Below are 138019 nucleotides of genomic sequence, written 5' to 3' on the forward strand. Positions count from 1 at the left end.
TCATACCACTCCAGTCTGACCTGTATTCTTAGCCTTTCCATTACTATAATTGTCTACTACTAGTCTCTAATTGGTGTTCAATCCATTGTTTTCTTATAGCCATCTGGATGCTTATTTAATAATTCGGTTAGTTTATCCATGTTCATTACATCAATTATTTTTGACATCCATTCTTCTTTTGTGGGTATTTATTTTTTCGCCAATGTCAAGTGTATGTTATTCTAGCAGCTGTTACTAAGTAATTGAATAGTCTGTCTTTATTTTTGTCCATTTCTATGTCTAAAATTCTCTGTAGGGAGCATTTTGATTTTAGCTGTATCTTTATGTCTAACATCTTCTGAATTTTTTCTTGAATTTCTTTCCAAAAGTTTATTACTATTTTACAAGTCCACCACATGTGGAAAAAGATACGTACCTGATCTTCACATTTCCAACATTTGTCTTGTATATTAGGGTAACATTTTGTCAATTTCTGTGGAGATATATATCATTGATACACCATTTTGTACCAATTTTCTTTCAAATCATAGGAATAAGTAAATTTTAATGTTTGGTTCCATATTTTTTCCCACTCTTCCAATTTGATTGTGTGTCCAATATTAGCAGCCCATTTGATCATGCATTCCTTTACTTGTTCTGTTTCTGTCGACCATTCTAATAATTTCTTATATAATTTTGTTATTAGATTTTTTTTCCATCTTCATTATTCGATTTTTTTTCCATCTTCATTCTTCGGTCCCAAAAGTTTTCCTTCTCCAAGAGGCCTAGTAACTTATCTTTGTTGTAATATTCCCTTATTTGTCGTTATTGGAACCATGAAATATTCTTGTCCATTTGATTAATTTCTTCTTAAGTTTTTAAAATAAAATTTCTACCCTGTTTTTTCAGTATATCATTTTATATAAGCCATTTTTCTTGGTCCCAATTCCCTTCTGTATCCTGCTTCTAGGGGGGAGATCCACAATGCAGTCTTTGTATATGATCTACTTTTGTATTTTCCCCAGATTTTTATTAGAGCCAATCTAATAAAATGATTACCAAAATTCTTTTCTATGAGTGCCATCCCGTTCTTAGGTCAAACCCTGCCAATGTTCGAATTTTTTTATTTTTAAAGGTTGACCAATCTTTGATCCAGCTCAATGTGCTTCATACGATAGTATAATTTGAGGTCTGGCAGGCTGAATCCACCTCTTTTTTCTCATATGTTAAATTGATAAACTGAATTCTCGTTTTTTTTTTCCCCTTGCCAGATGAAGTTAGTTAAGTCTTTGTTCCATGTTTTAAAAATCTGCATGTTCCTGAGTATTGGTATTATATGGAATAGATATAGCATCATAGTATCAAATTTTTATTTCCCAATTTCTGTGCTCTTTCTGCCCTCAGACAATCATTGCTTGTGCAGTTTCTATCATATATTTTGTAATTTCAGCCCATTCTTTCTTCACATTTTTCCTTCTATTTTCTGAGTAAATTTGATTTATTTATTTATCTCTGTTATCCCTAATATTTCCTCCATCTCACCTTTTATTTTTATCACAGTTCCACTATATATGTATATAGGTTTCTATTTCCCCACATTTATGCCAACATAGTTTTAATGTACTTTTTGTAATATGTGCTAGTTGATGTGGGGTTCAATATCATTTTATCAAAAATTTCCCTTGTGTTTCCTTAATCCTTAAGTGTTTCATTTTTAAAATTCTGTTTATCCAATTTTCAATGTCCTTCTCATTACTATTTAATTCCTCTTTCCATTCCTCGATCAGTATATGTTTCAAATTATATTGTTTTTCTATTATTTAGCTATATATATATATATATATATATATATATATATATATATATATATATCCCACAATACCTTTCTCCTTCTATATTTTCCATTTTAAATTTTGATCTAGATCTGCTTCTGGGCTTTCCTTTCTTTCCTAGTATGCTGAATTGAAAACTCTACTTTTATTAGCCCCTACTACGCAAGTTTTAATTGAGTTATCCCATTTCTAAATTATTTTGCTTGGAATACTGTATGGTAAAGCTTGGAAAAGGAATAGAAACTTTGGCAAAATCATGATCTTTACTATTTTAATTCTGTTATATCCCAGTTCCATTTTTTCCAAATTTGCATTTGCTTGTTGACTCTTTTCCATAATTGGTTATAGTTTATTTGTGTTATATTTTTTAGGTTCTTAGCAATATAGACTCCCAAATATTTTAGCTTCTTTTTGCCCAGTTTTGTGCCCATGATAGTTTGCACTTCTTTTAACTCTTTCCAAGAGAGGTAAGAAAGGGCACCCTTGTTTTGTGCCCCTTCTAATTTTGATGGTTCTTGATTTGAAGCCATTGCTTAATATTTCTGCCTCATTGTTTTTATATAGTTTCTTAATAATTCACAAATCTTTTTCCACAGTTTAAAGCCCTCTCATACCTGGGACAAATATTGATGACTTACTTAATCAAAAGGTTTATATACGTCCAATTTTATTATCAATCATTTCTCTTTTTCTCTTGTTGCGTGATTGATTGCCTTTAACATTCTGCTAAATTCCTTTTTTCAAAGAATCCACATTGGTCCTGCTCTATTAAATTTGGCATAATTTCTTTCAGTCTATTTGCTAAGATTTTGTAAAAGTCCAGAAAAGGAAAAAGGAAAAAAATATTTCTGAGTCCTTGGTGAACTATAAATCATTTTGGGGGGGGGGGGGGGGTAACCGTGGCTCGATAATAACTGTTTCACTTACATTTGTGAAATGGAAAAATAAAGATTGCCTTTAAAACTGTTACTCTAATGGGTGCAGTCTTCCTATGTCAGTCTGTCACATTTTCATAATGTACATTTTCCAGGGTTGTGTGAGACGTGCAATTTTGCAAGGCAGCCTTCCCAGAACACCTTTAGTGTGAAGGACCCACTTAAAAACCAGGCCCTGTTTGCACAAGACCTGGCAGGTTGCTCTCCAGAAATAGCATTTTATGCCTGGCCACTGCCACTTCATAGCCACTTATCACAGAATCATAGAATAATAGAGTTGGAAGAGACAACTTCTAGTCCAACCATGCAGGAAAAGTATCCCTGACAGATAGCCATCTAGCCTCTGTTTTAAAGTTTCCAAGGAAGGAGTTTCCACCACACTCCAAGGCAAAGAGTTCCACTGTTGAACAGCTCGTATGGCCAGGAATTTCTTCCTAATGCCCTTTTCTGTAATTTTAACCCATTGCTCTTAATCCTAGTTTCAAAGGCAGCAGATAACAAGCCTGCTCCCTCTTCCTTACAACACCCTTTCCCATATTTATACATGGCAATCATGTATCCTCTCAACTTCTCTTCTGCTGGCTAAACATACCTAGTTTTTTAAGCCGCACCTCATAAGACATGGTCTCCAAACCTTTGATCATTTTAGTCGCCCTCCTCTGGACATCATCCAGCTTGCCAATATCTCTCTTAAATTGTGGTGCCCAGAATTCCAGGTGAAGTCTAACCAATGCAGAATACAAAGGCACAATGACTTCCCTCGATCTAGAAACTATACTCATTTTGATGAAGCCCAAAATCCCATTGGCTTTTTCAGGTGCTGCATCACACTGTTGGCTCGTGTTCAACTTGCTGTCCACAAAGACTCCAAGACCTTTCTCACATGGACTGTTGTCAAGTCAGGCATCACCCATCCAATTGTGATAACATAATTTCATAGCCAAATAAAGCTTAGCTACTGAAGTTACTCTGGAGGAAATTTCAAAGTTAACCAACTGTGGCTGAATCCCAGAAATAAAGAGGCTCTTTAGGTAAGTGATTTCCAGCTAAGGAAACTGAGCAATCTAGATGTAGGATTGGATTGTACCTGTAAGGAATAATTCAAGGTGCAAACCCTTGAGTTCCTTGTGGATTCACCTCTGCCCCTGGACACAAGTGAGAAAAAAGCTCTTACTGCCACTTTTGGCTGGAAAGGCCATAACCATTCCAGGCAGGTGTAGCTTAGCCGTGACAATCCACACAATTGTAGCCTCAAGTTTGCCCCTAAGAAGTATTTTACTAGGGCCTGCCTTGGGTTTAGTTCAGGAATTGTACACAGTATGGAATACAGCCCCTGGTGGCACTGTGTGTTAAAGCACTGAGCTGTTGAACTTGTGGACCAAAAGGTCCCAGGTTCAAATCCCGGGAGCGGAATGAGCGCCCGCTGTTAGCACCAGTTCCTGCCAACCTAGCAGTTTGAAAACATGCAAATGTGAGTAGATCAATAGGTAGCGCTCCAGTGGGAAGGTGATGGCACTCCATGCAGTCATGCTGGCCACATGTCCTTGCAGTGTCTATGGACAATGCCGGCTCTTCGTCTTAGCAATGGAGATGAGCTCCAACTCCCAGAGTCGGTCACGACTGGACTTAACGTCAGGGGAAAACTTTACCTTTACCTATAGAATACAGAACCTTGTCCTCTAAGCAGAACCTCCTGTCACATCTATATAACTGAAATAACTGCCCGGTTTACCAGATAGTTAGCAAGCCAGGCTCAAGGTGTTACCTTTGACTGATAATTTTCTTGGGGAGGGTGGGGGGAATCCACTCCATGGTGGTTGCATGTCTCACAGACTCATAAGGGTTAATACATCTTAAGGTATGAACAGACATTCATGGCATATTCTGAAGCTTCCCTGAAAATAAAGAATGAACTGGGACTTTGGATATGTATAAGCAGCTATGCTGGTTCCTATTCAGAAAAATAGCTGTAGCTGTTTACACAGGCATCTTGCTTTACCCAAGCTCAAGCAGTCTGGGAACCGGGGATGGCACCTACTCTGCCCATTAATCTGCTTGAAATTGGCACTGGACAGCACTCAATGCTTGAAATATCAATATCCAGAGCAACAAAGCAATCTGAGAAGGGAGGGGCAAAATAAGGGAGCAATTCCTCCTTCCTCACCTTCTTTCATATCAATGGGGGAAGTTAAGGGTCACAGTCAAGCAGTACTGAAGTAGTTCCAGAGCTGCTCGGCCATATGGGCACTATCCAGCCACTTGGATAGTTCAGGACATGCCAGTGTAGCCTGCAGTGATGCTGATCAGGAGTTCTGTCCTAATCGTGGAAACAATTCAAGTGGCTTGTCCAAACAAATAGCAAACAGGAGATACATTAGCAGTGCTGATGTCTACACAGTTCAGGTTTAAATCCACAAATCCATCTGACATTGAGACAGAAACATAACAGGTCCAGGGTCAAATCCACAAAGATACGAGTAGGTGTTGGAAGTCAGATTAAAGTAGGTACGTTGTCTGCAGCAGAGAAGCTTCATTCCACTGCTTGATTTAAAGCTCCTGATTCAACTTCTCAGCTGTTCCTTAATAAAGCATCGATTTTCAAAAAGACAATGCGATCGGTGAGCCCCTCCCTTTGCAGTTACTAATGCAATGTTGTGGGAATGTCTAAACTAGGAGGTGCTAGCATCAGTTTCAGTCACTGGAATTTACAAAGGCTGTAAGGCAAGTGGTTGTTGGCCATTATTTGTTTCAAATTTAGTCGCTAACAACTCCACCTGCTCTTCCACTTCACTGTCTGAGCTGGGCTAAACACATACCCAACTCTGGTTTTGCAATGCCATTTCTGGCCAGTGAAAATGGCTCTGGGGACAGATTATTTGAGAGACTTCTTCCACATAAGCCTGTTTTCACAACAATGCCTACACTCCTGCGATGTCTAGCATACTGAATTATCTCTCCATCAAAAATCAGGTGGACTCTCAGTACTTCTTCGATTTACCAAAGATTAATTTGCATACTCAGATATTTTCCTGGACTATTTCTTGATAATCGATGATGTTGATTATGCTTGTTTTTAAAATAAATCGTTCCAATCATTTTTATTCTTATTTTATCATTGTTTTGTTAGTTTTTCAATTCATTTTGCTGTATATTTTGTTTTTATTATAACTGACTTTAATGTTTTTTAATGAAAAGCATTTTGTTTGTCTCACCAATATGTGTGATTTGTAGTCTAAAAACTTCTGTATCAGCTAGGAGATGAAAGAATGAAACAATTTAGTTGCCCCAATAAGATATTTTACAAAGATGGGAGAAGAGGTTAACCCTGTTCTACCATTTGTGAATTATGTAAGGTGTTGTTTGACAGCCTAAGAATGCATGACACACAATCAAATGTAATGTCATCCCAATGAACAAAAAGCAGTAAATGGAAAGTGAAATATTGAGTGGGAGTCAAGTAAGCAGAGTTGAGTTGCTTAGCTCTTCCTCCTCAGGCTGATGCTTCTATTTGAAACCTTCCCCGTATTTCCATCTCCCACTTGGTGACTCCTCACTTATGATCCATTCACTTAAGTGTTTTATGAGCCACTGTTATTTCTCATGAAACTGGGGGTGGGGGAGGGGGGAATAGGCGTTAACCACGATTAAAGTCTTGGCTGGAGAGTGAAAAGGTGACAACATTAAAGATCAGATAGTTTTTTAAAAATTGAGAGCATGTCTTCTTGGAGTCTTGCTTAATTGACAACATGACATCAGTTTCATGTTTTCACTTGTACATCTTCCCTTCTGTGTGATAACTCATTCATCCAAGTATCATCACCCAAAGTTTCTTCATGTACATCCTACTTACTTGAAGAGCATTGTGTAGATACTTTGTATGTCTATTTGTGGCCTTATGAAACCAGGACTTTTCTCCCACCTTCTTCCTGGATGTTTCCACCCTCCATTGACATACATTCTTTGTGATAGTAATTACACTTACAGTAGCCAGAGGCAAAGCATCATTCCTTTCTTGGATTATGAACCATGTCTGCATCTTTTCCTCACCTGTGCATGGTACTCTGCCAGTAATTTCTAAAATTATACCTACATACCTGATTGCTGAGAGCTACAATCTTCTCCTTGTACCTGTCTGAAAAGCCATATCTTCAGTTTTAAAACATATGGTGGCTCTCCTTCCTCACATATGCCTGTTGTGTTCATATCTTAGGTTGCATCTACTCATTAGAATTAATTTAGTTTGACACCACTTTAACTGACATGGCTCAATAGTAGGGAATCCTGTGAATTTTAGCTTGGCAAGGCACCAGCACTCCTTGGCAGAGAAGTCTAAAGATTTTATAAAACTACAGCTGCTGTGATTCCATAGCATTGAAACATAGCAATTAACATCAAATTGCATTAATTCTATAGTGTAGATGCACCCTTACATTACCACTGTTTTAAAGTCTTAAATTTCACTGCTTCATCTATCTATACTATAGTCGATCCCTTGTGACCAAGCATGATTATCTTCCAAGGGTAGAGTCTTGGCGGTGGGTCTGTAAGTGATTATAGAGACCTATTCTGGATCTGCATGGTCTTTCACAGTGAGATCATAGGTTTCCAGACAGTCCCAACCAAGGTTTGCTTGATGCTCCTTCCTCCCAGTTTGTTTCTCCCTTCCGCCGTCTATTCGCACCTCTTCAAAATCCTCAGCACTGTTGGCAATAGCTGGCCTCCAGTTAGACCAGTTGTTCTCAACTCCCAAAAATCCTAACATCTGGTAAACTGGCTGGGATTTCTGGGAGTTGTAGGACAAAACACTTGGGGACTCACAGGTTGAGAACCACTGAGTTAGACACTCGAGGGCCAGGGCTTCCCGGTTCTCGGTGTTTATGCCACATTTTTTTAAGGGTAGCTTTAAGCCCATCTTTAAAACTCTTTTGCTGTACACCAACATTCCTTTTTCCATTCTTGAGCTGTGAGTAAAGTAACTGTTTTGGAAGATGATGATCAGGCACACTGGCATTACTTTTTCCATGTAGATGCTTCTTCCACAATCACAGAAGTAACATGGAAAAATTAAATATAATATGGTTCACATAGGTACTTTCTAAGCCACTATTCATTTTCCCTATAGGCATTACTGCTGAGAAGAAAGCTAAGAATAGAGTGGACTCTTGGGTATGCTAATGGCCATGCATTAATGTTAACGGTTGATTAAAATGCTGAGTACCTTTAATAAAATTAGTTTGCTGATTAATTATTAAATGGTTGCCATATATACTCGAGTAGAAGCCAAGTTTATATTAAGGTCGGCTTATGCTCCTGTATATAGGTAATCAGAGTAGGACAGGCTTATCTTATTAAAGTCTTATTATTATCTTTAATTACAGTTTTATGTAAATATTCAAAAACATTTAACTTACTGATAATTGTTTATTGCTTTGTTATTGTTATTTGTTTGTTTTATCGGGCCAGGCCCCATGTAAGCCGCCCCGAGTCCCTTCGGGGAGATGGGGCGGGGTATAAAAATAAAGTTATTATTATTATTATTTTATTATGACACAACAAACAAGATAGATATGCTGGATTTCATATCACAAAATCACAAGTCGAACACTTCCCAAGTGTCTAGGACAGTGTGATGTATTTTCTGATGATGCGTGCAGATCCCAGCAGGGTGGCCTTTTGCAGCTGGCAGATCGTAATTTTGTCAATGTCTATTGTTTCCAAATGCCAGCTGAGATCTTTTGGCACGGCACCCAATGTGCCCATCACCACTGGGACCACCTGCACTGGTTTCTGCCAGAGTCTTTGAAGTTCAATCTTGAGGTCCTGATAGCGGCTGAGTTTTTCCTGTTGTTTTTCGTCAATGCGACTGTCACCTGGGATGGCGACATCAATGATCCAAACCTTTTTCTTTTCCACAACTGTGATGTCTGGTGTGTTGTGTTCCAGAACTTTGTCAGTCTGGATTCGGAAGTCCCACAGTATCTTTGCATGCTCATTTTCCAATACTTTTGCAGGTTTGTGATCCCACCAGTTCTTTGCTGCTGGCAGGTGGTACTTGAGGCATAAGTTCCAATGAATCATTTGGGCCACATAGTTGTGCCTCTGTTTGTAGTCTGTCTGTGCAATTTTCTTACAGCAGCTGAGGATATGATCAATGGTTTCGTCAGCTTCCTTGCACAGTCTGCATTTTGGGTCATCAGCTGATTTTTCGATCTGGCCTTGATTGCATTTGTTCTGATGGCTTGCTCCTGGGCTGCAAGGATCAGGCCTTCTGTCTCCTTCTTCAGGGTCCCATTCGTGAGCCAGAGCCAGGTCTTCTCCTTATCAGCTTTTCCTTCAATTTTGTCAAGGAACTTTCCATGCAATGTTCTGTTGTGCCTGCTGTCAGGTCTGGTTTGTAGTGCAGTTTTCTTGTACTGGTTTTTTGTCTGCTGTGCTTTGAGGAGTTTCTGATTTTTGACTTCAATCAAAGCAGGTTCTTCACTTTGCTTTACATATTCTGCCAGGGCATGTTCTTCTTCTTTGACTGCTTGTTTTACTTGCAAGAGTCCTCTGCTCCCTGATCTTCTAGGCAGATACAGCCGGTCAACATCACTGCGAGGGTGCAGTGAATGATGAATGGTCATGAGTTTTCTTGTTTTTCTGTCCAAATTGTCCAGTTCCATCTGTGTCCAGTTTGTGATGCCAGCAGTATATCTTATGACAGGTATGGCCCAGGTGTTTATGGCCTTGATGGTGTTGCCTCCATTGAGCTTGCTTTTGAGAATTTTTCTGACCCTTTGTGTGTATTCTTTGCTGACCAGAGTGAGTCAAAGGCCTTTTTGTAGTCAATCCACGTCATGTGAAGATTAGCTTTTCGGCTTTTACAGTTCTCCAGAATCATTTTGTCAATCAATAACTGGTCTTTTGTGCCCCTGCTTTTCCATTTGTTGCCTTTCTGTTCATCTGGCAAGATGTTTTTTTCTTCAAGATAGTCTTGAATTCTGTCAGCTATGATGCCAGTCAGTAGTTTAAACATAGTGGGCAGACACGTTATTGGCCTGTAGTTTCCTGGTGCTGCTCCTTTTGCTGGATCCTTTTGTATCAGGTATGTTCTTCCAGTTGTTAGCCATTCACTGATACTTCCTTTCTGCAGCATCTCATTGAATTGTTGGGCCATTTTTCCATGTAAACTAATCAGATGTTTGAGCCAAAATCCATGAAGTTGATCACTACCAGGCGATGTCCAGTTCTTGACTTTTTGCACTCGTTTGCTGATCAGTTCAGTTGTTATTTCCATCTGTTCCATTTTGTTCTGTGAGAATTTTCCTTCAAACTCCTTTATCCACCCAGCGTTTTTGTTGTAGTTCTTATTATTTTCCCAAAGCTCTTTCCAGAACTTCGTTGTTGCAGTTTTCTCTGGCTTTATGGTTACTGTGTCTGTTGTTTGGTTCAGGCTCTGGTAGAACCGTCTTTGGTCTGATTGAAACAGTTGATTTTGTCTGTACTGGATGATTCTGGCTTCATATCTTTTCTGGCTGTTGCTGTAATTTGTTCTTTCACAATTTCCAAAGCTTCTTCAATTTTTCTGGTGTTCAGCCAGTACTTTCTAATCAGGTATTGCTTGATTTTGTCATTCTTCAATTTCTTCTCTTTCATATTTTTCAGGTTACTTGCATCTGATCTAAGTTTCTTGATTTTCAACTATAGCCTGACCTTCCACTTTGGTTTTCCAGTCGATTTTCTTTGGGGCTGCCTTGGTTGTAGGAGCCCAAGCTCTTCTGTTACTATCACTGCTGCACTGTAGGCATACTGGTTTGTTTGTTCAATTGATGTTATCTGGACAGTGGAGAGTACTGCATTCACATCTTTCATGAGAGGTGCCAGGTGTCTCTTGGGCACTGTTTTTAGAGTTGGGAGCCGCTGTCTTATTGCATTTGCTGCAGCATGAGCCATGATCTTATCCTTGAGCTCTTGTTGTCTTGCTGTCAAGGTTCCTGGTGGTTCAACAGGTGTTTCAAGTGCTGGTTCATGAAATTCTTGCAAAAGCTCCACACTTTCTTCTGGTTCAATCTGTTCCACCATTCCAAGTGTTGCTGGAGTCTCTGCTGCTGTCTGTGCTGTGGTCTGATGGTAATTTGCTTTGCAGATTTTCTGGATTTCTTCGAGTTCAACTTCACTGAACACTTTGTTTCTGATTATGAATCTTCGTTGGTCAGCCAGTTGGGGTTCTGTTATCTGTGAGTCAGGGTACTCTTGTTTCCATAGCTGATGCATCCTTTTTTGGTAGCCGCGCTTTTCAGGTTCAGAGTTGTAATAGCATTTCATGACTGTGCGGTTTTCTGGCATTGTATATTTCTGCCGCTTCTGTGACTGTTCATTTGGGTTTTGATGATTCCGTAGCCCACTTGTCGATGGATGTCCAGAATCAGCAACATCCACCGCGGTCCTTTTTATCCTGGGCGACGACCGAGCCAGTATAGACTTTGTTTTGGTTTGATTCTCCATAATGCTAATGGGTTAGGTGCACTTGGTTGCATTCCTCCGCTGAGGCCTCTCTGGCTTGGTTGGACCTGCCGGTAGTTACGCTACCGCCAGCACAGCCCTCAGCATCCTCGGAATGGTTAAGCCCCCACCACCACGTCAAGGTGGCACCTGCGGGGGGGTGTGTGTGTATTATTATTATTATTATTATTATTATTATTATTATTATTATTACTGATGCCTCAATCAATGTGATTTTATTGGTGTCTATTTTTATTTTTGAAATTTGCCAGTAGCTGCTGCATTTCCCACCCTCCGCTTATACTCAAGTCTATAGGTTTTCCCAGGTTTTTTTGTGGTAAAATTAGGTGCCTCAGCTTACATTCAGGTTGGCTTATACTTGAGTATATTTGGTAACTGGAAAAAAAACACTTAAAATGACCATCAATTAATTAAAGTGATGCAAGAAATTTATCCCTGCTCACAAATAACACCACTGGTAATTCACAAATAAAATAATTTTTTGGCTGTGACTGAAACCTTTAACAAATTAGGGACAACAAATTATTTAGGGATGAATTATTTACAAACTGTGCCCGTTGTTATTCCAAAACAAGGTGCCCCACTCCCCATTGAAAGGCAGAATAGTCTTATGGAAGAAGAATCAAGATTCTGATCATAGAATGGGGAGAGAGTGAAATCTTTTCCTTTTGTCTTAGGTAGCAAAATATCTTAATCCACTCATGATCCCTGTGATCCTTGATTCCAATATCATCTCATCTGTGGAAGCAACAAGAGGATTTAGGTAAGACTTGCAGTCTGTCTGACATGCTAGTTTTTCAGCATGCAAACAATATTCTTCTCCCATAAAAAAAACTTTATATCCATCGTCCTGGACCTCAAGTGCCACACTCAGAAGAATGTTTTATCATTAATTATGTCAATGGATAATATTAAAATTTAGTGAATAGCTAGGGGTTTCTTTTTAATTGTGTCATCACTGTTACAGGCTCAAAGCATTCCTGTCTGCTCCATCATTTCCATACCCATCAATTGTCTCAGTTTGACTGGGATGGTTCTAATTTATTCTGTTGTCCATTTTTAAAGGCTTCTAAAGTGGCCCAGCTTGTCTCTCATTTTACTCACCCCCCCTTTTCCCCCTTCAGATTACTTAAATTGCTCCATACTGTTTTCAAAAAGTAATAATAGTACTGAATTAACTGAGCTAGGGGAGGGAAGAGGAAGGCACAAAATAAATATATCAGGTTCTGGCAAAAGTAAACAGCTACAGCCTATTCCAGTTTATATGTTCTTTCAAATGTGTCCTGGTTTTCATTCCTGAAATGTTGGAGAATACCCATCTCTTTTCTTCATAGGTCAATAGATAATATCTTCTATTACACTCTATGGTATTTTGTTCCTATTTGCATCTTTTAGAGTGAACTTGTTTGTTTTAAATTCAGAGACTTTATAGTTGCAACTACCCAGCATGTAATGTTAGCTGCCCACTCAACATTGCAGAATTTGGCCTTTTGTTTTTATGTTAGAGCTAGTTTATTCCCTTGTTATATTGTGAATTGCTGTAATAAATCCCATTTGAACAGCTTTCAGTAAGGACAACCATCTGCATGATTTGTTTGCCAACCAAATGGGCCTTTCAAGCAATCCAAGAAGTTTATTAGGAGATGAAGTGCTTGGACAAAGCTTGTGTTTCGACTCAGTTTAAGTCACAAATGCATATGAGTCTATACTGATCATATAATGCACTTTCAAACTGCATTTTATGGCAGTATAGATGGGGCCCCAGACAAAAATGTTGTGAGGTGTTATATAATCCAACTTTGTCACAGTCTCTTTGTGTGGCCTAATATTGACCTAATCATGCATACCATTGTACATCTCTTCACAGAGATAGTTAAATTGCTTACATCCTCATACTTTAGCACCAGTTAATAATACAAGACTAATAATATAAGAGTAATCCGTAGGTTGCACCTAAACTCTATCATGACTTGGTATGATAAAAGAAATGCTCAGGCACAACCCACATAATGCTGATTTCTCAAACTTCCCAGAAGAAGTTCCCAGAATGCAGATGGCAATATTCTTCCAGGAACTTTAGAAAATTTGACATTATAACCTATATAAGCTAGAGGGCTTACCTGGAACCTTTTGATTAGAATCACAGCATTGTTTATACCAGTTTTTTTGAAGGTTTAGAATTCCTTTCTCCATCATGAAAAAACAGTGTTTCTGTTTCCTCAACCTACTAATTTATTTTCTTCTTTTAAAATCCCATCAAATCCTTACTTTCCAATTACCACCAATTCAATTAAAAACATCTATATCTTTAGGGTTATATTTCCCACTTACAGTTGACCCTGATTCCAAGGCAGCCAGGATTTTAGCCCTACTAGTAAAAATCCTTTTTGTTGAGATAGAGCTACACTTGTTTCAATTTTTATATTTAGCAATCTATCTAGCTACACCGAGACACATTATTTCACTCAGTAATCCTTGCAATAAAGAAAGAAATCTTGTAAAAGAGGAATTATGGCCGAGAAGTAATTATTTGCCTTGGGTTGTCAGGTGATGTTTATACATGAGGTGGCATTTGAATTGAAGGCATCAAGGCTCACAATTTTTACCAGCTCTTGAGGTTTGTCCTTAAACTAAACTGTCATCTAGGGTCCCTTCTAAACTTTCATATCAAATCCAGATAAGTGTGTATAAATGTGTGTGTGTGTGTCTGTTGGGAGTATTAAAAGGTGTTCCTATCATGTTTGTAATAAAAACTTACCAGTCATTATTTGCAAATGATGGGGGAGAAGGACCACTTTATAACAACTTAAAATGAAAAACATTTAAACTGTGTTTGTGTGTATATTGTAAACAATACAATGCTAGAAAAATACTTTTTAAAACAGTACCTTCCAGGATCTCACAGTTATTATAGCAATTGGCTGTCCTGGAGGTGTCATCCAAAATGATACCTTTTCCTCTCTCTGAGAAAACATCATAAGGCTGAGCATCTCAACAGCTGTGAAAGTGATCTTGATGGATCTTGTGGAAGATAGTGTTTTATATTGCAGTACCAAAGTGTCTTTCAACTGACTTACAACAGCAGGAAATGGATGCTAGCACAGTTTCAGGACTTTGGAGCTTTTCTGCATATCCTAAAATGTTGTTTATAAGAAACTACTCTGGAGAGAAAGATATACCTTTCTTACTATCAAGTGGAAACCCATTTGCTACGTAATAAAACCAGTTTCACAGACAGCAGTCAAGCCTGCCAACTCCCATAGCAGTTCAAGTGATGTTAAACTGCATTAATTCTACAGTGTAGGTGCATCCTTAGTCTCTCACTCACAGGCTCACAGAGGTGCACAAGGAGGTTACCTTTGCACCATCAACTCTTTCAGCACCTTCCCTTCTCTAAAGACTCCTCCAGTGAAATTTGAAAATTATGCCTACAAATGAGTAGGTGGTGTTGTATGCCACTTCCCTGCTCTGGTATTCTGTTTCTTATTAATGATTTTCATTCCATAGAGTGAAACCAAATGCCAGAAGGAATATACAATGGACTCTCCCATTTCCTTTACCTGTTACATAAGCACATTGCATAAAATGGCTTAGTCAATGCCCACTTTAATTCACAACAGTAATTATGAATACTTCTGTCTTACTGATAGAAAACCCTGCAAGAGCTCTAAATGTTTAAGTGACGATTGAATATCTTTGGGGCTAGCCATTGTGGAGTCATGCTAAACCCCAAGGAAGGGTGTGTGCGTTCCCTACTCCAATGCGCTGGGAGCCATGGAGAAACGTGTCCTCAGATACCCTGAGCTACAGTGGTAACACTGTGGCATGTCATCCAACGGGATCAAATCCTGTTAGGTGACCTTAACTGTACACAAGAGTCAAGAAAATGTACCAGCATAAGCAAAAATTCATTAACCTGCCTATAAGTCAGGTGAGGCAAAGGGCAAAAATGGGTGCTAATTTAATTAGAATTGGCAAGCAGTTGTTTTGCTAAATACTTGGCAAAGCCAATAGATCATTTCCAGAAATCCAGATTTCTTTCTGCCAGACTTGAGACCATTTCAAAGTGAAAGGGGATGAGATTGGTTATGGTACAAGAGTGTAGGAGCCGTGAACTATGCAGTAGGTTGGCTTTGGGGTAACTCATTTTTTAACCTTCTGGGCATCAAAATCCAGAGCTGGGGAAGAAATAGTTTTGAAGCACATTTTCAGAAATCCCAGAACACTCCCAGTATAAATGAGACCTCTAAAACTACATAATTCAAAACTCTGCTTAGAACATTGCCCAGATTGTTGCTAATGGGAACAATAGCATCCTCCACCCATATAAATTGTTCCACAACAACTACCAAACGAAATAGACCAAAATCATTCATTTTGCTTCACATACTACAATGCCCAGGATCCCATTGCATTGAGCCATGACAAGTGGTGTCAAAGTACATATTAATTTTATAGTGTAGATGCACCCAAGAGATGGCTTTCAGAATTCCTGGCCAGAGAGCAACTTTGATGATTCTGATTGAACTACAAATCATAGAATTCCATAGGATTCAGCCATGGTAGCTAAAGCAACATCATAGCTCTTTCACTTAGTAGCATGAATGGCTTCCTGAAGCCAGAGGATGATCAGTCCCAAATGAATGGAAATGTCCAAGATGTCAGTGTGATGTTCATTTTAAGGATTAAGTGCTTCAAGTTGGGTCAAAATTTGTTAATAAATGCTTGTTTTACGTCCATTCTATAACACAAAATGTACAGAATTCACATGTGAGCACAAATAATTGTGGCAGGTTTTCTGATGTTTTCCCTCTGCATTTGAAAATACTAAGATGTTGTAGAAGCATTGTTATGCCAAGGAAACATATGTGTTTTAGTTTTGGTGGTTGCCCCCTAAAGCCCTGTTTTCTGTACAGAAAACAGGTTTCTGGTATAGGAAATAGTATTTTCTGTGGGTGAAATAGTGGTTTCATGCAGGAAATAGTGTTTTCTGTGCAGAAAATGCATTTTTGCACAGTAAAGTGGGTTTTCTGCAAAAAAGTATTTTCTCCATAAAATAATTCCTCAGCAATACTTTGTGATATTCACATTATAGGAAATAAATTAAGCAACATTTCCATGGGTCTATTTTTTCCTGATGGTTTCCAACCTGGGAGTGAATAATTATGAACCTTTGTTTAATCCCTACTAACAATAAAATGGAATAAGCTATCTTTTTGAAAGAAAATCCTAACATTTTGCCATTGGTTCTTCCCAACATTGGAATGCATTTCTTTCAAAAACTGTTTTTAAAATCAACTTCTTGAGCTGGAGAAAGTTTTCTACCCTTGATTTAGGTCCTGTGTAAAGTGTCTTCTGTGAACAACTTGCCCAGCACCTTGGAGATTAAATTGCTCTGATTTCCTCTGATTCAGATGCTATAATTGATACATCCAGTGGATTATAACTTTGGCTCCTACTCGTCCTGTGACAATGGATACTTTTCAATTTGTGCACAGGATGATGACAGGATTCTTAGACTGCTGAAGGTTACCAGACATAGGTTAGATCCTGGGTTATTTTAAAAAGCTAGAGGTGATGGGCTGATTGGAAAAAAGGAGTGCCTCACAAATACAAGGCAGAGTTAAAGCTTGCCTATAGAAGGGTATTATAAAACAATTATCTCAAAATACTGGATAATTATTGCCCAGTCCCTAATATTCCACTTTTGAGCAAGTTTCTAGAGCATGTGATAGCCCCCTAGCTCCAGGGATTTCTGGGTTAGATCTATTATCTAGATCCTTTTAAATCTGGTTTCAGGTCTGGTTATAGATGGAGATGGCTTAGGTTGTCTTGGTGGATGAGCTATACTGGGAGCTGAATGGAGGAGTGTGTCCCTGTTGGTTATGATGGATAATTCAGCATTTTAGATACCATTAATCATGGTATGCTTCTGAGCCATTTTTCTGGGATGGAACTTGGAAGCACTGTTTGACAGTGGCTCCATTCCTCTCTTGAGGAGCGATGCTGGAGAATCCTACGCAACCCCTTGGCCATTGGTCTACCGGGTCCCTTGGGGATTGGTTTGGGACCCCATGCTATTTAACATCTATATGAAACCACTGGGTTAATGTTGTCCAGAGTTTCCGACTTTGGTACCATCAGTATTCAGATGCCATCCAACTCTATTACTCATTTCCACCACAACACCAGGAATCTGTTTTGGTTCTAAACTTATGTCTGCTATCAGTAATGGACTGTATAAGGACAAACAAACTGAACTTAATCCAGACAAGATGGAAAGCTCATGGTAAGATGAGCAAAAGGTGGATCAGGGAATAGGGAGTCAGCCTGTGCTGGACTGGATTACACACCCCCTGAAGATGCATGTTTGTGCTTCTGTGTGCTCCTGGATTCAGCTCTGAGTCTAGAAACCCAGGTTTCATTAGTGTTTAGGAGTGCATTTGCACAACTGAAGTCATTTCCTTCCCATAACATGTACCTCTTCTTTGAGACGTCTGATTTGGCCACAGTGATGCATGCCTTAGATACATCCTGGTTGGATTACTGTAATGCATCCTATGTGAGACTGCCTTTGATGAGTGGCTGGAAATTTCAATGGGTCCAAAGAGATGCAGCCAGATGGGGATGGCTATAGTGAACACATGATTATCTATATATGGCCCATGCCATTAAAATAATGCACTGGATTGTGTTAATTGTTGTGCTGGTTTGTGTGTACATGTTTAAGGACATCTGCTTTTTTAACATGGTTTTAAAAAATTGTATATATATAAAATATTTTATTAAAGTTTCAGATAATGTATACAACGAAAGTGTGAGAACAATTTTTATATAAAGGATAAGAAAGCGAAGAGGAGAAAAGAGAGAGGAGAGAGAGGGAAAAAAGCAAAAAAGCACAAAAAAGACAACAAAGCAATAATAATTTTAAAAAAGATAAAAAATACAAATAAAAAAGATTTTAAAAATTGGGTTGATTTCCATTCTTCCTTCTGTTCAGTTTTCTTAAATTTTTTTTGGATTGTGTAAGCTTTCTTTTCCTTTTGTTTGTCTTCTTTAAATATCCTCTTTTCTTCTTATATTTGATAATTCAACTTAATATAGTCTTCAAATATTGACAAATCGGTCATTTTTTACTCCTCTTCCCTGTGTTCTTTTATAGTAAGTATGTTAGTCAGTCCATATCCTTTACTTTATTTAACCAAAGTTCTTTATCTGGTACCTTTTGTAATTTCCATATTTTAGTGAAGACCAAAGGATCCTGTCTCAAACATTCCCAATAGATAAATTTCTGGTCTCATTATATAGTCCACTTGTAGTATTTTCTGACGTTCCTTATGGATCATTTTCCAAAAGGTCATTGTCTTTTCACAAGTCCACCAGCAATGGTAATGTGTTCCTTCTTTTATCTTACATTTCCAACATTTATCACCAACCTGACTATACATCAAACTAAATTTCTTAGGGGTTTTAAATTTTTGATTATTTTATCTTGTTTTAATTATTGTATGTTTTTAAAAGATTTTTTAAAAAAATTATAAACCACTCTGATTCCCGAACTAGGAAAAGATGGGATAGAAATAAATATAAATAGGAAAAGTAGGAGAAAGTTGCTTTCTTGTCATTTAAATGACTTGGGGCACATCTACATGTATTCTTAAATCTAAGACAATACTCCAGACTGGCCCCAGGGTGGCTACACTGTCTGTCTCCATCCCAAAGTGACAGAGGGTGGAGTCCATACTGCCCAATGGGGCCAAAACCGATATGGCCTTTACTCTGGTTGTTCCTATCGTTCCTGCTAGAAAGACATAGATCTCCAGGAGAGTTCCAGGTGGCTTTGCTCACATCAGCAAAGGTACCCAAATGATCCGAGAGTGAGATTTTGTTGGAAGAATTGATACAGATAAAGTATGGGCTAAGACAGGAATTCCACCATTTAAAACGAGCCAAAGAAGGATTTGAAAATTCGGTTTGAGGAAATTAAACAAGTATGGAAAGAATGGAGTAAGGATGCATTAACAGATGTCAAAATGGAAAATTGGGGTCCAAATAAAGAGAAGGAAAAGAAGGATCTGGCCAATTCAACAGTGGAAGACAAAATAATGAAAACAGAAATGGAAGATCCATTTAAGAAAAATCTCGAATTATGAGACCATGTTGGAGGCAGTTGGGATGTATCAAAAAGATTGTTTTGAGATGGGAAATTGAATGGAAAAGGAATCAGTAGTGGGCAGATGGGATTTGATAGGAAGAAGATAAGGTTAGTATTGAGATCTGATGTATAATGTAAACAAAAGGGGAGAGATGTTCTCTAGTTTGTTAAATTGGGGACAGGCAAATGAAATATAAGAGGAAGTATACATTTAGGAACAAGGATTAAATTGAATGAAAAATTATAGCAAAAATATTGCTGGATTAAGGAATACTATGTGCTGAGCTTTGTTTGGATTATAAGTATCCTAGATGTGATTTGGGTTTTATTAGGTTCGCAAAGACAATGTCTATGAAAAACATCTCGTGAAAAGATGTAGAACTGCTGTAGAATTAATGAATAAGGGTATAACCGGATGTATAATTGCTATAAAATAATTTAATCATAATACAAATATGGGTATTGATAATATAATATATATGGAGAGATAACATAAAATCAATATACAATATATTGATAATGTTATTAAATGAAGTTTTGGTTTGGCTTATGATTAATAGAAAATATGCTTTAAAAGCATTTAGAGAATTACTGGAATAAATAAAGAGACTGTAGACATTTGGAGGAAATAGAAGTAAGGATGTTTTATGGTTTTTGCATATAGATGTGTTAGGAATCTTAGGAGTATCAGATATATTGGATACTGTTGCATATATTAAATGCAGACATTATTTTAAAGCCAATTAAGATAATAGAAATAGCAGCTGTTGAACATTTAAAAATGGATAAAACATGTAATTTGATGCCCTGATTATAGAGAAGGAAAGAAAAATGTATTGGTAATTTGTAATATTGTTAATTAACTAAAATAGATTTGTGGAAGAAGTGAATTGTAATAGATATGGTTGGAGAAGCAAAGAATAATCATTTGCATGATAACCACCAGAGGGAAGACTGGAAATCATCTTATGGTTTCCCCCTTTTCTGTTATTCTCTTTCCTTCTTTGCTCTTAAACAGTGAATTTTAAATTCACATTCTATTTGTGTTTTAATATATGTAATTTATTTTATTTTAACCTTTGAATTGTGTATTTTAATATATGTATTTTGTGGTGGTGTATTTTAATGTATGTATTTTATGGTACATATTTTATGGTGATGTGTTTTAATTGAATTATACCCTACCTCAAGAAGTGAGGAGAGCCATGATCATCATCATCATCATCATCATCATCATCATCATCATCATCATCACAACAACTTAAAACATCAAGAAAAGGGAATGCAAAGAATAGAAAGATATGATGATGATCATCTTTCTATTTATTTGTATTTCTTTTTCTATGAAATTTTATTATATATTTTAAAACTTTGAATAAATATTTTACAAAATCCCTACTTGGCTATGGAAACCTCCTGACTGTCCTTAGGCAAGTCATACTCTTTCAGTCTCAGAGGAAGGTGAACCTCAAATGAACAAATCTTGCCATGAAACTCTGTGATGGTAGATCAATGTAAATAGAGTCAACAAATTTGGTGTTATTTAATGGACTCAAAATGTAAGTAAGGCTTTAGAACTGAGCCATCAGCTAATTCAGGCAACTTCCAAACATACACAAATAGTCAAGGAATTACATACCAAATTGTCAGAAACTGACAGGCATGTCAACATTTTAAACTAAGGTGTGTATATATACACTGTATTATACCTGAAAAACCATCAAATGATGGCATCTTCAGGAAGAGACACAATCATTGGGAAGTCTGTATTTGGGTCAGAGCTTGAGTCTTCCACCGTATCAAATTTAATGTATGAACAAAGTCAATGTTATTTTTCTTCCCATGATGGTCCTGTTTCATGTCAGTGTGCCTGGAGAAATCACTCTTATCACATTCTGCTAACATAAAGCAAACTCTTTACCTTTCCTTCTAGTTATGTCATGCAAGAGTGGAAAGCACAGTTACTTGCAACGCAGTGGAAGACATTTCTTCCAGGTAATACTAGTCAAAACAGGTCCAACAAGCCCTGAAGGCTGGGGAGAGGGGAAAGCAGAGGGAGCCCAGCCCATATGTCATCACATAATAATGGAACAGGGATGCAATCAGAATAGGGGTATCTCAGCTAAAGTACAATCTAAAACGGAGAGCAAAATGACATCAAAGGACATACCAACATTGTTCATCTTGTATTTCCTTTGTAATAACTAGGCACGTTTCCAAGATAACAGGTGAAACCCTGGAAAGCATTGCATTGCTTATTTGAATTACTTATTCACTAAATGATGCATGTCTTCAAAGTGTGTCACCAATATGAAATGTTCGGAAAGCTCTAGAACAGGCCTGCAAAACATGCAGCCCGGGGGCCGGATGCGGCTCTCACAAGGATTTGGTGTGGCCCACATAGGCTCTGAGCCCAAGCTTTAGAGAGAGAAGTCACATGCAGCACTACAGCAGAATAATAATCAAAGCCCACCATTCCCCTCCTCAAAGTGTTTTTACCTATACACGTTTCCTGTCAGTATGCACCAAAGTTACCAAACTAACCTGTGACATGATGGGGGCACCACCAATAGTTCCAGTCAGGATGCTGGAAGTGCTAACTTCAGTTGAAAACTGGGGAGGTTGTTGGACTCAGGTTGGAGTAGTGAGGAATGGGGATGAAATTTGAAGCAGTATCAGACCTTTATTCAGGTAGGTTGGAATCTTGGGCTCCAAGGTATGTTAAAATTTAACATTAAAATGGCCATTTCGGAGGGAGAAAGGCATAAAGAAGAAAGGCCTCACTTCTTGCCTCTGCTACTCTTCCTTTCTCTTCCCCTCTGGCAGAGACAACTCAGGGTGCTTCCAGGCAGCACCAAATCACGGCTTTTCAATGAGGGGCAAAAAAAACCCCCAGGACCTGAGAGCAGGTCCGCACACAGACCTGTTGGTCCCAGGATTTCTGCCTGTGACATCCAGACTTGTTGCTTTGTTACAGGATTTCGAAGCCCACAAGATGGCTGCCATCGGACATCCACCGGAAATTTTTATATTAAAAAAAATTGAATAAGCAGATGTGATTATGCACATCGTTCATACGAGTTTTGTTCCTGGGTCATACATATCTGTTCCTCATTGTCAAGACTATACTATTAAACAGGAACTGATACTTTCAAGCCAGGAACAGAACTTCATCGTGATTATTGTCATTCAGAGGCATCATGGACATCTGTCCAGACAGGCTTGCTTGTGTACTTGTGCCTGGGAAGAGCAGGGTGTCAATAGCCTCATTTTGGTCTCCTCCTGTAGCTACACCACTGCAATGACAGATAACTGAAGTGATTTCCAGGACTGTTTTGGAACTATAAAAGATGCTTGGGTACTGTTCCATTATCTGGGCTGACTCCAAAAGGGGGTCTAAACAGAGAAGGATAGTCCATTTTAAGGAGGAAAACTATTTCCCCTGTTTTCGCTAGATATTCGGGCTCCCCCTTTCAGCTCTAGATTATTAAATATGGTTTTCTTTGGGCGAACAGATTGTGACTACTGGATGAAGAACAACTTAAAGAGCTGGGTATGTTTAGCCTGCAGAAGAAAAGGCTGAGAGGAGACATGATAGCCATGTACAAATATGTGAAGGGAAGTCATAGGGAGGAGGGAGCAAGCTTGTTTTCTGCTGCCCTGCAGACTAGGACGCGAAACATTGGTTTCAAACTTCAGGAAAGTAGATTCCACCTAAACATTAGGAAGAACTTCCTCACTGTGAGAGCTGTTCGGCAGTGGAACTCTGGTTGAGGCTGCTTCTTTGGAGACCTTTAAGCAGAGGCTGGATGGCCATCTGTCAGGGGTGCTTTGAATGCGATTTTCCAGCTTCTTGGCAGGGGGTTGGATTGGATGGCTTGTGAAGTCTATTCCAACTCTATGATTCTATGATTCTATATATCAGAAACTAGAGTTGATGTGGTCTATCCAATGCTATTTTCTGAATCAGCACCCCACATAACTAAACCAAATCTAAAGTTGACCAAAAACAGATTCGTAACCCTACTAATGTTGGAGACTAGTCTCTGGTCAAATAGGCCCTGGTTAAAAAAAAGGTTGGGAACCACTGAGATAATGGAACAGTACAGATACTTCTGTTTTGACAAACATCAAACATAAAAAGGCATTTCATGAAGCAGAGTAAATCTTACAAGAATATAAGTAATGTATATACTCGAGTATAAGCCTAGTTTTTCCGCCCTTTTTTTAAGACTGAAAAAGCCCCCCTCGGCTTATACTCGGGTGAGGGTCCTGGTTGGCTTATATTTGGGTCAGCTTATACTCGATAATATATGGTACATTTATTATTTTTCTCTATTATTATTGGTACTATTACATTTATTATTTTTCTCTATTATTGTTGCTACTATTCAATTTATTTTACTCTAGTTTTATTTTTATTATTAATATATTTATTATTTCACTCTGATCTTATTATTATTATTATTATTATTGCATTTATTATTTTTTCTCTATTTATTATTACATGTATTATTTTCCTGTATTTATCATTATTATTATTACATGTATTATTTTACTCTATTATTATTAAAAGGATACAAAAGCACATTTACATTGAAGATGAGAATAATGATTTGATCAGAGTTGGACAGTCATATCTTAAATTTGAGCTTTATGTAAATATTCAAAAACATTTAACCTACCGATGCCTCAATTAATGTAATTTTATTGTTATCTATTTTTATTTCTGAAATTTGCCACCCTCGGCTTCTACTGGAGTCAATATTTTCCCAGTTCTTTGTGGTAAAATTAGGTGACTCGGCTTATATTCAGGTCGGCTTATACTCGAGTATATACAGTATGTGGAGAAAACAGATTACAGTATATGAAGCAAAATGGATTGTAATCTGTCCTGGAAAAAATATTACAATTTTAAATCCATTCATGAGAAATTAATTTCTTTTCTTTCTTTTTAAAAAAAAAGAGAAATTAATTTCTGAGTGGCTCCATTGTGGTGAGGAGGAAGGGTAAAATGAGGGTATTACATCTCCCCCTTCCCCCCCAAAAAAAAAAATAATGTCCCTCAATGAAACTTCAGTCCTTAAACCTGTTGCACTGCTCAGAGAAAAACCTTGAAAATTATTCTGGCAGAATTCTTAGGTAACTGTCCCTTTAAGGGAGAGAATCGCTCCCTTAGGAGTTCTGCCTCCCAATCAGACGCACACTGGAAACTTAAGATCTAGCAATATATTCATCTTACATTAATCACACAGCCCATATTACTTTTTTAAAATCAGAAGAAACGACATTAAAAACCCAAGAGATCCCTTGCCTTGCCCAAAGCCCCTTACATTAAAGGAGACTGACACCAGTTTTAAACATGACACCAGTTGAAAACCAGTTTTTCCATGGGATCCTATGGTTCTGCCCCCAACCACAAAAGATACAAGAAACAGTAATCCAGATTAAAACCATTTATTTGCATGGGATCCTATGGTTCTACATCAAAGCCCATAGGATACAACAGACAGCTGACGGTTGGGCAATGAAACAAGACGGGAAACTTTTAATGGTTCCCATCCCACCTGTTTTTCAGTTGTAAAGATGAGAGTAAAGTGCAATAGGAGGTAGGAGCTCTGAAGATGATTGCCCGTGTTCAGAGTTCCCTCCTTTCAGGACATTTCTGCCTCTTTTCAACCAAAGAGAGCTATGCATGACAGAAGGAAGTAATTTAAGTCATGTGATGAGCTCAGTGCCACTTCATGCTTGAAAAGAGGTTGAAGAGTCCTACAACTGGGAAATTTCTCAATACGATAAGGTTAGATTTGCTGTGTTTGTATTCCCTTGCCTGCAGGGCCATAGCCAGAAAAAAATGGGGGGGGGGGGTTTGAAACATTTCTTAGCAAATCATAAAGAGAAGTTCCATAACGGAAAATAACTTAGAAATCAGGCTCCATCGATAAACTTCAGCAGACACTCAAGACAGATAAACTTCAATGGACATTCGTGGGGGTTTGGTTAATCAGTTAAAATTCATAAGTAAACCAGGTTTTTTAAAAACCTGAAAAATGTCGGGGGGGGGGGTGAACCCCTAACCCCTCCCCTCCTTGGCTACAGCCCTGCTTGCCTGCCCTTTTCTTTGAGATGCTTATAGTGTGTTTCTCAATTAAATGTTAAGTTACTGCAATGCTAAATATGTAGGGTCTGAAAAAGGAATTTATTTCACCCCTGGACTCTTCCAAGAAGATTCCAAGGCCCGTCCTGAGCAGTCAGCATGAACGGAACCACTCAGACATACACCAATCTGAGGGCAAGTAGAGTTTGTTTCCAAAAGGTACCAAAGCTCCCAAAATGAAAAAAAAGAATGAGTTAGAGATGGCAGCACATTGTTGGCTAGGAGGAGAAAACACAACAAACGGCTTGGAAAATTGCATTTTATTGCAAAAGTTTACATATCCCCAGCATGTTCAATTCCTGTAAAATTTATTCGGATATATTTGATGCCTTTTGGAAACATCATCAACTCAGGAGAAGAAACCACCGCCCATTCTACTCTGCACCAACACAACCGAGCAGTATCCACTAAAATGAAGATTAAAACAGCCATGCTGGTGGATGCTTCCTGGTCCTCAGCGTTGGCCCTACCAAAGGGCCAAACTGAAAGCCAGGGAGTATCCTGGAAGTCCCACTAAAGTTTTTGGGACATGATTTTGAATGAGTTGCACATTATAATGCCACATAAATGTCTTTGTTTCATTTTTATTAGGACATTTGGAATTGGAAAGGGTGTATCTAAAAGCGAAGACACAGGTGAATTAAATCTTTAGAGATTGCTGCTGAGGTTAGGAGGAACAGGGTGGAATAGTTTCTCTGTGTCTATAAAGTTTACATGGATGAATGCTTATTGTTCAGGAAAGCAAGGTGTGCTTACACAAGATGACTATAAATAAATATAGTTGGCATGGCCGACCCTGGCTGGTATCTCTCTTGCACATCTGCAGAGGAGACAAGAAGCCAGCTGTGTGTTTTATAGTCCCACGTAATTATCCATCTCAAAGGAATACCCACAGTGCTCTCTCTCAAAAGACTAGGTAAGCATTTATTGATGCTCCTCAAGCAAGAAGATTATCATGTGTTCCACTGGTGGAGAAACTAAAGGTCAGAGAGTTTAAAAGGGATTTCTCTAAAGTCGGATATCTCACATTTCACAGATACTTTGACATGAAGATTGCCTGCTATGACCAAATGCTAGACAGGATTTCCACAGACGTTGCCAGCCTTTGTATCAGGAGATGCCAGCCATTGTGTTAAAAGGTGTTAACCACTGTTCCACACCCAGTGTGACCTCTGAGGCCAGGAGTCAGAGTGACGAAAGATGTTTCTCCATTCCTCCTATACATAAAATGAGAGGGAAAATGACTGTGCTTTCTCATAACTCCATTCTGTAGTGATGAATACTGTGTTTTCCTTGTGAATCTAAACAACATTGGAGGTGTAGTTCTCAAAACACCTTCTAGAAACTGTCCTGTTTGAGCTTGGATTTCATTTGGAATAAACTTTTAAGCTTGTCTGTAAAACAAGTTCCAAAGCAAAGCCAGCCAGAAACAGCATGATAATAAAAACTAACCAGAAATCCCAACTCAATCCAAACAATTTGCTGCATCCCTCCTGTGTATAAACAAGGCATGAGAAGGATCTGAATATTAGAAAATATGATCATAACCAATATGGTTAGATATTGGTGCAGAGTAGCAAAAAACACAGAAGACTAGGGGTTTATGTGAGCAGATGTAAGGAAAACAAAACAGCCAGCCTCCCTTTCCCTTTAAAGAGTCATGTGCATAAAAATAAACATCAGAGACACCAAAAGTAAAATAGTAAAAGTATGTTTACTCACAATTTTGTATGATGATAGCCATACAGGTAAAACATCTTAGTTCCAAATAATATAGTTAAGAGTACAAAATATAGTAGGCCAGGATCATGCAGGGCCAACTCCATCAGGATGCTACATATCTCTTAGCATCATGGAAGTTAGAAGTTCCACGCATGTGAGAGAGCAACAGCAAGCAGCATGGCAGGATCAAGAGAGAGAGAACAAAAGGAAGTCTCCCCTTATATACCCCAAATTCTAAAGGTGTATGTGTCTTCCTGTATGTCCCCAGAAAGGATACTCCCCTTCACATGCAAAACCCCTAAATTGGTGCCATCAACTCTGGAATGCAGCTTTGGCTCAAGTTAACTACATAAACCATCCCACATTGAAAATGCATGCATGATTGCTAGATAACCCAACACTGAATGCCATATATGAAGGGCAAATGTAAACAGGGCTAAAGATTGAGCAGTTGGACTAAAAAAGCAGCTGCACAGATGCATAGCCCAGCTTTAAGGTGAATGAATGTATTCCACTGCAAGGAAAGCACAATGTTCCTATGGGAACACAAGATTTCATAGCCTTGACTGTGAAGCAAATACTAGGGAAACTATTTGTCTCTGTCAGGAGGTAAGAAAAAAAGAAATCTTGCATTTTGATTGAGGCTGTTTCCACACAGGCAATCACTCTGAATCAAAATGTGGATTATAGAGAACTGGTGGAACTGTGTGGATTCCTTTGCAGCTTGCAACCAGTTCACATGGTGCCTATGCAGGCACTCCAGAGAAAACTAGATCTTTCTAATCCACATTCTGATCCTTAGTACTTGCCTGTGTGAAAAAAGCCTCAATGATCTTGAGCAAGCCTCTCAGTCTAAAAGGAAAACCATGGCAAATTCTCTTTGAAGAAATATTGTCAAAGAAAGCCTAGGACATTGTTGCCATAAATTGGAGTTGACCTTGAGGCACAGAACAACCATAAACTTTCATAACGTGTTTTCTCTTTTTCCCTTTCCCCTTTTTAATTTTGGAATTACTAAGTGCTCACTCATGATCTGGTTCTGCATGCACAACCTGTGGGAAAATAATAAAGGCTGTACAGTAAATAATCTGCTTTCATTATGGCTTTGTTTGTGCTTGACTGATTTTCAGCAGGGGCTTGCTAGAGACAGTGCAGACAGAATTCTTTTTCTAGGCAGAAGTGTCTGTGGGTTTGCACTGGGTCATAAGAGCCAAGCCTCTGCTCCTGTCTACCTTTTGCACATTTCTCTCATGCTTCCTTCCAATGCTGAAGAAGCAATGATATAACCAAGGCTAAAAGTGGTACTGCCTCTCACCACTGCATTCCCTTCAGTCTTCATATGCAAAAGAGAAAAGTAGTAACAAGCAAACAACTTTTGGTTCAATTCAAAACTGGCTTGCTGTTCTTTTAATGAGCTCCCTTGGTGAGTCTTTGCTTTTTCCAAGGGTTTTCTCCCCTCGTGTAAAAATTAGTGCTGATATTGTTGCAACCACCATATAACATCCCTAGGAGGGCACTTGCCCTGAAGCTCCTGTACAATACCAGCTAACATTAAAAACCTGCATGAAAAATCATCTGCATTTGTCCACAACCATCCTCCAAAGTTTCTGAAGGAAAGCAGTGAAGATGTACCTCTGAGCAGGACACCTATCAATTCTGTGTCCTGGAGAAACCAGCTTCCTCAATATTGCTAGGCCCATGCAGACCTAATTCCTGTTATAAGTCCCAGTTAGCACAGGCCCACTGAATCAGTAGGATTTTCCTTTATATTGGTGCATTATTCAACAGTTGATTTCAACAGTTCTATGGTTCCAAGACAATCAAAAACATTCAGGTAACAGATGTTCCAGGCCACAAAATTTCCAGGCCACTAGAAAAAAGATGAGACAAATAATGTTTGACTGAAGAACCAACCAGACATTATGTACAAGAGAAACTCATGTGCTAAACCAAAGCATTACAAAAATGTGGGGTTCTATCAAAATGTCATTATTCTCTCCCATTCCTTTCACAGCCTCCCCATCTCCCTCATCCTTTGCAATAAGCAGCTGTGCCATGGAGGAACACAGATGAGAAGACCACATTCAACTCATGCGGCACATTTAAGGGAATAGAGCAGTGGAGCTCCCGAAGAACTGGGGTTGCCCCCTCTTCTTTGACAGCTGGAGATTTAAAGGCATTTTTATTTCTACCTTTTATTCAAGCATGCTTATTTCTGAACATCTAAGATCTGATCTGTGGTAAAAGGAGACATCTTTTCCAACTGAGGTCAAAAAGGGATAGGAGCTGCTGCATAACGGACAGCATGACACAAGAGTGCTAGTAGTATGATGAGTTTCTGCATTACTTGAGATACTCAGATTGGCAATCTGTTGTGGACATATTCAGTTGTGTTATGCATATGGAGTGACATTGTTTGGACATTCACAATGGACATATCCAGCTGATCCAGCTGCATTTGGGATAGTCACGCATGGGGTAGTGCATTACCTCTATGCTGGCCTTTGCACACTGTGCACTCCAGTTTTATCATAGATGGTCAGCCATGCACATTGACTATTGATCCATATCTTACACTGTGTTGGTATTCATGACAGGGCTTTTTACAGGCAATAGAGTGGAGGAGACAAAATGCAGCCTGCAGCCCACAGGCAGCTTCTCAGGGCAATTCTGGGGCCTCTACAGCCCCTGAGGTCAAATATGCTTTCACACAATCCTTGTCTTGCTCCAAAATACCCCCAGACATCCTCCATAGGATGCGAAGGACATTTCCCCATTGTTTGGAGCCCTCCTGGACCCAACCCACTCCCACAATTTTTGCTAACTTTTTCTATCTTTTCTTTCTTTTCAGTTCTAGATCAAGACATGACTTTTTAATTAAAGTCTTTGGAAGCCTTACTTACATTTAAGAATGAACCTTTCAAATATCCCCTTTAGCCTTATTAACCTGCTGTAAGTTCTTTCGAATTATTTGTGTGTTTTTCTCTTGTTGAAATTATTCCATTTTTTATTTATTTTCATTGTTTACATTTATTTACATTGTTTATATTGTTTTGCTTGTTTGCTGCCCTGAGGTCTAATGGTAAAAGGGTGGAATGAGAAAATTGTGGTGAATAAATAAAAATAAATATATAATCATCTTGATTAAAGAGCAGGGCCACAGTTCTAGATATACACTTTCTCTCAGAATAAATTCAGACAGGCTACTTCTGTATAGACAGGTACAGAGGTATGCAGCACTTCTGGCTGTTAAAACATGTGACCCAATGCTCCAAAGTGATTTGATTACACGTAATGTATTAGTCACCCAATTTCTGTCTGTGGAAGCATCTGTTACCCTTCATGATATTCGAAACTTTACTGTTTCATTCTAATCATCCTTGCAAATATTATATAGTCTTGGCAAATAATGTATATAGACATCAAGGAGCTTGTCATGAGGAATATTCTATACAGGCAGAAAGTTGAACATTTCTGCTGAAATCTAGGCTTGTGTGAAGCATCATTCTAACACAGTGGTTCCCAACCTTTTTTTGACCAGGGACCATTTGACCAGGGACCACTCTCCAACATTAGTACCAAAAGGGTTACAAATCAGTTTTTGGTCAACTTTAGATTAGGTTTGGTTATTTGGGGTGCTGATTCAGAAAATTGCATTGGATAGACCACATCTAGTTTCTGATACAGAACATATGCCATCCAGTAGTCGCCACCTGCTTGCCCACAGAAAACCATATTTAATCATCTAGAGCTGGTGTAGTCTATTCAATGCAATTTCCTGAATCAGCACCCCAAATAACCCCAGGAACAGGCCTAAAAATGAAGACACCAAGAACGGCTCCACTCAGGGGGAGGGAGAGAAGAGGAGAAGCAGCAGTCAGGAGGCTTGTTGTCATGCCTTTCGTGGGTAGTCAGACTCTCCCCTCCTGACATCCCTGTTACTTCGGCACTATAAGAGGGTTTCGTGAGACCAGTCACTCTCATTGCAATGGTGTAGTAATGGTAAGGCCGCAGGCCATATTTTAGTTCTTAGGGACCACTGATGGTCGACAGACCACAGGTTGGGACCACTGTTCAGCGTGATCAGCATAAGGCTCGAAGTACCTTATATACTCATGTATAAGTCTGGACATTTTAGTCAAAATCAACCCAAAAACCCAGGTCTACTAATCCATGGATCAGTATGTGACTGTATCATAACTCTTGTAAAAAAATAACCCAGTAATCATACTGATCCATGGATATGTAGACCTTTATTTATTTATTTCGTGTCAAAAGCATTGTACAACAAATACATTTCAAATAATGGAAATAAAAAAAAATCACAAGCAACTAAATAGTTTTGGACCAAAAGCGGGCAACAGCAACCGCATTGTCTGTAGCTTTAAACAACTCCTCCTCCGTACATGAGGCAGGGCATTGTGGGCAAGGATACATATGCTGAGTCACACAAGGTGGAGGATTCCTCCAGGTAGTGCCACCTTGCCAAGTTGTCTTTTGATCTGCCCACTCCACTTCTGAGTCTGTTCAGGGACTTCCAAGTTGCCCATTCTTGGTTTGCCCCGGGAGGAAGACCCTCTTGGGGGGCCATCCAGTTAGAATTGCCAGGTTTGGCTGCCCAGAGGGACACCCTTGCTGTTGCTGGAGGAACATCAAGAGGAGTGGTGGTTCTCATGAAGCCCTTCCTTGATTTGAGTCTGGTGGGAGGAGGGTGATAGCCATGCAGTGGGTGGCTTTCACAATGTTCAACCTTTTTTCTCTCACCGTTAGCAGCAACTTCCCGTCGCACGTCAGGAGGGGCAATGCCAGGTAACTTGTAGAGTTTATCAACAGGTGTAGGTTTAAGGCATCCCGTGATGATTCTGCATGTTTCATTCAGTGCTATGTCCACCTGCTTTGCATGGGTAGACTTGTGCCAAACAGGACAGGCATGTAGACCTGATTACCCAGCTCTGAGTGAGAAAATACACAGGATTTTGAGCATACAAGGAACAAATGGGAAAAGGCTGAACAACATTATTTCCTCCCCATCCCATCCCTTGCTATGCACAATTCCCATCCCTCTTGTATTGACCAAGGACGTTTTTCAATTAAAACAAACTTTTTCCAGAATCTTAGCAGGAAGAAAGCACTAAGCCATAAAAGTTCAGCAAAACTAAAGACTGAGAAGGTAGGGTTGTATGCAGGAGAGGGAGGCAAAACTATAGTATTGCTTTCTAAATAAGCATTCTGGGCTCCCCTTGATTAATATTTTTATTTTTATTTCCCAAGTTTTCAGCATTTAAGTAACTTAAACCTTCATTGAACATTTAGTAATAAAGTTTAGATACCCAAAGGAAAGGTGCAGGCAAAACATAACAAATGTTGGGTTCTAATTGTGAATAGATTTCAACGTCTCACTCTGTAAGTAGCAAATACAGTGTTCCCTCACTTATTGCTGTGGTTAGGTTCCAGGACCACCCACAATAAGTGAAAATGCTATATTTATTTTAATATTTATACATTATTTTAGTAGTTATACACTATTCTAAGTCTTTATCAACCAATCGTGTGTTGATAAATCTCCTCCTTCTCCTCCTGTTGCCGCTTGGGCTCCTTTTCTCTCCCTTTGGCTTCTCCTTCCTCCCTTCCTTAAGCTGTAAATTGTATTTTTTTATTATTTATAATAGTCTTTTAGGGTTTATTGAAAAACCACGAAACAGTGAATCCGCAAAGTAGTGAGGGAACACTGTATATCTAATATTACGTGGGAAAATCTGGCTCGCATCTCAAATTTTAAAAAGGCCAATTAATGGCTTGCATCTTGAAAAACTTGCAAGTTCGGTCACTCGTAAGTTGAGGTATCACTGTATATACAAAACCATTGATATTAAAATTTTATTGTAATTTTGTTTGATCACACACAAAAATTATTCCCACACACACAAATTATTCCAAGCATAGAAGAAGTATCTGTGGGGAGAGTGGACTGGACACCTTTGTCTAGTTACATACTTCAATTTAATGTAAAATAAAAAGATGAGAGCAGACAGTTAGTCATTACTCTCACCTTCATTATGGAAATCAACAATTTAATCCATTTCAAAAATATTTTAGGAGCCACTGTAGTGTAGTGCTTTGCATGTCGGAGTATAGCTCCGGAGATGACTTCAGATTCTCACTCAACCATGAAGCCCACTGGGTGACCCTGGGCAAGTCACAAACTCTCAGCCCCAGAAACCTTGTGATACTGTTGCCATAGAGTTGCCATCACTCAGAAACAACATGAAGCCACAGACAAATGAAATGAAAATCAACATCCAATCAATGTTATCAAAGTTCTTCTCAGCATCTAATGGCCTCCCATCAGTTTTGTCAGACCTCTGTGAAATGTTAAAGGAAAATTGTTAGGACCACTCCGTCTCCCTTGGAAAACAAAGCAAACACACCTATACCCAACAATGTTGTTAAGACAGGAAAGAAAAAGAAGTTGTATCAGTTGATGGTCCTAATATTTTCCAAAAGGACAGGCAAAGACACAGAAGAAGAATATGTCACTTGTTTACCTGTATACTACAGACCATGAAAAAGTAGAGAACACACAGTTGTGTGGATTCCCTCTTTTCATTGTACAGGCAGTCCCCAAGTTATTTATTTATTTATTTATTTAAAACATGTATATTCTGCCCTTCTCACCCCGAAGAGAACTCAGGGCGAAGAACAACATATATACAGAAAGCATTCCATGCCAGGACATAAAATAACTATAAATATACACAAACATTAAAATCAGTTATATCTACTTTAAAATCAGCTGTTTAAACCAACTCAGGACATCATGCTGGCTCTGGTCAGCAGAGTAGGTTTCCTACTATTGCCCTGACCACAAAGGAAGTTCCATAGCCGGTGGGCAATCACTGAGAAGGGCCTCTCTCTCATCCCTGCCAAATGTGCCTGTGGCAGTGGCAGGACTGAGAGCAGGGCCTCCCCAAATGATCTTAGTCTTCATGGTAGTTCATAAAGGGAGATACGTTCAGACAGGTAAACTGGGTCGGGGCCGTTTAGGGCTTTATAGGCCAAAGCCAGAACTTTGAATTGTGCCTGGTAGCAAACAGGCAGCCGATGGAGGTGACGTAACATGGGAGTTGTGTGCTTTCTGTACGCTGCCTGTTATTAACCTGGCTGCCTCTCGTTGGACTATTTGTAGCTTCCGAACAGTCTTCAAAGGCAACCCCATGTAGAGTGTATTGCAGTAGTCTACTGTGGATGTAACGAGAGCATGGACCACTGTAGCCAAGTCTGAATTCCCAAGGACACCATCCATCCATCCATCTTGCCCTTGGTCGACCCCTCTTCCTTTTTTCCTTCCATTTTCCACAGCATCATTCTCTTCTCCAAGCTTTCCTGTCTTCTCATGATGTGGCCAAAGTACTTCATCTTTGCCTTTAATATCCTTCCCTCCAGTGAGCAGTCAGGCATTATTTCCTGGAGGATGGACTGGTTTGATCTTCTTGCGGTCCAAGGCCCTCTCAGAATCTTCCTCCAACACCACAATTCAAAAGCATCTATCTTCCTTCGCTCAGCCTTATGGTCTAGCTCTGGCATCCATAGGTTACTGCGGGTAATATCATTGCATATAAATGCCATTTATGCAATAATAATTTAAAATAACGATGGGCAAAGTGCAGCCAGTGGTTGCAACTGCCCCTTCCTAGGTCAAAAATAAAAGTTGGGAGGGTTCCTCTAAAATGTCCCAAAATTATATCTGGCTGTGTTAAGGGCATTTCTGCCAGAGGTAAAAATTAAATTTTGTAATTTTTAAATTTTTCCCAAAAGGGATGCAGGAAAATAAAACAAAACTGCCCCATGATACTTAATGTTCACAACAAATATTGCCGCAAGTTCTGACAAAGGTATGACAAATGCTGTACTTATTGGGCTAATGGGAAAATGTGGACTACTGGGTGGAGATCTGGAAATCTATGGTTTATTTCAAAAGACGGTGAACAAAGTAGGTCAATTTTTCCAGTTTGGACAGGTTATTCCATCAGCAACCAGCAGAAAAATATATTATTGTGAAAATGAAAAATCCATAAAACATCTAGCAAATGCCAGTAAACAGGTGATACATCTCTAGGGATCTGGAGCTCCACATTATATGCAAATACTAGTGTGTGTACTGTATTTATATGGATCTGGAGGACTATGGGCAAAAAGTGTAGGTTTAGAAATGTTGCAGAGGAAACTCCTTACAAAAGCGAGGAACTCAAATAATGCTCTAATTTGTTTGTATGTTTTTGCTAAAAAACATCAACAGGGGTGGAATTGTTTACCCTTTTTAACCCTCTCCCTCAGGCTGTTGTAGGTCTATAAGTGAGCTTTATTTAGCAAGGAAGTATAGTACATCCTCTACTTCAATGGGGATTAAGGACACCCAACTGCTGCAAATCTAGAAACAAGTGCATTTTAAAAATGCTATTTTTTAACCTGAGAGATAACCTTTCTAGCAATCGCAATGTCCTCTAGAGCGCATCTATGATCAATTTCTCACAGAAGTTGACCATAGAGTTCCCCCTCGAGGGACTGAAAATTTCAAATCTGCAAAAGCTAAACCTACAAGTGTGGAAGACCAATAGTACTGTATACTGAAAAGTATCAGTGTCGTGTATTTGCACATAGAAAGGCTCAAAAACATAACAAAAATTTAGTTTCTTTTGAATCAAATAATTATTTTTCTTTCTGTTTGAAATCTGAGGATGAGGCAATGTGACAGCCGGATATGGCTTTCCAGGACTCTGGCAGGAACCAATGGAGCTCCTTCACCCTGTCTCTACACAGGACTTCACATATATTCTTTCTTGCAATAATTAGACACATTCCTTGGAGACAGCTTGCAGCTTCAAGCTATCTCCAAAACACAACTGAAATACTGCACACACTGCAGAAGTGTGCTGCAGTGTGCTTTAAACCCACTAATCTGACACAAAGTTGTGGGAAAGTCTGAAATGAAGCACTTAAGGTGCATCAGCGGGCTGTAGTATAAACCACATCACATGGTGAAATTGGCTCTGCAGAATGTGAACCGCTGTGCAAAAACCCAAAGCACCCCACTGATGGAGGGAAGAGTTGAAGGAAAGCACATTCTCCGCTGATGTGTGTCTTTTTCTTACTGGAATGTGTTGACTTCAAGATGAGGGTCGTGGCTGTCTTTGAATGTAGCAAGGGTATGGTTGTGAGTGTTCTTCTTTACCAGTTTCAGTCAATGTCAGATCCGTTTTCCAAAGCTGGCCCTGCAGTTCTGTAGCGGAACCTTTGTGCTACGGTCCATGCGAGCGCGTCGGGAGGAATTGAAGATGGACAACTGGAGTCTTTCCAAGAAAACAGTTTATTGGCAAGCGGCCGCTGGGGTTCCCCCTCGCACAACACGGTGCTTTCCAAGGGAGAACCCCCAGCGGTGGGCTGAGTAAATATTCATACAAATTACAGGGTTCGGGTTATGCCCGCCCATAAGCAAATTCATTGGCTTGTAGTTGTGACGCAGCTAGAATTGCATCCAATCAGCGCCGACCAGCGGCCCGGGTGCACCCTTTCCGTGTCGTATTCACAATCACTCAGGGCGCCTGCGTGCGCACGCGCAGTTTGCCTATTCTTAGCTTTCATTTCTTCAGAAACACGTGATTTAGGGGAAATCACGTGTTTCTGTGAGCTTATGCACCCGGCTCGCTAGCCGCCAACATCTCTACCCATATATAGCATTTCCTGGGGTTTTTAGCCTCCCGCCCCAGTTCCGCCACCCTGATGCCAGCACCCTGTCCTTGTTCTCCTACTTAATCCCTTTTTGTACTGGGTTTCTGGGCCCATAAATCTGGACCCATAGATGCGTCATTGTGGATTATTATTGTAGGCGTGGGCTGATTCCCTGTCGTGTTTGATAGAGAGAGACAGAGAAGAGTAAAAATTGTAAGTTTATTGAAACACAGGAATATTCTATGCTTTCAGGGCTCCCCCATAACCAGAGTTGGTTCTCACCTCTGACTAATTCTCCTCTCTTTCTGAAAACCAAACTCCATTTCTGTCCATTGTCAAATCCATAGGCTGTCCTTTTCAGCTCTAAACCCCATCTAGTTTTCTCAAGTATAAGCATCAGATTTAGTTATATTCTGGTCACTCCCAGTCCCCTTTTGCAGAGTCCCTGAGTTGCAACTGTCTGCCTTCAGCTCCTCCTTCCCACCTCCTTTTTTAGAATAATAGAATCATAGAATCATAGAATCATAGAATCATAGAGTTGAAAGAGACCTCATGGGCCATCCAGTCCAACCCCCTGCCAAGAAGCAGGAAATCGCATTCAAAGCACCCCCGACAGATGGCCATCCAGCCTCTGTTTAAAAGCCTCCAAAGAAGGAGCCTCCACCACAGTCCGGGGGAGAGAGTTCCAATGCCAAACAGCCCTCACAGTGAGGAAGTTCTTCCTAATGTTCAGGTGGAATCTCCTTTCCTGTAGTTTGAAGCCATTGTTCCGTGTCCTAGTCTGCAGGGCAGCAGAAAACAAGCTTGCTCCCTCCTCCCTATGACTTCCCCTCACATATTTGTACATGGCTATCATGTCTCCTATTAGCCTTCTCTTCTGCAGGCTAAACATGCCCAGTTCTTTAAGCCTCTCCTCATAGAGCTTGTTCTCCAGACCTTTGATCATTTTAGTTGCCCTCCTCTGGACGCTTTCCAGCTTGTCAACATCTCCCTTCAACTGCGGTGCCCAGAATTGGACACAGTATTCCAGGTGTGGTCTGACCAAGGCAGAATAGAGGGGGAGCAGGACTTCTCTGGATCTAGATGCTATACCCCTATTTATGCAGGCTAGAATCCCGTTGGCTTTCTTAGCAGCCGCATCACATTGCTGGCTCATGTTTAACTTGTTGTCCACAAGGACTCCAAGATCTTTTTCACATGTACTGCTATCCAGCCAGTTGTCCCCCATTCCGTATCTTTGCATTCCATTTTTTCTGCCGAAGTGAAGAAGGCCTTCTACTTGGCCTTATGATTTATGCCATCCTAGCAAGAATGACCTAGTTTGCTTTATTCTGGCAGAGTGAAGACATGGAGACACCGAGTATGATTCAGAATTTGCTGCCACTGCAATCTCCACTCCTGTATATATAATACACTTAAATGGAACAGAAAGTAGAAGAAAAAGGTCTTGACAGCTGAGAGGCACAAATTGAAATAAGGGTCTTTTAATGTGGCAGAGATGAAAAATGGTTCTACAACTGTACCTAAATATTAAAGTTTAATGCAGTGCTCTACAGTTTGTTGGTATGTGCCCTCAAGTTGTTTCTGACTTATGGCAACCATAAGATGAATCTACTGTGGTTTCTTCAAGAATTGATCAGTAGGATCACCTTTGCCTTCTCTGAGGCTGAAATAATGAGACTTGGTCAAAATCATTTGCCCAATAGGTTTCCTGGTCTCCAGAATCACAGTCCAACATTCAATGGTGGAGAGACAGAGAGGGGAAAATACACAATGCCATTTATTCTTTCCTCTCTCCATCAGAATCCTGACATATCCTACTCTCATCCTACAAAGCGAGGATACTGCAATCCTGACAGTGATGTTTTCGTCTCTCTCTCTCACCCCGCCGCCCCCCCCCCCTTTCACCTTGACTGGCAACATCCCCTTTCTGTCTCATAAGAACACCTTTCCCTCTCCATAAGCAAAGACCAGAGAGGACAAGGTGATTTTGCATAGACCACTGGAAAAATTATACTGTTTAGATGTTATTGCATCTCCTGACATCCATCGGGAAGTAGCAGCCTGCAATGAAAGGACCAAGGCATTGACATTTCCAGCCCATCTTCTGTTTGGATATCAGCCAGAAAGTCAACACCCTTAAATCAAAAAACAGCTTCCTAAGATCTACAGAGACACCCGCAGATACACCTCAGCAAGAGAGAGTCCAAAAGTGGCAGGTTAAAAGCCTAAACCTCCATCCATGGCTGATATTGGATGAGAAACTCCCTCCTAACACACAGAAAACTGGGCGACTTGGAAGACACTGAACAAACTGCATCCTGGCACCACGAGATGCAGAGCCAACTTCAAGAAATGGGACTACAAAGTGGAGTCCACAACATGCGAGTGCGGAGAACAGCAAACCACAGGCCACCTACTATAATGCAACCTGAACCCTGCCACATGCACAATGGAGGACCTTCTCACAGCAATACCACAGGAACTCCAAGTGGCCAGCTTCTGGTCAAAGGAAATTTATAATAATAATAATAATAATAATAATAATAATAATAATAATAATAATAATAATAATAATAATAATAATTTATTTTTATACCCCGCCTCCATCTCCCCTAGGGGACTTGGGACGGCTTACATGGGGCCAAGCCGGGATGAAACAAACAAAGCAAAATAAAAACAACATCAGAAAATACAAAACACGAAAATGAACATTTTAAAATATAAAAATAATAAACATCATAAAAACATGGATTTGGCACCCAAGTAAAAAGGATAAAAATGAACTGGGTAAAGTGCAGTGAGTTAGTATTGTAAACAAGATAGTTAAAAGGTGCTACCGTCAATAGGGAAGCAACTTGGGATTGGGTGGACCATGTGACTATAATAAATAGGTGGGGCATAATAAAGTGCATCAGATGAGGAAATGGTCATAGATACAAAGACTATAATGGAGATGGGGAACTCAGTCTCTGAAAGCCTGTTGGAAGAGCCAAGTTTTAAGGCTCTTCCTAAATACTGCCAGAGTGGGAGCTTGCCTAATTTCCCTGGGGAGTGAGTTCCAGAGCCGGGGGGCCACTACGGAGAAGGCTCTCTCCCTTGACCCCACCAACCACACTTGTGACGGAAGCGTGAACGAGAGGAGAGCCTTCCCCGATGAACAAAGAGATCGTGCAGGTCCGTAGGAGGAGATACGGTCCCGAAGGTAGGCGGGTCCCAAACCATTCAGGGCATTGTAGGTGATCACCTGAACCTTGAATTGGGCCCAGAAGATGAATGGCAGCCAATGGAGTTCCTTAAACAGGGGGGTTGACCGCTCCCTGTAAGTTGCTGCAGTGAGTAGTCTGGCTGCTGAACGCTGGACTCGTTGGAGTTTCCAGGCCGTCTTCAAGGGCAGCCCCACGTAGTCCGATCTAGAAGTAACTAGGACATGGACCACCGTGGCCAGATCAGACTTCAGATAATGTCAAGTTTTTAACTTTGTGTGTGTTTTTAAATACATTCTAACTGTACCCTCAATTCGCTTCTGACACAATTAATAAATAAATTTGTAGGAGTTGCTCACAAATAGCAGGATTGCTTCTCTGCCCCTTTTAACAGCAAGTGTGGAAAGAAACTGATATGTGTTTCTGGTGAACAGTGGTTAACACCAGCAAAAATACTTTTTGAGATCAGACAACATGTAACATGGTGTTGGAATCCATTCCATATTCTGTATATGGCATTTCCAATGAGCATCCAAGAAGTAAGATCCATAACGGAAGAAATTCCATCAACCACAGTGTTCTCTCTTAGCTAATCTTCTTCTCTTCTTTGCATGTTATTTCCCCTATTTCCTCAATTCCGGTCATGAAACTAAGGGAGAAATCCCCTTGACTCCATCTATCCCATTTTCCTCATTCCTCTGGTTCTTTATTAACTCACACATCCAGCAAATAATTTTGTTAACCTCCCACAAAACTTTGAAGCAACAAATTATCTTTTGTCTTTTATCATTAATATCTTTTAAAATGTAACAGTTCAGATGATTAATTCAGAAACACTTTTAAAGCTTATGATTTATCCCAGGTGTCTTTCTTTTATCTTTTCTTTCTCTTTAAATCACAATAAACTGAATCCCAGTTTAGAAAAGCAGCCAAAGGATCTGGTCGAACCTTGAAGTAGACTTCATTTCATTTTTCTAATATTTATGTGAAACACTGACTGCTGGTTGAAAAAGAAGCAAACTGAATTTCCTGGGGAGAGGTTGCAGGTCAGTTCACGTTCTGCTGTGTATTTTTCTATTTAGGTAAAATGTTGTGGACTTTTATTTTCTATCACAAAGCATTCAAATATACAGCTGTGCATCTATAGCAATTTAGGATTCTGACACTTCTAAGGAAGCCACTTACATATTTCCGAAAAAGTAAGCATGAATCACAAAAAAGAGGACATTCTAGCATTGTTGTTGTTGAGTGCCTTCCTATCATTTCTAACTCATGGAGACCTCAAGCAAACCTATCAGAATTTATTCACAGTGGGGGTGCTCTTGCCTTCCTCTGAGGCTGAGAAAATGTGACTTGCCCAAGGTCAATCAGTGGGTTTCTGTGGCCAATGGGAGTATTTTAATCTGGTTTCTGATAGAGTCTTATTTTTAAACCATCCACATAGCCTTTATTTTATACGTAAACAATGACTACTGTTTGCCTTCATGGTCAAACAGCCTTGCCTGGGTTCTTCTGAATTTCTTCTCTTCCTTGTTTGCCCACTGATAGCAGTGTTTGAGGCTAAAATATTTTCTGCTCATGATCAAAAGGTACACACTCCAAATAATAGCATATTTGTTCAATCTGAGTTAACAGGGCACTGAAATTTCCAAGTAATTCTTGTAGCACTTTAAAAACTGATAACCTAATAACCTATTGCTCTTTCAAGTGCTGAGTAAGGCAGTTACGGTATTTCGGGTGGCAATGCTGGGCAGCCGGAGCATCAGATCCCAATGGTACGACTGAAACCTACTGGCTATCCCCCCACTTCTGAGGGTAGAGCTAACTGCGACACACTGCTTATGTTGCCATCTCCAAATTGTGTAGTGGATGATGTTTTTCCATTGCCACTGCTGAAGGGGCTTCTACAAACAATCCACTCAGCTTTTGACTGTAAAATGAATAATGACGGCCAATCTCATCCACTTTAGTCAGCAAAAAATCAGACACCAGAGGACTTCCATTCTATACAATTATAGTGCTGTATTTCCACTTTAGCTGCCATGCCAACATCACATCAACGGATCCCCCAATGGCGCAATGGCCCTTGTGCCGGCAGTACTGCTGACTTAAGGTTGGGTTGCTGACCTGAAGGCTGCCGATTCAAATCCTGAGCGAGTGCTGATGAGCTCCCCCTGTCAGCTCCAGTTCCCCATGTGGGGACATGAGAGAAGCCTCCCACAAGGATGGTAAAAACATCAAAACATTTGGGTGTCCCTGGGTAAAGTCCTTGCAGACGGCCAATTTTCTCACACCAGAAGCAACTTGCAGTCAACATGAAAAAAAAATATCAAATAAAGCTAGTTACTTCAGGACCATCCCAGATCCTGAGATTTCCTGGTCAAAACCTGTGAGTTAGTTTGGTCCCTTTGATATCATTACAAGTTATGCATTGATTATCAGCCACAGTTGCTCACAACTTGTCATTCGAAGACACACATATTTTTCTTTTAGGAAATGAAGAACTGTTCCCAGAGCAAGGTGAAATATGGATTATTGTTTCTTCTCACTTACTGGGTGACATGAGGTATGAAACATTTAACCTAGCCTACTTGCTTTTAGTTAACAGATGAATGCACAGCAGAATGAAAGATGAACCCAGGCACTACAATAATTAGGAATGAAGGAAGATCTTGCAACATATCCCCTATGGATACAGAGATCGTTCCTGACATATAGACCCTTTGGAGAGCCTTTGCCAGTTCCAGCAACAACTTAGTGAAGCTGGAGATTTGCAAGCAGTCTTTTCTTCTTGTTCAGAGATGACTTCAGTTCTAGTGGAGAATTTGTACATTTGTCCCCCACCTGGTGATGGCACATGAAAAGTGGAGCTCTGAAAAACCTATATGGGATCCTGGGACTTGTAGTTTAAAGAGAAGTATTCTGAATTCTCAGCCAGAGAGCTCTCTGGGCCTCTCTGACCAACCAATCCCAGGACTCAGGCCTGTAGCGAGGGGGGGGGGGGGTTAGGGGTTCAAACCCCCCCCCCCCATATTTTTCAAGTTATAAAAAAAATCTCGTTTACTCATGAATTTTAACTGGTTAACCAAATCCCCATGCTAAGTCTATGAGATGCAAAACATTAAGAGTCCCTCCAGGCACTATCTCAAGCAGATATTGACAGGTTTGTAGCGGGGAGGGGTATGTGCTAGGGGTCCAACCCCCCCCCCCCCCCGAAATTTTCAAAAACCCCCCTGAAATTTTTTTCTGGCTACGGCCCTGCCAGGACTCCATAGGCTGAAAGCATATCCGTTCAAGTGGAATCATCTATAGAAATCTATGTTTGTACTTCAAAGGTTCATACATGACTTGATGAATCTCGACCAAACTTGGTATATTTACCCTTCATTATCTGAATTAAAATGTTAGTAGTTTTAAACTTAATTGGGTTTTGGAAAATTTGACTTGTTGTGGAAACAAGGATTCTTGATAAAGCTTCAGTTAAGGCACCTTTACCCCAAGGTTCCACTCCTCCAGCAGTGATTCCCTTCAGAGGGATAGATTTCTCTCACGTCCTGTTGTCTGACCCCCGTTTGTACGTCATATGTAAGTCATATGTTTGTAACTCTAGAACTGCCTGTATTCAGACTAATATAGCTACATTATGTAAGTATATAGGTTTTAAATTATGTTAGCTAAAGCTATGTGTTGTAAATTTATAGTAATCCCTTAGAAGGACCTTTCTGTCCTTTAGTTACATGACTCAATAAAAATACCGTAGTTATTGGGCTAATGCGAAAATGTGGAATACTGTGTGGAGATCTGGAAATCTATGGCTTATTTGAAAAGCCTATGAACAAAGCAGGTCAAACTCAGTTGTGCCTAGACTGGTCAAGAGTCAGGATCTGCAGCAGGGAATGGCAAGGCTGCTATGGCCCCAAACCATGAGAAAATCCAAATCAGTGACCACAAAGCATCCAGGAAAACCAGATCAAGCTAGAGAATTTTTAAATGCCTATGGCCCACAGGTAAAGGGAACCTACTGAGAAAGCTGTGTCTGAGCATATATATCCCTTATCTTGAAGATGTATTATGTAGCTCAATAAAGCAGCTACATAATAGAAGGTGCTTTGTCTTCTCCCCTTGCTATTTATTTCTTCCCGTCATTTAAGGCTCAACTTTACTCAGGGCTGCATTAATGTTTCTGTGGGCACCCTATGTATTTGACTCCCCATCTCACCCCAATGTATCACTAGGGATGGACAGACATCTTTCCAAAAAAAATTGTCCTATTGACCTCTATGGACTTCAAAAGTGCTAATCTGTTTTTAAAATGGAAGTCAAAAGTACATTTATTTTGACTTTTTGCCTTTCTTCCCAACCTTTGCACATTTTGTTTTTGTTAATGTTGTTTTCATAGGCCTTAACTTTTTCATAAGCCTTAGGCACTGTGCCTAAAATGCCTAATGAATAAGGCAGCCCTGAGTCCTTACTCATCCATTAACATGTAGGAATGGAGTAGGGTTGTCCAAATATTCGTTATGTTTCTCGTTCATAATTATTTCGGATTGTTCTCGTTTCTTGAAATGAGTATTGAAACATTTTCCCTGGGTGCAACTGGCAATGTAATTCGAACCATCATTGGCCCATTCTCTAATTGTTTCTTAAAATTTTCGTTAATTTTTTCCTTCCAAATTTTTTTAAATATTTTTTAAAAATTATTTTTTATTTATTTTTTTGTTTCTGCAACCTAACATGAATGGGAGCCTAGCGCAGCCTAACATGGCCGCTCCCTGGCCAATCAGAGTCTTCCACGATGGCTGCCAAAGGTGGGGGCTAGCGTCCTCCGTGTCCACGTGGAGGATCTCTATGAAAATCCCCAACCGCAGCCGACCCAAGCCATTCTGGGTTGGGATACTGAGGAGAGAGGGTGTTTGGCGTGCGCTGGAAAGCTGCTGCTTGCTTGTTTGGGGGAGAGAGGGCTAACTGGGGGTAGAGTGTTTCTGTTGTTGCTGGTTCGATATTATGTTTTTTTGGGGGGAAATTGGCTGGGGGCTTGGGGCAGAGTCCTTGCTGTGGCTGGCTTTAGGGAACTTTTTTTTTTCCAAAGGACGTCTGCGTTCCTGCAAGTGCATTGCTTCCCTCCCGCTCCGTTTGTAATCCCAAGCCCCCGGGCTGAGTGTTATTGCAGCAATCACAAAGACACACATTGTTTTCAAACCTAAAGGGTACATTGGAAGAAATAGTTTCCAAAGGACGTGGGGCACCCGCCAATGCATTGCTTCCCTCATGCTCCATTTCTATTCCCAAGCCTTGGGCTGAGTTTTATTTCTGCAATCACAAAGTCAGACATTGATTTGATTCAATAGAGGGTCCACAGCAATTTATAGTTTCCAAAGGACGTTGCCAATCCTGTCAAGGCATTGCTTGGCGTGTGCTGCATTTCTAATCCAAAGTCCTCAGCCAGAGTTTCATTTTTGTAATCACAAGGTCAGCCAGTGGCACCATTGATCAAAAGGTTCAAAGGCAATTTATAGTTTCCAAAGGACGTTGCCAATCCTGTCAAGGCATTGCTTGGCGTGTGCTGCATTTCTAATCCAAAGTCTACACAAGTAGAAGAGGGACTTTTACAGTTGAACAGGAAATAAGACTTTCAAACCAGGAACAGGTTTCTTCAAATATTGAAAAATAGTGTATTATAAAAAGTTATGAAAATTCACCAAAAATCATAGGAGACAGGAAACATTCTGCAATTTGTTGTGCAAAGAGTGTGGAATGTGTTCTCCCACTGTACCAAATTTGATGAGAATAGCTCAAGAAATGAGGGCGGGAGACCCCCAGAAAAGTCCCCCCCCCGGTTTCCTGGTTTTTGGCGATTGCGCATGCACGTCCGCCATTTTAGAAACATTTTAGAAACATTACGAATTTTCGGAAATATCCGAAAATTTTGGGTGAAACACTAAGAAATAATTTCTACATCGAAGAGCCGGCACCCCCTACTTTAGAAACGAGAATTGAAACATTTTTTCCATCGATCGGACAAGCCTAGAATGGAGTGCCACTGAGCCCTGAGCCAAAACAAGCTCTCTACTGGCCCCTAGTGGTACAAGGCAGCAAAAATAGATGGAAGTAGAGAACAAAACAGTTGGGTTCAGTGTGGTGAGAGCAGTTTCTAAAAAGGGAATCAGAACATATGCTGCAGAGCAGAGGACAGGACCAGGATGGCCTCTTGCTGAGATGTTGTGGGAAATATTTTAGATATGTAGTTTCCCACCTGGTGCCCAGGCCAACACATGCCAGGTTTAGATGCATAGGAAAGGCTGGTTGTTTTGCAGGATATGGCTCATGTTACCTGAAATGTGTATTAGATAAATCTCTGATTTTATCAGTGGGAGATTATCAGACTAATGAAGAGATTCTGTTTCTGTTCAATGGGACTACATTGTAGAACTACCTCTCTGGCATTTGGAATCCTAACCAACTGTCTACAAAGAACAGTATTTCATACTGTATTTGCTTCTGTAAAGTGTGTTCGATGTTCCTATTGATTTTACTATTTGCATTTTCTTTTGATAGTTTACTGTAGGATGAAATGTGCTGGGAAATTCTTCACCATCTTCATCAGCTAAATCCTATTGTTGTCTTACATATAGCAACTTGATGAGATGAATGAGACCTGTTAGTCATTTAGGGCCCTTCCACACAGCCCTATATCCCAGAATATCAAGGCAGAAAATCCCACATTATCTGAGTGTGGACTCAGATGGCCCAGTTCAAAGCAGATGTTATGGGAATTTCTGCCTTGATATTCTGGGATATAGGGCTGTGTGGAAGGGTCCTTAGATTGACTGATTTCAATTGATATTCCCCAAGTGGACTAAATGCTGAATTGATACTCAACGCTAACAATAAAACCTTATTTAAGATATTTTTGAAATCATCATTTCCTGGAGAGATCAAATGTCAAACTCCAACAAGAAACTCCTATTTTTTAAAAAAACAAATTCAACCACAACATTAACTATGTGCTTTATATGAACCACCCATTCGAAATGCCTACGATGTAAGAACATGCAGTCAAATAACACTGACCTGTCCAAACAAATGTGTTTTGGCATCATTTTTCTACAGCAATTTTGCTTTTCTCTCAGTAGTTAAATTATTTTGTTTGATGCTTACATTTACATCCCCCATTTGCTCTGTCTTCTTAATGGATAGGTGGGGGGAGAGTATTTTCTATTTTTATTTATCTTATTAATCTTGGTAAAATCTTAATAGCGTTCTTATCTGAGCACAATGTGTGAGTGTGTTTATATACATAGTTACGTCAAGTATGAACTCGTTTGGCAACTCTTCTTTAGGCTTTTTTGTTTGTCTGTTTCTTTCTTTTTCAGGTAACTTTTACAACCATCTCTGCATCAGGATGATGGGGACAGAATTTCCAGCCGGTCTTGCCCAACAGCCATCCAGCTGAACTCAATGGTGGAACATGAAGAACCAAATCTGATGCAGGACCTGAAGGGGAGAAGGCGGGGCTCGGGTTCAGGAGGAGGCAGGCCAGGCACTAAGGGCTGGGAGTGCTTATAGAAGGACCTGTCAGACCGTCTTTTCATCCGGAGTGCCTTGGCTTCACCTGCAAGGTACTGCATTCCCAGGCAGCTCCCTGGATCTCCTCCGAGTCAGTGTTGGGATTAAGCAGGACACCTGTGCTGCTTTCCTGCCCCATTGGCTCCCTGGTATAGCTGTACCACATCCCCTCAATGGTGACAGCCACTTTTCATCCCAAGAAGAAGTGATGGAGAAAGGTCAGTAAAACATAACAGTTCTTCCCAATCTGTCTTTAAAAATAATAATAATAATAATAATAGGGAACCTTAGAATGAATGCGGTTGGAAACTGCTTGTTTGGATGCTGGCCTGAGATAACATTTTTTTTAGTCTACCTATGCTTACATTTTAAAGAATGTCTTGCCTGGTTTGTCCCTCTCTGGCTGATGAGAATTGAATGCTCAGGGTTGAACTGATCAGGAGTTGTGATCTATGGAAGCTTGGTTTTCTTTGTTGATGGTGTCTGACAACATTGTTGTCAAACAATGAACATTGTTCTCACATGAAGGCCTTTTCACTCTTGTTTCCTGAACCTTCTTTGACCTACTGGGATGATTCACCTGGCCAAGCACTGTCCTGGCTGGGCTGCAAAAGGAGATTACTTTATGACAATTGATGGTAGTACACTGATGCATGTTGTGCATAGAAATGCTGGAAGATCATATTTATGAATTCAGATGTGCAATCACCTAAGCTGAATCTCCTGAGTGAATGTGCAGACTAGAATGTAAATTATTTTGAGACTCTTTTGCTTCCAAATATGTTGCTATTTTCAATAAGAAGTGTACCAAAGTATACCTAGAAAGGGATGTTTTGAGAAATGTGATTGGAATGTGTCCATTTTGATGAACTTAGTCTATAAACACATATTTTGACAAAATATATATTTAAAATCTATATATTGATTTGTGTGCCAATTAAACAAAGAGGGAGGGAAACTTGAACATACGGGAAACTGAAAAGAACCAGAAATACCCAAACCTTCCCTTCAACTGGTGTATGCATTCTCTGTTGCTGTTACCCCTCTGTTGAAAGAGTAGGAAGCACACGGGCCATGGACCACAAGTGGCCATGCATTCATGTTTGATGGCTGCCATTGCGACCCACTACTCTGGAACTGGCCCTTGCAGTAGAAGCTTTTACTGCCACCCACACTCTCCCAATTGTGGAGGTTTGCTATTCCCTTCCTCTTGTGTCAGGAAGACAAGATGATTCCCTGCCACCACACACACATTCTGGCAGTGATTTGTGGTTGCCAGAGGAAACTAGCATTCCTCTGCCCCAAAAGTATCACAATTTGCAATTTGATGGCCTTGGTTATTATTGTGAATATGTTACCCATTGCTGAAATTTGGCATCAGGGTGGGAAAATCTGGTTTTGGTTTAGGTCACTGAAGGATTTCAGGGATACAGTGTAACCTCATCCCAATTCCAAAAAATTAACTAAATGCTTTGCACTTTTTTGAAGTGTCACCAGACATGAAAATGATTGACCAGACAGGAGCTTGGATTCAGCCAGGTTCAGAGAGATTAGGTTAAGATGCTGCCACATATACTATACTTTCATATGTTCCCTCTTTCTACCTCAGTAGATGGGCTCCTTTCCCCGTCTTATGCTGCTTGCTCTCCCCTTTCCCAATGGCGCTCATTACACAATGGACATGTACTTCTGGCCAGGCTCAGTTGTAAAAGGGAGAGAAGCAGTGTATGCCACCGCAGCAACACAGGAGGCTTCCCGTGTTGCCTTCAGGACAATGGGAGGGTGCTGGGTGGCAACACTCCCCCCCCCCCCATGCAATGAGGTCCCAGGTAAGTCATGCAATGCGGGGGATGGAGCAATAGGTTCTCCATGCCCCCCACTGGGATCCCATGGATTTGCCATAATGTGTGACAAATCCATGCAGCTTTGTGATAAGGTCCTACTAGTCTCTTTCTTTGGACACTATCTGTACAATAAACCTAAAGGGGTGAGATTGTTTCATCGTCTCGCACTTGGCAGAGCTTAAATATTCAGGAAAGGCTAGTCAACAGGAGGAAACAGTAAGGTACCTCAGCAAGGCTAGCAAGCTCCAGGGGTCATCAATGGATTTTTGTATAATTCTGAGACCTAGGCAGGCTTCCACAAGTAGGTTCCCAATGACCTTGGGTGGTTTAATGGGGAGGAGCAACAGTAGCTTTATTGCACCATTTTGAACTCAGGAAAGAGCTGTATGGGGATGTGTTGGCTATCCTGATCCTAAAGGATCAGGTTATAATCTGTTATGAAATCTTGGAAGATGGGCTGAATTTTTTAAACCAATAGTGGCTTGGGCAGCTTCTAGATGAGGCTTTTATTGGACAGCTGTCCAGCCTCCATCACAGAATTTTAGGGTAGGAGTGGCATCCAGGCCACGTTGGCTTCCTTGTGCATATACCTTCCAACATTTCACAGCTGAACATCAAGAGTCATGAGGCCAAACACCATCAGCATGTGGTCAATATGACCAACGTTATTATTGAGGAAGAATACACAGGCTAAAGAGAGGATATAACACTTCGCTTTTGCCTGAACCCCCTTAAAAGGTCCCGGTTTTACCTGATGACTTTTGGACTTTAATCTCATTCTGCAGTGATCAATGTAAGGGGAAAGTGGAAGAAGGATAGACAGTTGAAAGCAACTGAAAAACTGGGACAAAGAAAAAATAAACAGGACTTTCCCTGCCAAATCAAGATATTTGAAAATTTTACTTTCAGCAACTGTTATCCTTCCTCCATTACTAGTGTCCTTTATTTCCTTCCAAAGAGGAGTAGATAGAGGACTGAATGCATTGCTCATCTCAACTAGGGCAGACTTAGGCCCCTGCCATATAAAATCCAGAGTATCTGCTTTGAACTGGATTATATGGTAGTGTAGACTCAGATAATCCAATTCAAAGCAGATCATGCAGATTCTCTGCTTTATTAATCTGGATTATATGGCAGTGTAGAAGGGGCCTTACTGAATCAGTTGCTGAGTGGCAAACCAACAAATGTGCAAATCCAAAAGATTCAGAAGGTCTACTCCAACTGGGGACTATCAATGGGAATTAAACAAAAAAACCCACATTATCCATTTTGAATGATACCCATTAGAAGCCACCTCCATAATTAAAAGAATAACATGCAATCTGAAATATAATGTCATATAAAACAGTTGAATTTAAAACAACATAGCACCCCATTGCTTGTCCCTTGAGAACTTTCTGTTAAAAGTCTGTGTGAATAACAAGGCTTTAGCCTGCCAAAAGATTAACAGAGAGGGGCCATTCTGGCCTTTCTGGAAAGAGACTTCCAGAGTCCAGAGGCAACCACTGGGAAGGTCCTCTTCCAATAGTTGAGGTGGTGGTGGGATGAGAGAATTGCTTCTCTTGAGGATCTCAGAGCCCAGGATGGCTCATAAAGGGAAATACTCTTTGCCAAATAACCTAGACTTGAGCCATATAGGAGTTTATAGATCATAACCAGCACTTTGAATTGTGTCTGGAAACAAACTGATTAGAATGTAAACCATGTTTGAATTCTACTTTGGTCTAAGGGTGTCACACAGGTCTCTCAGAAGTACTGAGTAGAAAGATATATTCAGATGATACTCTCCTTTTCCTTTCTGCAGTTGACAAGAGTATTGTTGCATAGTCTCCCAACATTAATATTAGGAGTCTTCTGTCGAGCAAACTGATGGCTTATTTTTGCTGTTGTATGTGTATGCATGCTTCAAGAATATGTTAGCCTACCTAATTGAATGCTGGATTGCAACCCGTATGTCCCTCTCCAGAGTTTCTCCTTCCTTTCCTTTTCTATTTGCCTTGCAAAGCATAGACAAGAAAGTTATGTACCTATCAATGGCATTCAACACTGTTGTAAATATCAGGAATACTGAAAGAAAATGCTCTTTTTTCATTGCTGTTACAGAGGCAGACAAGAGGATTTGGGATCAAAGGCCCTCTAAAAGAAAAAAGAAACAGAGGGAATGTGAAGAAGTGTTGTTTTGCTGAGAGAAATGTAAACAGTTCCAAGTTTTGCAAAACTTAATAACTGTATCAGTGGTGTGAGGGATGCAGTCACAGTAGCTGGCCACATAAAACCCAGGGCTTGAGAAGTCATTAGAGCACCCTCTCTCCCACTTGTGCTCATGTTAGCCTTGCACTTCATGATATTTTCCAATCCTCTTTAAAGATATCTTTCACTATATCTTGGAGCAGTAAGTTATGAATTACCCTTAACACCTGGTGCTTTTCACATCTTTGAGTGATACGTCTGTTTCAGGTATTGCTAAGATCATGAAAGGAGCTGTCCACTGTGCCAGATCCAATCCTCAATTAGATTAAGGACCTTGCATAGAATCTCTTTTGACTAAAACATCAGGTCAATTCTGACATGAAAGCCCCACAGGTAACTTTAATGGCATTTGTGTGTGTATGCGCCTTCACGTCACCTTGTAGCAAACCTATGAATTTTATAGGGTTTTCATAGGCAAGGGTTTCTATATAATCTCCTTTTATGTATGAAGCTATGGGAAAGTGGAATGGAAAGAGGGAGGTCCTTTCCATATATGGAGAGGACTGAGATGCATTCTGCATGTGCTCAAGAACTTCCCTCTATAATTATTACTTTTTAGGGTCTAGCAAGGAACACTAGGACTGAGTTCACAAGTGTTCAGGATCTGCCTTAATGGATTATGGATCCAAGGTCCCTTCTATACTACCATATAAAATCCAGATTATCTTGCTTTGAACTAGATTATATGGCAGTGTAGACTCATATAATCTACTTCAAAGCAGATAATGTGGATTATCTGCTTTGATCATCTGGATTATATGGCAGTTTGGAAGGCACCTAATTGATCCATAATTTGTTTTACCTAAGCAGTTTCCCTAAGTAATAAGAGCAACTTAACTTTGATTTGTAGCTGTAGTTCAAATAATGTTTGTTCTAAGTTTTAAAAAACACACACAATTTATCTAAAATATTATCCAAAGTTTAATTCACTTGCCATTGGCAAGAACTAAATGAAAATATGTAGTGTTCCCTTCTCTGTTTCTCTTTGCTTCTGTGTGTGTGTGTATGTTTAGCTCCCAAACCCACACTGCCACGTGAAGCTAGGCCTGGATATAATGAAAGAGGAGGGGCCTCCTCTGCTGTAATGCAGGTATTTCTGTATGATCGAAAGAGCGCTTGCAGAGCCTCCGGCATGCTGCAAAGTACTGCCAATTACCTTGTATGTAATTAACTTGGTAGCGCTCTCTGTTGCTAGATATCAGTGAGAGCTGAGTCAGAGGGAGGAGACACCCAAAATGATGAGGGTGAGCACATGCGGTGACACTGGCCAGGATGCTCAGGCATTTCTTTTAATCCAAAGGGCTCTTTGGGCCAACCCTCTCCACCCCCTCAACTACAGTATTGTTTATTTTCAGGCTGCATCATTCCAACAACTTGGCCTTGCACTGTGTTGCCTGCAGGGACAGGTAAAGCAAGATTTATCTGCCAGTGACATCTGTCAATCAGCAGGCATTCTCGGGTGCTTGAAGGTACTATAATCTTGTACACAATTACCTGAAAACAAGGTCTACTGAAGTCAATAGGAATTGTTTCTCATTAGTCGTGTGTAGGACTGCACCACCCAACTCTCTTCAATTGTCAAGGAAAACATTGCTTCCATACCATACAGCAAAATCTTGCAAAAGTTACTTTCTCCCAGAACCCCTGTACATTGGCTAGGGAATTCCGGAAAGCATATCCCAAAAAGCAGCTTTCTTAGACTCTAGCTTCTACAAATAGCAGAATAAATTGAAAAGAAACTACCAGTCGGTCCCTTGTGTGCCCATGCCCACCTAGTCCCAACAATAGCAATTTGCAATAAAAAAGAGCCTGCCAACATCCTGGTTTGGGCCTGGCAACACTTGGCAAGTTTGTTCCCAGAGCCATCAGTCCAAGCATGTTTGTTGCAGACATCATGAGTACAACCACCCTAATTCCAGTTATCGCCACCCGACAAATGACCTTATTCCACTCTAATCTTCCCCCATTTTCTGACCGTCTTCTAATGCTGGTGTAACGGAATCCTACTGAGGTCTTCTCACGATGCTCAGCCACTTCCAGTAGCTGTGCATAGAAATCCGGCTTGCCAACATGCAAAGACAATCAGAGGAGTCAGTTTTCAGGTGTCAGTTGTTCCCCCAACCCCTGAGAGAAAGTGGCAGCAGGAAGCGGAGAAAAGTGGGGAAACGTTGTGGGATGGCTGGCCATCCCCAAAGATGGGTCTTGCATCCCCACTAGACGTTTTCTGCTTTCTTCCACTTCCCAACTACCCATGGAATAAGGTCCAAAGACACAATGGAAACTTTCCAAAAGTCTGAAAGAAGGAACATTTTGAAATCTTTCATTTCCTGCCCCTGCTTGACTAGAGTTAAATAGGAACCTATAGGGCCATACGTGTGAACTTGATCATATTAATGTTCCACAATCAGAGTACTTTTAAAATTAATGTTGTGGTGTACTGAGTTTTGGAAGATGCAGTGGGTTAATGATGCAGCTGTGTTACAGCTGCACCATTCTGGATAGCTTCTGCAAGTCTCTGGTAGTGGCACAGCAAAAAAATAATAATCTCATGCTTATGAATTAAGAAGTAAAAATAACGGCTTGGTTTCCAAATGTATCCCTAACAGGTTATTCACACTTGGGATTGTATATGTAAATATTTCAAGGCTGCATCACTTAAACGTAGAGTTAAATATTGATATAGACTAGGCACAATCGGAATCATTTCCATATTTATTAGAAGAAACAACAAGGCCTGCAAGTTTCTAGCCCTTAAGGCTAAAAATATTTTAAAGTACATAAGTCGGGGATCTCTCATAACCCCCAGTTTGAGAAGAATGGGAATTCAACTCATTGTTTAGGTAATTTAAATGCCCTGCATAGGGTGTTGTCTCTTCACTGGAATAATTTAAGCATAACAAACATATGGCAGGAAAATATATGCTAGCCAAATCATTGAGCACTATATGTTGGCTCACAAAAATCTTGCAGTTCTGAAATGCCACATAATAGAATAACCCACAGAATTAATTAGAACTCTGTGTGTTTATGTGCTGTCAAGTTGCCTGTTGATATGTGACAACCCTGTGAATTACAGGCCCCTTCCACACAGCTGTATAAAATCCCAGATTATCTGCTTTGAACTAGAATATATGGCAGTGTGGACTCAGATAACCCAGTTCAAAGCAGATATTATAGATAATCTGCTTTGATATTCTGGGTTATATGGCAGCATGGAAGGACCATCGTAGAGTTTTTTTGGCAAGGAATACTCAGACATGTTTTTGCCAGTCCCTTCTTCTGAAATATAGCCTCCAGCACCAGGTATTAATTGATGGTCTCCCATCCAAATTCTTCTCTCAGAATCCTTCCAATCAGCATGACTTCTGAAAGTTGTCATCCAAAATGTAATTTTACATACTTTGGACAAGGTTTAAGCATGGAATGTAGAGCTTCAGATTGAAGTGCAGCATCCAGATGCCAAATTTAAGTATCTTTATAAAGCATTGAAGGAAATGGGCTGGCCTGTTTATTATTATTTATGAGATGGTTTATTCTGAGGTTTTTTGGTGGTGCAAAAATAAACAAAAAAGATGTGCAGAATTTGAAATTACAGTAAAACCCTGCTCGTTCGAGCCCCGCTCGTCCGAGCCTCTGTGCAATCTGAGCAGGTGAATGGGAGGGCCGCAAAGGCCCTCCCCGTTCACCTGCTCACTGACGTGCGTGTTGCTAGGTAGATAGCAAGCTACCTAGCAACACGCACGGGGCGCTCGCCCCTTGGGAGGTGGCCCCTGCGTGTTGCTAGGTAGATAGCAAGCTACCTAGCAACACGCAGGGGGCATCTCCCAAGGGACGAGCGCCCTGTGCATGTTGCTAGGTAGCTTGCTACCTATCTAACAATACGCACGGCCAGCTCCTTCGCCACACGGGCGCCGGTGTTGCCGGCCCCGGCATGACGAAGGAGCCAAGGCACGGGCGGGCGGGTGGTTGAATGGGGAGGGCTTTTGCGGCCCTCCCCGTTCACCCACCCACTGAACGAAGGGGCTTTCTCCCTTTGGCAGAGGCTTGGAGCCAGGGAAGCGGGAGTGGCTTCCCCGGCTCCAGGCCTTCGCCAAAAGGAGGGAGAGCCCCTTTGTTCAGCGGGTGCTCCCAACTGCGGGGAGGCCTCTCCGTGGGGACGCAGGCTGGATCGGGAGGTGCTGCAAGCACCTCCCGATCCAGCCTGCATCCCCACGAAGAAGTCTCCTCGTGGTTGGGACAAGGGCTGGATCGGGAGGCGCTTGCAGTGCCTCCCGATCCAGCCTTTGTCCCCACAGAGAGGCCTCCCTTCCTAGTAATCCGAGTTATCCGGTTGACCGAGCTGAGGTCCACCCGTTTAACTCGGACTACCGGGGTCTACTGTATAACTATGTTGACAAGATAAAATAAGCAGTCTGAAAAAATTTTATTTGCATGGAATCTCTCCATCTCTTTCAAGTATCCAGCAATTTAACTGGAGGAATTGTCCAAAATTTGTCACTGAATTTTTTTTTTAATCTCCAAGCTTATCCACACCCTAGTGGGGTGTGGATACCTTACCTTACTTTCCTAGTGAATAACTAATAATTGACGAATGTCAGTTCACTGTAGACGATCATTCCCATCCCAAAGTACTATAGATTCAACAACTATAACGTTGGCGTTTCTGCTAATATTTTAGTATTGTGTTGGCAGCACTTTCTCCCTTTACCCTTCCATCAACTCCATGCACGGAAAGCTTATCATCCAGTAGCTTGTTCATCCCAGCACTGTCTTAGGCCCCTTCCACACAGCTGTATAAAATCCACATTGAGCTGGGTTATGTGGCAGTGTGGATTCAGATAATCCATTCCAAAGCAGATATTATGCATTATCTGCCTTGATATTCTGGGTTATATGTCTGTGCGGAAGGGCCCTTAATGACTTAAGTCAGTGTTTTGGACTTCAACTCTCAGAATCTTTGATCATTGGCCAAGACACTTGGGCCTTCTGGGAGTTGAAGTCCAAAACACCTGGAGAACTTGATTGGGAATCTTTACTATAACTTAATATCCAAATTGTTGATAGATGCAGCATACAATTAATCATCAACAACTTTTTGAGAAATGTTTAATTTTATAAATAAGGAGCTTGCAGTGAGTGCCGTGTGGAACCAGGAAATGAAGGCAGGTATTACACTTCCAGCTCAGTGCTGTATTGAACCACATACCAGTTACACAACAATGAGATGAATTCCAAGGAAGTGACTCTGTTCTGGATGTGGATTATAGAATTACCTATCTCACCCAGCCAGGGCCAGGCTACTAAAAGGATTAATGTACCTTTGATGAGCTTGTGAAGCCTGTATTTGAAGCTCTGTATAACATGGGATTGTGACCCTCCCCAAGTAATTCTCAACAGGCACCACATGAAATGGTTCGTGTTGCCATTTAGGAGTATGGATGGCCACCAATGCCCAGGAAGCCTAGCATTATCTTTCCACAGAGCCAGCTTCCAGATCAGCTCCAAGCAGTGGGATATGGAAATGCTATAGATAAAACCTTAGCATTCTTCCCCAATCTCAAAGTACTGTATAAGAGTCCCAATATTGCAGTCCTGTGGAATAGCTCTGAGATATCTTTAGATGTTGAAAGCACTTATAGAAATGTCTGATATATTGACAAAAAATAAAAAAAATAAAACAAAGCCATGGAGAATTTGCTTAATTTAAAGGTAGAAAGTCTTCTATTGGGAAAGCAGTTTTACCTCTCAGGCATCCTCATTTCAAGGTTTGTCCAATCTAAGTCACTTTGGAGATAAAAACCTCTAAAAAAGAGAGATCAAAGCCTTGGAATTATCTATCAATAAAAGTTACTTCCTGGGACATCACGTAAGTCTTGATACACAGGTCATTTAGTCAATTATGTTTATTCATTATATTTATACCCCGCTTTTCTCAACCTGAAGGGGACTCATTGTGGCTAGATTTTCTCTTCTACTGCCTTTCTCATTATGGACTTCATCCTGCAGATTCTGGCTCCATTTCCATGTGCTTGGGAAACGGAGTCTCACAGAGGCCATCACATGAGGTAAGAGCACTTTCAGTGAGACTCCATGGGACTTCATTTCCAGAGTGCATGGAAACAGAACCCAGAATGTGTTTTGAGGAGTCAGGTGCTACCTGACTCCAAATGGGGCAAAGCTGGGAAAAGACAGACCTTGGCAAGGAAAGGACATTGGGTGGCTGGCTATCCCAGAAGACAGACCTCGATGGGAGGGAATGGAGTAAGATCTCTGCTTTCCCCCCACTTATGTGATGAGGTCCTATGGTGAGGTGTATTGTTTTCTATTTAAACTGTTTTAATTATTTCTGTGTGTGCACCCTCATATATCATTGTTCTTTTTGGGTGCCTGTAAACAATTTACAATACATGACAACCTTCAAGTGATCCTATCATGTGGTTTTCTGAGGCTGAGAGTGTCACACTATGAGTTTCCATGGCTGAGCAAGGAATCAAAGCCTCTCAAGAATCACAGTACAATGCTCAAACCACTACCTCACTGTGGTTTATACATATTAGCAAATACAAAATTCATACAAATTGAAGTGTCTTTTGTCCTCTGTCTTGCTGAAGCACAAGTAGCTACTCCAGCCTTGGGCAGATATGATAGGTTATGTTTTTCTTTGGTATTAGTTGATTTACTGTATTCAGTATCCCCATTTCCAGTTCTCCAAGGCAGTTTACATAGTAAAGGAAAGGAGCAAGATACAGAATAATAAAAAAATAACAGATATCGCCATAATTACACATAAAATCAAATGAAATTATTCAGTAGCAGACTTCATAATTTCCAAGTTCTAAAAAGCAAGGAGTTCATTGATTACCAAATGGCAAGCAATGACTACATTTTGTAATCATGATGTGATACTCAGAAGGCTTGATCTCTCAGGCTGGAATGCCTTACTTTTATAGGGAAAGGAAGATGGAACAGAGGCTTGGGTGCCATGAACCCCCAACTACTCAAGATTTCTAAGGAGTGACACTGGCCCTTTAAAGTTTGTCTAGAAACAAAATGGTAACTGTGGAAACTGAAATAATATTAAATTTGTATTTCCATGCACCGAGTGCTGATGAAGCCTAGCCGGTGGATATTGAGATGAACATCCCAATCAGCAACCCACTTAAACTCAAATGAATGGGTTGAGGCAGGTCCCAACTATATTGGAATTTAAATTGGCTTTCACTAAAGTGCTTCTTCTCTTCTGACATCTGGTTCAGTGGAGAAGGTTAGGGTAAACTAGAATCACGTGTGTGATTTATTCAATTGTTTGCATTTGCTGAAAAGTATAATCCCACTGGATTAGGTGGTGGTTTGTTCTTGTTCCTGACAGCTGAATTTGCATAGAGTCTCTGACAGATGGCAAGTTAAAACCCAAAAAAACTGCTGTGACATAATCAAACAAATGGTTTCCTTAAAAGACAAGCTTCTTCGAGAGAGAATATAGAATTTTATGGTTGTGTTTAAATACTTTGAGATGAAAACCTGATTTTGTGGGTTAATCTATACCAGAGTTAATTTGTTGAATCCATGTATCTGATCTAGCTAGAAAGAAATAGGATTCTGGCCAGTATGTGCTAGTAGCCAGAACAGTTTTCATCTACCAAGACCCATCCTATCACTAGGCCCAGTAGCCGTGGACCTTTCCTGACTTGCCCCATTAAAAATCTTAAAGCTGTCTCTTACTCTAAGGCAGGCATGGGGAAACTTCAGCCCTCCAGGTGTTTTGGACTTCAACTCCCAGAAGTCCCAGCCAGTTTACCAGCTTACTAGCTTACTAGGAATTATGGGGGTTGAAGTCCAAAACAACCGGAGGGCCAAAGTTTGCCCATGTATACTCTAAGGCAGGGGTCCCCAAACTAAGGCCCAGGGGCCGGATGCGGCCCTCCGAGGTCATTTACCTGGCCCCGGCCCTCAGTTTTATAATATAATATTTTTATATCAGTTTTAATAATATAATATATTGAATATACATATAATATTGATAATAATATTATGTTATACAATATAATACTAATAATAATACCATATAATAATATTAATTATATGTTATATATTACATATTATATAATAGTATAGTGGTATAGTTCAATATAGTAATATATAATGCTAATATTGTGCTATGCTAATAATATAACACAGTAGAGTCTCACTTATCCAACACTCGCTTATCCAACGTTCTGGATTATCCAACGCATTTTTGTAGTCAATGTTTTCAATATATTGTGATATTTTGGTGCTAAATTCATAAATACAGTAATTACTACATAGCATTACTGCGTATTGAACTACTTTTTCTGCCAAATTTGTTGTCTAACATGATGTTTTGGTGCTTCATTTGTAAAATCATAACCTAATTTGATGTTTAATAGGCTTTTCCTTAATGCCTCCTTATTATCCAACATATTCATTTATCCAACATTCTGCCGGCCCGTTTATGTTGGATAAGTGAGACTCTACTGTATATTGTATGTACATACAGCTGCTCTAAGTCCCCTTCTGGGTGAGAAGGGTGGGATATAAATGTAGTAAATAAATGCAGTAAATAAATAATTAATTTTAGACTTAGGCTCGGCCAAAGTCTGAAATGACTTGAAGGCACACAACAACAACAATCCTAATTAACTTGACTATCTCATTGGCCAGTAGCAGGCCCACACTTTCCATTGAAATCCTGATAGGTTTATGTTGGTTAAAATTGTTTTCATTTTAAAATATTGTATTGTTCTTTCGTTGTTGTTGTTGCACTACAAATAAGACATGTGCAGTATGCATAGGAATTTGTTTGTATTTTTTTCCAAATGATAATTCGGCCCCTCAACAGTCTGAAGGATAGTGGACCGGCCCTCTGCTTCAAAAGTTTGAGGACCCCTGCTCTAAGGTTTACTTGGAGGACACTGTCCAGCTTCCAGTGCTGAAGTAAAATTCTAGTGCAGGGATGTAGCTATTGACCAAACGAAAAAAAAATTGCTCCCCCAAATGAAATTTTACTCTAATCTCCAAATGTCTAGCATTGCAGTAACTTAAAACTTCAAATGAGAAAAGAAAAGGAGATAGGCATAATTGCCAGAGGAATGAAAACACAACAAATAGCTATGAAGAATTTTCAGTGTCTCATTGTGAAATGTTAGAAATTTAGGAACTTCAGGCAAACTTCATTATGGAGGCAGAATTATTATTTGAGGAAGCAATGCCCTCATTTTGACTCTCAGCTAATAGCTACACCTATGTTCCAATGCCTCACAAAACCATAAATCCCGGGAGGATTCTATAGGCTGCAGCCATGACAACTAAAGTGGCATTAGAGAGCTATAATTATGTAGTGTGAAAGGGTCGCTAAGTGTTTGTGGCATTTGTGTGTAGTGTCTTAAAAACAGGCCTGTGGTTATTCTTACCTCCAGGTAAAGCAGAAAGGCAAAGTCAGGAGTAGCAGAGAGGACCAAATCACTTTTGTTGCCCAAGCCGCTGGGACAAATAAGAGAAGGGGCATAGTCAACAAGGCTAGGCCAGTATGTAGGGATCCACTAATAGGGGTGGTGCTTCCAGCAGGAAGCGAAACAAGAGAAAGAAATGTACGCTGTTTAATACTGATGAGTTATGATCCTGTTATGAAATGAAATGGGATTCTTTTCTTCAGCTCATAAACTTTGATGCCAGACCAGAAAGGTCATGGTAATGTGAATCCTGATGAAGAACAGGAAAGCATTTTTCCCTAAAGGGTTCTATGCATATTCTCTCAGGCGTCCGGTCGGGAAAAGGGAAGAAGATTCAGAAGGGGGGGGTGCCAACTCAGGTGGAATTTGTTGAAATTGGAATAAAAAATAGCCAGAGAAAAAGTGAATAAGTGCAGTCACTGAGCCCACAAAAGTCTTAATTTGTCCCATGAACCAGGCATGTTGCAACTAGGCACTAAAAGAAATGCAGTCAGGCCATGACATTCACCAAGATCTGGGGCACAGGATCTTGTGAAAGTGGGAAAACATTAATAAAAAAGCACTATTTTTATATGAGAACACACTTCTTTGGGAATCTCTAGGTCCTCCAGTGCAACTCTGTAGTCAATTGCAATGGAAGACCTGGAGATTCTTTAAGAGATCACATGAATAAATCCTGCAAAATTTAAACTGGAAAATATGAAATATCCACTGCATAACCCTTCTAGAAATGCCAGTTCTTATCTGCATAAACTAGTAAGATTAATGTATTCATAATGTTGAAGGAAATTCGAAGGCGAGCAGATCATCAATACATATATATATGTGTATTTTCAAGGGTATAGCCAGCAGATTTTATGCCAGAAGATTGAACCATTTTGTTTCATTATTGCCCAAATATGTTAATACCTCTGTGGCCAATTTTGCCCTGTAGCTGTTAAAGTATTTTATGTGCTTCTGGAATAAGGGATAATCTGGGTGTGATTTATTAAGTCTGTGCTTGCAGCTGGATGTCTCTACGTACTTAGCATTTTGTTTCATAATGTCAACTTTCATTTCTCTTCCTCTATATGGCATGTGTTGTTCCTCTGTTGCTTGTAGATTATGGCAGGGAGGGGGACAGGTAGAAGTGGGGAGGGGGGTGACATTTGAAAGCTTCTCCAAGATCCAACCATTTTCCTTCCTCTGTTCAGTATCACATCCAGGTGAGGTATGAGGAGGTGCTGCCAACCTTGACATTCCCATGATCTACCCTGAACAGGTTTCTCCAGTTAAGGAATGAGGAAAATTAAGCTGAGCTGTTCACTCTGAGTTTTGTGTTACTGTTGACTGACTGTAAGATGTTTTCGAGTTTATCTTTGCTTGCTGCATCCTCTTCTCTTCTTAGAGTGCTATCCTTTTATCCCAGCAAAAATTATATTAGGAGGAAAGCCAGTTCTTCCAGCATCAGATAGTTTTCCTATCAGCAAAAGTCAACAATAGTCTCTTTCCTTTCTCTTTTAAATGTTTTTTGTGGTAATATTATATGATTTTAGCTATTTCAAAGATTGCGGGTTTGGAACCTGGCATGTCAAGCTCCAAAAGGATCAAAGAAGACACAGACAGGATGAAGGCAATGATCATTGGTTTTATTCTCCTTGGCCAAAAAGGATGTCAGCAGAGGCAGCACTCCAAAAATGGACATAAGCACAAGTGCAAAAACATACAGGTTTATTTGTAGAACTTGGACAGTTATTCAAAACAAAGACACTCTGCTGTGCTGGCTTCTGATTGGTCCAAAATGGTGCCGGCTAGAATCTACTCTCTGATAGATCCAGGGGCTCCATCCATTGTCACTGATGATTGGCTCCAGTCATGGCAGGAAATTTAATAATCTGTCATTGGTATATTTGAAGGCTTGTATCTGTTTATTGATCCACCCAGGAGAAGGGTGTGAGTGGAAAGGTATGTGATGGCAAAAGAGATAATGGTTAAAATGGGTTTTGATGCCTCTACTCCAATCAATGCAATGGATGCCAGTCAGGAAGACAAAGGGGTGGTCAGGGTGTTGGCGAATTCAGTGAAGACTCCAGGGAAGAGAGGTCTGATTCAGCAACAGAGGTGAAGAAATGTTCCCAGTGATAAGATCATATTATATCAGGAGGAAACTCTGTGGGTCTTCCTAAAGCCCATTATGTGTTCTGTGTGTCCACTCCGGGTATTGTGAGGGGGTTACATTAACAATTGTCTGGTCATTCTCTGAGGTCAGGTGCATGTTTGGTGTTTATGCAACATTTTAGAAAAGTGCAATGAAAGGTAGCTTGAAACCAGAGAAAAGTTCAATGCAGTCTCCCTTATTAGTCCCTATGGAACTGCAGACTCCAGGGTTCATCCTTTTGGGCTCCAGTTTTCGAAAACAGGAGGGCATGGGTTTATAAAGTGCCAGTCGCCCCTGGCATCTTCATTCTCCAAAATGTGAGGACCAATGTTAGCAGAGCTTGGGAAATTGACTTTTTTATTTAGATGTCAGCTACAAGAGTCCCTCAACCAGTGATGTTGGAGTCTAAAAAAGTTATGTTTTAAAAAACCTACTATTGCTGAGTTCTGTACATATGAGGTACTCTGAAAAAGCAAGGTTACAACAATCTGGAGTATCACACATCCACTCATAACAGCACAGCCAATCCCACACCACCCAAAGGGAAAGGAAAGAACCTAAATCTATTGAAAAACTGCAGCATTTTCCCACTGCACCATTATAGCATCATGATTCCACTTTAATTTCCATGGTTTTATCTATCCTATGAACCCCAGGGACTGGCAGTTTGGTCAGAGGTACCAGATGATGTATTTGACTGAGAATTTTTGTAATTTATTTTTTATTGAGTAAAGATGGAATACAGAATGTAAAAGAAAATAAAAGAAATACATCAGATACACATAATACAAATACATCTGTCTACCACACTCACCCCCTCCCTCACCCATGAATCACCACCCAGGACTTCAGACAACACTCATTGTGAAAGTAGTATCTCATAAAAAAACTACTCTTATCTTTATATCAATAACTTCCCCTTGCTTCAATTTTAAAGTCTACCTTTGCCTTCCTTTCTAAATATTCAAATGCAAGCCTCCATTTTCTAACAAAGTCTTCATTATTTCCTCATCTAATGTCATTGGACAGTTTGGCCATCTGGATATAGTTTAACAATTTTCCTCTCCAGCCCTTTATACGTACAGTAGAGTCTCACTTATCCAACACTCGCTTATCCAACGTTCTGGATTAACCAACACATTTTTGTAGTCAATGTTTTCAATATATTGTGATATTTTGGTGCTAAATTCGTAAATACAGTAATTACTACATAGCATTACTGTGTATTGAACTACTTTTTCTGTCAAATTTGTTGTATAACATGATGTTTTGGTGCTTAATTTGTAAAATCATAACCTAATTTGATGTTTAATACGCTTTTCCTTAATCCCTCCTTATTATCCAACATATTTGCTTATCCAACATTCTCCCGGCCCGTTTATGTTGGAAAAGTGAGACTCTACTGTACCTCTTTTTTCCCCTCCCATAATTTTGCTATTATTAACCTTGCAGCTACAACTGTATTGACAGATTTCTATGTCATCTTTACTGATTTTTTCACCAAATAAACCTAAAAGGCACATTTCTGGATGTTTCTTAAACTTTTAGTAATTATTTTGTTTGTTTCCTTGATTACCTTTTCCCAAAAGGTTTGTACCAGCCTACAGTTTCACCAAGTGTGGATGAAGGTTCCTTTATGTATTTTGCATCCCCAGCATCCCCCCCCCCCAAAAAAAAATGGGATTTATCTATTTTGCTTATCACCTCGGGAGTTACAGTATGTAACTTCTATAGAACATTTTATACATGTTTTCTCCAATGGGCCCAGCTATCAAAAATTTAAAACTTTTCCATAAATATTCCCATTTTTCCCAAACAATATTTTTCCTTGTCTTTTAACCCATGAAATCATTGCTATTTTTATTCAATTATCTTCTAAAATGTATTTGTATAAGCTGGAAGTTAGTCCTTTATTCCCCTTCTCCAAAATTCTGGTTTTCTTTGGGGAAATCCTACCTTATTATCTTTCATAAATCTGTCATGTAGTTGAAAGTAACAAAACCAGATGTTTATCCCTAATTCATATCTCCTTTTTAGTTTCCATTGCCCTTTTTCTTTGCTTAGGCACTCCTTATAGCAGTGGTTCTCAACCTGTGGGTCTCCAGATGTTTTGGCCTACAACTCCCAGAAATCCCAGCCAGTTTACCAGCTGTTAGGATTTCTGGGAGCTGAAGGCCAAAATATCTGGGGACCCACAGGTTGAGAACCACTTCACTATATGTTCTCTTTTGACTGAGAATTTTAAAGACCTTTCCCTCAATTGCCAGCCCCAAGGTTCAATAGGATCTAGCCTAACAAAGGCTAGTAAATGCAACTTTATTTCCAGTGGTAATAACAGTCAAAAAACAGATCGATAATCAGAATGTATTTGCAATCAGAATGTATTAGTAATTGTAAACACATTTAGTTTCCCCTCTCACTCAGCCTACTACCAATTACTGTAAATTAATAGTGTAGGAACTCTTGCAAAGAAAGGTATGCAGAGTTTCCTATCACCTTACAACAACTTGAATAACCTTCGGAACATTTCATTTATATTCTGCTCTTTAAGATGGATCAGAGCAGCAAACATGGGGCACGAAGATAGTATCCCATGCAGGCACTGCCTACCTAGTCATACCTATGTAGCTTTAATGTCATGTGAGCTGTCAGTTATCTAGTTCCTCTGAACTGGTATATTAAAATATAAAAAGCTGCGGGTCTTGAAGGGGTTCCAAAAAGGTAGGTTCTAATTGTACCATATGAGTGAACCATCCTGCCTGAGGTGGCACAGAAGAGCGATAAACAAGGAATGCCTAAATTGGACAACACAGGAGACAGCAAACCAAATATTTTCACACCTAAACCCATTTCACCACTGCAGTTGGAATGTCTTAACAGCTAAATGCCATGCATTTGTTACTCAGTTACTCAACCCATGGCTAGTAAGAGAAATGCTGGAAAAATTGAGAAGCAACTGAAGAAGAAAAGAAAGCACCTTGCTTCTTCTGTCCTGGGCCCTTAGGCTGTGAGGGACCTTGCTAGTAATATAGCAAGTTGCTGTTCTGTATACACTTACTCTAAAGTAAATCCCATCAAAATAAATTGGATTTAATCTCAAGTAAATGTTGAAGGAATGAAACGGACAGTACTTTAACATAACATGAAATTTTCATATTAAAGTCATACTTCTTATCCCTTTTTTAGCCAAAAAAGGGGGTGCAACTATTACACAATGAATTAAAAAATCTGCACTATACAAACAACAGCATCACCCACACGCATGCTCTCCTTTCAGCCACGGAGCTTCACACAGTTGACCCTGAAAGCACTGGGTTGAAGAGAGCCAGTATTGTCACTCTCTTCACTCCAGTGATTCTGAACTCAGTCCAGTGAAGCATCAAAGCTGAGGGGAAGCTTCACATATCTACACTGTACATTTTATAATGTGTTTTTATCAGTTATATTTTTTTAACTGATTTATATTGTACTGTATAATTTTTTATATATGCGTTTTATTGTAAGCCGCCCTGAATCCCCTGTTGGGTGAGAAGGGCGGGATATAAATATTGTAATAAATAAATAATAAGGGCATGTGTGCAAGTCAAGCTGTTGATTGTATAGGGCAACAAGACATTGGGGCGATGAATCAAGGCTGCGTCGATTATGCAGTGAAAGGAAAAATGCCAATTTGGGGGACCCAAAAAGAGACTGCGACTATGACACAATGGCAATCAGGCCTGTAGCGAGGGGTTTTTTTTAGGGGTTCACCCCCGCCCCGAAATTTTTCAGGTTATAAAAAAAACCTGGTTTACTCATGAATTTTAACTGGTTAACCAAATCCCCATGCTAAATCTATGAGACGCAAAACATTAAGAGTCCCTCCAGGCACTATCTCAAGCAGATATTGACAGGTTTGTAGCGGGGGTGGGGGGTGCTAGGGATTCAAACCCCCCCCCCCCCGAAATTTTTTTCTGGCTATGGCCCTGATGGCAATGGTGATGCATTGAAATATGGTAGTCCACAGATGGTCTTATGGATCCCCTGTGGCGAAGTGTGTTAAAGCACTGAGCTGCTGAACTTGCAGACCGAAAGGTTGCAGGTTCAAATCCCGGAACTCGGGGCGGCTTACATGGGGCCATGCCCAAGACAATACAATAAACCATAACATAATACAATTAAATAATACATTACATAAAATAAACAGTACAACATAAGATCAAAACAGCAATATAACACGAGCGGGCCGCATGAATACTACATTTAAAAACTAGATTAAAAATTAAATTGACCATGTGATCTGCATTTATAGTCATGAGATTTTTTTTAAATGATCTCAGAATGAATGAGTATCACTAAGTTGTGAATTTCTAACTACAAGGTGCAAGGATTGGCTTGCTCACCTGAGCAAATATTTATTGGCTTGAACCCTTTGAGAATGTTTGCTCCAGAAGTGCTTTGATGATCCCAGCACTGCTTTGCTTTGCCTTGCCTTGCCTTGGTTGTTCCCTGCAGGAACCTTTGTCATAACCTTTTCTCCCACTTGCAGTACTTCAAAGTGCTTTCTGTTCTCTGCCTTTGCATTGCCCCATGGATCTGATTTTCCAGGATGACACCCAACATTAGCGGTGCTTGCAATACCTGACGCTCTTGGGAAAATGGAGTTGCTTTCTATCTAACAGCGGCTATGGGAGTGCACAAAATGTACTGGAGCTAATTCTGGATCTCCAGTACATGTTGTGCACTCCCAGAGCCATTATTAATTTTCAGTCTGAGAGGTGGAAGTAAACCAGGCAATCATCTGACTTACTGGGCTTCCACATTGCACTTAAGCGAACACTAAAGCGGGTTTAAAAAACCTGCTTCAGTGCGCTTTTAAGTCCCCGGACTCCCACCCAAAAAACAGGCTTTCCCAGTGGGGTGACTACATGCCATCCTGGTAATACCTGGGTGGAACCAAGCCACCCCAAAAGCTTCAAAATAACTATTTTTTTTATAAACGTATTGGGCTGCCCTTAAGATGGTCCTGGAGTATTCCTAGCATATAGAAATGAAGCATCAGGAGACCGGGGGGGGGGGGGGGGGGTTGAATTGCTTCTCTCTCACACACACCCCTCCATCTCCTGTCACATCATTTCTACGCACCAGGAAAACTGCATGACCACCTTAATGGTGGCCTGGTAAGTTTTGTTTAATTTTAAGGGTAGTTTTTGGGGCTTGGGGGGAGAGAGTAAGTGCTATCTTACCAAAAGGTGTGAGGTGACAATGGGGACTCACCCCTGGGTAGTCCCAGGACTACCCGGGGTGATTCCCCATAGGCCCAATACCTCATTAGACCTGGACCTTTCAGGAAGGCCCAGATCTAATGGGATATCTAATTAATTTGGGACAAAGCCAATTCACTTTTACCTGAGATATCATTTGGATGCCTCAGGTAAAAGCACAACAGGCCCCACATTTTTGGGCCTGTCTAGAAGGGCCCTTAGTCTTCTGGGCAGGATGTTCCCAATTACACAAAAATAAGCAGCTTTGCCAGGTTCAGGGGTCAGTTTTCTGGCCCTGGATTCCTTGAGGTGGATACACACCCTGCAAAAATGCAAAGTGAAACAAACTAACAAAAACCTGGTATTAGATGGACATCAACTTCTGATTTGGAGAAATAATGAGATTTTTATTGTAATAGTGCAGTGGGGCAAATTTATGGGTGCATTCATGCTCTTTGAGACATTCAAAAGAAGTAATGCACCATCAACTCACCTTTGGAGAGTTGAAGGGCATGCCTCAAAAACAACTTTGAGGATGTAATGCAGCTCTATAGTCATACTTCTCTCCCTACCCCTACCACTCCCTCTCCCCAAGTAATCAAATCTATATCCACAAAGAAGAGCCCATGATATTGACAGATAATTTGATTGACACTCAGCTGGTAGCAACATCCAATCAGATTGTAAGGCAAGAGAGGAAAAAATGAATTTCTGGATCAATGAATAAGATGGTTTCTCCTTAGCTTGACAGAGGGCAAGGATGTGTTTCAGTGGTTGCTAGAGGACAGTAATCTGTTTGGAGGTATTCTCTCTTTGAAGGTCTGTCCAATTCCAGATAAAAAACCATGGAAAGAAGGGAGAGTACAGAGACCTTTCCTGAAACTTTCTACTTGGACAACAAACAGAGGCAGCAGACACATGAGATCATAGAACCATAGCATTGGAATAGACTGAGTGCCATCCAGTCCAACTGCTTGCCAAGCAGGATGATCACCTTGGGTCCTTTCACACTACACTGTGTTCCCATAGATGTATCCTATGAAATCCTGTGGATTTTGGACAGTGGTACCTAAGGAGCTTTATGGTGGGGAGCCTAAAGGCCCCTCTTTTAATTCCATGGCAATTGAAGTGGAATCGAAGTGCTATAATTGTGTATCACGAAAAGGTCACTGTGATGTCTTACTTCTCTTGTCCACATCCAGTGGATTCTCCTGAGCATGGGCATTGAGTGTGAGGCTTGTCTGAGCTAAATATTCATACTGGAAGGTGTAGTGCTTGGGAAATAGCATTTTTAAAGACCACAGTATGATTTTTGGATGGTGGATAATACAAAATAAAGTTCTTTGTTCCTTTAGGAAAATTGGAGCTTTTGTTGCTTTAGAGTACAGCTCCAAGAATCCTACAGCAAGCCGCATTGGCTGAAGGATTCTAACTTTTCTTAGGATGGATCTACACTGCCATATAATGCAGTTTCAGAAATGCAGATTAACTGCATTGACCTGGATTATATGGAAATGTAGACTCGTATAATCCAGTTAAATCCAGGTAATCAGCATTCTGAAACTGCATTATATGGCAGTGTAGATCCAGCCTTAGCTATTCCTCCTTTTATTGACTTCACCTGCACATGAAATTAAATGAAGTGAGAAGGATGTGTTAAAATCTGGAGGTGGTATAATGGATCCATGTCAGACTGCATGTGAAGTTTTTTTAGTTTGTTTTGTCTTAATGACTCCCATGTGAGAAACTCCCTGAAAGTAGAAACTAGGGCAGTAGGGAAAGGACTGGACCAGATTCCTCATCACTGATATTATCATGCAGCCTATTTAATTTGAAGCCCTTGTTACTCAAGAGAGAGATTTGAAACATGTGATATGCAATGAACCAACAGTCTGAAAATTGCATTTTACCACCTTTCTAAGCTTCATGGGACTAAGAAAGCCAAAAGGCTGCAGTTGTTAATTATTATCCATTGGCATTGATTTTTTTACTTCAAATACTTTAATCAGTCAGGTATAGTTTGTTAAACACTATGAATGAGCCCTGCGCAAATCTTGCAAACTCTGGGCTGTGGCTTTCTAGGTTGAATCTATTCATTTATAATAAAGCCTGCCTCTTTCCCTACAGCTTTCTCCCTCACCAATCATATGATCTTTCACAATCATAAAGTTGGAAGAGACCACAGGGACATCTACTGTAACACCCTGCAATGTAGGAATGCACAGCTAAAGCATTCCTGAGAGATGGCCATTCAAACTTTTGTTTAAAGACCTCTGAATATAGAGAGCCCATCACACTTCGGACCTCATCAGATGGAGCCCCACGCCAACCATCACATTTATTATTATTTATTTATTTACAGTATTTATATTCTGCCCTTCTCACCCCAAAGGGAACTCAGGGACATATACATGGCAAACATTCCATGCCATTATACATAAGACATATATAGACAGACACAGAGGCAATTTAACATTCCAGCTTCTGGCTTCATGAGGATATGCTCGATTCCGGCCACAGGGGGAGCTGCCACTTCACCATCCACCTGTGACATTGAGTCCTTGATGGTATTACTTCCTCATTCTTCTGCACACTGCTGAAAGGTTTTTATGATATCGTAAATTAGTTAAATTAGCCTCCCCGCATAAAGCAGTACCTAAATTTCTGACTCGACAGATGCAACTGTCTTTTGGGCTGCATAGATCAACAGCAAGCTAGACTATTAATGGTCAGTAGCTTATTCAGACTCAGACTGGCTTTGAACTCATGACCTCTCGGTCAGTAGTGATTTATTGCAGCTGGCTACTAACCAGCTGTGCCACAGCCTGGTCCATGGGGTATTGGCCCCCAACTTGGCTGAAAGCATTGTCGGATGCTTTCCTCACAACACAGGAGGCTTCCCGTGTTGTGCTGTAATCATTAGAGCCAGCATGGGGCCTTGCCAGGAGGGCAACACTTTCTCCATGTGATGGGGATAGCATTGCCAAACAGGAGCTGCAGGCAACAGATTCGCCCTGCTGCCCCTCTCCTTTCGCCGTAATGCCAGGCAAATCTGGACACTTCACTTCAATTTATTCTACTGCTGAGCAGTTCTTACTGCTGATGTCTAGAAAGAATTACTTTCCTTGCAATTTGAATCCATCCTCTCATGTTCTAGTCTTGTGGTTTGAATATGTTTAATAGATTTTTACTGTGATTTTTAAAATACTGTACTGTCTATATTTACATAATTCTTTTTAATGCTTTTATGTTAATCCACTGAATCTCCTTCCAGAGATATAAAGCTGGGTAGAAATACAATAATTAAAAATAATATTAATATTAATAATAGGAACAGGAAAAGACAAGCTTTCTACATCTTTTACATGTGTGCATGCTTATATGCCTTCACGTTGTCTTCCTGTGACCTTGACTTAGGGATGGTACCATTAGCTATTTCACCTTGAACTGAAAGTGTCCATCTGAGCAAGCTCTCTTTCTGCCATTCAGACGGGTGGTGATCCAACTGAATTGCAGGGAGAGAGGACGCTTCTGTATAGCCAGGAAACTTGAAGAGAATATTTCCTCACAATAATGCAAATATGAAAGTTCAAATAGCACTCTTTAAAATGAGCTGAAGGAGGCAAATCAAATAAAAAATTGTTTCCTCTATCTCAATCCCAAGTTGTTTTCCCGAAAAAGAATGAGTTGGTATAGTAGCTGAGTTTCAGAGTTATTTTATTAACCTTTTAAATCTTCACATCCTGTGAATGACTAGAGATCTGGTACTCTTGGGGATGGGGGCCTGAGAGAACTTGGGCATGAAAGACAGCCATGCGTACAGCTCAGCTAGCCATTGATCTTGTAACACTGATAATCCCCAGTGGACCTCAATTTCCCAACTGGAAAATGGAAAGGGAACAGTAGAGGTAATTGAGATTGTAGAAACCACTACATACTTAACTGGGAACTTGTGATGAAATGCATTGGCTTACTGGTGAACATAATAAAGATGAGTCCCAGAGAAGATGGAAATGGAAAAATTCTATGTCGGAAAAAACTGCCATTTTCTTTTTGTTGGAAACGAGCCAAACCCAAGACACCCACAAAGTCTGGAACAGTTTCTGCCTTGGAGGCAAACTTTAAGACTACTGAAGGAAAAGCAACCTGCACTGCACCGTGCACTAGTTGCACAAGCAGGCTCTGCCAAATGAATTTGTCCTTGCCGTAAAACTTTGGGCATATAATTAGCACATGTGGCTGACCCCGCTTGGCTGAGCCACCAAAGCCACTTGCTCCAATAACAGCAAGGAAGCATGTTTTAACATGTGATAGATACAACCACAGTAATACACAGCATTAGAACTGCTCTGCAGAATCAGACCAAACATTCAGTTCTTCTGTTTGCACAATGACAATTAAATATTCCCTGATATTGTAGAAACATCAAATGTGCTGTTATGCAATAGTCTTTTTTAAATATAACATGAAAGTACAAATCTTGTCTCTATTGCAAGTAAGTAGCTATGTTTAAAGTCACCCTACAGAATTACACAACATGCTCCTCAGATAATGTAATATAAGTCATCAAATGTCCCTGTAACCTACTATATTTTTTGAACCATCAGACAGATCCTGACAAGACATTGGACTTCTGAATTGCCGTCACTAAGAGGAGATTTTTGTCTCCCATCTTAAACTTATGTAAACATAGATACTTGCAATAGAGACAAGATTTGTACTTTTATGTTATATAAAAAAACCCTATTGCATACAGCACATTTGATGTTTCTACAATATCAGTAACATACTACTGCCTGTATACTCTGTTATATAGATATCTGTGCTCCTAGTAAATTAAATATTCCCTCCCAGAAGGCTAAAGGAAAACATCATAATGACATGTTTGCCCCAGCATCAGCTAGAGGCAGCCAGTTAGTGCTCCTCCCTACCCACTATCCCACTCCCAAAAGGGAGATTCTAATAACAAAAACAAATTGTTGTTATTATTGTTGTTTTTATTTGTCCTAAAATCTGTTGGCATTGATCCCATTGGATTACCTCCACATTCTAAAATACCAGAATGCAAAAAGAGGGAACAGACAAATAATGGTGCTATGAACCTTCTTGGCTTCATAACTCAACAAGGAAAAAAATAAGAGAAATCTAAAAAAAACCAGCTTGCAGAAGAGAAGGTTGAGAGGAGACACAATAGCCATGTTGAAATGTTTTAAAGGCTGACATAAGGAAGAGAGAGTGGGCTTGTTTTCTGCTGCCCTGGACACTAGGACTCGGAGCAATGGGTTCAAATTACAGGAAAGGAAATTCCACCTGAACATTAGGAAGAACTTCCTGACTGTAAGCACTGTTCAATACTGGAACTCTCTGCCTTGGAGTGTGGTAGAAGCTCCTTCCTTGGAGGCTTTTAAATAGAGGCTAGATGACCATCTGTCAGGGGTGCTTTGATTGTGCTTTTCCTGCATGGCAGGGGATTTGACTAGATGGCCCATGTAGTCTCTTCCAACTCTATGATTCAATGATTCAAGCATGCCTGATGGTGAAAGCAGGAGCAAAATGTGTACTTTTGATTAATTATTTTTACTCCCACAAAAAAGACTTCCTCGGAGATACTTGTCTCAGCAACAAGCCCATGCATACTGTAGAATTACCAGTCAAAAAAGGCATGCAAAGGTGAAGAAAATAATGTGCTTTGACAAACAGATTTTTTTTTTACTCCATGAAGAAGCGCTCAATGAAAAATAAAATATAGACAAATGTGTAATCTAGTTTTAACCTGAATGAGAAACAATTAGGAAACAGCAGTCCCTGTCTCCATAACTAACTTGGAAAAAATATTACAGTAATTATATATTTTTTTGAAGTTCCCTGAACTAGTGGCCCGGCTAGCTGGAGAAATTTGACAGCTATAGTAAAAAAAATTACTTTTGTGTATTTTTGTGTGTGATTTATCCAAGCAGGGTCAGTAACAGAGGCTATTTTCATGCCTGAGATGTTTGTTGCAGCAGTGATCTCATTCTGGAGAGACTATTGCATGTAAACACAAACCTGCCCACCTTTCCACTAGCAAACTGTGCAAATGTCAAGGGCCATCATTGGTCAAGCATTGAGCGGGAGATTATCCGCCTCTTATAGACCTGCTCATAACTCTGCAGGAATGTCTCCTTTCCCTTTATGGTGTCAGGTATTGAGTCACACCTCCAGAGCTTTCCAAATGCTCTGCAAACTGGGTGCAGTTTCCTTTTGTCACATGCCACCTTATTATGCTGATTATTATCCTATCCTGTCAATTAAGGTTCTAAAATGCTTCCTCAATTGAAGACACTCCTGCTGGGTGTAAGTAACTGCTAAGTTTAGGTATCACTTCATTTTGTGTCCTGTGCAAGCTCAAAAAGGAAGGGAAGGGGGGAAGAGTAAGGGAGCAATGTAAGCCGTATGACAGAACAAAGCATGAGATAGAAGGAAAAGGCTGTCATGGGCAGTTCTGAATTTTCCAAAGGGAAAATCTAAGGAGCTGGTACTTTTAGTCATCCTTGGCTGGGTGGGAATATACAAATAGACATACACATTTAGTCCATTTGTATAGAATAGTTTATTAAGCATCTAAATCAGAGGCAATTTGTGGGCCTCTGATTGCTGTTGAACTCCCATCATACTTCATCATTGCCTATGCTGGGTTGGGTAACTAGGATTTTCAGTTCTAAACATTTGGAAGATTCAACATTTCCAGACTGTAGCCTTAGTAGGAGTTCTGTGTTCTTCCAGTTTTGCTAAGCTGCAATTGATATAATTAATTGTACTGCCTAAGAATCCTGGAGAAATATAAAGACTGTAAATAAATAAATAAATAAATAAATAAATAAATGTAAAACATCTGGAGGATCATATGATCTGAAGCCTTGGCCTGCATGGTTAAAGAAATGCTGAAGGAACACCAAAATAGGTTCTAGAAACTTTCCATAATGATAACAAAGAATTTTCTGTCACAGTAACTAGATTCCAAAACTAGGCAACAGTTACTTCAATCCTATTCTTACTTAACTAGGAGCAAGTGTCATTGAACATCACAAAATCAGCTTAACAAAATTACAGTGTGAATGTGCTAAATCAGTAATCAGGAGTTTCATTAAATTCCCATTTTTGAAGTGGGATCAGGGTATTCCTCTATAAATGTGGCAAAGCAGAGCAAACTAATAGGCCCTTAATACAAAATTTGCAACTCCCTATAATCATGGAGAAATCTGGGTTGCTGTGAGTTTTCTGGGCTTTATGGCCATGTTCCAGAAGCATTCTCTCCTGACATTTCGCCCACATCGATGGAAGGCATCCTCAGAGGTTGTGAGGTCTGTTGGAAACTAGGCAAGTGGGGTTTATATATCTGTGGAATGTCCAGGGCAGGAGAAAGAAAGAACTCTTTTCTGTTGGAGGAAATCTGGACTTTCCACAGATATATAAACCCCACTTGCCTAGTTTCCAACATACCTCACAACCTCTGAGGATGCCTGCCATAGATGTGGGCAAAATGTCAGGAGATAACGCTTCTGGAAATCACAGCAACCCAGTGATTCCGCCCATGAAAGCCTTCGACAACACATGGAGAAATCCTTAGCAAGAGTGTGGTGTTTTACTGATTTTTTTTGTGTGATTCTCCAGCAGAGGGGGTGATTGCATTACCAATAACCGGCGAGGTTTAAGAGCAGGGACACTGATCCATTACACTGTTTGTTTATGGACTATGTTGATGGAATTAGGAGCTTATGCTATGGTAATTCACTTCTTTGAAGTGCCACAAGAATCTAAGTTGCTTTTTTCAAGGATGCAAGTGACATCAGAATTGTAGGCAACACTAAGGTCTTCTGCTTGAGTGAATAACTCCCAAAGAGATAGCTAGTTGTATTAGCTCTAAATCCACTTGTTCTGTTCCATCAAATCGTTTCCACCTTATGGCAGCCTAAGGTAAACCAATCATTGGGTTTTCTGGAATTGAGAGTGTGTAACTCAGTCAAGATCACCCACCTCATGTTGGCTTTTTCACAACTAATGTTGGGTCATTAAATCAATGACATCTCATTCTGTTTGGTTTCTTGTTTATTTTGGCTACTTTCTTAACATGTGTCACTTGGAAACCCATAGGATTATGCTGACTTTTAGGAATGGTCATCACACATTGTATTTCTGATTGCAGATACTTCTGTTTTAACATTAGGTTTAAGAAGCTGATGGGAGTTTTTTTAAAAAACAGGAACATTATGGTCCCTTTCACTTTACAGAGTTATAGTGCCATAATAATTATTTTATTTCTTGCCTGCCTCTCTTTGTGGCTTGAGGTAGGTTACAACACGGCTAAAAACACATCATCATCTAAAAGCAGTCTATAAAATACACGTATTGAAACATATTTCTATAAAATACATATTAAAATACAGGCAGTCCCCAAGTTACAAACAAAATGGGTTCTATACGTTTGTTTTTAAGTTGAATTTGTCTCTAAGTCAGAACAGGAACATTTTTAAGTGTAACACCCACTACTGTATCTATAATTTAGCTCTGAATAGCAAAGGGAAGGGCTAACACCCCTGTAGTGATTTATTGTCCAAAAAAACCCACCCCTGTAGTGTTTGTTTTGCTGTCTGTGCCCGCTTAGAAGATTTCACCTAACTTTCTGTTACTGTGGTAATTAGATTTTGAAAAATTTGGCTTGTTGTGGAAACAAGGATTGGTGAGAAAGCTTCAATTGAGACTCCTTTTCCCCATGATAACACTTTCAGGAATGAATTTCCCTTCTTGGGGGAAGATTTCTCTCACTTCCTGTTGTCTTGTTCCTGTTTGCAATTATGAGTCATTTGTAAGTCAGATTTTTGTAACTCGAGACTGCCTGCACACAGAAAAAGTATTAAACATAAGAAGCAAGTTTACAATTTGTTGTTAAAACTGGCTGGGTAGGCTTGCTGGAAGAGATAGGTCTTTAGATGGGTTTTAAATTCCAACAGCAAGTTTAGCTGTCAGAGTTCTTCTAGCAGGACATTCCAGAGTCATGGGGCAGCCCATGAAAAGATCCTCTGGGTGATGGTCGCCAGTCAGGTTCTGGCTAATTGGAGCAGACACCCCCAGAGGACCTAAATGTTCGGGGCGGATTGTATGGGAGAAGGCGATCCTGTAGGTAACCTGGACCAAAACCATGTAGGGCTTTAAAGGTCAAAACCAACACTTTGTACTTTGCTCAGAAACTACTTAACAGCCAGTGGAGTGATTTTAGAATAGAGGTGCTATTCTCACTCCTGGATGTTCCTGTAACCAATGTGGCTGCTGTATTTTGAACCAACTGGATTTTCCAAACTTGGTACAAAGGTAGCTCAGTGGAAAGCACATTGCAGAAGTCCAACCATGAGGTTACCAACACATGCACTACCATCTTAAGGTCCTCCAAATCTAGGAATGGGCACAGCTGGTTTATTAGCCGAAGCTGGTAATAAGCACTCCTAACCGTCATATCTACCCAGGTTCACATTTGAAGAGACGGATCCAGGAGCGCTCCCAAGCTGCCTTTCAGGGGAAGTGTAACCCCATCCAGGACTGGCTGACACACCTCCATCCCCAGATTAGGACCCTTGATGGGAAGCACCTCTGTTTTGGCCTGGATTCAGTTTCAGTTTGTTTTTTCTCATCCAGCCCATTACCTCCTCCAGGCATTCATTCAGAGAAGACATGCTATCCATAGCTCAGGCTGTTTTTGAAGGCATGGAGAAATGTATTTGGGTGTCATCAGCATACTGATAACACCCCGCCCCATACCTACGGATGATCTTTCCCAGCGGTTTCATGTAAATATTAAAAAGCATTGGGGATAGAATGGCACCTTGTACGATGCCACATAACAGCTCCTTTTTTGAGGAGCAGCTATCCCCAAGCACCACCATCTGGAACCTGCCTGAAAGGTACGACCAGACCACTGCAGCACAGTGTATGGCAGTGTAGATGAGGCCTAAGATGTAAATTAGTTGCAACAACAGGATTCTTAATGGAAATGTCACATTAGGGCTCATCAACAGACAGATTTACCAACTGGCTAAGGAAAAGCACTGCACAATTGGCCCTCCACATTTGCAGGTCTGACTTTTATGGATTTGATTAACATGCGCCCTTTAAGAATATTAGGTCCACCAGTGGAAGTTAACCATAGAGTCATCATAGAAGATGTAAAGATTCCTCTATAGGAATCTTTATGTCTTCCAATGTAATTCTATAGTCAACTTCCAGTGATTGACCATACTTGTATTAAAGGACCTAGGGATTCCTAGAATGATGTTCTCTCAGGTTTAAAAATCTGATTTTTTTAAAAAGTTTTTTTCCACTTTTGCTAGGGTTCTGTGCCCCTAACCCGAGTTAATGTGGAGGGCTGACCCTGCTGGCTCTCCCATGTATATGTTAATATTTTAGAAATCAGCAATTCAGCACTGGAGTCAACTTTTCCTTCCAAATTATAACCATGCCTTAAAGACTGTAAAGGAAGACAAACGACGGCAGTTTTCATTAAAAATGTTGTTAGGCAGTGAAAGAATACAAATATATTAATAAAGACACAGTTAAAATACAGTTCTGGTACACAAACATACATACATTAATGCACTGAATACATACCAAGCATCTACAAAGGGTAGAGATTTTAGATGCATGTACATTTAATAAACAGATAGCCCAGCTCTATGGACATTTACTCAGAAATAAATTTCATTGCATCCCAAAGGACTTATTCCCAATTTCATGCACACATGTTTGCAGTCTGAACAATACATGAAATGGCCTGGTGCAAAGAGAAATGTAGGGAAATGGTTTTTCACTATCATAAATCATAGCACATTTAATCCAGACAAAGTCCAATGAAGAAAAGCAGCTTGAGTATTGCATTTAAGGTTGGATTGTTATTTCATGGCTAATATGAATAAAGAGCTTGGCTTTACCACAGTTCAGACTTGCCTGCCATTGTCCCTAGGATGTTTGGATCATGGGTAAAGGCAGCCACCTTCTCTCCACTGTTGCCAAATAATAATTCAGCCCCAACTTCTCCATATGGCAAAAGGGGTCTCTGTTGCTCACAAATATATCCCCATATTTCCCCAATGGGGGTTTCTTCACTTGTCCAATTGGTATGGCTTTACTTCTTGCCTCGGTTTATACTTATTTAAACTTTTGCCACAATCAATCTTTGCAAAACTCATGAGAGCGTGTCAAATAAATAAAACCATGGAACTTGTGAAAAACAGCCTTTTTCCAACTTGAGTAAGTGAAAGCAACAGGAAGCAAGGCGATGCACTGATTCCACCAAATAAGCATAAAGAGCAGCCATGACAGATAAAGATGGATTGACCCAACTACCCGCTTCCATATATATGGGGGTTTTTTTTATCTTGTTGGATGTTATGTTTGGGTCTTTAAAGCCATGCAATCAAAATTCTGAACAAGCTTTGAATTGTGCCTAACACTGATGTCAGCTTTTTTCAATGTAGTTGATATTGTGGATTAATGCAACTTTCAGCTTTGCTTTGAATTATAACGTAACAACAATTTGCAAATACTGATGCACTGGGTATCACTTTCTCACTCTTGGTGCTATTATCCACAGAGCTGTGAAAGATAAACACTGACAAAGTTCCCATGGGAGGGAAGAATGCTTATGTCCAGTGCTACAAAGTAGATGCTCCTATCACTTTTGAAAAGAGAAGGGAACTCTGGCTGCCTAATATGGGCCATAGAAGGCCATACTTCTGGTCTGCCAGAAACTCCACCCTGACCTCTTTCCTGGAGGGAGAACAGCCCATTAAAGATAGGAGATCATAGACAGAAGTGTGCTGGCTGTGTAAGAAGCTTTCAACACATGTTATCTGTCAGAATGGCAGATGGAATCTGTGTAAATACTACTTGTCATGGCATACTACTGCAGTGAAGGAAAGGAAAGGCTGGATTTACTAGTATGGCACCACAGCCTGAAGGGTGTAAGGGCTCTGTCACCTGATTGCACAAGCAGGGCCATGCCAGAAAAAAAAATGAGGGCGGTTTTAAACTTTTTTTTTTAGCGAATCATGAAGAGTAGTTCCATAACGCAAAATAATTTAGAAATCAGGCCCCATCGATAAACTTCAGTGGACACTCATGGGGATTTGGTTAACCAGTTAAAATTCATGAGTAAACCAGGTTTGTTAAAAAACCTGAAAATTTGGGGGTGGGGGTTGAACCCTTAGCGCCCCCCCCCCCTTGGCTACAGTCCTGTGCACAAGTGTCCTAGTATGCCCAGGTGAAGCTATCATTCATACAGACGTGGGTTTGCATTTTGGGATCACAATGTAAGCATAAGTGGGGAGAGGGAAACAAACTTCCCCAATGTTTATTGCTTTCTCCTCTACCAATGTCTTGCTTTTCTTTGCCTTTTGATTTTAAAACCCCCAATGAGAATGTTTGTACTTGGATGAGAAGTTTTGTACTTGGCAAGCTCCATGCAGAGGCTCCATCAAGGCTTACATCAAGGCTCCAACAATGCATAGAAATGTATTTGATATGACTTTCTCAAATAGGTGAACTGCATGAGAGGGGACATAGGGTGAACAGCTGTAAAATTGAAAGGAAGGTCCAATGAGAAAGATTACAGCCAGATCCTCAACTTTTCTTCCCATTGCTGTGTTAATTGAGTGCAAACAACTTTTACACATCGACTGTAGTTTGTAGCAATTGAAATCAACAGAGGACATAGAGGCCAAGGAAGAGAAGGAAAGAAAATCTGCAGCATTTTATAAGCAGCTGAAAAAGTAGGACAGCAGAGGATTAATCAAGGCTATTCCTGCCAAACAGGGACAGGTAGAGGGCATGCTAAACCCATTGAAATCAACTGCTTTGGATATGTCAACACTCATGTAAATCCCAATGTTTTATGAGCCGACTCCACTTGGGACTGGCAATTGGATTTAGGCCGGTGTTGTTATTGTGGATGAGTGATGTAAAAGTTCCACGGTGGAACTATGTGCTATCCTCTTTCCCTGTTAATCTACATTTTTCATGCAGCCCACAATGCAATGACTTTATAGTGGCCAAGGAAGACTATCGGGTGTCTGAAAAACATCTCACTATACCCCTAAATGCAAAATGGCAAAGATATCATCTGGGACTTTCCAGGAATCTTAAAGGTGATGGCATCAGTCTGCATGTGACTATAGGGACATAGCCAGATGTTTCTTAAACATCCCCTGCACTACACTTTATGGTCATTTTGAAGGCAAGAAACATGAAAATATGTATACATGGAATTGTTGACATTACATGACGAAGGTATAGAATTCCAGCCTTAGCAATGACCAAAGAAGTGAGCTATATTAATTGGGCTTATATCTGCCTAAGTTACTAACATAATGCTAGCTTTTTTTCTTTTGGGGGGGGGGGGGACTACAAATTTTCTTTGACATACCATTTCCTTACAGGAATCATATGTTAAACACATTTATTTTGTGATCAATGCTTATAGCCGTGCAATTACAAAATATTTCCCAAAGCCATTTTGGTAAATGATATCATAATGCATGCTAATTACTATTTCCCATAAGTTGTTCTCCTTGTCACCTACTTATGTCTCATAGAATGGATATCACTATGCTACAAGTGAAACATCACATCTTTCTACCTTTAAGAAAAGCTGGTTCATTTCTATTATTTTGACAGTTAGCTAAACAGAGCAACTATAAAATAACTTTCATTATGTAATCTTGAGTTTGCAGAATTGTTGCTCAAACAGGTAATGTAGATGCGTTTACTAGCTTAGATTGGGACAGGGGGTGGGGTGCAATATTTAAAAATCTCTTTAGCACCAGGCTACTATCTGGCAAACGTTTGCAGGCAAAAAACAAGAGGATAAGATGAGAGCTTGTTAGAGCTGGGCCTTATGTTGTGGCGTTCTGTTTCCCACTGTTAGGATCTCTGGCAGATGTTTTCTGGCAATTTAGAACTGTTTTGTTGTTCCTTGGTCCTTAAAAACAGCTATCTGAAAAGGAGAAAATAAATTGTTAATATAACACATATTTAGATAGTGCTTACATGACAGGGTTGGAATCATGCTCCCCAACAGATGTTGTTGAATTACAAGTTATAGCAGTCCTTGCCTTCATAGACAATAGTGCAGAATGCCAGGAATCATAGTCTAGCAACCTCTGGAAGACTACACAACCACCACCACCCATCATTGTTATAACTGCTACAGAGTAAATGCTGATGCAAAACTACACAGCAACAAATGTTTTTGTATAGGAAGCTAAAAGTGCGGTCTTACTAAATCCTGCATCAGATTTCACAAAAGCTTTTCAAAGATTTCTATGAAGCTATAGTCAATATACCGTATTTTGTTCATTGTGAAACAAAACATGTTTTTGAAAAACTTTACAAGTGACTTTTGGAATCATCACCTATGCCTGTCACCAATGAAGAGCAACAAGATGGAGAATCTTCTCACCCTCCAGCTCTCCCATTTTATGCTGCAGTGTCACTACTAGGGCACTCCTGGTTTTTAAAATATGTAATGTGAGGTACACACAAGTAGTACCCTTGCAGGTTATGCTCATCATGTGTTGAAGAAGACCCTTGTGCATCCATGAGAATGAAGTTAGGGCTCTATTGCTTACAGGTCAGTGTCTTCTATGACATCAGGATTCTCCAAAGTCTGTTTCCTCCTCTGGACAGCATCTAGAATCTTTTTCCTGGGTCCCAGAGGGATGTTGATGCTCTTCAGATCATTATCTGAACATAACATGAGTGCTTCCAAATCAATTTTTTCTTTCTTAAGGATAGAAATGAATTCAAACATGTGCAAAGAGGCAAGGAAGGTCTCTAGAGGGCTGGTTTCAGGTTCAATATCATCATCCAGGCCCAGTTCCATCTCATCCCATGGCAGCTCCTCCATGTTCCTCTCCTGCAGGCTGTTGGCACTGCCGATGCTATCGTTGAGACTTGGCGAGCGCTGCAGGCGGCTTTGAAGTTTAACGCCCAACCTATCCATATTATTTTCTCCTAGCATGCCGGGGTCATCCTGTCCAATCCCAAACAGTCCACTGCTGACATAGTTCCTCCTGAAAACCATAGTGCCTAAGCCAGGGCGATTGAATAAAGAGTCATGTCCAGAATCGGTGCTGACCTCAGAATGGGCTGAGTCTATGTGCAAACCTGGGTCACTTATGGCACGGGAGACAGTGTCCTCATCGGTCAGAAACATGTCCCTAATGTTGCGCCGAGACCACTCCTTTGGACTGGCATAGGTGCCTTGTTTCACAAACATGACATCATTGCCTAGCTGCAAGCCAGACAAGGAGCGCACACTTTTCCTCCCATCCTCATATATTTTGAATGTCCCATCTACCTGTTTCTTCTTCTCCAGCTTTTTCTGGATTTTGGTTTTGCCCTTGGCTGTGCCGTGTACAGTGGCCTGAGAATATGGCAACGATGTCATCATAGACATGTGCTGGAATCGCCTGCTCAAAGTGCTGCTGGAGTAACTGGAGAAGCTCATGGTGTCTGAATGGTCAGACATTTCCTTTTTGTACCTTTTCTCCATCCTCTCATGGTGCTTCTTCTGCAGCTTTACACAGTCCTTAATGCGCTTCTCTGCATCCTTGAAGGCCTTGTCCTTCAGCTTGCCCACCAACTTGGGGTTGAGGCTGCTCTGCTTGGCAGCAATGGAATCCAAGTAACGCACGCACTCCATGTGGCCTTTCATGGCTGCCATGTCCAGTGGCGTGTGGTAGTCATTGTCCAAACACCAGATATTGGCCCCAAAAGACACCAGGAAGGAGAGGCAATTCAAATGCCCATTGGCTGCTGCTAGATGAAGAGGTGTGTTCCCCCAGATGTCACATTTGTCTGGATCACCCCTAAAACAAAATGAGAATTAAAGTTAGCCCTTAGAAAAGAACTGCAAATCTCACACCAAGGTATTCTTCGGAATTAAAGAAAAAGCATTAACATCTGTTTATACTCTTTAAATTCCCTTGAGTTCACGTTATCTGTGCATCTGATATTAATTCTCAAATATTTCTGAAGAATACCTTAGCAAATGAAATTAGAACCATTAACCTTCCAGGACAATGCCTCATGTATTTCCCTGCACATGCCTAACTGCAGAGCATCTAATTATCTTCTGTCCTGTGAATTTTTCTGTTTGTCCTTGGTTGCATCACCTTCCATTCACCACTCAATAATCAGAAAGGAGAGCATCTGAGCCTCCAAACACATGGCCACCCAGTGCCCTCATTGACAGGGATGAATTGTTTATCATTTAGGATTGCTATTCCAGGATTGCTTTTTCCATAATAAGCATCGCAATGATAAACTAATTAAGAGAAGCCTTGTTGACAAGGAAGAAAAAGATAAGACCATTGCCAATACGTGTAAATAAAAGCCTGGCGAGACTGACCGGTGACATCGCTTTCACAATGCTTGTTCAATTAGCACAGGATCTGGACCTGACGCTGCTGCTCAATGGAACTGCAGGCCAATTTGTTTCTAGAGTGTTATGCCAGCCATGTGCTCTAAAGATGATGAGTTTGTGAGCTGAATAGGTTCACGTAAGCATAACACCTCAGATACCATAAAACAATGATACATTAGCCACTATAAAACTGAACTTGTAAGCATACAATCAAGGAATGTTAACAAATGTGTTAGGAGTGGGATGGGCAACTGTGAGAGGAGACCTGCACTCCCCCAGCAAAAAAAAATACAATAATATTTTTCTTCCTAATAGCCATTTTGCCCATGATTTTAAAGAGTTAGGATATGCTTTTTTTTCCAGAAAATGACTGGAAATCAATTCAATCATATTCAAACTGGTCTGGCAGCTTGGCCTAAAGCAAACTGTTGCAGCCTACCCTGGCTTGTGCATTCTTCCACATCATTAACTTGCCTTTTTGAACTACATTGTGATGTTGCTTGGCCCCATGTGTCCCAGGTTTTACCTGTGAAATGTTGGAGGGTGCATACCAGATGAATTGAATAAAATCCTCCTTCTAAGATTCAGTGGGGATATTGCAGACATGGATAACAGCCTTTCAACCCCACCCTCTCAAATCCCATCAGTTTTTAGTTCCAGAACCTGAGGTTATGCATGTCATCCAGACTGAAGAGGCGGTAAAGTTACCTCTCTGTCCTCAGAATCTCAAAAACAAGGCAGTCACTAGGCAAACTGGTAGCTAGTCTCCCACTCTTTGAAAAGTACTGAATAAGCAGAAGAATGGTTTCAGAGTGTTTGACTAGAAGCCCTGATGCTTTATAAATTTGACAAAGAAATTTGGCAGGGAACTGAGAGGACAGGAAACAGGCTGAATGGAGCAGACTCTCTCTTGCTTTGTGGCCCCAGTGAATTGCCTCATCCAAAGCCTGGCAACAGGTTCAATCTGACTCCTTGGCCAGCCCGCCCTCTCCCCCTCACCTTGATATTGGCCTATCCGTAGTGGGGAATTCAGGGGAAATATAAATATTTGATGAATTGCAAGAAAATAATAAATTATTGATGAGAGTTGGTTAAAGAGACAGAGAAACTCTAAATGCTAGAGTCAGGCTGGCTGCTAGTGGAGAGTGCATGAGGCTTTGTTTATGTTTGTGCTAAATGAGCACATGGGCACTGGTTCTGGGCTTGTGGATGTGTGCAACTTGAAGACTCAAACCATACTCTTCCTCCTCTCTCACTATCTGCCACTGTTATTATTGAAAGTCGTAAGCTGCTATGCATCACATGTATCCCAAAGCGCTCTTATTGCATCAAACACAAACTGTTGCCAGAGAGAAACAGCCAAAATAGTACAATGTCAAAGTTAATATCCCTTCAGGCCAAATTTAGGTGGTTCCCATCACACAGTACATCTAATGCAATGGAAGTGCTCTAAAGGGTAGGCAAGGCAGTCATAGGGCAATAAAATAGGTTAGTCCACTTCACAAATTACTTTTTCCCCCAGATTTTGAAAAACTTACTCTGCAACCCTACAATTTCCTGACCAACAATTCAGGGAATTGCAAAAAACTGATTTTAAAAAAATCAAAGTAATTTCTCCAGTCATCATGACCTATTAGGCAAGCCATTTCTGAGAGGTATAGTCCCAAAAAGGAACCAAACCATGTAAAAAGTAAAATACTGTTTAAATAAATCTCCCTAACTTATATATCTCCCCCTCCTCAATTCACTTAGCTAAACTCTGTGTAGGAATCAGTGTATACATTGTCACCTATGAAACACAGATAACCTGTCTACATGTCGCTCCCATATTGATTTCTTGACCTCTCTGCTCAAACATGTAAACACTCAGGGGAACCATAGGGTCACATGGCACAACATAAATACAAGTTAAAAAATATTTATGCCACATGCTTAGATGATGGCAAACATAATTTGACTGAGTGCTTGAGTGTTTGTTTTCATTTGTTTATTTGTTTGATGCTACTAAGATCTTGCATCAAAAACAAAAAGGATCCAGGTGAAGTAATCCGTTATATGAGGAAACAAGCAACAGCTAAAACTACTAAATGGCACATTTTCAGGAGTGAAAAGAAGCAGCTTGTCTAATGCCCCCAAATCACTAGATCATTCTTCTGCTTTCTCAAAAGTCAGCTGTTTTTTAATGCCCCAGTTTCTTTCTGCTAGTGCTTTTTCTTCAACTTACTCCAAGTGTTGCAAATTGAGTTGCAAGTGGGAAAATAGTTTGTATGACATTAAGGACCCCATCACATTGATGAGGTCCCCCTTGCTGATACACCATCCTCTGTGACAAATCGGCGAGGTAAAGGGCCAATCCTAATGCCCCATGCCCCGTCCGAGCAGCAGGGACGCCTCCCAATCACACAGGGGAAGCATTGCCACACAGCTTCTCTCCTCGGTAGTCTCATCGTTCCCAGTGGAACACAGGGAAGCTCCCGTGTTGGCGGCACAGCATTTTACCACACTGCCATCCCAGTTGAGCAATGGAGCCCTGCCAGAAGTGAGGCTACATTGTGTGATGGGCAATGTGGGGGCCCGTTACTCAACTGGGATGGCAGCATCCCCGGACACTAAAAATGTGTCCTGTGATGAGGTCGTAACATAGCAGTGGGGACCAGAGATGAGACAGAAGCTTGCCTTCCTAGTTGGCTCAAGAAAAAACAAGCTATTGCAGCCTTTCCGATATTATCTGTTCTTTCAATAATAATAGTGATGATGATGATGACATTTTTACCACATGTTTCTTGGCTCCACCTATTGTACAAAACAGTTACAGAAGACAGATGAGAAATACAACCATATAAATCATATAATGCCGTTCATCCTCTTGTCACCTCAAAAAAACCCTTTGTGGCGAGGGCAACTTTCAGTGTCTTTCCTTCTACCTCACAAGGACCAGTGCTGGATTTAGACAAATGAAGCCTTCTGCTAGTTAAGAGGCCGCTTCCTTACCTGGGCCCTAAAGAAGGGAGGCCTGGTAGGCTTACACTGCCTGCTTTGTGGCTCACTCCCATGGACTGTCAACCCTATCATTATGTCTGGAATCACTCTGAAACAGAATGCCTTCAAATTGAGAATTGCACCACATAAACAAAATCCATTGTAAAAAAAATGGCAGGAAGATGAGCCCCTTGCCAACAGGGCTCTGTGCTTAAGCACACCTAAGCACAATGGTAAATCCAGCACTCACAAGGAAACAGAATTTCTGTAATCCACCTGACTGCTCCATTTCATGGTGGGCTAAGATGATAGTGGTGGTTATCATCATCATCATCATCATGTTATGCTACATATTCCAGCAGCATCGGGACACTAGGCCATAGGAATAACAAGGAAACCAAAGCAGGACTGGGAAGCCACAGTGGGATGAGAAAGACTGAGATTTCTCAGGAAGGAATCTCCCTTTCTCTTGACTGATACCGGATCCTCTTTTTTAGAGAAGATCTGATCAACCCAGCCAATGACAGCCATCAATTAAATCCAATTAATATATTACAAAACAAACTGGAGTGGGAGCTTGCCAGTGCTGGGAAACAACAGGGGAAGTCCCATCGTAGGACAGAGCAGGATCAAGTAGGCTTCCCAAGGAATTGCATGAGAAGGATAGGTTACAGCAAGTTATAGGCAATGTGAATATATGGTGCAGTAACAGATAATAATAACATTAATAGGCTATAATTCTTGCACAATTGGTTTTACATATTGTGCCACTTCCTAAGTTCATAACACTTTGTCATGCTGAGTCAAAAGCATTAAGGCTTCTAATTATTATTTTGTTTAAAAAAAAACCCTTGCAGATGTAACTTCTGAGTCACAACATTATTTTGTCACTCCGATTCTCATCTCTGTTTGTTACCAAAGATAATGACATAACAGGTATAAAGCCACACTAATTTTCATACATAGTATTTGAATTATTTTGAATGTTTAGAACTACCATCCTTTTTTTCTAACCAGGGTCTCATATCTTAACATTATGTGACAGAAATGTAATGAGTGTAAATTTGTCCACCCTCATGATGTGGTTGTGAAAAGGGGTCATTGTGGCATCTGTTCAACTGTTGTCCTTTCATTACTCCTGTAAAAAGGAAAAGGGGACATTGCTATTAGAAGGGACAGTGGTTAGCTCGGGAAGAACTTGGGTGGTTTCAGAGTAGAGGTGCATTGGCCAAGCTCACATTTTTGTTAGGTATACCTGAAATGATGTTTGATATTGTTTAAATTGGTTCACTTTAGGTTTTGTAAATTAGATATTGTTTTGATGGGTTTTTTAACCTGAAAACCACAGTGAAAGCCTATTTGCTATGAACACCGGATATGAATTTAGAAATGACTGTCGAATCAGACCTTATAATTACTTTAATGAGAATTGGCCACAGCTATATTGTGAGTTACATACAAACAGAAACAAAGGCAGGTAGAATCAGGCTAAAGGTCTGTCAGGTCCGGGGACCCTTTCACACTGTATAATTGAAGAACTTTGATTTCATGTTAATTACTATGACAACATCCTGTAGTTTGGTCTAAACAGGAACAATTCCTGGCTGAGAAGACAAAAGCCCCCTTCCCAAAGGTCATATTCTTGTTTCCCATGAGATGTTGCCATGGGAGTTAAAGTGGATTCATAGCAGTATAACTGTGTAGTATTCTCTTTCCATAGTAGTCTGTCCAGTGCAGCTAGCACTGGGACACCTCCCAGTGTAACACTCTCATCTTCCTCAGGATTAGGAAGCATATTGCCTCTGATACTGGAGATAATGTTGATACAACATGACAATTAGTAGTGTCTGAAAGCCTTATCTACCATGAAATTGCCTGACCTCCTTTTAAAGCAGTGGTTCTCAACCTGTGAGTCTCCATGTGTTTTGGCCTACTACTCCCAGAAATCCCAGCCAGTTCACTGGCTGTTAGGATTTCTGGGAGTTGAAGGCCAAAACATCTGGGGACCCACAGGTTGGGGACTACTTTTTTAGAGTCATTGCTGGCAGCCATCCACTATATCTTGTGATAGTGAATTCCATAGTTTTGCTATGCATAGGACACAGAACCACTTCCTTTCATTTGTCGGATGAGCAAAGATTCTGGTTTTATAAAGGTAACCATATTATGCTGAGAACACAGGATGTGATCTCAATTCAGATGCTAAGCAGAGTGGGACCTAGTCCACATTTGAGTGTGAGACCACCAGGTATGGAATATACTAAGGGCTTTTTGGCAGGGCCAAGAAATAATATTTCCTGAAACCCTGAAAGAGCGACAGCTGCCAGTCAGACCTGAAAATACTGGGTTAGATGGTCTGATTCTATATAAAGAATGTTACTATGACAGAGGGAGGAAAATGTCTCACTAGTAACTTTCTTCACAGCATGCATCAGTTTATATAATCTGATTATTAAATGTATGATGAAAATGTAATCAAGACAGTAGCCTATTTTTGCAAGCTTCTAGCTCATACAATCAGACATTTTTGGAATAATATGGAAATCTGAAAAATACACCAAGATAACATGTGCCACCAAAAAGCTGAGTAAGAGAGGAAAGGCATGGATTTGTGTTTGGGAACCCGTATTCCTTTACCTGAATAATGTGCTTCATTATAGAAATTGCTGGGTGAAAGGAGAATGAGTCTGAGTAGTATTGTAAGATCATCGGCCTGTAAACCTAGTACCATCATCCTTTCACTCCTTTGCATGTTTACAGTCCTCACCATAAGAGACCTGCAATAATTCACTGTATTCTCTGGTAAACTATCCATGATGTTGTTGAAGTCAATGACTCACAGGCTTGAAGAAGTTCTGGGCAAGGAGGAACTACTGTCATTTGTATCAGATATAAACATGCTATTATTGCCTAGTGTTATCAAACACGAAAATTGTTAAAAGGCCTGGCCTTCCTGTAGAGGAAATCTTTGGGAATTCTGTAAGTTTGCCTACAGGGCTAAGATAGATAGATTGGATTGAATTAAATCCATTCATCAAAACATAATATTAATATGTGCATTAATATGACTCGCAAATGTATTAATATATTTACCCTCAATGCTTAAAGATATACACACATACATACATGCCTTGCAGTCTGAAGCAGGGAAAGAGGAATCTGTGGACATATATAGGCCAGGGAATGGAGGAATGGCAAAGAGAAGTATGCTTTCAGAAGCATGTAGAGTTGTAAGAACATAGAAAATTAGATTGGAGAAAAACAGGTGTAAATAAAAAATTGAAGAAGGTTGCATTTTTGGTGCAGTGTTTCTCAGGCTGTCTAATGTGGCAGACTATTGCCAGGAACTGGTAATATATTTGTGCCCAATAGATACAGTGGTTTATTGTTTTCCTAGCAACTCACCATGAACTGACAGCTGATAGTGTGTAGACCAGCACCAGTCCATGGACCTCCACTTTGAGTAGCTCTGATTTAATCCACAACCAAGTTATGATGTTTTAGATTAATTCCTATTTCTTAATCCAAAGATTCTCTCAGAAGGTAAACAATACAAACAGAAAAAAACACTGATAAAAGAGTGCTGTTTCCAAAACAGGACACTGTCCCACTGTCAGAAGGTGACCTCTTCTTCATCGCGCCTCCACACCGCCTGTCTGTCCCCCATCTCAGACACCCCCATGGGAGAGACTGTCAAAAGCATAAACTGAAGATGATTGTTTCTGAGGCTGTGGCACCAAGTGCCAGTTTGTGTCCTTCTTCCCAGCCATCACATTAATTGCATTCTTTCCCCTTATTAGAATACAGCCAGAGGTATGAAAGAGGCCTTTTGTATGTCTAATGAACAGGGCAAATCCAACATCAAATCCTTCTGTCTTCCAACAAGCCTGCCTTCATCCATCGCCTTGCAGGATGAATGACGAGTACAGTGCTTATACTGAAGCATACACGCATATAGACACACATCCTGAGTCAATGACAGTAATATCACTTCTTTATTTTCCTCCAGGCAAGCTGATAGGATAAACTTGGATAGTGGCCATTCACCTTATCTGTGGCTTAAGGCATACATTCAAAACCACCATATCCAAGATAGTGACAGATAATCAACTTCCCAGGAGGTGCAACTTTTCTTGCAACATCATTACAACTTTTCACAAGGCTATACCTCCAACAAAACAGGCTCAGCCATCAAAATGTAATGCAAAATAATGACTTGCATATGTTTTTTTTTCCATGTCAGTAGCAACCTGAGAAACTGCAAGTTGCTTCTGGTGTGAGAGAACTGGCCATCTGCAAGGATGTTGCCCAGGGAACGCCAGGATGTTTGGTATTTTACCATCCTTGTGGGAGGCTTCTCTCATGTTCCCGCATGGAGCTGGAGCTGATAGAGGGAGCTCATCTGTGCTCTCACCGTCTTGGATTCGAACTGGCAACCTTCAGGTCAACAACCCAACCTTCAAGTCAGCAGTCCACCAGCACAAGGTTTTAACTCATTGTGCTACCTGGGGCTCCACTACTTGCAAATGGTAACTACTGCTGTCCAGAAAAAGACCTAATGACTTCCTCCTGTCTTTTTCAACATCTAAAGTGGCTGCTTATATATTGTCAAAAACCTATATATTAGAACATCAAAAAGGAATATAGCTTTGCATGATATTTACATATGCTAATTCATATCTATAGATGTGTCTCTAGATGTACTCTAGTTCAATAGAAGTACCATGCTTGAATGTCTTCCTATGTATTGGCCAACTCCCAACTTGTGAGTTGCAAATCGATCCCCTGCTTCATTTGATAGCCCCTACTTGATAACCCCTAGAAGCTCTCCCCATCACTCCATAATCCCAAATAAAATCTTCTGAGTAAAAAAGAAAAGAAAAATCCCACTTCAGGGAGCATGATTCTTATCTCACCCTTGTCCTCTGCCTTGTTTTGCTAAAAAATCAGGCCTCTACAAAAACCAACAACTCCTGGCTTCAAAGCATGGCCCAAAGCATGGATTCAAGGGTCCTAGAACTAACCCTTGAACCCACCCAAAGTGGCCACCCATGATACAGAAGTACAAGGTACCTGGGACAGGCCATCCCCTCTCTACTGCCCAAATATCACATGGAAAGCTTCAAAACACCTCCTCCTCCTCCTCCTCCTTGTGATACTTTATTTTTGAACTGCACATGAACTGGACTAGCTTCAGATAATAAAATCATTCGGAAGGATGTCTGCCCTTCTCTAAATGTACACCCTACCAGCAAAGGAGTTGAAGTCTTTGCTGATTTCTGTTCCCCCTCCCCCTCCCCCAACAATCATACATTACATATATTACAGTATGTAATGTATCACTCTTGTTAAGAAATGGTCCTTTCACACTACACAGTTATAGTGCTATGGTTCCACTTTAACTGCCTTGGTTGTACCATATGGAATCCTGGGGTTTGTAGTTTGGTGAGAGGACCCTCACCCAATTGCCAATCCCGGGACTCCATAGACAGAATCACAGCAGATGATGTGAAAGTGTTATGAATGTACATTGTGAAAGGAACCTAGAACTGAAATTGACATTGCAAGTAGATAAAACATGCCTGATGAATACGGAATTGCAGTCATTTTGTTATTCTTAGTGCAGTAAATCCTCTTCCCTCCCTCTGGTCAATTCTGTGCTGTTTTAATGACGTATTGGGGCATATTACCTCTGTGTGTGTGTGTGTGTGTGTGTGTGTGTGCGAGAGAGAGAGAGGGGGGGAGGGGGGGAGACTGTAGTCAGTGATGAAAATCCCTTTCAAAATACCCCCATCTGAATTTCCTAATAACATTCAACGCCAAAAGGGCAGGCACATTCTTTAGTACTATATCCTCCAGCTGACAGCCAGCACACATTTTTCTCAGTTCATTAAGTACTTGCTGAGCTGCAAGGATGATTCTCTGCTGGAACCGTATATTCCAATATTTGAATATTACTACGGCAGCTTTCTGCAGAAATCTGCTTTTATGCCATATTGCTACAGCAGAATCATTTGGAGTTCTGAGCTTCCCCAACTCTTCCAAGAGAAGAATAAGTCATAGTTGCTGAAACCAATGTTTCCGGTCCTTTGGCAAAATTTTGTAACAAAAGGGATGCTGCTACTAAATAGGACTTATACAGAAACCAAAAAAAAAAAAAAAAGGAATAGCTAGTACATTTTGCCTGGGCCAGTTGTAGAATGTTGAGAGAACTGTGACAACTATCTCAATCCTGTGCAGAGCTTGAAAAATACTTTTTTGGCATATCCCTCAGACCAGTGGTTCTCAACCTATGGGTCCCAAGGTGTTTTGGCCTACAACCCCCAGAAATCCCAGGCGGTTTACCAGCTGTTAGGAATTCTGGGAGTTGAAGGCCAAAACACCTGGGGACCCTGGGTTGAGAACCACTGGTCTGAGGAATATGCCAAAAAAAGTATATTTGAGAACCAATGCCTCAGACCCACCCAGCTCCAACCAGTTCAAAAATTATTTTTTCAAGCTCTGATCCTGTGCTGTATGTTTAAATGAGAGTCCATTCCTCTGTGTTGAAGAAGGTTTGCTCCCAAGGATATGCGTCTGAGGACAACAAGTCAAAAATACAAAGGAATTCAGTTTTGCACTACTGATAATATGAGAGTTGCCATCTAGGGGAAAGTTACAAGAAAAAGGTGTGATTATAAAACTGTATGTGCCATCAATTGTGCAGATACCAGAAAGCCCCCATCTAAGGACAGTCATTTCTTTAAATGATTTGTTCCCTCCTTGCAAGTTTGCTTCATTTGCAAAACGGGGAAAAGCCTGACTTGGGCCAAAACGTTTCCCCTACATTCCTATACTGCTTGCTGTGCACTTTAGAAATAAAAGGAGTTCCAGGATTTCATCAAGGAAGTTTGGGCAAACTGCAGGCTATCCTTTGTAGACTAAATGGGTCACCTTCAGCAATCATGCATTTTGATTAATCTGTGAAATGAGGATAATTGTGTGTGTGCATGTGTACGTACGTGTGTGCGTGCATGCTTTCAAGAAAAGGTAAAGGTTTCCCCCTGACATTAAATCTAGTTGTGTCCCACTCTGTGGTTGGTGCTCATCTCTATTTCTAAGCCAAAGAGACGGCATTGTCTGTAGACACCTCCAAGGTCATGTGGCCAGCATGACTGCATGAAGCGTTGTTACCTTCTGGCCGGAGCGGTACCTATTGATCTACTCACATTTACATGTTTTCGAACTGCTAGGTTGGCAGAAGCTGGGGCTAACACTGGGATCTCACCTCACTCCTATCTTAAAGAGTTTGTGGCTGTAGCCAAAAGGAAATGTCCAGTTATTTGTTCATAGTAGAACAATATATGAATCGTGAAGAAAGAAAGTTCTCACCAATAGATCAGGGTCAGAGTCAATCTCAAAAGACACTTCTGCAATAAACAACCAAGACACTTCCTTTACTCATTCATTCACTCACTCACTCTTCATCTCCCTCTCTTTATCCCTCTCTTTCTCTCTGTTGTAAAATTTGGCCTTTGGGGGACAGAGATTGAGTACCCAAGGCAGCATAATCAAGGAAAGGAATCCAGTTATCTCATTACCTCTCCTCCCTCTCATGTCTCCTCTTCTTCTATAATTTACAGCACCAGTGATTGTAACAGACAAAATAACAGTATAAACCAAACTGCATTTTAGCACACCAGTTTGACAGGCCTGGTCTAGCCTTTTCAATGATGGATCTTACAAGGAGAGAACACAAAGGATGCTGCACCACTTCAAAAGTCAAAACTGATCCCCTCTTAGGAAGAAATCATGGGAGGGAGGAAAAGTGTCCCTGTGCGAAGCAATTCATCTCTTAGGGTAGTTTCAATTTGCTCCAGCTCTACATAAGGACAGAGGACTACCCACTGTCTTAACCAAAGAAGATGGGAACTCAGGTTGCCAGACCTAAAATTTTATCAAAAAGATTAATACGAAACAGCATTATTCACTCATAAGATTTTTAATGGTGCAGTATGGGAGTGATCTCAAAATAGCTGGATATGATTGGCAAAACGTATAGCAGTTGTTACAAGTTGGGACAGAAAAGATGCTTCCTTGTTCACTGACTCTCACAAACATTGCATCCAGGCAGAGCTTTTCTGTTTTAACAGGACCTTTACAACATGACAGTCTTCATCCTAACGTTCAAAGTTACATAGATCCATGCAGGAATTCCTCACAAGTGAAGAAATGGGTCCACCTGTCCCTTTCTATTTGTGTGGGACTTGTCCATGAAATTAGGTTTTCTCAGGGCCCTTCCACACAGCCATATAACCCAGAATATCAAGGCAGAAAATCCCACAATATCTGCTTTGAACTGGGGTATCTGAGTCCACACTGCCATATATTCCTGTTCAAAGCACAAAATGTGGGATTGTATTCAACTGTGTGGAAGGGATCACAGAATCCCTGAACAAAGCAAACTAAACGAGACAAAGCTCAGGACTTACCCCCTGCTAACTATCAACCGCAAGGCATCCAAGTTGCCATGATAGGCAGCCCATAGGGTTGGGGTCATGCCATCCTCGTCGGGGGAGTTGAGGTCCTTCTTGGTGGCCTCTTTGAGCAGATCAAGGTAGCCATCCCTGGCTGCTCGGTGGTAGTGGTCATTCATGATGAGGCAGCCTTATTCCCTGGCCATTGCATTGGGAAGGAGGAGTGGGGGCAGTCGTAAAAGAAGGGGCATTGAGGTGGATGAGCCACTTCTGAGGAAGCAGCTGCCGGAAGGAGAAAGAGGGAGATGTGTTACTAGGACACCTGAGAGTCCCTGGCCAGTGAGGGGAGGAACTCCTCATATTGAATGCAGGAGATTATTTTCTGTGGCTTCCCCTGGGTCCTAAGGATTCCTTGCTTCACCCTGCTAGCTGTTTACTTCACCTCAGCAAACCCCTTCCAAGTAAAATGAGGTTATTTTGCCTACACTTCCGAAAAGTGGAAGCTTTTATCTATTCAAGCTGTTAGAAGATGTTTAAAACTTCTGCCAGCTGACTCAGGGTTTCTTTTAGGGTTTTTTTTTCTTGCACTTTGTTTCCTTCAAATCTTGAACATCAGCATTTTGAAGATGTTTGCTTTCCCAAATTTGCTTCTGAAACTCTGACCTTCATCCAGTATTTTAATATAGAGTTTCCATGTGAGGGTTATCTCAGGCCCTTAGATTTCAGGGCAAAACCTGTGCTTAAGAATAGGATCTGCATTGCTCCTCAGTGAATACATGCATGTGGACACTGAAATCTATGGACACAGGCACATGGACAGCCTTCTTTGCATAGGAATTATAAAATCTAGGCTCCCATGTGTACTGTCTCTATGTACAAAACATTGGGCGGGAACTTAATATCTAAAGGGTTGTTAGGTAAAGGTAAAGGTTTTCCCTTGGCATTAAGTCTAATCGTGTCCGACTCTGGGGATTAGTGCTCATCTCCATTTCTAAGGCAAAGAGCCGCCGTTGTCCGTAGACACCTCCAAGCTCATGTGGCCGGCATGACTGCATGGAGTGCTGTTTCCTTCCCGCCAGAGCGGTACCTATTGGTCTACTCACATTTGAATGTTTTTGAACTGCTAGGGTGGCAGAAGCTGGGGCTAACAGCGGCCGCTCACCCCGCTTCCCAGATTTGAACCACCAACCTTTCGGTCAGCAAGTTCAGCAGCTCAGCAGTTTAACCCACTGCACCATCGGGGGCTCCAAAGGGTTGTTAGTGTATATCTAATTTATGGGAGTGTGTGATTTGTAAATTTGCATTGTTTGGGGAAACACTCCAAGAATTTGATTCCCATGAATGCTTGATGAAAACAAAATATATGCTTATATCTATAATATGAAGGTAGAAGGGCACACTCAGTTTTCACATAAGGGCACACTCACTTTTAAAATGGCTCTTTGAGCTCTTTCACATGTTACATTTGGGTCTGCTATGTGTTCCTGGCTTAACTGAATGCCACATTGTCAAAAGTATTTGTATTAGGTCTCTGATTTCCAACAGCTGCTTACTGCCTTCACACTTTACACACACACTGAAAAGTCTTAGGTTTACCCCTAAAACATTAATGTCTAAACTAATGTCTGAACGGGATCTCTACCAGTAGCAGAGCTGCAGACCAACAACTACAGTACTTAGTATTTTCTGGTTTCTTGAAAATAACTGGGTCTCTGGCGCCACCTACTGTTTGGACTCTGACACTCACAGGAGACCCAGGGAAATCGTGCTCCCCCTCTATTCTGCCTTGATCAGGCCACACCTGGAATCACACTGTGTCCAATTCTGGGCACCGCGGTTGAAAAGGAGATGTTGACAAGCTGGAAAGCGTCCAGAGGAGGGCGACTAAAATGATCAAAGGTCTGGAGAACAAGCCCTATGAGGAGCGGCTTAAAGAGCTGGGCATGTTTAGCCTGCAGAAGAGAAGGCTGAGAGGAGACATGATAGCCATGTACAAATACGTGAAGGGAAGTCTTAGGGAGGAGGGAGCAAACTTGTTTTCTGCTGCCCTGCAGACTAGGACACGGAACAATGGCTTCAAACTACAGGAAAGGAGATTCCACCTGAACATCAGGAAGAACTTCCTCACTGTGAGGGCTGTTCGACAGTGGACCTCTCTCCCCCGGACTGTGGTGGAGGCTCCTTCTTTGGAGGCTTTTAAGCAGAGGCTGGATGGCCATCTGTCGGAGGTGCTTTGAATGAGATTTTCCTGCTTCTTGCAGGGGGTTGGGCCGGATGGCCCATGCGGTCTCTTCCAACTCTACAATTCTATGATTCTATGACTCTTTTCTAAAAATGTTTGCGGAGAGGGGGTGAATACTTGAAAATATGCCAAAAACAAAACAACATCCAAAGGAAATCTTGATTTTTGCAATTTTATATAAGGAACACCATTTTACAATGCCATTCTATTCAGGCAGTCCCCATGTTACAAATAAGGTAGGATATATATATACAGTAGAGTCTCACTTATCCAGCACTCACTTATCCAATGTTCTGGATTATCCAACACATTTTTGTAGTCAATGTTTTCAATACATCATGATATTTTGGTGCTAAATTCGTAAATACAGTAATTACTACGTAGCATTACTGCATATTGAACTACTTTTTCTGTCAAATTTTTTGTATAACATGATGTTGTGGTGGTTAATTTGTAAAATCATAACCTAATTTGGTGTTTAATAGGCTTCTTTTTAATCTCTCCTTATTATCCAACATATTCGCTTATCCAACGTTCTGCCGGCCCGTTTATGTTGGATAAGTGAGACTCTACTGTGTGTGTGTGTGTGTGTGTGTGTGTGTGTGTGTGTGTGTGTGTGTGTGTGTATATATAGCATAGGGATAGAGAAGGGTTAACACCCCTGTGATGCTTGCTTTGCTGTCTTTGCATATCATACTCTCTCAACCTTAAAGGAATGCAAAGGCAACCCCCTGAATAAATTTTGTCAAGAAAATCCTGTGATAGGGTTGCCATAAGTCAAAAATAGCTAGAGGTCACATAATAGCAAGGAAATGAATTTTCTCCACCCCTCGCTTACATTCTGTGGGCCTTTCACTGGAATGCTACTGACTATTAATCATCATTGAGTTGGTTACTTGATATTCTGCTGATAGAAATTTTACAAAAGACAAAGTTGGAAAGGCTCATGTTGGGTTATCTTGAATAAATTTCCATGAAGACTGAGGACTTTAGGCACCCTGGCCGCTGTGAGAAATAACGACAAAATGAGCAAAGAAAAAAATCAAACCAATAGAGGAACTTGATTTTTCTCTGCTGTTTCAATGATCTATTTCCAGTGCACTTTATGGGCACTTCCTTCCTAAGAGGAACACGAAGTCCCTGTCCACAATGACATTTAAATTTCTTCAAAATGATAAGAAATTTTCTCTTGAAGGTAAAAAATTGAATTTTCCTTTTAAATCTGCCTCTGCAGCTGTGGCGTTGAAGGCTTGTTCCACAGTCAGTAGCTGGTGCAAATGATCTGCATTACCATAAAAAGCTTCAGTTGCTGAGATCAGCATATCAAGCTGCTACTAAATAGACAGGAGCAAAATGGGCTAAAGTAGACCTGGACTACAAAAACTTACGTTGCCAACTTTATTCTCTCAGTGAGTTTCTAAGGTGCTACAAAATGCTCTCCATACATTTAACATTTTTCCACCTCCCGGAGGAAAACCTTTTACAATTAAGTGATTGTGGGCTAAACTGAAGTGTATTTCATTTCATTTCATATCCTGCCTTCTCTTCAATGGTTACTCCTATCATCAACCCCCCATTTTCAAACTGGATCTCCCTACCTTAGCCTCATACTCCAGCCATTATGTCTCACTGCCTACTCGTGGAGCAAAACTGTTGTCTTTCCTCCAAATGTTTGCAGCCAAACTTGACCCTTACAGGCCCCACAGGTCTTGCAGCTGATACGATGGGTAGGTAGATGATTTTCGAGATGGTATCATAAGGACAGGAACAACCCAAAATATTTTTCAGTCTAAGGCAAAGCATCTCCAGAAGCTGTCTGGACTATCAGTTGAATTCTAATTCAGCACCAGTGATGGACTAGTGTCTTCAACCACATTTGAGGTAGCAGCTGCTGTTGTTATTGTTAATTGCCATCAAGTTGACTTCGACTCTATTCCACCCTGTTATCAACAGTGTTGTTCATGTCTTGCAAACTTAAGATTGTGATTTCATTGAGTCCAGTTTTAAGAAAAGTTTGGCATGATACCCAATACAGTTCCATCTTCCAACAGAGAGAAATATCCATGGGTGTTTCCACTAGTGCTACCATCTCCCCATCTGCATGGAAGTTGTTTTCCCACTCTATCCAATGGCAGAACTGGATATACTAAGGAACATAAACGTGGAAGTTTTTATATGGAAAGAGATGATGCTGTTGTGCAAAATGCAGAAATCAGCTATTTTTTAGCATCGGAACACATGGCTCAATGGTTAAAAGTACAGCCCTCAGTTTCTTAAAGGTACAAGCACAGCACGGGAAGGGAGGATACAGTACTGGTGAGTTTTCATTATCAGCCCAGGACTGATAGGTAGATGCTAAGGCAAGACCAAGTTGTGCTCCTTTTAATGAAAAGCCTGGGACCACTACTAAAATCTGTCGAAAGGGTATATGATAAGAGCTCCCTGTGTTTTCCCCAAGAAGTAACCTTGAACTCACGTCTCCTTCTCTCTCTTTCATGCTTTCTTCCCTAAAACCAGCTCATGAACAAAATGGATCATGTGAGTCTTACTGAGACGTTTATGAGGCCCCATCAATGTCAGCCCCATCAATGGTGTAAATCACAAAGGCATCCAGACAGATATAAATCCCTGGGAAGTTGTGAGCTGGGAAAAGAGGCAGCCTGTGCAAAAGCAGTGGCGTGAAGAACAGAAAGCCAGCTTGCAGGCAGAAAACAGGTGGGTGGAATGGCTTTTGCCTATGATGACTATTTGTCTCTCTTTGCCTCTACTTCCAAAAATGTTAAATAGTAGAAGAAAGATCTAATGCTAACAGTACAATCCTATCCCTATTTACCTTGAAGAAAATATTAGGACTTTCCATGCAGCTGACTTTCAAGTAGGTGTGCATGAGACTACAGCCAAAGCTTACCTGTAAGTAAATCATATTGACCTCAAGGGGGTTTACCTATGAGTAGACATGCAGTCCTGGAGAGGAAGTGAAAGGGTTCAGAAGCTTGCATAGTTGATAATGTTCTTGCAAAGGGTCCTCCCGTATTGCCTGCCCAGGCTCCTCTTCTAGCATGCTTGTTAAGAACTTGGAGGGCTGTATTGGTAGATCATAAGTGAACTACAGTTGACCATCTTAAGAGCTAAAGGGAATCCCAGGTAATTTAAGACCGTCCTGCCGCTTTCTGAATTGCAAAGCTCTAGGAAAGTGTAGAGGCACAAAACTTTTAAAAATTCAAGGAAATAGCACTTTTCTCATCCATTCCTCAAAAGTCACTGTGATGAGAAATGACATTAATGGAAATAAAGAATGAAAGAAATGAAAGTACGATATATATCTCCAGAACTTTTCTTTTAAAGAGACACCAAAATGAAATTTTAGGCACTAAAGTCAGCAAAAGATTTCAAATTCTGTTTTATCAAGAGTTTGGCTCAAGTTACAGTTTGGCAAATCTTGTTCCTTTTGAGGGGCATTTGCCTCCTTTGTAATCATTTTATCAGCTTTGCCTCCCATGCTTGAATACAATCTCGATTGCTTGAGATAAAATACTGTATTACATTTTGTCCTGATTTGGTGGTCTGTCTCTCTTCTTTTCCCATTCATAATACAGGAACTCATCCACCCTTGTTTAATCATGACTGAAGAATCTGTCTGGAAAGACAATGAGATCAGACATGAAGATCTTGTCGTGGGCTCCAGTCAAAAGGACAGCTTTGGACCAGATCAGCTAAGTCCCACCAGCCAGCACAAATGCCCACCTCCCTTGGCCCACAGTTCCAAGGAAATCTGGAAGAAAGGAGGACGTGTCTTTTCAGTTCTCCTGGCCATCAACTTGGTGCTGCTAGCCTGCACCCTGATCAGTGGTGGAGCATTCCAAGATGTGAACCTGCACGACTATGATGTATTTTTTATGCTCACTGTTGTGATGCTGATCAATATTGCCTGGATGCTCTTCTACATCTTCGGCACCTCCAAGCGGCAGGCTGCTGTTCCCTGTAAGGATAACCATGCAGGACCCATCTGGCTTAGAGGTAAGAGGCTCAGAAAGGGAGGGCAAAGTAAAATATGAGTGTTCTTCACATGGAAGAAATGCATGAAGGAGGTGCTTCATTACCATAAGGGTCCTTCATAGCTTTAAGGGTCCAAGTTGTATTTGTTTGTTTGTTTGTTTTTTTAAAAGATCTCAGTTCAGTTCTGCATGAGACACAATGTCATGAGCTACAAATAAACAGGAGAGGGAATTCAAGATAAAGTCATATTTGAAATATTCATACCATCTGGCAGTAGTTAGTGAACTTAAAAAAAATCTAGTTAATAAATGTTCAAAGGACCCACCAATGAAGTCTTAGATCAGTGGTTCTCAACCTGGGGTCCCCAGATGTTTTTGGCCTACAACTCCCAGAAATCCCAGCTGTTCGGATTTCTGGGAGCCAAAAACCTCTGGGGATCCCAGGTTGAGAACCACTATCTTAGATCCAGCACACTTTCCAGCTTTAGTCATATGTGTGCCTTCTCACAAACATTGCTCTTCTACATTGCTTTGCAAACTGTATAGAAGCTAGAAGTAAACAGATGACATGTTCTTTTTAGAAGAAGATTAGGTGCAATTCTCTTTCTGGAAATTGCTACTAAAGCCCCATTGCCTTCCTTATGAATCTCTGTACAGTCAGAACATGAAAGAGCTCTGATCATATTGAATTTCCCCTTCATAGGAAAAGCAGGGAACTTTTAGCTCTCCAGATGGTTGAGAGTGCCACTTCCATAATCTTAACCATTGGCCATGGTGGCAAAAGTTTATGGGATCTGATATACAAAACATCTGGAGGTCCCAAGGGCTACCAATCCCAGTTCCAAAGAAATAGAACATTAATCAACCTTCACTATAAGTTCAGGCTCCACATTTGCCTGAGGAAGGATTTTAAAAATGGTATGCTTCACTTTACATGACTGTGATGACGCTGTGAAATCATAAAATATAATTTCAGTTTCAGCAAAATGGTTCCTTATGTATGAATAAACACCATTGGCTACTGATTTAAAAGATTTATCAACTCAAGGCTGTGTTATAATATAAATTTTATGTTTTATATGTCTGAATTGCATGTTTGGTTTGCAATGAGTTATAATGACATTTGGTTTCCTAAACAGGAGGCTTGGTCTTGTTTGCAGTCCTCACGCTAGTGATGGATGTATTTAAGACAGGATATTACTCCAGCTTTGACCGTTGTTTATCAGCCATCAGAATCATGTACCCAATTGTGCAAGCTCTGTTTGTAATCGTACAGGTGAGTTTTGATATTCCCGTTGTTCTGGGTAAACAGAGATTAGTAGTGTATGCTTCTATGGATGGGGTGGGCAACCTTTGTCTCTCCAATCCCCTACCACTGGGCACCATGGCTGGGGGGTTTCTGAACCAGGAAAATCATATATCCCTTATTCCTCTCTATATTATATAATTATTACAGTTAGTTGAAGCCTCTGGTCTTGTTTGTTTGTTTTCCTTTGGACAACATTTAAACACTACAGCCTCACTACAGAGGGCTGAATTTGGCGGCGTACGCCTGTTCCCTTTCCCTTTTGCCACGGAGCCTGCCGGCTCCCATCCCAAAATGCAGAGCTTCTTCCCTCAGGGCTCCATGGTAAAAAGGAAGGAGAATCTGCATATGCCACTGCGGAAGCAACATGGAAGGCTTCCTGTGTTGCATAAAGATCAACGGGGGAGTTTGGGTGGTGAACGCTTCCGCCCCTTGGAATGAGGTATTCCAGTGGCAAATGTGATGAGGTCCATAGAAGGCCACAATCTTACAGAAAACATTGTAATATGTATGAGCAAATTTGTCACTAATTGCACTGGAGTGCCACAAACAATCCAAGCAAGCAAGAAAGTGATTCTCATCTAAAGTTTCCCTCTATGGTCACCTTGCTTCCCTAAGTTGTGTATGGATACATCTTCCAACTATTCAGTGGAGACAGTGGAAAGTATGAGACCAGTGATCTCACAAAACCACAAATATTCACTGCTTCCCAATTGACAGTAAAAAAGATCCCCATTTTTCACAGAGACCGCTGCCCAATAACTCCATCCATAATTATTATCCGCAGTAAGTGTGGTGCTTAATGATTAGCATCACATTTCTACCATGGACTGGCTGAATAAATGAAACGTCACTAAATGTAGTTAGATGTAGTCTCGGGGTTGTTTTTGCTTCACTTTTGCTTCTCTCTAATTTATTCCTCCACTTTGTGGAGTGTGTGGTGCCTTGAAAAGTAACTTTAAAATATCTACTTGTTTCTTTCCAGACTTACTTTCTCTGGGTTTCTGCCAAACACTGCACCCATGTTCATCTGGATCTTACTAGGTGAGTATCTAAACCACCAAACTGAGTCCTTCCATGATGTTCATCTTTCTGTTAAACTGCAGAGATGCTAACTTTGGAATGAGGAATGCTGCTTCATCCATAGTGGGTCCAGAGTACATTTATTTATTTAGAGTTAGATTCCGCTTTTCTCCCCAGATAAAGAATCAGAGTGGTAAGCTGTTAAGAATAATAATTTATATCAAAATAATTATTTAAAAAACTTGGAAGGAGGTTTAAAAAAAGACTTAGAAAGATGGCAGAAAGTTCAATAAGCCTGGATGGGCAGGATAGCAGTGATAAAAATGATGGTATTGCCCAAAATGATGTTCTTATTCCAAAACTTACCAATTATTAAATGTGTAAAGGTCTTTGAACAGTGGATGAAAGATGTGGTTAAATTCATATGGGCTGGCAAAAAAAGTCAGAATTGAATATAAGAATTTAATAGATGCAAAAAATAGAGGGGGTTTAGCTCTCCCGGACTTTAGATACTACTATAAAGCAGCAGGATTTCATGGTAGAACTGGAATATCAGCCTTGCCAGATTTCCCAAGAGAAACAGAGAATTAGAATGAACCTTAAAACTATGCAGGAAGGCAAAGAGACAACAACTTAAGAACCTACCAAGTCCCAGCATTGTTTTCAGTAGCATGTCAACAAAAAACTACAGCACCTGCCCATTAAAAGTCCCCAGTTCAGCTGCCAGTCAAAATGCTACCTGAATAAAAAAAAAGTCTTTGCTTCCTGGAGAAAGGACAGTAGGAGATGAGCCTGGCCTAGCATTCCTCAGAATGGAGTTTCATGGGGATCCCTCTGAGGGTAAAGTAACTAGGTTCCTTTTGTAATCCAGGTGTGAACAGAGCTTATCCTTCATTTCAAAATCCTCCTTTCTCTTCTTACAGATGCGGCTTGATGCTCACCTTAACCACCAATCTAGCAGTGTGGATGTCGGCTGTGACTGATGAGTCAGTGCACAAGGCTCAGTCCAAGAATCCAAATGCAAGCACTATACACAGAATGGGTATGTGGCTCAAGAAAGACCACTGTGAAGTTTAAGCAATATGATACTAAATCAAAAAAGCAACCCCTTTTACTCTTATTAATAATATTAAGGATTCTATGTTTATTTCTTTGCTTATACAAAGAGCAGCTTTTTAAAAGCTTAGGTCAGTCAAAAGTTTTGTGGAGTAAAATTGAAAAGCAGGTTGCCCTTTCTCAACCAGCCCCACATCTATGCTGTCTCTTTAAAACTTCCAACTGAAAGGAAGATATATGGGGTTCATTTGCTTTGGTTCATTTAGGTTGGTTTTTTTTTTTTTTTGCCATTGTATATAAACACAAGATGTTGCCTGACTCATACAGAACCTTTCTGTAAAGCTAGAATTCTTCAGTTTAATCTTTGCAAGGAAGGACTGGAGAACAAAGGATTTGAACCTGTATGGACCCAGCAAATACTCCCAATATTTCCCTTTTGGAATTCCAAGGAAGCCCTAAAGATAGGATAGGCAACATGTGGCTCTCTGTTATACTGAATCCTTCATCATATCTCACTACTGGCCATGCTTCTGGGATTGACGGGAATTTCAGTTCAACACTATCTGAAAGATCACATGTTGTATACTTTAGAACAGTGGTTCTCAACCTGTGGGTCCCCAGGTGTCCCAGCCAGTTTACCAGCTGCTAGGATTTCTGGGAGTTGAAGGCTAAAACATCTGGGGACCCACAGGTTGAGGACCACTGGTTTAGAATTTCCTGTTTCCTATTCCTGACCTTGATTCTCTCTCACATACACATACCTGTCCTAGCTGTATCTATCTTAGAACACTATTATAAGAACGAAATAAGAGTAGGAGAACCAGATATTCTGCTTTGACCTCCTGCTATGGAATATTCAAACATTCAGACACACATGGACCCTGGAAGCACTTAAAGTATTGTATAGCTGGTTCTGAAAGTAACCCCCACACTTCACTACTGTTTCAAAAGTGTGGATGTTGATCTTCTTTTTGTTTGTTTGTTTTCTTATCCAAATTCTCTATATATTTTTCATCCACTTTCTGCTGAATTGTATGTAAACTCTGATGAAGTAAATTGAACTCCATGAAAACTTAAACTAAAACAAACCAGTCAATCTTTAAGGTGAAGCTGCATTACAATCCTGCAAACTTTTCTTTTTAACCAGAATTTGTTTATCTTTTCTCTGTGCAGCTGGATTTAGAAGTAGTTCATCAGGCTCTTGCCCTTGTGACAGTAATCTCTGCAAGATCTTCCAAAATGGTTATTTTTGGCTGTATCCCTTCAATATTGAGTACAGTCTCTTTGCTTCTGCCATGGTCTATGTCATGTGGAAGAATGTCGGCCGCATCATAGACCACCATGCCAACCATGTTCACCAACTCAAATTCAGGCTTTTCAAAAGGACTTATTTTCTGGGCATTGTTGCTGGGATCTTGATGCTGGTGACAGGTATAGGTGTCCTGGTTGTCTATGAGGTTCAGGTAAATTCAAAGAATAAAACTAAAGCAAGGACTGATCAAGTGCTCACTATGTACTACATCTTCAACATTGTTTGCCTGAGCCTGATGTCCATTGTCTCAATAGGAGGCTCCATTGTTTATAGATTTGACAAGAGAGACATGGACCGTCACAAGAACCCCACTAGGACTTTGGATGTGGCCCTATTAATGGGTGCAGCCTTGGGACAATATGCCATTTCCTACTATTCTATTGTGGCTACAGTAGCCAGCACACCAAGGGACACTATAAATGCCCTCAACTTGAGCTATTCTTTGCTGATGATTGCCCAGCACACTTTCCAGAACATCTTTGTTGTTGAAGGCCTCCATCGACAGCCCATAGAAAAGGATAACAAAGTTGACTCTCAGGAGAAGGACATCTTTGGGCTCACTTTTGTCAACATGAATGCCGTATCTCTCCGTGTCCCTGAAAGTGGGAGTGCCTTGCCATCCCCTACATCTCCAGCCGTAGCAATTCATACCTCGTCTGAAGTAAAGCAATCGGTCAAGGTCCACAAAGAAATGAACTGGAGGAGAAGATTCTTAAAAGAGAGTTCCTTATTCCTGCTCCTGTGTAATGTGATTGTAAGTGAAGTCATTTTGTTTATGCCTACACTGACTTATTCAGAGCTTGTTGTGTTTTTTCCCCATGTATTTTTCAATACTTAAGAAAGTATGCTAAGATTTACTGTTCTGAAAAGGAGTGCTCCTGTATGGCTGTAGTCTTTTGTCTGACTTAACTCCAATGTGGGACACCTGCTTCTGTCCACAAAATTAAAGAAGCAAATCACTGCAGGCCCTAGCCTCTCCCACCAAACCAGCCCTGGAGTTATGTAAAGCTCTCTAGAGCAGAATTTCTCAAACTGTGCTCCTCCAGATGTTTTGGACTTCAACTCCTACAATTCGTAACAGCTGGTAGCTTGCTGGGATTTCTGGGAACCGAAGTCCAAAACACCTGGATGAGGACAGCTTGAGAAATAGTACTCTAGAGCAGTGGTTTTCAACCTGTGGGTCCCCAGATGTTTTGGCCTTCAACTCTCAGAAACCCTAAGAGCTGGTAAACTGGCTGGGATTTCTGCGAGTTGTAGGCCAAAACACTTGGAGACCCACAGGTTGCTCTAGAGATTTAGTTTGGGGTGGTGGGAAAAAGAAGTGGAGAAAAATTGAATGCACTGGGGCCACAGCACCAGCCAGACATTAGGCCACAATATCCAGAGCTGGTTTCAACTGTGCTATTGAGCCCAGATATTTTCATGCCCTCATTGTCCTTAGTGAAACAAAGATATTTCAAGATATTGGAGCAGCTTTCACTGCTCCATCTGTTTTCTTTCTTTGTGTCCTTCAATAGCTTGGGCAGACACCATCTAAATGATTTTATTTTATTTCAGGATGGGACCCAGGCAATCTATAATATAAACCAAAACGAAATGAAGCTAAAATAAATAAAATGAAGCTAAATGGGCTTTAAAATTAAATAAGCCATCTTATTAGAAACACAAGTGTAAAATAGTTTATAAAGATGTGAAACATAATAATGAAGATGAAAATACTGGACCCCCATTAAAAGATTTTTCTGCAATACTCATTTGGAAGACAAAGGCCTATCATTAGTCAACAGTTGTTGCTCTTCCAGCCAGAGAGCAGAGAGATAGGTGACCTTAGCCTCTCATCTGTGAATTCTACACCCTGGGATCAGGCATTCAGAAGGCCCTTTCCCATGTCCTACTTAACAGGCTTGTAATAATGATGGGGCTGATAGAAGACTCTTAGGCAGGACCCCATATAGAAGTGCAATCTTCTGTGTCATTTATTGTTTCTCTTGCTGATGTTTCACTCCCACCCCTTTTTTGTTTCTCTCAAACAGCTCTGGATCATGCCAGCATTTGGGGCCCGGCCACAGTTTGATAATGACACAGAACTCAATTTCTATGGCTCTGCCATGTGGGCTGCCATTGTGGACATCTGCCTTCCTTTTGGCATCTTCTACAGGATGCATGCAGTGGCTAGCCTACTGGAGGTCTACATCATGTCCTAACGTAACGGAAAAATGAAGAATTTATCAGAAGAACCCACATTTCTCATATCTCCCAGGACTGAAAGCTCAAATTGCTGCACTAAAGCAAGGGAGATTGAGTTTTACTTGGGTGTCAGACCCCATTGATTAGTGGGCATTACACAGTAGTACTGGCAATAGCCCAAATATACCCTATGTGTCTTTGTTTTTGTGTCTGTTTTTGTTTTGTTAAGCAATCCCTTTCTTTCATCCATCTTCAGTTAAGGTTTTTTTTTTGGGGGGGGGGATTATGGAGGAGGGTCTACCACTAATTGTTGTTGTGCACTCAATGGCCAAATCACATTGCTTAGTCCTAAATAAAGCAGATCCACTGAATCAAGGGGTTTGTCCATATAAAGACTCACCGTTCAACAAGTGATTCAATGGTTCTACACTACTGAGGACTAACCAAAATGATTTTCAGAACCTAGAGAGGGCTCTGTTAATTTATCGTTATTGCAAAGACCCTTCGATAGAACAGTCTGGGAGAAGCTCAGTTTAAAATAAGGATGGGAGACAATTTGAAGTTTCTGAACTTAGTGTAGTTGGGATCAGTCTGTTGGTTCCTCTTCTCTTTCATACCTTTTCTAGTAATTCATGAAGGCCTTGGGAGCATGGCTCTGTTAGAACTCAAGCTTGGTAAGTAGAAGCCTGAAGTCTCACAGATTTCAGTGGAACTTACTTGCTGTCCTGAATCAGGGCCCATAGACTGATTGTTGTCAAGGAAGTAATTAGATATGCTAGTTTTTAATGGTAGGTTAATGATTTTTTAATGAGCCTATTTTTTATAATATATATATTTATTGATTTTCATTGTGACAAACAAAGGACTGAGACAACCATAATGCAAATGTTATTGAACTCAACGAAATGGGAGAGCTTAAATTGTAGGCCTGCCTGGGGGTATCACAATCCCCCTCATCACATGGAAGGGAACACATATACCTCATCCGTTGTTTCTATGGTGCTTCACATTCCAATGAAGAAACTTCATGATAGTAGGATGAAGTATCTACAGGGAGACTGGAAGTCCAAAGTATGGCTAGGGTTGGTTTTCTTCTCAAAGTCTTCTTCACTAATCCAATGCCAAGCATGGAATGAAGGCCTAATCAGCAAAGTGAAATTACCAAAAACACTCCTCAGTACTGGCTAGATATAGCGGTGATCAGCAGTTACAAGATCTTAAGATCTTTTAACTATTGGGGATTCATGTTTACACTTATTAATAACAAGATAAATTATTCCCTAGTTAGTCTGGCAATGCCCCAATTAATAGTTTTCTGAGACATTGCAGGGAAATGATTCTGATGTGCTGTCCCAGACGCAGGGTGCCTTGAGAGAAGCAGTTCCGACCGGACACAATGAATCTCACTACATGTCAGCTTACAATGCTCCCTGCAGCCAGGAGAATGCTGTAGCACCATTTCCCATTGCCCTGATCTACAGTGCCCCTAGAAATTGCCAGATGTAACAGGTAGGTTTTTGGTGGGTGGTATTGTCAATCGTAACCATGACAATGCAGCTCGGTCATCGTAACTACATCTGATAATTTAGAATTTCAGCCATCACAAATATAAGTTAAGAATTGGCTCTCAATTAAAGAAGAAGGTACATTCCTTTAGAACAGCTTTCTCAACCTAGTATAATCCTGATGTACGGACAATCATTCTTAACATCCTTAACTTCATGGCCAGTTCTTGGGTTTTCCCTGTAATCCAGAGAAAGGAGACACAACATTCCCCAGGTAACTGGGCTGTGAGTGCCTACACCCCTTACTAGCATCACCAATGCTGAAGAATGGTAGGAATTACAGTTCAACAGCAGCTTGGGGTACATGATTCCCAGCTTTGCTGTAGTCCAATAAATCTAGAAGACACCAGGTTGGAAAAGACTGTTCTGGAATATCCCTTCCTCCCTTCGTTAGCCATGTTTCAAACACAATAGCCCAGGTATTGATGTAAGTAGCCCAGGAAGAACCTTGTACAACCTTAAATACAATTTAACCAATCTAAAACTATCACATGGTTTCCTTTCACACTGTGTCTGGAAATAGCAGCTGCAAAATTAAGGAGGACAGGAAAGATTGATACAACCAGTAGGATGCAACTGCCTGCTACCACCATCACCCCTCACCCTGGAATTCCACGGATCCAGATGGAGGTGTGATAAATTTCTTTTTCATAGTCAAAAGAGAGGGCTTAGCAGAGTCTGGATCTATTAGATTCTGCAAATGCATGGCAGCATGATGATATGGTGTATGGAGTGAGGATTACTGCATACACAATGACTAGCATCTTGGTGAACCACTATGTTAAATTCCAGTATGTTCCTAGGGCATACCAGTTTTGCAATAGGTTGTTTCCAAGGTAAATTCAGCAGCATTTCTAACTTTGAAAAATCTTTGAAACTTTGAACAATGCTTTGCCAAATTTTCTATTTCCTGGTGCCTTCAAACCACAGAGAAAATTGGTTGCATGCTATGTAGAAAGGAACCCATTTATAGTGCTGGGAATTTTGATGGGGTTTTTTTTCTTATGAAATTGTATTTACAATGGAAAGAAATATCCTCCTTGCTCTATAGAAAATGGTGTAGGAGATTGATAATAGGTTGCAAAACAATTTTCCACAGAAGTTGAAAATGTCAAATGAAATAAAAGAAAATCATACCACTTGATTCCGTCGCTCCTTTGATTTTTTTTTTAATTACCAGTTGCCCTTATTGGAACAATCCAAGGCTTCTTTTTTTGGGAGGGAGGTGGGGAACAGGGGGAACTGGGGATAAGGAAGGACATGTTACACAGTTTTTGATTGTTCAGCCATCGTCCAAGACCTAACACGTGACAATGTTGTCTTTGGCTGTAAGGAAAAATAGAGGGAAGACAAAAAAGGTAAACACATTTCAAAGCAGAATGTCAGCTTATTCTTTCCAAGTAGCTCAGCTAGCTTACACAAGACACTCTGTTTCCCAAGGTACAACAACCAATAGTGTATTCCCCCCACCAACTCTTCAAGCCACAATATACAGTAGCCAAAGCCAGCTAAGTTATTTTGGCACCTGGGGCAGGTAATAAAAGGCCATAGCTAAGTTTTTTCACATTTTCACAAAGCAGATTTTTAAAAAGCAATAAGGGACAGCCAAAACTCATAGAATGAAAGATTGCCAGCCAGGAAAATGTAGTTAATAAATTTATGTCCCACACTGCCTACATTCATAAACTACACAATACGTACAGATGTATGCAGATACAAAACAATACCATCTGCTTTAGACCCATAAGACGGGGATGCTTTTTTTAAAAACCAAGACAAGATTTGTACCTGTGACTAATCTATTATAGAACATACTAAAGAAAGGAAATGGCAGAATCTCACTAATGATTACTTACAGCTTCAAACGGAGACTGCTCAGATGTATTATCAGTGAACTACAACCTATTCTGGACAATAATCCTGCCTTCTCAAAGGCTTTGGGTGGCAGGCCTTTACTTGCCTACAGACAGCCTTCCAATCTCAAACAGTTACTACCTACAGGAGGATGCACAATGCACATTTTACTACAAACATGGCACCACCTCCTGCACAGCTCATCAAAGGACCTAATCACATCACCCACAATTTTAGGGGTACTTTCACTTGTTCATACCTCTAATGCTATCCTCTGTCAACAATGTCCTTCAGCAATATACACTGGGCAAATAGACTAGTTACTGAACCAGATGAAAAATGGACATAAATCAGACACTAGGAATGGAAATATACAAACACCAGTTGCAGAATACCTCCATCTTCCTGGAAATTCCAACTCAGGACAGCAGATTTTGAATTAAAAACAAATCTACAAAAGATTGGAAAGAGAAACAGCAGAATTGGTATATATCCACACAAACTCCAATCCATAGACAGTGGGTTGAACAAAGCCAATGGTGTCCTGGCACACATGTTGCACCCCAGCCTCATGAGGGCTGTCTTGGCCAGTTTATTATGTACATACATCTACTTTCTGTTTCCCATCCAGTACCACACTACATTCCAGTAACATCCTCCATCATCCATATAGTTATCAATGAACCCTGGCCTTAGAGATCTTTCCTCATGTCTTGATGCCACAGTGATCATAGTTAAAACTGGACTTGTCCCCTTATCACCATATCCTCAAATCTTGTATTTCTATGGTGATTCACTCATACAATCTGCCTTTAAAAGCCTTTTGCTAGACACTTCACTTCATGCCTCTGATTAAGTAGGTTTAAGTCTACAAAAGCTTATGCTATCAACTTATTTCTTTTGGTTAATCTCAAAGGTGCTACAGATCCCTTTACATAAAAATGCATACATTTCTCTCTTAAAAAATGGTTCAAACAAATTTTATTTAGATATTTATTTAGCTACCTTGATCAATCTGTATTAAAAGAAAAACAGAAAAACTGTACTGGCTATAAATCATGACAAACTCAGTGATTAACAATTTGCTGCCTTTTTGTGGTGCTTAAAGTCAGTTGCCCAGGGTGGCTACCTCGTTTTTCCAAATGATGGAACCATTAACTTTGACATCTAGCCTCATCTTTTTTTGAAGTCTCCCCTTCAAGAGTTATATAGTGTGGCCCAGAACACTGTTTTTTGGGAGGAATGTGCTTTCATATCAATTTAAATCTAAAGTAGCATGGCATGGTTGACTGCATGGTGGAACTGGAAAGCCCAGTACTTGACTAGACACATTTCATCCAAGAATTGCCATCAGTATAGCAAGAAAATTTGAAGAGTTTTGAAGAGTTGTCTGTTTGTCTACCTGTTTGTTTCCATGTTTTATATCTCACCTCTCTCTCAGCACAGAATAAAAATGAACTACAGGTAAAACCTTATGAATAAAAAACCTAGAAAACAATATAATAAAATAATAATAAAACTTTATTTGTATTCTGCCCTCTCTCCCCAGGGGGACTCAGGGCGGATTCCAACATACAAAGGCAAACATTCAATGCCTCCATAAAACAAACAGATTCTGACCTAAAATCCCGAAAAACCCCACATATGAAAATAATAATAAGACCTAACATCATATTGAAACCTAACATCAGTAAATTAAACCTGACATCAATAAAATAAATTACACATAGACAAACAAAATAATATAATGACATAAAAATCTGAACAAACATCCATAATTAATTTACATCAGCCAACTAGTGATCACAAAACAGTGTGGGTTGGCTGTGTAGTTGAAAGATGGTCATTGGACTGGCGTGGACTAAGAGAGCCCAGATATGGAATAGTTCTCAACCAGGAGCCCAGAAATTATCACTCATTACCTAATCCTCCTCCTCTCCAACATCCGCATTAAAATCCCCTTCCTCCACAATGAGTTAAGAGCCAAAATCTTTCTGTCAGCAGAAAGAGACTAAAAGGGGGTCCAGTGGGAAAGTGTTCCCCAGTTATGTCCTCACCAGCCTCCCTGTGATGGTGGTGAGAGGGGAAAAAAAGGCCTCCTCCAGGGCTCTTAAAACTTGGAGAGGAAAAAAAATTGGGAACCATTTCATTCACTCCTCGCTTATTAAAGTTTGGGATAAGTATAAAAGATACTTATATACTAAAACTTCAATGTGGGTCTCCCATTGGAAGCAAATCAAAGAAGGTTATTAGGTTGGATCAAATAATAATAATAATAATAATTTTTTAAAAAACTTTATTTATACCCCGCCACCATCTCCCCGTGGGGACTCGGGGCGGCTCACAACGTTACAAAAGTAACAACACAAATACATTAAACAATATACACAGTTTAAAACACAAGAAGATGATAAAACAGAAGTTAAAACAAAGGTTTATATAACAGTAATAATATCAAACAACCACCAATGCAAATCCGTCAACTTCAAAGGTGGGGGGGGGGGGGGGGGGGCTATAGCAGCAATATAAGATAAAATCATTAGATTAAAATACCCCGATGAAAGGAGCCTAATAACATTCAGGACAGAATTATAATGAGGCTGGTCATCTGATGGCTGTTTCTCCAAAGGCCAGCCCAAACATCCAGGTTTTCAATTGTTTCTTAAAGGATGGTAGGGAGGGCGCCAACCTAATCTCCCTGGGGAGGGAGGTCCAGAGCCTAGGGACCACAGCCGAGAAGGCCCTCTCTCTCGTCCCCACCAGACATATCTGTGAGGAAGGCGGAAGTGAGAGGAGGGCCTCCCCGGAAGATCTCAGAGAGCGTGTAGGTTCATAGGGGACGATGCGGTCGCGAAGACAGGCAGGTCCTGAACCGTTTAGAGCTTTATAGGTAATAACCTGCACCTTGAATTGGGCCCGGAATATTATCGGCAGCCAGTGAAGCTGCTTGAACAGGGGGGTTGACCACTCCCTGTAAGCAGCTCCAGTTAGTAACCTGGCTGCCGACCGTTGTACCAACTGTAATTTCCGGACCGTCTTCAAGGGCAGCCCTACGTAGAGTGCGTTACAGTAATCCATCCTTGAGGTAACCAGAGCATGGACCACCGTGGTCAAGCCAGACTTCTCAAGGTACAGTCGCAGTTGGTGCACAAGTTTTAATTGTGCAAAGGCCCTCCCGGCCACCGCCGACACCTGGGCATCAAGTGACAGCGATGAATCTAGGAGGACCCCCAAACTGCGGACCTGCGCCTTCAGGGGGAGTGCGACCCCGTCAAGCACAGGTAGCCACCCTATGCCCCGATCGGTCGAACGACTGACCTGGAGGACCTCTGTCTTATCAGGATTAAGCTTCAGCTTGTTGGCCCTCATCCAACCCATCACAGCGGCCAGGCACTGGTCTAGGATCCGAGGGGCTTCCTTGGAAGTAGGTGGAAAGGAGTAGTGGAGTTGAGTGTCATCTGCGTAGAGATGGCACTGAACTCCAACACCCCGGATGACCTCGCCCAGCGGTTTCATGTAGATATTAAAAAGCATCGGGGACAGAATGGAACCTTGCAGCACCCCACAGGTCAAAGGCCAGGGGTCCGAGCAGGTGTCCCCCAGCTTCACCATCTGGGATCGGCCCTCCAGGAAGGACTGGAGCCACTGCAGAGCAGTACCCCCAAGGCCCATCCCAGAGAGCCGTCCCTCTAGCATTACTCTTCTTTAATAGGTAAGTTAACCTCTCCATGTCCTTTATTTCCATAACTTTATTTAGCCAATTCTCCTTGGTTGGTAACTCTTCCGTCTTCCATATTTTCGCAAAAACCATCCTAGCTGCTGTCGCCATGTATGTCAAGAGTCTTTTATAATTTCCTTTTCGTATATTCCTAGTAAATATGTTTCAGGTTTCATTATATAGCTGATTCCCAAATTTTAATGGCTTTCTTCAAAATTCCATTGTTTTGTTACATGACCACCATAAGTGGTAGCATGTTCCTTCTTTTTCTTTATATTTCCAACACCTATTGTCCAGATTTTTGTACATTCATCCTAATTTTTTAGGGGTAATATACCACCTAAGAAGCATTTTAAGCCCATTTTCTTTTAAGTCCATGGCAGAATTAAATTTTAATTTTCTTTGCCATATTTCTTCCCATTCTTTCAACATTATTGGTCTACCAATGTTTCTTACCCATTTCATCATTGAGTTCTTTATTTCTTCCGATTCAGTAGCCCATTCCAACAATTTGTTATAGAGTTTCGTAATTAACTTTTTATCCGTATATAGTATACTATCCCAAAAATCTTTCTTTTCGTTAAATCCAGTTTTCTTATCTATATTATAGTGTTCTTTATTTGTAAATATTGGAGCCACGTAATCTGTATATAATTTGTTGTCAAAGGCTTTCATGGCCGGGATCACAGGTATACCTCACAACCTCTGAGGATGCCTGCCATAGATGTGGGCGAAACGTCAGGAGAGAATGCTTCTGGAACATGGCCACACAGCCCGAAAGACAACCCTGTATATAATTTCTTTTTATATCATCATGTCATCTTAAATTCCAGGAGTTGCCCTCCTTTTTCAGCAATTCTTTATAGGTTGGCCACTTCGTCCAGCCCAACAAACTTCTTTGGTTTGCTTCTAGCGGTGCCACCCATAGTGGAATCTTTTCATAAAAATAATGTTTATATCTTTCCCATACTCATAAAAGGCTTGATCTCACAAAATGATTACCAAAGTTCTTCTCTTTTGTAGACCCCAGGTCTACAAAGGTTGTACGAGTGCCAACCTTTCCTCAGGTCAAATCCTTCCCATGTCGGTAATTTAGGTTTCGTCAATTTAATCCATTCTCTAATCCAAACCATGGAGCAGGCTTCAAAGTATAGTTTAAGGTTGGGGGTGCCAAAACTTCCCCTCGTTTTAGAATCAGTAATTATTGTAAATTTTATCCTGTGTTTTTTCTCCTTCCATATAAATTTTGTCAGGTCGTTGTTCCATTCTTTAAAAAGTTTTGTGTTTCTTATTATTGGAATATTTTGGAATAAGTATAGCATCTTTGGTAGTAGGTTCATTTTGGTAGCTGCAATTCGTCCCAACAAAGATAGGTTTAGGTTTTTTCAATTTTCCAATTCTTTCTTCTTCTTTTTTGCCACTTTGTAATATAATTATTCTTTAAAAATTGATTATTTTTAGCCAAGATCCAGATACCTAAATATTTAAACTTTGGTACTACGTATTTTAAATCCTGTCTGGGTTTCCAGCAGTTTTTGATTCTCCTTTGAAACATTCTTCATTAATACCATAGTTTTCACATTATTTATTTTCAGACCTGCCAATTATCCGAATTCCTTAATTTTATCTAGCCATTTTTGTATATCCTCTCTCAGGTTTTCAATGATGCAAATTATGTTGTCAGCAAAAACTCTAATCTTGTATTCCTGCTTTTTGCTGCCTCTTAATTCTTGATCCTCTCATATGTTTTTCATTAAAATTTCTAGAGCGAATATAAATATCAATGGAGAGAGAGGGCAGCCTTGTCGAGTGCCCTTTTTAATATCAAATTCTTCACTAATTTCTCCATTTATCACAATTTTTGCTTTTTGCTGCTCATATATGGCATTTATTGTGTTTTGGAATTGGAATCCTATATCCATTTCTTGAAATAATGATTTTAAAAAGTCCAATTTAAATTGTCAAATGCTTTCACTGCATCAAGGGAGAGCCAGGCTACTTCTTTTTGGTGATGAGACTCATAATACGCAATAGTATCCAAAATTATTCTCACATTGTCTTTGTACTCCTCTCAGTGAGAAAACCCTGCCTGGTCTTCCCCAATCAAATTCTTTAAAAATCCTTCAATCTTTCCACTAAGATGCTTGTAAAAATTTTATATTCTGTATTTAATAATGATATTAGATGGTAATTTTTAACATCCTCCAAGTCTGAACCTTCTTTATGTAACATTATTATTTCAGCCCTTCTCCAGATTTCAGGAATTTCCTTCTTCTGGAGAATTTCGTTCATCACTTCCTTTAAGTATGGGATGGTATCTTGTTGTATGGTTTTATAGAATATTCCTGTAAACCCATCCGGACCTGGTGACTTATTTAATTTTTGGGCCTTATTTGCTATTTTAATCTTTTCTTCTGTTATCTCTTTGTTTAATAAATGTCTCTCTTCATCAGTTAATTTAGGTAATTTTTGTTTACCTAGATACTCCAATATCTTTTCTATGTCTATGTTATCTTCCATGTATAGAGTTTTGTAAAACTGTGAAAATTGATCCAATATTCCCTTGTGTATATCATATCCCCATTCTTTATTTTTGAAAAATGTCGTGCTTGTCTTTTTTTCCTCAATCTTCTTGATAACCATTTTCCCGGTTTATTTGCATTTTCAAATGTGTACTGTTTTAAATATTTCATCTTTTTAGCCAATTCTTCGAGTTCTAAGTTTTGTTTTTGTTTTTGCTTTATCAATAAGTACAATCTTACTTTACATGTAATTTCCCTAGGATTTCCTTTCAGTTCCTTTTCTCTAAGTTTTATTTGTTCTACTAAATCATTAATTTTTTCTGTTATTTGTTGCGTTCTGCTGTATTAGATGGTCCCTCATTGCGGCTTTATATGCATCCCAGATTGTACGTAATTTAGTCTCTGGTCTGTTATTTAAGTTAAAGTAATCTTTCGTAATTTCTTTAATTTTAGTAATGTCATTTTCTTGTTTAATCAAATTGTCATTTAGTCTCCATCTCCAATTGTTACGTTTGCTGTTTAATATCATCTCTAGGGCGTTGTGGTCTAATATGTCTCTTGTTATAATTTTGATATGATCAACTTTAGAAGAGATTGTTTTAGAAGTCCAAATCATATCTATTCTCGACCAGGAGAGGTGTCTATTAGAATAAAAGGTGTAGTCCTGTGTCAAGTTTTGAACTCTCCATATGTCATCTAATCGATATTCCTCTTTTAAATTAAAAAAATTCTTTGGTAGAATGCTAGTTGCTTCTTTTTTCCTTTTAGTTGGATTTTTGGTTTTGTCAATATTTTTATCAATGACTCCATTAAAGTCTCCAAATATAATATCATCAAATTCTGATAGTGGTATTTTCTCTTTAAATGTTTTTGCAAATCTTGTTTTAGGGCCATTGGGGGTGTAGATATTACACAATAATATCTTTTTCATTCCAATTGTGATTTTCACTGCTATCATTCTCACCTCTTCATCTTTGGATTGTATTTCAGAGGGAATATCTTTATCTATTTAGAGGACCACTCCTCTTTTTTTCTTCAGCTGAGGAATAAAATTCCTTCCCTAAATTTGTTTGGGTCAAATATTTAACATGCTTTTGAACTATATGTGTTTCCTGAAGGGCCACTATTTTGTATTTACCTTTCTTTATCAAATCAAAGATTTTTCCCTCTTATTTGGAGAATTGAGACAGTTAACATTGTTAGAATAACACGTTATTTGTTGTGTGAAGTCAGCCATTATTCGTTTCATCCTCTTGCTCTGATTCTTCTGAGCTTTTTTCATCTTCAATTTCCTCATCAGTGTGGATTCGTCCGTCTGCCTGTGTCCCATCTTCAGGAGAATGATATCTTTGTCTCTTGGGTTTTTTCCTCTCCGTAGGTGACTGTTGGGGCGGTGATTTCACCAATTTTTCTTTTTTCAATTTCTTGTAGAATTCTCTGGCCTTGTCCTCGGAGGTCAGCCAGTATTTTTTCTTCTTTATATGTAGTCATCAGATCTTCTTGTCTCTCCCATCTAAATTTTATTTTCAGTTTCTTTAATTCATCAGTAAGAAAAACATATTTTCTCCTTCTATTTAATGTAGCTATGGGAAATTCTTTCAGTATTGCTATTTTTTGAGTCCTGTAAAACGTTGGATTTTGATTATTTCTTCTCAAGATCTCATCTTGAGTTCTCTTTCCTGTGAAACATACAATAGTGTCTCTTGGAACATTATTCCTTCTTGCATAATTGGTTTGAATGCAATATACAAGATCAATCTCAATCTCACACTCTTGTTCTTCCCGTTCCAATATCTTTGACACAATTTGTACAATCATTTGACGTATGTTCTCACTTTTCTCTTCATGTGTGTTTCTCAATCTGAGTTGAAATTCCATTTCATTCTGTTCAATTCTTTCCTGGCTTCTTTCTAGTTTTTCATTTTTACTCTGCAAATTCTCTACTCTGTATTTTATTTTGTGCTTTTTCTATTTTAGCATTCTCTAATTTCAGGTCTTTTATATCACTTAATGCTTTTGTTAATTTTCCCTTTATCAATCCCATTTCCTCTTTTATCTCTTTCTTCATTTCTATCATTTCCTTATAGAGTTGTTGTTGTTGCAATTCAGGTTTTGTAGCCATCATTTGTAATTCCTTCTGTAATTCCTTTTGGAAATTATCTTGTTCATCACTTAATTTTTGAATTTCCCACAGAATGTCATTCATATTTGTTTTCTCTGCTTGAGAGTGTCTCCTGGTGAATATTTTTATGTCCATTATGTCTTTAATATCCTTAACTTTTGCTGTAGCCATAATGTATTTATTTATTTGTTTGTTTGTTTGTTTAAGCATTTTAAGTCCAAAATGGAGCTCAGTTGAAGTCATTAATTAACTCCTTAGATAGTTGATAATTGATTTCAGAATTGATTTGAAAATTTATTTGATTAATTAAAAAATAGATTAATAGGAATTGATTTGTTGAAGGAATTGCGAATTAATTTCTAAATTAATAGTTGATGAGAATATTTGGTTAATTGAGAGTTCTCTCAATCTCTTCTTAATTTATCTTATGTCTTTATATATTTGTCTATTTGTCTGTTTGTCTCCCTCTCTGCAATCACAGTGATACAATCTTAAGATCCCAAAATTGTTGTCTATTCTCTATCTTTATCTGTCTATTGCCTCATTCTTATTTCGTTCTTGTCTCTCCTCTTCACTTCCTTCCTTTAGACGATGTCCTGCCCGTTATCCCGTTTGTTTTTCCCTCATGTGGTCCCTTACACCTGTCCGTCTGTTGTCTGTCATTGTCCGTCTGTTGCCTTGTTCTTTCTCGTTCTTGCCTCTTCTCTTAACCTTCTTCCTTTATACGTCGTCCTGTCGTCGTCCCTCACGTGGTCCTGGTTGCTGATCCGTCTATTTTTCCGTCCCGTTTATCCTGTCAATATACTGACTCTTTAATTTCAATTCTTCCTGCTTATTTGCTCAAAGCCGCTCTATCTCAGCTTTTCTCTATGATTTTCCTGTCTTCAGTCCTCCCAGTCCATACTTCTAATGATCCGCCATCCACTTCCGGGTTTTTTATTGTCAACTCTATGGTAGGTGTTCTTTATTTTAATTCCCCTGGAATTCTAGCCTAATTTTTGAGTTCCTTCCGGCACTTCTCCTTGTCTCCTTCCGGCCGTCCACTTACTTCTCCTCCACTTCAGCAGTTCACCTTCTTTGTTTTGGAAGAAGACTGGCGTTGACACAACGCCCTCTAAACCCTCACCCTTGGGGGGTAAGGATCGTTTAGGGTCTTTGAAAGAATCCTGCCGGCTTAGCGTCTCCCCCCATCTCAATCCGTGGGGAGAGAGGGAGCCAAAGCTCTACCAGGTCGGCTTTAGTGGTTGGCTTGCTGAGAGCCCTCAGTATGTCCTGCCTGTCACCATTCTCGCTCACCGGAAGTCGAGAGGGTCAGTTGTGATGACTGATCCCTCCAGTGATTGCTAGTGCCTCAGTGCCCCTCTTCATACCATAGCTTTCAAACCATTACATATCTTGTAGCCAACAAGGTTCAACCTGTTTGGTATTGCTGTAGGATAAAGAAACTGGGCAGGGATACATAAACCATAATATTCTGATTAGATAGGCAGATAAATGGATTGGAATTAAACAGCAGGCATGGGAAACCAAGAAAACAAACAAACATGGGAAATTTTTAGAAAGCAAAACATGGGAAAGAGAAACAAAACAAGGCTAGTCTAGGAATGCAACCACAAAAGAAACTGCTCCACACGTCAAGTGTTGCTCAGCATGTAAGCAATGTCTTCCTGCTAGTGACCCAAAAAAATGCATTGAGTGAACCAGAGGAAGTATAGAGCCGGGCCCTCCTCAAACTGCTGCAGCCTCTCCTCTTTTCTATGTTCTCATTCACAAAATGTTGTGAGTCCTCAACAGTTCCTTGTTATTTCTTCTTAGGAATGTTCTTAAACTAAAGTTCAGACTATGTTTCTTCTGTAAAATATTAAGTCAAAAAAGTTTAGTCCCATGTAGATACAAATTGTTGTAGGAGTTCTTGCCAAGTACGTGATGATAGCAACTGTAGAATTTCTTTAGATAATAGCAACTACAAGGGTTCCCGGTATTATTAACCTTGTTTCAGGAAAACTTCCCTTCCTCAGGTCGCTACTTCATCAGTTTAAGTTGATATCTTCACACATTTCCTTTTGAATCTAGTTTGTACATTCCTGTGAACATTTCAAGAGTTAAAGCTGAGGTTAAAAACACATTTCACGCAGCAATAAAACAATTAGCCTTGGAATGTAAGATAAGAAGTTATCTTAAGGAGGGAAAGTGCTGCCTTCCTGGTCCCTCCTGCAGATGCTTGCATCTCCTTAAAGCCCTGGGGCAAGTGAGCAGAAGCTAGGAAGAAAGACATTCGCAACACATGCACATACACAAAACTACACATGCAACAGTGTAGGTATCACAGAGTACAAGGTGGCCCCATTAACCTCTTGCAATTGAAAGACCTGCACAAAAGCCAGGACCTTTCACCTGTCTAATTACTTAACAGCAGCCCTAATCTTGCAAATAACCAAAGATAAGAAATGCCCTTAGCTGTTAGCTGTAGTCTGCTCAATAATAGTTATTTGAATATGTTTGAAAAGGTGTGAGTAGATGTCAGGCTGTTTGTGGGATCTCCTATACATGTTTCTAAAACGTGGACGCCTATGAGTCACTGCTAGGGAAAAAATATTGGGGGTAAGAGTTTTCAGAAATCAAGAGGAAAAGGCTCCTGGAAAACAATTAGGACTGGAAGGATAATGATATAAAACATCAAAATTTCAGCTGAAAATTCCTCTACGAATCTCTCATTGGAAAGTAGCTGGAACACTGTCTTCCACAGATTTTAAAAAAATATTATTATTATCACCTGTTGCAACGTAATTAAATTGTCATTACCAAACAAACTCCGAGAAAAGTTGCATGTATTTATGTTTTCCATAACTCGTTACCTCCACACTTGTTTCATCAGTGTGAGTGTTTCTTCCTACAATGCAAACCACAATTCCATTCATAGTTGCTAAAGCAATACTAGCAACCACTAATCTTCTGGTGGTGAGCTAAGCTAGTTTTAGCTAAGCTGGTTTTCCAAAGACAAATTTAGAGCCAGCACCAGTTACAATTTGTTGACATAACATTTAAGAATTACAGTGTTGGAAGGGGCCTTGTGGCCTTTTAGGTCCAGCTCCTGCTAAATGAAGGATTTCCAGCAAAACCATCTCAGCAGAAAGCTGTCCAGTCTCTTTTTTGAAGACCTCCAGAGGAGGAGTCCCCACCACATCTTTAGGCAAATTGTGCTAAGCCATGCTGGTCCCAGGGAGGAAGCCATGAGCTGGTTATGATCATAACCAGGGGGTGAAGAGACTCAGCAGCATTTGACTGCTGCCCCAGACCAAAAAAAACTCTGTACGATGAGTCACACAGTATCCTTAATTTTTAACATTGGTTTAAATAATCTACAGACATTTGGAGCTGTTTGATCATATAGATTAGAATAACTTTCTGCAAATACACCTTATCACAAGAGGGAAAAGAGAGTAATTGTGTTTTAAACTAGAAGACGTCAATGTGGTATTTGTGTATGGGCAGGAAGGGTGTGAGATGGTACATGTTGGAAGCCTGGCAGCATATTATATTCTATGGAATGCTCTTGAACAAATATTGGTGCTTTACATAAACTTCCTGCCGTCTTGCTTTCTAATGACATTTTGCCTATATTATGAGTTAATATGTCGAGAAATCCTGTTGAATTCTTAGCACCCATCATGCAGATAATGCCATTTATCTGCAAGCTGCCAATGCAAGAGGGCACAGTGAAGATTTTTAAAAGATTGGTGGTGGTGTCTTTTCAACCTCTGTGCATTAAAAAGAAATGCCTTTTGAAGGACTGTACCTTTGTAAAATGTAGGAATAAGCAGTCCCCATTCTTTCCTTTGCTGCCTTGGAAGACTGGACAACATAATTCACAATTCATTTTAAGATCAAACATTTGGGCTGTACTTGAATGGAAGGCATGCTTCTGAACCACACTCTCAGCAGATAATGCTCTCTTGGGGCTTGATTACTGCTTTGTTGGCCAGTTCAAGCCATTCTGTGAACTGAGCTATCATTGTAGGTGTCCTGGCTATAATCATCTAGCATCAGAGAGGTTTCTGTGTCTATTTTACAGGCAGAAGTCACCACTGAGCAGAGTTGCCCCTGTTGGGATTCATCCTGGACTACTCAAGTCTAAATTTAGTCAGATAGATGATAGAGTTAGATTGAGGGAATCCTTTCCCCGTTTCCAAAGCATACCTAGATAGGATTCACCATTGTTACCTGCTATTTAGGTCAGCCCACCCTTTGATGTTTTTAGAAATGTGATCTCTCCTAGGGCTTTGACGTAACTCCCCCAATTTGGTCCTTTGGAATGTTTATGGCCCTAGAGAAGAGGTGACCCACAAGGCTGGTCACCATTCCAGCTTCCTGTTTTGTTCCAGAGAGGACGCACCTCTGTCCTCTAATAGCCAAGATGTAGCATATCTAGAGCTTTGTTATTTTAATCCCTCTATGTGTATTAGAACAGGATAGATTAGCTAGTTAGGTCCTAACCTTTTCTATCCATCAATGGATTTTTTTTACCTCAATAAATGCTTTTAAACTTTAAAGCTAACTTTGCATCCCTTTGCCTTCCTGAATACACAGAGGCCTTCCAAACTCACACCCGTGTAAGTCTCACGCTGCTGCAATTCTTTACTCTGCTATTTTAATGGGAATTTACCTCATAAAAGAGGGTGATTAGAGCTTAACGGCTCGCCCATTCCCAACAGCCCCTAGAATCACACACACATGCACTTCATCCCATGTATAACAGTCAACTAGAATGGCAACTGAATTTTAATTACCATAGTAATGGAAATTTTAGAAATCTGTCACTCCTACCTTCCATTAAAAGAGGACAGGGAGCGATCTCCAGAGGACAGGTGAAGAAATGCAATCCTGCCCCCATGCCATATCTGTTGCCTGAGGCCTGCAAATGAGCAGATCTCACTGCATCATTGGGCAAGATTGTTTCACATCTTTACAATGCAGGGGGGTGGGATTACGTGAGCAGAAAAGACAACAATTTATGTTGTATCCTAAAGATATATGGATGTTGGATTATTGGCACAAAAGGTTAACCCTAAAACCCACAAAACCTTCCTTGCCTGATACTTGACAAACTCAGTTTCTAGCAAGTTTTATTTTCTAATGGGAGGGGCAACAAAGTGATGCCAACCGCACACTCATGCTGCCAAGCATTAAATGGTATTGAAACGAGGGTGTAATTTAAACAATAGGTGAGGTTGTAAATCCGTTTCCATATTGCACCATGCTGAACTTTAAGCACTGGAACGACATAATAAAGTACTCCTCCACACAAAAATATTTATGTGTAAAGGAGATTTAGGGTGGTTCCAGATGGAAGGGGAAAATTCCAGGTACTACCCTGTTTCCCCTAAAATAAGACATCCCCGGAAAATAAGACCTAGTAGAGGTTTTGCTGAATTGCTAAATATAAGGCCTCCCCGAAAGTAAGACCTAGCAAAGTTTTTGTTTGGAAGCATGCCCATCGAACAGAACACCAGAGCATGCAGGATCGGTAAATGTACGTACCATAGAGTGTTGTACATGGAAATAATGGCAGTAACGAGAAATTCTTGATAGGATTCACAGTTTGTCTGGTTATGCTGGTTTGTGATGACAACTACTGTACAGTATATAATAAATGTTTATTTTTTTGTTCAACAATAAATGTGAATTCTTCTTCATGGAAAAATAAGACATCTCCTGAAAATAAGACCTAGAGCATCTTTGGGAGCAAAAATTAATATAAGACACTGTCTTATTTTCGGGGAAACACGGTAGCAACTGAAAGACATTGCACAGCTATTTTTATCTCCTTATCAGATTCTATTTCTATTTGTGTTTCAATTTCCATTTTGGTTTTTCCAGATGAAGATTTCCAACTACTCACAGTAAAAAAAGGCACTATCAAGTCTTCTTTCCTTAACTTAAAAAAGAGATGAAAAAAACAGAAAACATCAGATGGACCCAAACTGAAGATAGTTGTCACCTTGATCACTGGTTCATTGTTATTGTGTGCTTTCAAGTCTTTCCTGATCTATGGGGACCCTGAGATGAACTCATCGCAGGGTGTTCTGGGGCTGACAATATTTTGACTCACCCAAAGTCATCCATGGCTAAACAGCTAGTCCCAAGTCATTGTCCAATGCTCAAATCACTATCCCACTCTGGCTCTTGGATCACTACTAACCTTCAATGAATGAGGCAATGGCATTGCATGATGAAAAACATATCTAAAAGCACTCTGGATCAATGGTTCTCAACCTGTGGGTCCTCAGATTTTTTGGCCTACAACTCCCAGAAATCCCAGCCAGTTTACCAGCTGTTAGGATTTCTGGGAGTTGAAGGCCAAAACTTCTGGGGACCCACAGGTTGAGAACCACTGGTCTGGATAGAAAGGAGAAAGATGGAAATACAATGGAAAACACAGAAAGCCTGCAAGTGGGACAGGATGATATCTGGATCCCCTGCAAAATTCCATAATCCCCTGGAAAAAAGCTTCACAACTCAGAGAGAAGATTTTTAAACTGAGCCTTGTCATTTAGATCCCTGCTATTTAAAGTGGTGCCCTATGGAGCAGTGTTAGTCTCAAGGTCCTTAGATGGCAGTCCCTGGAGTTTACAGGAAAAAAATGTTTGATCCAATGAGCGCAAGTCTCAAACTCAAAGTGAGGCTATGTCATGTGATGGGTGATGTGGGGCTCTGTCACTCAATTGGGGCGGCAGCATCCTCAGATGCAAAACGTTCCTCATGTGATGAGGTCCTAAATCCGATTGAGAGGAAGGCTGGTTCTTGAAAAGCATCAAAACTGAATTCTCTTTAGAAACAATTTAGTAAATAGTACTTAATTTAAAATGTATGTACACACACATCGGGGGTGCTCTGAATGCCATTTCCTGCTTCTTGGCAGGGGGTTGGACTGGATGGCCCATGAGGTCTCTTCCAACTCTACTATTCTATGATTCTACACACAATATCAGTGGCCGCATCTGTCTAATATGGTAAATAACAGGTTTAACAGCAAGGAAACACTCTACAAGGAATGCTTTGTGTCTCAGTGGGAACGGATCTACTTCATGAAAACTTTTAATGAGGTTTTTGTCTGGGGGCAGGGAGAACTCTATATGTGTTATGCTTTAGCTTAAAGAAAAAACATAACATGTCTTCCACCAGCCTGATAGTAGGATGTCTTGGTGTTCTCTCTCACATACCCTCCAGCTGGAAGAATTCCTTTTCCCATGTCAACATGCACATATATTGAGAAGAACTCTGGGGACTTTGTCCTCTTTGTTTCTGGCATTTGAAAAAAAAATAACATGGAAAAATTACTTTGCGGTCTGCAGCTCTCAGAAGTCGTCAGACATTATAGGCACTGCCCACAGAGTTTTGATTCACCTAAAGTAATTTCCCTGGATTTTGACAACTGGTCAGAGGTTCTTCTCAACTGTGACCTTCCTAGGAAATTTGCCTGGTATCTACCATACATAGTTAGAGTTCTGGTGACATGCACATTGTCTCCCTTGGGTTTTGAAGTTTGCATATTGTAAGTTGGAATTTTGTGCTCTTAATTGCTGGTTTCCTATTGTGATAATACCTTGAGTTTTATTATTTAACACTTTCGATGAATGATGACAAAGGAAGATCCAACTGTAAATACTATGGTTTATATGCTGCCATCAGCAGCCAAACTCTTTCCTATCCTTGTTATCATCTTAATCCAGGGGTTCTCAAAGTATGCTCCGTAGAGCCCTTGGGGCTCCGCGAGTGATTGTAAGGAGCTTTGCCTCAGCGGGTGCCTGGCTGCAGTGCATCTAATGGACGGCTGCCCGGGGCAGATTGGCTGTCAGGAACAGGTTGCTGCACAAAAACAGAAAAACCAAGCACTCTGAGCTCCGAAACTGCCAGAAGACATCACAGGAGCAGAGTTGGTACGAGAAGCTGGCAAGCAAAGTAGTGAATGTGTTTGAAAGGCAGAAGAGTTGTGTTGAAAGAGAGCCAGGTACTTAAGTTGATTGACAGCAGGCATTGTCCCCTGTTAATTGAGTTTCTGGGAAAGCTTTATTTGCCAGTGTGAGTTTCTGCCAGAGCCTGATCCCAGAAGGGCAGTTGGTTCTCGCAGAAGCAGAGGAAGCAGGAGGACATTTTTGCTCCCTGGCTTCAGGTAGGATTTGGCTAAGATTTGGCTAAGATTTTAAACTGAGTTTGGGCTTGGCTCCTGTGGTCAAAGTCTAACTGTTGTGTGACTGTTGTGTTGAAAGAGAGCCAGGTACTTAAGTTGATTGACAGCAGGCATTGTCCCCTGTTAATTGAGTTTCTGGGAAAGCTTTATTTGCCAGTGTGAGTTTCTGCCAGAGCCTGATCCCAGAAGGGCAGTTGGTTCTCGCAGAAGCAGAGGAAGCAGGAGGACATTTTTGCTCCCTGGCTTCAGGTAGGATTTGGCTAAGATTTGGCTAAGATTTTAAACTGAGTTTGGGCTTGGCTCCTGTGGTCAAAGTCTAACTGTTGTGTGACTGTTGTGTTGAAAGAGAGCCAGGTACTTAAGTTGATTGACAGCAGGCATTGTCCCCTGTTAATTGAGTTTCTGGGAAAGCTTTATTTGCCAGTGTGAGTTTCTGCCAGAGCCTGATCCCAGAAGGGCAGTTGGTTCTCGCAGAAGCAGAGGAAGCAGGAGGACATTTTTGCTCCCTGGCTTCAGGTAGGATTTGGCTAAGATTTGGCTAAGATTTTAAACTGAGTTTGGGCTTGGCTCCTGTGGTCAAAGTCTAACTGTTGTGTGACTGTTGTGTTGAAAGAGAGCCAGGTACTTAAGTTGATTGACAGCAGGCATTGTCCCCTGTTAATTGAGTTTCTGGGAAAGCTTTATTTGCCAGTGTGAGTTTCTGCCAGAGCCTGATCCCAGAAGGGCAGTTGGTTCTCGCAAAAGGCACCTTTACTAACTATCCTTTGCCGTACATACAGGAAACAAAGCAACATAAACAAATACACAAAGACGTGGTTTGTTGCAGTCTGCACATAAAGTGCGTGCATATTACTTAACTGTACAAAGATCCCACTTGGCCACCACGCTCACCAAGAGATGCAACAAAAGCAAAACATTCCCATCACATGCACCAGCTGTGGCATGTTCCGCTTTTTCACACAAAAACTAGACAACTACATCTGCTCCAAATGCAAACAGATGACTCTGATGGAGCAGAGGATCCAACAGCTCGAGCACCGTATTAAGACCCTTAAGGACATTCAGGCACTCGAGCTCTTCTTGGACACTGCACAACACGCTGCTGTAGATCAGCAGCCTGCATCACACCAACACCACCAAGACCATGATCAGGAACCTTATGGGGAGATCAACTCAAAGGTAGACAACCCTCAGGCTTGGAAGGAGGTCACCCATAGAAGGAGACGCAGGACCAGGCAGCCTCCGCAGAACTCCTCTGCTCAGCTGCATTTACACAACAGATTTGAAATTCTTACATCATTAACATACAATCAGGAAACACATCTTGTGGAGGACCACAGTTTCTTAGATACCACTCAGTGGACCATCCTGGATCAATGCGCAGGGGATAGCCCTGACAGGGACAGTGCATCACCACAGTCACACTTATGTAATCATGCAAATGCTCCATCCCCAATCATAGACCAGGAGCAACAGGAACATCCTTGGGAGAGTAATGGGCTCTCGGATGTATCTCAATGGATTGTCATTGATGAATGCACTGGGGATGTTGAGGAGGAGGACAACACTTTACACCTACATGATTCACTTCAACAGGAACACTCTTCAGGGGACATACACACTGTCTTGCACAAAAGGGACCCTGTCAATCCTCAAAGGAAACAGGTCTTGGTAGTAGGTGACTCCCTCCTTAGAGGAACGGAAGCCATCATTTCCAGACCGGATGGGATGGCTCGAGAAACATGCTGCCTCCCGGGGGCAAAAATACACCATATCACTCAGAGGCTAAGCAGGCTCCTAAAGCCCCATCACCCTCCCCACCTTATGTTGATTCATGTAGGTACCAATGACACCGCTAGGCATACTTTTCAAAAGATCACAAATGATTTTCGAGCTCTGGGAACAAAGCTAAAACTGTATAATGTACATGTGATCTTTTCATCCCTCCTCCCCGTTGTAGGACATGGCTCTACAAGGGCCGGAAAAATAGTACAGGTCAATAACTGGCTCAGAAAATGGTGTCAAGAGGAGCATTTTGGCTTCCTTGACCATGGTCTACTCTTCCAAGAGGATGGACTACTGGCAAGCGATGGGGTGCATCTCACACAAGTAGGAAAACATCTTTTTGCACACAGACTCACAAACCTCATCAGGCGCACTTTAAACTAAATCCACTGGGGGAGGGGAACAACAGCCTGGCGAACACTATATTACCCACGACCACAGGGAACCGCCGTAAGGCTAAACGGAGGGCTGCACAAACACAGCAAGGACCAAGTACAGAGAGCACAATAATCCCAAATAAACAGTTCGAGGGGAGGTCACAGGGGCTTACATGTCTTTACACTAATGCTCAGAGCATGGGAAATAAGCAAGACGAACTCCAACTCCTAGCACAGCACCACACATACGATGTCATAGGCATCACTGAAACCTGGTGGGATGACTCCCATCACTGGAATTTAACCATTGAGGGCTATAACCTCTTTCACAGAAATAGAACAAAGGGGAGAGGAGGGGGAGTAGCTTTATATGTCAAAAACAGTTACGTTGCAGAAGAAATGCAAGACTGTAATCCGGGAAACCAGCTTGAAAGCATCTGGATAAGAATCAAGGGAACCGGGACTCAAAAAGATCTTGTCGTGGGTGTCTACTACAGACCTCCGAGTCAGGATGAAGGACTTGATGAAGCCTTCTGTCAACAGCTGACCAAACAGGCACAAAGAAGAGATATAGTAGTCATGGGCGATTTCAATTATCCCGATATCTGCTGGAAAACAAACTCAGCCAAGAGTACAAAGTCCAACAAATTCCTCACTTGCCTTGCAGATAATTTTATGGTCCAGAAGGTAGAAGAGGCAACAGGGGGATCAGCAACTCTTGATCTAATCTTAACAAATGTGGAAGACCTGATCAATACAGTTGAAGTGGTTGGATCCTTAGGGGCAAGTGACCATGTGCTCCTGCAGTTTGCAATACAAAGGAATGCTGAAACTAAGACAAGTCAAACACGCATTCTGGACTTTAAGAGAGCTGACTTCCAAAAAATGAAGGAATTACTGAGCGGCATTCCATGGACGCCGATATTAAAAAACAAGGGAGTTAAGGATGGATGGGAGTTTTTCAAAAGTGAAATACTCAAGGCGCAAATGCAAACAGTGCCAACAAAGAAGAAAAATAAGACAAGTGCAAAGAAGCCAGAATGGATGTCCAAAGAACTTCTAACTGAGCTAAAGCTCAAAAGTGACATGCACAAGAAGTGGAAAAGGGGAGAAATCACCAAAGAAGAATTCAAACGTATAGCCAACTCCTGTAGGGAAAAGGTTCGCAAGGCTAAAGCGCAAAATGAGCTCAGGCTTGCCAGGGACATAAAAAACAACAAAAAAGGTTTTTTTGCTTATGTTGGTAGAAAAAGGAAGAAAAAGGAGGCGATAGGGCCACTGCAAGGAGTAGATGGGGTGATGGTGACAGGGGATAGGGAAAAGGCAGAACTGCTTAATGCCTTCTTTGCCTCGGTCTTCTCACAAAAAGAAAGCCATCTTCAACCTCAGCAACATGGAATGGACGAAGGATTGGGGGAAATCCAACCCCAAATAGGGAAACAAGTTGTCCAGGAACACTTGGCCACTCTAAACGAATTCAAGTCCCCAGGGCCAGATCAGCTACATCCAAGAGTATTGAAGGAACTAGCGGAAGTTATTTCAGAACCACTGGCAATCATCTTCGAGAGTTCTTGGAGAACAGGAGAAGTCCCAGCAGATTGGAGGAGGGCGAATGTGGTCCCTATCTTCAAGAAGGGAAAAAAGAACGACCCAAACAATTACCGTCCGGTCAGCCTCACATCAATACCAGGCAAGATTCTGGAAAAGATCATTAAGGAAGTGGTCTGCAAACACTTAGAAACAAATGCGGTCATTGCTAATAGTCAACACGGATTTACCAAAAACAAGTCATGCCAGACCAATCTGATCTCTTTTTTCGATAGAGTTACGAGTTGGGTCGATACAGGGAATGCCGTGGATGTAGCATATCTAGATTTCAGTAAGGCCTTCGACAAAGTCCCCCACGACCTTCTGGCAAACAAACTAGTAAAATGTGGGCTAGACAAAACTACGGTTAGGTGGATCTGTAATTGGCTAAGCGAACGAACCCAAAGGGTGCTCACCAATGCGTCGTCTTCATCATGGAAAGAAGTGACAAGTGGAGTGCCGCAGGGCTCCGTCCTGGGCCCGGTTCTGTTCAACATCTTTATTAACGACTTAGACGAAGGGTTAGAAAGCACGATCATCAAGTTTGCAGATGACACCAAACTCGGAGGGATAGCTAACACTCCAGAAGACAGGAGCAGAATTCAAAACGATCTTGACAGACTAGAGAGATGGGCCGAAACTAACAAAATGAAGTTCAACAGGGACAAATGCAAGATACTTCACTTCGGCAGAAAAAATGGAAATCAAAGATACAGAATGGGGGACGCCTGGCTTGACAGCAGTGTGTGCGAAAAAGATCTTGGAGTCCTCGTGGACAACAAGTTAAACATGAGCCTACAATGTGATGCGGCAGCTAAAAAAGCCAATGGGATTTTGGCCTGCATCAATAGGGGAATAACGTCTAGATCCAGGGAAGTCATGCTCCCCCTCTATTCTGCCTTGGTCAGACCACACCTGGAATACTGTGTCCAGTTTTGGGCACCGCAGATGAAGGGAGATGCTGACAAGCTGGAAAGCGTCCAGAGGAGGGCAACTAAAATGATTAAGGGTCTGGAGAACAAGCCCTATGAGGAGAGGCTTAAAGAGCTGGGCATGTTTAGCCTGCAGAAGAGAAGGCTGAGAGGAGACATGATAGCCATGTACAAATATGTGAGGGGAAGTCATAGGGAGGAGGGAGCAAGCTTATTTTCTGCTGCCCTGCAGACTAGGACACGGAACAATGGCTTCAAACTACAGGAAAGGAGATTCCACCTGAACATCAGGAAGAACTTCCTCACTGTGAGGGCTGTTCGGCAGTGGAACTCTCTCCCCCGGGCCGTGGTGGAGGCTCCTTCTTTGGAGGCTTTTAAGCAGAGGCTGGATGGCCATCTGTCGGGGGTGCTTTGAATGCGATTTCCTGCTTCTTAGCGGGGGGTTGGACTAGATGGCCCTTGAGGTCTCTTCCAACTCTACTATTCTATGATTCTATGATTCTAGAGAGAGAAAAGGAGAGAGAAGGGTTGGAAGAAAACTGAGCTGGACCTTCATTAACCAGGGGAATAATAATAATGAGGGTGCTCCTGGCATTAAAAGAAGACATGGCAAGGAAGGAGATTTCAGGGAATATCTGCTAAACTCGGACAAACTCTGCTGGACTAAGCCTGCATATTGTTCACATTAACTTCAGGTGTACATGTAACATTGTAACAGTTTTTGAATATCTTAAATAATTGTTATATCATTTTGTAGATTAAAATAATGAATATTGTCTCCTGTTCTTTTTCATTATTGTTTCCTTTATTAATATATATACCTCATACATACCTTATTGTTCATATTTCCGTAGACGTATTGTGTGTAATATGCATCATAGAACATAGACAGAACTAAACACTAAACATTTGTGGGGGTCCTTGCTTCAAAAAGGTTTAGTCAGTCCGTTCCATAGGGCTTTCCCCCACTACACAGTTATTGTATGGCACTCTGGTTCCACTTTTAGCAGCCATGGATCCTTTCTGTGCAATCCTGGTGTTTGTAGTTTAGGTAGGGTAAAGGGGCTTCTAATTGAAAAGCACCCACTGTTTGAATAGCATCTTGCCTCAGGCTGGAAATACAGTAGAGTCTTGGTTATCCAACATTCGCTTATCCAACGTTCTGGATTATCCAACGCATTTTTGTAGTCAATGTTTTCAATACATCGTGATATTTTGGTGTTAAATTCGTAAATACAGTAATTACTACATAGCATTACTGAATATTGAAATACTTTTTCTGTCAAATGTGTTGTATAACATGATGTTTTGGTGCTTAATTTGTAAAATCATAACCTAATTTGATGTTTAATAGGCTTTTCCTTAACCCCTCCTTATTATCCAACATATTCGCTTATCCAACGTTCTGCCAGCCCGTTTATGTTGGATAAGTGAGACTCTACTGTACTACAGTCTCCCCACACACACACACCCCATTTGTTGTTGAATTCTAATTTTAATTTCCAAACAAACATACCACACTGAACAATGTTGAGGGATGATGGAAGGAGTTGTTAATGCACATACAGAGGCATACAGGTTTCCCAGGGCAGGCTACCCAAGGGGCTTTGCAGAAAAATACAGTGATGGAAGAGAACCAAGGAAACTTGCAAATATTTGAAGAATATTGGGCTCAGCCAAGCATGCGATTCATATTTATTGGTTTCACCTATGCCAGTTTGCCTAGAGTCTGGCCAGTTCTGGGGCCCTGCATGCCAGCCAAAGTGCACCCTCCTCAATAACATTAGTCATGACAAAAGTTTGTGGTTTTGCACTCAGCACATCGTGTGCTGTAACTGAAGACTATTGACATGAGCTGAGCAGGCAGGTACATAAGAAGGGAGCCAATTCCTATTGGTTGTTGGACTCCAAAGCTAATGAGCCTTTCAGCCCGGTAATTAATATAATGACAAGACTATCCCCAAAGTAAACAGGGGGAGAAAATCAATGCACATAACACTTTCCATTGGCAGCTTGTCTGCCAGTGCTTTTTTCTTGCTCCTTCTGAGAAGAAGGAATTTCTCAGCTCTGGAGATGAAATGGATTTTTTTGATTACTTGATTTTTAATTCCTGTTTCCCAAAATACATACAACAGCCAGCCGGCATCTAGATGTGTCTACTTTCCCTGAAGAAGTTGCGTGTGATCATTTCTGGGGTAAGAAGAGTGATAAAATGCTCTATAAGCTTAATTTTCTGCACTATTCTCTTTCTGGAGTTTTAAACCTGGCCCACAAGCCCTGACACAACAGAGTTTGAAAAGGATTGCATTCTGGATCCTTTAAAATATTATCTGATTATTTCAAGTTGGGCTAAATTAATCCTGAATATCCTGTGCCTTCATCTGCTACTACAGCCCACAGCAGTCATCTGGGGTTTCAAATCCTTAACGTGACAAATTAAGAGATTGTGTCAGCCCTAAATATGTGGTTACTGTTAACACTAGGGACACAACCCAATGAACTGGATCATTTAGCCTGAGGTTGTAGGATGGGTTTAAAAGCCACCATAGCTGTATGGGTGCATTTACCTAAGCACCTGTGGAAATAGTAGCTTCACTGGGTTGCTGTGAGCTTTCCGGGCTGTATGGCCGTGCTTCAGAAATATTCCTTCCTGACGTTTCTCCTGCATCTATGGTGGACATCCTCAGAGGCTGTGAGGTATGTTGGAAACTAGACAAGTGGGGTTTATATATCTATGGAATGTTCAGGGTGGGAGAACAAACTCTTGTCTGTTTGAGGCAGGTGTGAATGTTACAATTGGCCAGCTTGATTAGCACTGAATGGCCTTGCAGCTTCAAGGTCAGGCTTCAAGTAGCTTCACTGAAACATCATTTGTTAGTGGCTCCATTAAACTCCATGGTGGCTGCCTTTACTTAACAGATTCATCATTTTTATATGCTGAACTCCCAAAGCTGATGCCTAGCTGTGCAATGAGGTACAAATAACCTGGTTTATAAGTTATGTAAATCCCAGACCAAACTCAGCCAAAGATCCAAGACTATGCATCAGAGGCCCAATGAAAAAGGATGTCTAAATCAGTTCTTTCACTATATTTTCTTAAAACATGAGCTGGATAGAGAAAAATTGTATCTCTTTGACACTTGCAAGTGTAAAGTTTTCTACTTCCATGAGAAGGAGGGCCATCCTCTCAGACAGCTTAGGGCCAACCTGCGAATATTATTTATAGGTTATAGCAGTGGTTCTCAACCTGTGGGTCCTCAGATGTTTTGGCCTTCAACTCCCAGAAATCCTAACAGCTGGTAAACTGGCTGGGATTTCTGGGAGTTGTAGGCCAAAAAATCTGTGGATCCACAGGTTGAGAACCACTGGGTTAGAGGTTTATATTTATAGGATATTACCTGGTTCAGGCCCAGACTATTTGAAAAACCGCATCTCCGTATACAAACCAGCTTGAGCACTGCGGTCGACAGGCAAGGCCCTCCTCTCCTCCCAAGCACAGTTGGTGGGAACGAGAGAGGAAGCCTTCTCTGTGGTCTCCTCCCTCCTCTGGAACTCCCTCCCTAAAAAAATAAAAACAGCCCCCATTTGCCTCTCCTTTTAAAAACTCATTTATGCACCTGAGCATATGGCGAGGAGGAA

At 40.6% G+C, this 138019-nt stretch overlaps 2 protein-coding genes across 9 annotated transcripts; one reads left to right on the plus strand and one right to left on the minus strand.

Moving 5' to 3' along the window:
- Nucleotides 1–47435: 47435 nt before the first annotated feature.
- Nucleotides 47436–112439, plus strand: otop2 (otopetrin 2). Of its 6 annotated transcripts, none has more exons than XM_016991354.2 (9): nt 100634–100732; nt 100903–101167; nt 101369–101566; nt 102448–102868; nt 103986–104122; nt 105138–105196; nt 106099–106217; nt 107405–108297; nt 109577–112439. In XM_016991354.2, exons 4-9 carry the CDS (start codon nt 102472–102474, stop codon nt 109745–109747), a joined length of 1776 nt encoding a protein of 591 aa, XP_016846843.1. In that variant the 5' UTR covers nt 100634–100732; nt 100903–101167; nt 101369–101566; nt 102448–102471; the 3' UTR covers nt 109748–112439. The 6 variants fall into 6 exon arrangements, with proteins under 6 accessions (XP_016846844.1, XP_008102682.1, XP_016846843.1 ...); XM_008104469.3 differs by having other exon boundaries at nt 100903–101130; XM_016991355.2 differs by lacking the exons at nt 100634–100732; nt 100903–101167 and adding an exon at nt 47436–47998.
- Nucleotides 79246–98073, minus strand: ush1g (USH1 protein network component sans). Of its 3 annotated transcripts, none has more exons than XR_010002866.1 (3): nt 96625–98073; nt 83303–84617; nt 79246–82741 (listed from the first exon to the last, which is right to left on the minus strand). XR_010002866.1 is itself a non-coding variant. In XM_008104467.3 (3 exons), exons 1-3 carry the CDS (start codon nt 96786–96788, stop codon nt 82738–82740), a joined length of 1410 nt encoding a protein of 469 aa, XP_008102674.1. In that variant the 5' UTR covers nt 96789–98065; the 3' UTR covers nt 79246–82737. The 3 variants fall into 3 exon arrangements, 1 of the variants encoding a protein (XP_008102674.1); XR_010002867.1 differs by having other exon boundaries at nt 83297–84617; XM_008104467.3 differs by having other exon boundaries at nt 83376–84617; nt 96625–98065.
- Nucleotides 112440–138019: the final 25580 nt, after the last annotated feature.

The sequence above is a fragment of the Anolis carolinensis genome, chromosome 2 (assembly GCF_035594765.1).
Source record: "Anolis carolinensis isolate JA03-04 chromosome 2, rAnoCar3.1.pri, whole genome shotgun sequence".
NCBI lineage: Eukaryota > Metazoa > Chordata > Lepidosauria > Squamata > Dactyloidae > Anolis > Anolis carolinensis.

Coding starts and splice junctions, on each gene's coding strand:
- ush1g (XM_008104467.3), bottom strand. CDS start 96,788: ATGAATGACCACTACCACCGAGCAGCCAGGGATGGCTACCTTGATCTG. Junction 84,618..96,624: donor CGGTTGATAGTTAGCAGGGG/GTAAGTCCTGAG, acceptor ATTTTGTTTTAG/GGGTGATCCAGACAAATGTG.
- otop2 (XM_016991355.2), top strand. CDS start 102,472: ATGACTGAAGAATCTGTCTGGAAAGACAATGAGATCAGACATGAAGAT. Junction 102,869..103,985: donor AGGACCCATCTGGCTTAGAG/GTAAGAGGCTCA, acceptor TTTCCTAAACAG/GAGGCTTGGTCTTGTTTGCA. Junction 105,197..106,098: donor GTTCATCTGGATCTTACTAG/GTGAGTATCTAA, acceptor CTCTTCTTACAG/ATGCGGCTTGATGCTCACCT.